The sequence below is a fragment of the Micromesistius poutassou genome (assembly GCF_964030765.1).
Source record: "Micromesistius poutassou genome assembly, chromosome: 5".
Taxonomy (NCBI): domain Eukaryota; kingdom Metazoa; phylum Chordata; class Actinopteri; order Gadiformes; family Gadidae; genus Micromesistius; species Micromesistius poutassou.
The window spans coordinates 1,314,594-1,433,808 of NC_140275.1; the positions used below are offsets into that span (position 1 = coordinate 1,314,594).

Sequence of the window (119,215 nt, forward strand, 5' to 3'; positions counted from 1 at the left end):
CCTCCTCCACCTCCCCCTCCTCCTTCACCTCCACCACCTCCTACTCCAACTTATACTCCTCCTCCTCCACCTCCACCTCCACCTTCTAGCCCACCTCCCCCTCCTCCTCCACCTCCTCAACCTCCCCCTCCTCCTCCATCTCCTCCACCACCTCCACCTCCACCTTCTAGCCCACCTCCTCCTCCTCCACCTCCTCAAGCTCCTCCTCCACCTCCATCTCCTCCACCACCTCCAACTCCTCCTCCTCCTCCTCCTCCTCCTCGGGGTCTAACAGACCCCTCTGTCGCCAGGCTCATCCCAAAGGCAGATGCAAAGTTTTTCGATTCAACAACTCGTCGACCACCTCCTCCTCGTGACCATTTCGCGGCGGTGCCAAGCACAGCGGTGTAACGACGTGTTCATTAAAAAGCCAGTATTCAGTCTAATGTGACGTGAAGGAGAAAACTGTTGACGCCACGCTGGGCGGTTTTACACCATGTTTTATGTCGCCCCGGTCCTAATTCCTTACGCGATGGCAGCTTTAACGTATTTCCTACTCACTATTTCATGGGGGTAGCATGAAGTACCTTCTCCAATGGCACAGGAGAAGACCCGTAGGTACACCCGTTTTATTACCGTGTGAAGCAGAGTAGAGGACAGTTATATTGTCTTTGAGTACCTCAAGGCTTTCTGGGAGCTGGGGGATTATTAGTGGACTGAAGGACAGGGAGAATGAAAGGGAGGTCCTCTGCCTGCACCACTCTAATGAAGCCCTGTAATGAATTCTTCTGTACTGCCTGCTTTAGCCTTGCGCTTTACACCGCATTGTCTGCTAGCTCACTCGAATGCACAGCTGGCGATACCATTAACAGCTCACAGGGGAGGCTGACGTCAGTCGATAGGAACAGCGCTTTAATGCATGGGGCTCCTGCGATGAGAACAGCTGATTTTAATCAGCAACGCTGATCACAAACTGTATGCATAGCGAACAGCTTGGTGCCTAGCGCTCTGTACCGCAGTGTACACAAGACACACAAGGCTGTGCTAGCTTGACATGGTGGGGGGGGCGTCCTCATTAAACACAACGAGACAGCACCGGGCGGCGTTGACCTCGGCCGACCTAGCTAATTATGTTCCTTCCCTTTCCAATCTGCCAAACATGTTTGCGTATTAGTGCGCTGTGTCACGGTCTTGATAGCTGTGTGCTCTCCAAGGTCTGTCCATGGCCACAATGTCAGCCCCCTTTAATTGTGCATCAGTACTCATCAGGTCATGCATTCCAATGATTTTTAGAATGATCCCTTCTGTTTCATTTTGTCTCCGAAATGGAGCGTTTAAAAAACGGGCCAAAAAGAGATGCATCATTTACTTATATTCTGTGTTTGCAGTTATCTAAATACACAATAATACACGTTGCATTAGGTGATATATGTATGCCACATGTTTCCAATAGTTTTTTTACCCCCACAATTAAAAACAGAGTCTATCCCGATAATGCACTAGTGTGAGAGTGTGCGCTCTTGTCCCCTGGGGGTGAACGTGTGGAGTGAACGTATGTGTGGAGCCATAAGCGATACTTGGGAGGACGAGAGCGGTGGCGGTGCAGCCGAGGCAAAAATGCAATTATGTGAAGTATGTTTGTGGTGTGGAGGCAAGACTGCATCATAAATAAACATGCAGGCTAAGGATAAATGTCTAATTTATTCTATTTGTTAGGCAGTAGAAGCTGTGTACATAATTAGAAACATTATGATCTGAGCGTTTATATTTTATTAAGCGACTTTGCGCTCTCGTGACTGTACCGTAAACAAAGTTTGGGGGGGATGTTGAAACGTGAACTTGAGATGGTATGATATCAGACATAAGACATTTCAAAATCCGGTTCATCGTCATTAGCTATTCATTTCCTAATTAGAATGCATCAGTGTGAAGAACGACTCACATGTACAGAAGTGCTATTCGGTGGGTTGACTGTACCATCCAGTGTAGTTCTCGCATGTTAGAGAAATTGAAATTAATAATTAAAATCATTGATTTCATTTTTAGCTGACAGAGGTAAACAGTATATATCTGGAATATTCACCACAACAAACTAAAGTAAGAAAGCTTACAAATTGTACTTTGTTAACCACTTTTACTGCAAGCAAAACCCTAAGAAACCAGGAGGTAGAAAATGTCTGAAGTACGATCAGGCAGAGCTATTTCTTAAAATAACAAAGCTTGGCTGATATACACGCCAGAAAGGAGAGCAGGGGTACCATTTCATCAGTTATATTGATGATGTAATGCTGAACAATACCACAGTCGTGAAGAGAGCAAACTAGAACGGTATTTTGTAGGATAATAAGGGTCAAAGCTGAGTTGATGGTATGCTAACTGTATATTTCTGGGACATATCCTCACACAACATTGCATCAAAATGGCATTAAACACTGCCAACACGTTAGCTTATTGCCCACGTTGGAAGGACTGTGACCCTGGCTATTGAAGCAAGCCATTTCCTCGCTTTGTCAACAAGCGACAAATCTGATTTCCTGTTTTCACCCAGCTTAGAAATGAACTTCCCAGCACTTCTACCCACACACACACCAGATGACCTCTCACGAGGCTGAGTGGGAACGATATTTAAAATGGATTCCACGCTTCCATTGATTCACAGGGCAGTATGTAGCCTAAATAATATATAAGAAGCAGCTGCTGCAAGTGGCATACAAAATTGTATCGGTATTCTTAAAAACAAAACGTAATCATACATTTATTAAAATCCATGAACAAAACAGCACAAAGCTCGTACAGGCAAATTCACGTCCCTGACGCTAGCTGTTAGCGCGCCACTGTGTGATTCCACCAGGCCTCCCTGCGCAAGTTCTCCGCGTCAGATGCATGTAGTCGACAAACGCAACATGTTACACGCGTGCTGGGAGACCGGCATGCCTCCACTGAAACCGCTGAAGACACGACCGGCGGGAGATAAGCGCTGGGGCTCCAAAGGCAGGACGGTACGATGAGGGTCCTGAATAATGGATGCCACGACGCTCAGCCGCTGCATTGTGTTGAGACTGGAGGAACTGCCTCTGGTCTAGTTTCAAAGAGACTGTGATATTGAGGAGCGTGTATTGTAAAAAAAGGTTTGTGGGGGGAGCAGGCAAATCCAGAGCAGAACCAGACAGTGTCGGTGTGACAGATTTTATTACTGGTTTCACTTGGCGTCCCGTCCGCTGTCCGCTCCGTACCCCCCCCCCCCCACCCCACCCCACCCCATGTCGGTGCCACTCGTAGGTTGTGAAATCGTAAATGTTCAATTCCCTAGAAGCGTGTTCAATGGTGATGAGTGATTTATGCAATATTAAACACGGAAATGGGGCTGGTGATTCTGTGTGCCCAGTTTCCATTTGAAAGAACACGCATCTGTATAGTTTATAGTAATATAAACATTTCTCCATAATATCAGAAATGTATTCGTAGAATGTGCACAATATGTGTGTTCCATGCATATGTTTGCATCTACATTCACGATGCACTGCAACATGATAGCCACATTTTAGCAGATGATTGCATGTACGCATTGTTGGCATTAATTGTGTTCGATGTACCTATTAATGTATTGTCGACACGTGTTGTTAATAATGTGTTGTTTCCATCTAAATGTTAATATCAACAGCACAGTGGGTTTGTCTGTAAACTACTCTGCATCCACCTCACATTTCTGCTCAGAGTATTCAGCTGCGTAATGTGCAGAATGGCGCCACCGAGCTCCCTGGGCTATTAAACAGATATTAGATTTGTTTAGCACAAACACTGGCAGCCGCCCTCTTACCCCATCCGTAGTTATTATTCTTATCAATATCTGTATTAGTGCACACAGACAGCCACTCTGCAGGCGCACTTAACCCGTCTGTCTCTCACTCAGAGAGCGAGAGACAGACGAGAGCGTTTTTCTGTTGTCCAGAAAACAAACCCACCGTCATCACACATCGTGACATCTGCGCAAGCCTCGCCTTAGCGTGCCATTTTCATTCCATAAACTTCTAATTGAAAAAACTAAAAGCGCCCCCTGGTCAAATAGGGGAGATGTTATCCTGATCGTAGACATTCGTCTGCATCGCGTGCATAAAGATACACCACCTGCGCTCCACGCTTTGCCAGCTAGTACGTCTCCTCAGGCACTTCCACTCTGCGGTGGCTGCTGCTGCTGCTGCTGCTGTTGTTGTTGTTTTCTATGCGTTCCTCATCATCAGTGAAAATAAGAATTAAGAAGAGAGTATCCAGGGGTACACGCACCGGTGAAAGCACTTGAACAGCTAATTATAATAACCTGACACAAGTGAGTAATTCAGCTGCCTCAACGCGGGCTGGGAGAGCAGGGATCGCTTAAGAGGAATGGATCAGGCTGGAGGCCATTACACACCGAGGTGTTTAGACACAAAGTGGAGATTTGTCTTCCGGTTGGTTTTGGTTTTGAACACCGGTGACGTGCCCTGATCACCTGAAGGCGAGGCAAACAACAAGATTGTCACGCGCACGCACGCACGCACACACGCACGCACAAGTCGACAACAAATATCGGTTGCATTAGACGGTTGTTTGTTGCAGACTTTTATCAACATACATTATTTATTGAGCAATCATTTCCCATTAATCATGGATGACAAGCCAGTTAACTGGGTAATTGCGGAGAAATTGTAACCAAACAGCTCTCGCTTAAAGGAGCAAAAGTAGGTCATACTTTAACTAAAGCCTGGTAACGTTCATGTTCTGGTTCCGCATGGACAACGCAGACGAATAGGATGTTCTCTCACTGTTGATACATCCATTGAACGCTTCCGAATGAAAGATTGCTCATGATTAAAATTAACTATGTTTAATTTCACGTCATTAATGACCACTGGGGTTTACACTGGTACGTTCTAATCTGGATTATGGGTCATTTCTATTTCCAGTAATGAGGACATGTTCCCTTCAGCCACCCCCCACCCCCCCCCCCCCCCCGTCGAAGCCAATACTTTTACCTTCCAGTCATAATGTGGACAACACATCCAGAATCCCCTTAACAAAACCTCAGACGTTTTATCGGTCTCAATGGGATGAACACCATATTCGTATTTCAAACACACGGGCAGAGACAGGGGCTGCGAAAGAAACACCGAAAATCAGACTAATGAGCAATGCCCTTCAATCGCAGTTCTTCGAAGACGGCGAAGCCACCGGAAATAAAATGGGTGTCATGCTCGCCCCTATCAATTAGCTTCTCCTACAGAAGCAGGGCAGAGGATTCCTTCAGCAAACCAGGTTACACCACAGATAGGGGGAGTACGAAACAGACCACAGAGCTGTCGTCTTCCCAGCGGGGCCAGGCCACGTTTTTACCCTTCCTCAAAGAGGAGATGGGGGGGTGGGGAGGATGGGGGGAGGATGGGGGGAGAGGATGGGGGGACGGGTGTCAGAGGTAACAATAGAGCAGAGAGTTCCTGCCTCAGCAGAATCTGAGAGCCCAGGTATTCAATGCCTCGGCTGGATCCATAGTTATGAGTTTAGCACAGATCCCGTGTGCTGGCACCGAGCCTCCGCCGCCGCCGCCGACGACTTTGGGAAGCCGAGGAAGAGGAAGAGGGAGAAGAGAGCGTTGCAGTGAGCACCGCGGGTTCAGAAGTAGAGAATCAGGATCAGGAAGTTAATCACCGCTGAAAACCTTCGTCAGCCCCGCGGTTCGCCGTGCCGCGCGGGGGTATGCAGGGTATGCTAATGGACTCCGTGCAGTACTGCACTCTATCCTGTGCTCTCCCAGTGGCAGCCCTTTCCTCCCTGCAGCAGAAAAAAAAAGAAAAGGGGGGCTGTGCTAATTCTGGAGACATCCAGGTCTGGGGGCCTCAAATCTGGCCGAGATCCCCGGGTGGGAGGGGCCAAGGAAGACTTAAGCTGACAGCAAGATGAACCCCTGGAAGACAAAAGAGGCATCCGGGAAGCTGGCTGGTGTGTTGCACACAGCAGCAGGGTCTGTTTTCCTGGCTTCCACCTGCTTGTACCGCTGATCCGCTATCACCGAGCGGGCTGCCACGCTACGTGCATGCTAATGCACTTGATTTCTTTGGGCTTTTTTGGACATTTCTGGCCATGTAATAGCAACCGAGGAAGCTATCAAGGCCGTAATCAATTGACGTGTCCCGGGGGGGGAAGCGCATTCTAAGTATGGAGACGTTCTATAATCAGATTGAAAGTTTCTTGTTTCGAGAACTCTCCCAGGGTCGTAGCGGGGGCTTTTTTTTTCCTCCCACCGCTCAAGATCTATAGACTTTGAATTATTCTCCAATTTGCTGACCGGCAGAAGAAACCAGGAGACCTGTGTGCCATGAACCGCATCCCACACGTGCACATTCCAGCACGCACACACACAACCCGCAGTGGGGTGTGACACACTAGCACCTCTTGGAAAACACGTGTGGGTCCGACGCACGTGCACGGATACACACACACACACACACACACACAGGCACACGCAAATGCATACACACACACACACACACACACACACGGACACACTCACACGGACACGTGCACACACACAGCTATGGGTTAGGTAGACAATTTGCAAATACATCAAAACAAATGACATCAGCTGACATCAAAGCCCTCCTATTTGATAGTTAAGCCCTGGCACAGCCCTTCATTGTGGCCCCATCGCTGTGTGATTTGGCAGTTCACGCAATCGCTTCTCAAACGGCTGCAGTCTTGAGTCTCGTGAATGAAGAGAAAACCAGGTGGTGAATAGGAGTGGGGTGAGGCACACTTAGCCTGATTTTAGACACAGAGGAAGATTGAAAAACCATGAGGTGAAGGGCTGGTTTTAAACTGTGATGACAGCAGGTGAGGTGTGTGCGTTTGTGTGTGCGCGTGCAGTCTTGAGATACGTGCCTGCTGTAGCTATATTACCGCCTGCCACACAATCCTCACTGCGATTTTAAACGAGTGCAGACCAGAGCGTCAAGCAAGTACATCTCAGGGTATTGATTATCATCAGGCCCCGACGTCAGTTCGCTACACAACGAATAAACACTTTCAAATCCCAGCTCTTGTATCCTCGTGTGGCGATGCAGCCGAACACATCACAAGGCTTCACATCACAGTTTGTTTCTACTGCTTATACGCGCAGAGCCAGAACTGACTGCACTACACCACAGAGGAGGCAGAGCTTGGGGTCAGACGACCAGGTACCGCTGACAACACATGGATCAGCTTCCTTCACGTCTCCTACCAACTGGTAAAAGAGGTGCTGCAGAAATCAAAACGGCAGACTCGTGTGCGGTCAGTTTCTCCCTTCCCCCCCCCCCCCCTCCTGTGCCCCCAACAACCTCATTTTAATACCATGGCCCCCGTGAAAATGTGCAGAACCCGCCTACCCTCAAAGGCTCTCTGAGGAGCGAAGGCAAGGAGCTCAATTACTCCCACTCATTCCCCACATTTTCCAGACAAATAATTTCAGGTTTGTGCCCGCTAGCGCCAACTCTCCGTCCCGTCCCGCTCTCGCTGGCCTATAATTACACGCCATTCATTTGATTTGTTCATTAGTTCAAGCCTAGGTTGGACGGAGGCGGGCGGAACCCTCTTATTAGTGGTTCCTGACTGTGCGCTCCGTGGAGGGAGGAGGGAGGGAGACGGAAAAAGGGGAATTAGGGGTGCAGGGGGAGCCGGGCTCTGGGAGACCGGGCCAAAGGGCCACACCAAAGGACCAGGACATGTTTTTGTGGCAAAAGCTGAAATAAAATGATGGATTTATGTTGTGGTGTGTGATGAAACCGAGCAATTGAAACGCAATTAGCACAACGCTGTGTTAATTGATAGTTTAGTGTGTTAGTTGATAGTTACTACTGTGCGGTTTGTATTCACCTTCATGTTTAAGAATAGAAACAAAATATAAATATAAGTGTCCCTTCCAGTCAATTGAATAGTTATTCTATAGTGGGATTACATGAAAGCTAAACAAGACCAACAAAATGTATGTCAAATAGTCAGCTAAATGTACTGTATAATGGCTGTACAAAAGATGTAGGCATAAAATGTACGCATCGATTTTTTGCATATATTTCTATTCCTTTGGAGAAAGAACATTATGTTACCTCATCAGGACTTAGCAGTAACATACGTTGGTATTTAGTTTTATTGGTATTTGGATGATGCATATGTATAACAGCAGGACAAGCATGAATCTTGTTCTAGGATACGTTTAGCCTCCTGGTGAGTCCGCCTCACACACCAGGAGGCTTGTCCAAATATCTGATATGCATTTCAATATTTTATTCAGGAAAAGGGGCATAATTCATCTGCATGCATTGCTTGTTACATACAATGAACCGGGATCAGGAGAGGGCTACTGCGAGTTCATGAAACCTGAGCGCCCACTGCAGCCTAAGAACGCTGCAGAGGATACTCTGGAGCAAAACCATACAATCTGCATCAACAACAGCAGCAGGGGACCTACTGTATGGATACATTCAGCTCGCCCAGTAGGAGTCTTTTGCTGGGCTACCTCCCCGAGTTCCTTGTTTGTGTTTTGTGCCTGCGGTGTGTCAAAAGGGAAGGAACAGGTCACCCCCCTTGTGTGGGATAAATATTTCAGCTGGGGAGAGCGGAGGCAACCAAGAAAAGCGCAAAGAGCTATTACTACTCTCGGCATGACAACCAAATCACACTTCTTTATTCTTTACACACGCCCAGATGAGAGGAGAGCAGGTTGAACAGACAACACTGACGGGTGGGCATTACACGCTGATGGTGGTCTTTAACGTTTTCGTTTTCCTCCTCCTTCTCCTCCTCCTCCTCCTTCTCCTTTTTCTTCCGTGTGCAGCGGTCGCAGCGAGACACCGCCTCCTCATCACCGTGGACGGGCGAGGACCTGAGCGGTCTCACCTCTTCGGCCCCGCAGTGGCCAGCGCTCACACGCTCACCCCGACCGCTGCTCTAAAACGAGGTATCCTGTGCTCCCCTCCTGTGCCACTGGTATTCACTGGTATCCTGTGCTCCCCTCCTGCGCCACTGGTATCCACTGGTATCCTGTGCTCCCCTCCTGCGCCACTGGTATCCACTGGTATCCTGTGCTCCCCTCCTGTGCCACTGGTATCCACTGGTATCCTGTGCTCCCCTCCTGCGCCACTGGTATCCACTGGTATCCTGTGCTCCCCTCCTGTGCCACTGGTATCCACTGGTATCCTGTGCCGTAGCACTGCGTTGGGGGTGGGACAAAATATCAACACGGCGATACATCGTCGCCCTTCTTCGTGCGATACCAGAATCGATACACTGGTGCCAAATATTTATATAATTATTTTTTCCAAAGACTCTGTTTGGACCATGAATAAAGACCAAAAACCCAGCGCTATACCTTCTCACGGTCAATTTGTATTCATCGTTAGACATATATCGTGATGTATTGTTATGGGATTGTCTAGCAATATATTGGGGGGGGGACCCATGACGGACGGCTCTTCATAGAGTCAACAGCGACAGGGACCAGACTTGCAGGCTCATGTTGATAGACACCGCTTGACGGATCGGCATTCGGGGGTGTCACGCCTTAGCAGTCTGAACACCCCCTGATAAGCGCCATCATGGACCATAATGGCGAGGCATGCAAATGATAGGGACGGATCCCCTGATGAGGCGACGTCAGTCAGCCTGAAGCAGCCTCCCTGAGAGCTCTGCTGTCACCGGCGGGGGGGCCGGCGGGTGCGTGCGATGACAGACTGGGGTTTGTTTCGCGTGTCACCGGAGCAGAGGATGCGGCGGCAGCAGATGGAGACAAGAGGGAGCCAATAGGCAGAGGTCTCCCAGGGCTGTCACCCCGACGCTGCTAAGGATCGCTCACAACTTGCCCGCAAGAACTAAATGCCAACCAAAAATACCAGATCTTCTTCTGCCGTCTTTTAACCCAAACCGAGGCACGTCCAGCCGAGGATTGAAAAACCAGTGTCCCACATTTCCCATCCCGACAGACGGAAGGGGAGCCCGTCCGAGCTGATATTGAGACGTCTGGCGGCACATCACACAACATTTCACTTTCCCCTTTTCTTTTTCCACGTCGGCTGAAATGCAAATACGCGCGTTTAAGTGAGTGTTCCCCGTCTCACGAGTGACACCCTATTTTGTTCACATTTAATCTTTTTTTTATGCGTTGGGGGGGGGGGGGGGGGTAGTGGATGAGAGTGAGGTAGGAAGGGCCTAGAGCTGTCTCGGGTCATTAAACCAGGGAGAGAGCACGCTCTGGCACTTACAGCAGCAGGGGAGAAGTCTGACAGGTCGGACAGGGGTTCCTCTCGCGCAGAGCGGCAGTAGACCTCCAGAAGGTAGGCGCCTGGCAGTGCGTTGCCACGCCGACGCCCCGCCTGTCACGGCGTGACGGACCTATCCGGAGGTGTGCTCTGAGGAGGAGGGGGGGGGGGGGGGGGGGGGGGGGGGCGGGGAGTGCTGGGGGGGGGGGGGTGGGCGTGATGGATGATGAATATGTACTCACGGAGGAACTAAATGCCAGCTCTCTCCTGTGATTGAATCCGTTGTCCCTTCATCAAACATCGGGCTGAGCGGGCTGGCAGCCATTTCCGACTGTGCAAACCCAAGCCCTCTCCTTCCCTCTCCTCAGGACCGGTGGTGGGAGGGGTGTGGCTGTGCTGCCGTGCCTGGTCACAGAGTAGCCCGGGCGGACTGTTTAAAGTCTGCCACTCGTTTATACCTAGAGGCTCTAGCAGAGCTTGAATAAAGCTCAAACAAAGCTGGGAAGAAGCCCTCATTCAAACAACACAAGCCATGTCAGATCAGTAAATCGCACTCTAATGAACAGATAGATTATGGAATCGCAGGCCGTGATTAGAAGAGCTCGCTAGATTGGAGACGTCTTCACTTTAAGCAGACTGTTCATCTATGCTACAACGGGTTTCTTTTCCGTCAAATATAATAATTACGCAGTGAGAATGTGCTGTGTTGACCTTGGGTTTTCCCTTCCGATTCATCTAGTAGAAAAAGCTTATTACCACCAAAGCTTCAATGATGACTCCATTGATGTACGGCGCGGCGCATGGCTACATTTCTATATTAGCCAATAAAGTCTGGCACAATGAGCATCCCCAAGGCACTTGTCTACATACAGAATGTGAAAAACTACCTCTTGAAAAATAATTGCAGAACGCAGCGGTCCACCCACTCCACGCCTCCTGAGTGAGCGCCGAGCGGCCTGTTTATCAACACTGCCCCCTGGTGGCGCCTCCTTATAAATGGATGGGGTGAGGTGGGAGATGTGCATACTGATTTGTACTGCACATTCATTATCAATAGGTAGACAAAAAATGGAAAGAATTGATTGATCATAGGCAGGAGTAGAGGTTGTTATTTCGGCAGGTAAAGCTTACATAGGATAACTTAAAGCCTACGCTCTAGCTTAAAACCTGAGCATCTGAAACATTCAGTGACACTGGTCATTAAAACTAATCATCACAGCGACTTGATATTAATTTGATTAGATCATGAAAGCGCTACGCGTGTAATCAAGGATCAAAAAGGCAGCAACAGCAATATTGTCCTTTCATATTGCTCCCTCACAAATGAGGAAATATTATATAAATATTGCCTTTGTGATATAGAATGACTTTGATCTCTCGTGACTCAACGAAATTACACTTTTCAGAGCGCGCCGATAAAACCTACCTGTGATATCCCCGGGATTGGACACACAACCGCAGATCAAAGAGAGAGGTGGCCTTTGATCCGTCACCGGCGACAAAGGCTCGTTCACCATCCGTCTTACTCGACCTAATTATTATCAATCTCTCACTGCTTATAAGAGCTATCTTTCTCTCTCTCTCACTCTCTCTCGTTGCTTAATCATGCAATCAATGGGGCTCTGCGTCGTGGAGGAATGAGTCTTCTAGTGACCTGTGCGGTTGACTAATGTGAAATCCATGGTAGGTTAGTCCTTATGGCCCTACCCCCCGCCACAGTATACCGCTATCTGGGCCATCAATCAGAGGCCACCGCTACGGCATTACCAACAGACACTCTGAGAGTGGATTTGGATTATACCTTGAAGTGCTTGAGACCTGAATGAAGAATCCTGAGAAATCAATGGCTATGGCGCGGAAGGAATTAACACTGAATAAAAAAAGGATTGCAATGGGGATTCATTATTTCCTTATTGGGTATTTTAAGGAAAATCGGTCCATGGGGTGTGATCAACGTCAACACTTTTAACAAATGTGTTATCCTTGACAGTTAAACAAATATTATCATATTTAGGTCACAGTTTTTTTGACACAGGTTTTAAGTATCAAAGCAACGATAACCCCTAACCCTAACGATAAACCCTAACCCTAACGATAAACCCTAACCCTAACGATAAACCCTAACCCTAACGATAAACCCTAACCCTAACGATAAACCCTAACCCTAACGATAAACCCTAACCCTAACGATAACCCCTAACCCTAACAATAAACCCTAACCCTAACAATAAACCCTAACCCTAACGATAAACCCTAACCCTAACAATAAACCCTAACCCTAACGATAAACCCTAACCCTAACCCTAACCCTAACGATAAACCCTAACCCTAACGATAACCCCTAACCCTAACAATAAACCCTAACCCTAACAATAAACCCTAACCCTAACAATAAACCCTAACCCTAACGATAAACCCTAACCCTAACGATAACCCCTAACCCTAACGATAAACCCTAACCCTAACGATAAACCCTAACCCTAACGATAAACCTTAACCCTAACGATAAACCCTAACCCTAACGATAAACCCTAACCCTAACGATAAACCCTAACCCTGACAATAAACCCTAACCCTAACAATAAACCCTAACCCTAACCCTAACCCTAACGATAAACCCTAACCCTAACGATAAACCCTAACCCTAACCCTAACCCTAACGATAAACCCTAACCCTAACCCTAACGATAAACCCTAACCCTAATGATAAACCCTAACCCTAACGATAAACCCTAACCCTAATGATAAACCCTAACCCTAACCCTAACGATAAACCCTAACCCTAACGATAAACCCTAACCCTAACGATAAACCCTAACCCTAACGATAAACCCTAACCCTAACGATAAACCCTAACCCTAACCCTAACGATAAACCCTAACCCTAACCCTAACGATAAACCCTAACCCTAACGATAAACCCTGACCCTAACCCAGTTACCAGAGGCGCCCAGTGTCATTCATGTGGTAAAGAATCAACCTCGCTCAGACTGTCCTACCCTTAATGCCGCCGTGGACGCTAGCCTATTGTGCGCCGCCGCCACGCCCGCCACAGTAACACGGGCGGGGGTCCCCCTCTTACCTTGGGCCACTTGGGGTTCAGCAGGCAGGCCTTCTGGGCGTCCCCCAGCGCGGCGCGGTGCTGGCCCAGCTTCAGCAGGGCGGCCGAGCGGTTGCTGTACAGGATGCAGTTCTGCGGGTCCGCCAGCAGGGCCTCGCCGTACAGCCCCACGGCCGCCTGGAAGTCCCCCCGCTGACACGCCTCGTTGCTCTGCTGCACCTTCTCCATGAACGCGGCTTTGCTGAGGCCACACCCGCCGCCGCCGCCGCCGCCGCCGCCGCCACCGCCCTCGCTCGCCGCCGCCGCCCGGCTGGTACGGGCGGTCCGGGCGAACCGGCCAGATGTCCGGGAGCCGCCCAAGATCGAGAGCTGCGGGGGTTGGGGGCGGACGAGAGATGTGATAGTACATTATAATGGCCTTGTGAAATCTTTATGTTTTTGTTTTTTACTTATAGTTTATTTTCTTAATTATTGTATCTAATTTATTTATTTCTGTTTTTCTGTATTTCTTGTCTCATTGTTACTATGTTTGCTACTTATTTGAACACCCATGTAGTGATTATTTATTATTATTATTATATATTATTTTGTCCCGTCTTGTGTGGCTTGTCTGTTTATGTGAGACGGACGGACGGACGGACGGACGGACGAGGGTTGTTGAGTAAATATTGTGTATGTGTCTACTTATTCTGTTTTTTGTCTGTATATGTATAAACGTATGTAAAACCACCAAAGTAAAAGTTTCAAAAAGAGTGGTGGTGGTGGTGGTGAGCACACTGGGCTGAGGGGGGGGGGGGGGGGGGGGGGGGGGACTGAAGGGCTGGGGGGGGGAGGGAGGGTCTCCTGAGGGGAACTGCTCCTGGAGGAGGTGGTGGGCCCCTGCAGGTGCTCAAAGACCCCCCCCTCCCCCCCCCGACAGCTCCCATCACGCGGTTCAGCGGCTGACACCACCGCCGCCGTGGGAGGAGCAGGCCTACAGACCCTTGGAGGCTGAGCAAAAAAAATTGTGCGAACACATCTTCTACACACGACTGTGCTGAAGAGGGGTGGGAATCACAGGGTACCTCACGATACGATACGATATGCGATGCATGGCCCACGATACCCCTAATATTGCGATACAGCGATTCTGCGATGATCAATATACTGTTAAGACAATCTCATGACGATACATCTCGATATAGGTCTAAGTAACTATGAATACAACATGACCGTGAAAAGGTGAAGTGCTGGATTTCGCTCTTTTATTCACGGTCCGAACAGATTTTTTCAGTTCCCCGTCTTTCCCTCATTCGTTTGTTGAGCGCCCCCTCGAGGAGGAACGAAGGAGCGACACTGGGGGCAGGGAAACTACATTTTATTAATCAGAATTCCGATATTTGGGGGCGATATTCTTTGTCTAAATCGTCACGAATAAAGCATAAAAATGCGCTCTGCTTCCAACACTGCACAGGAGGGACGGTAGGGGCGGACCCTCCCACTGAGGGAAGGCGTGGCGTAACGGAGGGGGTCCTTAGGTGTCTCATAACCTGGATGGCACGCACGCTAGGACCGGCTAGCGCTGCATAATCTGCACATGGAAGATTAGGAGTTCTAAGGAGGTCCCTGGTGACCGGGGCCGGCGGCAGTGTCGGCTGGCTCTGGTGGACCAGGACCAGGACCAGGATGCTGTTCAGTTGGGTCGATATTAATAAAACATGGCAGATCATCTTGTATCAATATATGAAAGACTTTCCATAAAAGTGACTAAGGGAAGCTGGAATTGTTTATATGTGGTTTTTTTTGTAATGTTTTCTAGTTGCCAACTAGGAAATAAATAACTCTAGCACCCGTTGGGTGCGATTTGTTTCAGAATCATTTGGAGAATACTGTGACATATGAACCACGGAGCGGTGAACGATAGGGGACTGTGCCTTTGGCAATGAAATAAGCACCCATCACTTTAACAGCTTGCCAATATGGCTTGTAGAATATGGCCTTTTCCATAATTCAGCAGATCTGCAGTAAGAAATCTTCTTGACGAAAAGACTGCTTCCTTTGGTCTCTACGCTATACGGCCCGAAGCTATGTCAGTTTAATTAAATTATATTGGTTTTACACTCACTAACATTTTAGCTCTACTCTGTTGTTGTTTATAAATCAGTCATTGTACTTTATGTGTATCACATCATACTGCAGGGTTGACTATTCGCACATGATGATAATATCATAGCCTTGCCGTTATATGAACTATAGTTGAAGCTTAACAAACCTCCAAGGCACTATTCATCATACATAACTGCACATAGCGTAAAGCAATCATGAAAAAAAAAGTATAATGGTTTCAATTCTACTTTAAAATTCATATTGTTAACCACCTCAGAGGTCTCCTAGCATAGCCTTTTTCTTCTTCTTTTGTACCGAGGTCTGGTTGTTATACCAGCCTGGGCTTCTTACCAAAAGCTAAATCATCCAACAATGGACTCATAAAAAGCTGCAACACTTTGTCCACCCAACATCAAACCAGACCCACAGTCCGTTTAGGAGACGTGTGTTCTTCGTTGTGAGAATAGTACAGCAAATGTGTTTCAGGTTGGTTGGTCTGGCTTCTTTAAATCAGTACAAGCAGCTTCCCAGATGAGAAAACAGTCAGACTGCAGCATCATGGGAAAAGCAGAATTAGCCTTGCATAGCTAGCTAGTGTTGCTTCCTTCACGTATTCATGTACATGCCCACCTCTTTTAGAACGAGCTTTCTAGTACCTATTCTCTGAAGAGGAATGAACAAGTGAGTAACAACAAGTCACACAGAATAGTGCTATGCTGTGTGTGTTTGACGGGGGCGAGCCTCCATAATACCTCCTGGTCCACCCCGCTCCTCCTCAGAGGGAGTTCTGGGATAGGGCAGGCTGGGTAATTACTTCCAGAGGTCCAGAGCGCACACACAAAAACAGACGGCTGGCCGGTGTCGGAGCTAGTGGATTCAACCTGAAGCTCTGTGAGGGTAGCCACCGTTTGGGAGCTGATCTGTAGGGACTTAAAGACCAAGAGCTGCAGCTAGGGTCTGAAATGACCCTTCACTCTTGTTAAATAAAGTATCCCGGTGTCAAAGCTAAAGCCTGGCAATTGAAGCAAGACCCTTTTTATTAAAGATGTGATGTGTGGTTCACTGCGTTGCTGTGAGCTAGTAGTGGGTGTCTGTTTTGGCAGTGGGCAGGAAGGGTGGAGAAATATTGAGATAATAAAATACCTCACCAATGGGAGTCCCTGTGTGGACCAATGAAGTACCCCATATCAACTCAATCAATGGAGAGAGAGAGAGGGAGAGAGAGAGAGAGAGAGAGAGAGAGAGAGAGAGAGAGAGAGAGAGAGAGAGAGAGAGAGAGAGAGAGAGAGAGAGAGAGACACACACACGCACGCACGCACGCACGCACACACGCACGCACACACACACACACACACACACACACACACACACACACAGATTTTCGCTCACAATGCTGTAACTCTATTCTGGACAGATATATTGGTTTGCTGCGGTCCTTAATAAGATCAAGCCCAGGTCTATGCTGCTGTTGCTGCTGCACATTATTGCTAACGGTTTCACCAACTCCAACCACCATGCTGTACTGACGTGGATATCTCACATTCAAGCCTGAATAATTGGTTCATTCGGATCACATCTCCTATGTTGTCTTACAGACAGATCCTACTTTATTAGACTGGTGTGCTGCTGCCATGCATGGCTGGAAAAGCAATAGAGGGCTTTCATGTTTGCGCAGGAATGGCCATTTGGCATTTCCTGTCCAGTTAACGGAAAGTAGGCAATACCGCAGTGAGGGTAAGAAAGAAATGATCAAACCTACTGTATAAAGGTTCTAAAAATGCATCACTGATCACTGACATGTGTGTTTACTTTTGACAGTGGGGTTACCTTTTCTCTGAGTGTCGCTTGCTTCTCCATCCTGTGTGAAAGCTGTGGCTTGAGCAGCGGGTCGCTCTCATCCCTTCAAAGTTTGTCGAGGATCAGAAACTGTTCATGAAGGACTCGTTACATCTCCAAACGAGGCCAGATCCCCCCACGGCTGCACGTTGAGCTCTGAGCTGCGACTAACGACTGAAAGAATCCCCAATTGCGGTTTGTCTAGAGTTTAGAAGAAACTTTTTCCTCCAGGAAAGTGCGCCATGTTGTCAGTGCTTTTCCTTTTTTTTCCTGCAACCGTGCAGGATCTGTGCAGCTCTGAGGAGCAGGGGGCGGCCGGCTCGGACCTATCGTCATGCAATGCAACATTTCCAATGCAGTGCCAAGTCAAATCTTTTCAATAAAGTAAAAAAATAAACAAAGTGGCATCTTTTTGTAGGGAATTGTGATCTACGCTTTGACCAGAGCCAGTAACCCATCATGCGCGGGTCTGGTCTCCCGGGAGGGTTTCTCTGGCTAACCTACTTCTAAACCTGCAAGCTGAGGTTGGTGCTTTTTCGCAGAGTAGCCTATCTATAGACTCACAGCTGGAGTCGGACCACACGACGTCTCAACTACATGGCGGCATAAGACATTACTGCTCACTGGAGATCATCTGACGACTGATGGACTGACGTGGATCATTCAGCCCCATCTGATGGAGGCTACTTCAGCAGTGGCCACTAGGGAACACTGTGCGATCATTCTTGCTGGAGATTTCCCCATCTCCCAGCAGTCAAGTCGACACAGGCATGCATAGACTCCAACGGTTACGGAATTTGTGATGATAACATAGGCTATTATATGTATAATGCCGAATCATTTGATAATTGAACGAGGCAAAAAAAGCCTACATATGTTGAATAGCTTAGAAATATGTATGATATATATAGTGTGTGTGTGTGTGTGTGTGTGTGTGAGAGAGAGAGAGCTCTATATAGGCCTTGAAATACACACACCTGGGTATTAGTTAACATTTATCACAAAACGAATGGTTGCCCTACCTATTTGGGGTAGGCACACCAAGGTTAAGTTATATGGCACAATTATTTAAAATGCCACAACCATCATGCTATTATATATACTAGGTCTTAGCAATTTTTGCCATATTTTACACACAGCTGGATACAGGTTCATTGAAAGCAATTGCATTATATGTCAAAATGAATTGAAATGGTGTGAGAACTTGCATTGATAAATAATAAAGCATGTACAGTCATTATATTAGTAATCTATGTCAGGGTTTGCATGCAATATGTCCCGACAGTATTGCATGGTAGGCTACATCTTGCCTCAAGGCACACTGGTTGGCATCCAGCTAGCGAATTGCACGGCTACTCTTATTTGAGTGCATAAAAGGACAGATTGTTTTTGATCGATTGATTCCCCCGGCGTATACATCAATCAATCAATCAATCAATCAATAACCTTTATTTTCCCTCGAGAGACACTGAGGTTTCGCACATTTACAGTGACGACGAACATACATGAACTTTATAAAGTGATAGCGTTATCTATGTTAAAGGTGCAGTATGGTACATCGACCCCCCATTTCGCAGGTCAAGGCCGGGTCAAACGGTCCAACTGAGAAGGCACCGCCACATCCCCCCTTGAACAGCCTTAAAGCTATCATCTGTCTTTTTGATGGAGTTACTTAAGGCATATGTCAGAACCTGCACAATAGTATACAGACCTTCAAAGAAAGGTTAATGTGTAGAATTTTGTTTTTTAACGTTGTGCTGTTAAACAGAAAAGATGGTTCCCACTTGGATTGTACAGGATGACAGAAGTCCCCTCTTTGCCTGTACAAAAGGACACTGGTCCCCTGTTAAATGGTATGGCGCGACACTTACACTCCAGCATTTATGTATTCATTAGGTAAGAAAAAAATAGTTTACTGCTTCCTCTATAGTAGAAAATAAATAATTTGCCATAGAGCCTTTAGACAGCTCTTCCATAGTTCATAAGAGACATTTGGTCATAAGAAAAAATACTTATATATAACAGGGCTAACTAGGGCTGTCAATCACATTACAGCATTTAATGTTGTAATCAAATAATGTTTACTTAAAGGACAGAGTTTCCTGTATTCTCATCATCAAGCAGAAGAATGCATAAGGGGACCCCTGCTCCCTTTCACATTCCAATTATACTCCACTACTGCTATTATAATTGACCGGCGTCACAAGTGTAATTCGTGACACACATCCAATGGGATCCCAACATTATCCGTCTCTCGCCGTTGACCACTGGACATAAATGGTGGTCATCCAGAAGGGGCGGGACTTAGGCTCTCTCTGCATCCGGGAGAGTTGGCTCCTCCCACCCCCACCCTCCCAGGCCTCCATCCCAGCTGGTCCAGTTTGTGGTTTGCTTGCTCCCATGGTTGCAGCACACCAGTTTATGTGCCCTTTTTTTGAACTGTCAGAATACCAGAATAGCAGATTGGTCTATTCCTAGAACGGTGAATCATAAAACAAGGGCCAAATCAAATCAAACAAACGTTTTTCGACCTGCAACGGAAATCTCCAAGAAAAAAAACGTATGTGGCAATGTGGTCGGACAACCGTGCATTCTGAACAAGCATGTTTCCCTTAATCTCTGCTGACATATCGAGGTTCATTTCCTGATTAGGTACAGTACATTTGTTAACTCCTGAAACCTTGCTGGCACATACCAAGAACGTTGTGTGCTTGACAAACAAGTGAAACCACGGCAGATCTTCATAACAAAAGGCTTGGCTGTTGCTAACACAGCAACACAAACCCATGTGACCCAACACAAAGCATGTGCCACAACATGGCGATGTTCTTGTTGAGCAGCATTCGCTACGGGCCTGGAGGCCGGAGTGTTTACCGCTCTGTCACCACGTCAAGTCCATGTCAAGCACAACACCTTTGACTCGTTCCCAAGAGCAAGCTGTAGGTGCTCGCCTCACTCAGTGTATCCGCATTCATAGCAGGATAGCTTTGTTTGAAAATAAAAACACGTTATCTCAAGGTTTGCATGTATTCAATATCAATTCAATTCTACAACACTTTATTTCCCCCTTAGAGGTAAGTTGCATGGTCGAGTAGCATATAACACAGAAAGTTTTAAATAAACATAAATACAAATAAGTTATACGCATTATAATACTAGATACGAATGATGCAATGAAGTGTGATGTGGTGTACACAGTATACATACATATGATATAAATGTCTGGTCATTTGATGAGCATAGTTTAGACAGTCCACTACAGCACATGTATGTCAGCAAATCTAATGTGACATAATAGGTAGCAGCAAACTTGATATTAGTTCATAATTCAACAGAAAAACATTTCCATGGTTGCTTAAATATAATGGAATTGTGTAATAGAGGGTTTTGGGTAGATGCATCCTGACTATATAAACTGCAATACAAGCTGTGTCTCACTGACCGCAGTAGGATATAATTCAGTCAAATCAACACATATGGCAGAGGACAGATCCGAATGAGATTAAATGAGAAACGGGACAATAAAATAAACCATTTATCTGGTAGACTGTTGGGTTTTGTTGATATTTTGCATTCCTATTATGCCTATGACTAAAACAAATATGGATCTTCTTATTTTTAAAGGATTGAGAAATGCAGTAGTCAGAGAATTGCGTAAAGCAAAAACAGCTTATTATATGCAACTGATTGAGGAATCTGAAGGAAACAGCACATCCCTCTGGAAGCACCTCAACAGTCTTACTAAAATGAAGCCAAGCCAACAAAAAACAATAACAGAACTGAAAGTGAATGGAGTTATCAGCACTAACAATCTAGCTATTGCAAATGAATTTAACAACTTCTTTATTCAGTCAGTGGAGGAGCTTGCTGAGACCTTTGAACCAGCAACTCTGCAGAGCTCAAAGTCTACGCCATCAAAGCTGTTCCAAGTTGAGGAGGTCAGTGAGGAAAAAGTACATAAAATTATTAATATGTTAAATAAGTCTAAAGCAAAGGACGTGTTTGGGTTGGACACTGCCTTTATTAGAACTCACTGCTTGGCCCTGGTTAAACCTATAACTCACCTGGTAAACCTCTCCACCAGAGTGGGCACACAGCTGGAAGCAAGCCATTATCATTCCAATTTTTAAGGCTGGTGCAAAGGACCAAGCAGGCAACTACAGGCCAATCTCAATATTACCCGCCCTCTCAAAAATGTTAGAAAAAATCATAACAGAACAACTAAGTAGGCATCTTGAAAACAACAGCCTCATTAACCCCAAACAATTTGGTTTCAGACAAGGGTATTCAACAGAAATGGCCAACTGCTACCTAACCGAGAACATTAAGAGCAAGTTGGACAAGGGTAATGTTGTGGGAGCTGTGTTTATAGACCTCAAAAAGGCCTTTGACACAGTGAACACTGTGAACACATCTCCCACCTGTAGGCAGTCTCATCGCCGCCAGAGATGAGCCCAATGAGGGTGGTGTCATCCGCAAACTTCAGGAGCTTGACGGACTGGTGACTGGAGGTGCAGCCGTTGGTGTACAGGGAGAAGAGCAGGGGAGAAAGAACGCAGCCCTGAGGGGATCCGGTGCTGATGGTCAGGCTGTTGGAGACGTGCTTCCCCAGCTTCACATGCTGTTTCCTGTCAGACAGGAAGTCAGTGATCCACCGGCAGGTGGAGTCGGGCACGTGCAGCTGGGAGAGCTTGTCCTGTAGCAAGGTCGGGATGATGGTATTGAAGGCAGAGCTGTAGTCCACAAACAGGATCCTGGCATAGGTTCCTGCTGAGTCCAGGTGCTGGAGGATGAAGTGGAGGGCCAGGTTTACAGCATCGTCCACAGACCTGTTGGCTCTGTAGGCGAACTGCAGGGGGTCCAGGAGAGGGTCCGTGATGGATTTGAGGTGTGACAGGACAAGGCGCTCAAAGGACTTCATGACCACAGAGGTCAAGGCGACTGGTCTGTAGTCTTTGAGTTCTATGGGCCTTGTTTTTTTGGGGATGGGGATGATGGTGGAGGATTTAAAACAGGCTGGTACATGGCATGTCTCCAGCGAGGTGTTAAAAATGTCTGTAAACACTGGAGACAGCTGATCTGCACAGTGCTTGAGGGTGGAGGGGGAGACAGAGTCCGGTCCAGCTGCCTTGCGGGGTCTCTGCCTCTTGAACAGTCTGTTGACATCCCTCTCCAGGATGGAGAGAGGTGTCGGAGGGGGGGAGGGGGTCTCAGAGGTAGGCAGGAGAGGACATTCCTGGGCTCCTGCTGAGGTGGGGGGGGAGGGTGTGGTGATCTGGGGATGGTGAATGGGGGTACGGGGGATGGTAACAGGACTGCATTGTCTGTCGAATCTGCAGTAGAACTCGTTCAGGTCGTTGGCCAGGTGTGGGTCGTCGATGGAGTGGGGGGCAGACGGTTTGTAGTTGGTGAGCAGTCTCAGACCCTTCCAGACAGACGCTGGGTCGTTATCTGAGAACTGCTGTTGGAGTCTCTTTGAATACGAGAGTTTAGCATCTCTCACCGCCTTGCTAAACCTGTATTTGGACTCCTTAAACCGGTCTTTGTCTCCGCTCCGAAACGCCTTCTCCTTTGCCAACCTTAGCTGTCCGAGTTCTGCTGTGAACCAGGGTTTGTTGTTATTGTAGATCACCCTGCTGCGAGATGGTACACAGCTGTCCTCACAGAAGCTGATATAAGATGTCACAGCATCTGTGTACTCATCAAGACTGTTGGTGGCAGACCTGAAAATGTCCCAGTCAGTGCAGTCCAAGCACGCCTGAAGATCCTCCACAGCCTCACTAGTCCACTTTTTAGTCGTCCTCACAACAGGTTTACAGAGTTTTAATTTCTGCCTGTATGCAGGAATCAGGTGGACCATGACGTGGTCAGAGTGTCCCAGTGGAGCACGGGGGACGGCGTGACCTGGTGTGGCCAAAACAACTTAGAGCTCAATGCTCTAAAGACAGTGGAGATGGTTGTAGACTTCAGAAGGAATGCAGCCCCACCCTCCCCCATCACTCTGTGTGACTCCCCAGTCGACACTGTGGAGTCCTTCCGCTTCCTGGGCACAGTCATCAGCCAGGACCTCAAGTGGGAGCAGAACATCAGCTGCATCACCAAAAAGGCACAGCAGAGGATGTACTTCCTGCGGCAGCTGAAGAAGTTCAACCTGCCAAAGACTATGATGGTGCACTTCTACACCTCCATCATAGAGTCCATCCTCACCTCCTCCATCACCATCTGGTACGCTGCTGCTACGGTCAAAGACAGGAGCAGACTGCAGCGTATCATCCGCAGTGCTGGAAAGGTGATTGGCTGCAACCTGCCGTCCCTCCAGGACCTGCACGCCTCCAGGACACTGAGACGTGCAGGGAAGATCATGTTGGACCCCTCCCACCCTGGACATAAACTGTTCGAAACACTCCCCTCCGGCAAGAGGTTGAGGTCTGTCAAGACCAAAACCTCACGCCACAAAAACAGTTTCTTCCCGTCTGCAACCGGCCTCATCAACAACGGCCCCGGACCCCCACTGACACGCACACTACCCCCCCTTCACCCACCACCCGTCATCTGCCTATGATGACACATTTTTGCACTACTTGCATCATTCTGCACAATTGTGTATATATATATATATATATATATATATATATATATATATTATTTTTTTTCTCTAATTCTTCTTATTACGGTTCATTTGTATATAAAGTGTCTTTTTAATTTATTCTATTATTATCTTTTTAATTTTAATTTTTTATTTATTTTTGGAATATCTTATTGTATTGGACCACTTGATTTATTGTTTATTGTTTGTAAATATCGTGCGCACTGAAAAAAAAAAAAAAAGAAAAATTCCTCATATGTGAAAATGTATTTGGCAATAAAACCTTTTCTGATTCTGATTCTGAACCACAGCATACTCTTGAACAAGCTCACCAACTTCAACTTCTCTGAACAGAACAGAACAGAACAAACAGAACTGAAAACATTTAGCAGTAAGGTAAAACACTGGCTGAAAGTAAATCAGGGATGTGACCACTAAGACACGCACGCTCGCACGCACGCACGCACACACACACATGCACGCACATACACACACTCTATTGTCTATGTTTTACTGTACTGTCTGTGTAGATACCTGCTGTTCGCATAGGTGAGAGTTTGCAGGGGGTTGGGTATCTGGGGGTTGTGTCGTACGTGATGTGATGTTTTGTGTCTGTGTTGTTGTATGTTGTGTGTGTGTGTGTGTGTGTGTGTGTGTGTGACTGGTGAGAGTTTGCGGGCGGCTGGGTGTCTGGGGGTTGTGTTACGTGACTTGCTGTTTGTGATGTTCCTATGTATGTTGTGGTTGTTCTGATGTGTATGGTTAGGGTATGAACACTAAGATTACCCTTGATGTTTTGTTGGTCTCTATGTGTATAGAGAGGTGTGTGCACACGTATACTACACTTTTTAGAATAATTTTGGACTACAACATGTTTTTAGGAAGGTCTGACCAGGGACTGGGGTTGCAAATCAGCCAACGGCTAGAAACCTTTTATGTAACACATCTACAGACATCTTCTTATGGCATTGACTGTGATAGCTATGTATGTAATAATGTGCGCTGCATTGTCCCTGACAAATAAACTAATAAATAAAAATAAAATACTATTCTGTAAAACGTTTACATTTACCCCAGGTCTATATTATAGACCTTCCATCAATTCAGTGGCATCAATTTGTGCAGATCTGCTTCCATATGCCCTTTGTCTTTAAACAGCCTCAGATCGTTTGGATGATGACACTGATGGTAATTCTTACTATCTTTCTCTCCCTCCGTCCTGATCTGGATGAATCAGGTTTGAGGCGACCCTGTGTCATGCTGCTTGTTGCCCTTAAGAGTGTCTGACTGGGGCCCCGCCGTGGCCAGACGGGACCTCCTTTTGGTAGTGAGTAGGAGAGTCAAAATAGCAGCGACTCTTTTGGTAATGAACGCAGTGTGTGCGTTTGAAGGGTAAGTGAGTGCAGGGAACACTGTGTAACATGCCCCTGAACCTTTAACCACCAGTAAACACACAGCGCACACACTGCTGATAATAACATTGAAAGCTTATCTGACAATGAAAATGAGCTTTCGGGTGCTGTTTGATTTAAAATAGTAAAGTAATTGAACAGACGTATGGCTTACGGGACATTTTTGATCGACATCGTGTTCAACTCTTTATTATTATGAAATTAAGTCTAGATTGCAATGTGATGCATTTCTGCATCACTCATCATTCTGCAGCAACTTTTGTGTTTGATACATCCCTATCTCAAACGCAAGCATTTAATAGGCTGAAGTAGACGTGATCTGATGTCCTCTTCTTTCAACATAACCCTGTAGGATGTGTTCACATACCACTTTAATGGCCACACAATTAACATGAAGTCATCTTTGATGAACTCAGTTCTCACCAGTATTATCCTGTTGTCCAGCACCTGTCTCATCCTAATAGAATGTGGGCGTGGCTTTGTCATAAAGTACTTCCTTCACCGTGATTGGTCCATAAGAGGGGTGCCTCTGCCGAGCCCACGATCGATGCTATAAAGGCTCTCCTGAGGCTCAGAGGAAACAGTCGTGTTATCACACTGTCAAAGGATTCTACTCATCCACTGGAACAAGGTAAGCTGCTTTAAATTATCTGGTTCATACTAAACCATAAGCGTTGGTTTTACAAGATCACTTCTCAGTCAGTCCTATATATTCAAATCAATACATGTGCATTAAAGTGACTTACAAAGTAAGCCGCTTTGTAAGTCACTTGACAAAGCACTCAACACTTGACAGAACAAAACACAATCCCAGCCCTGCTCTGTACACAGTGGCCGTGCCTTCACATCCTCCTCATGTCACCTGGGTGTCCTTTCATTGGTTTAGCCCATAGCAACATGAAGAAGCAGGGACCACTCCACGTTGCCAGCCCCCTGAGAGAGAGCCTGGCCCTCAGCAAGGTGGCCGGGACCTCCATCTACCTCAAGCTGGACTCCTCACAGCCCACCGGCTCCTTCAAGATCAGGGGCATCGGCCACCTGTGTAAAACAGTGAGTCACCTGGTGTTGCTCTTACCTGGTTTTGGTTAATTAGTGTCGCGCACCGGGGGAATTGTGACTGTGTGTTGTGTGTTGTGGAAATATTAATGTAGGATTTTATTCAAGTTATATGCTAACTTGAATATATGATATTGTTTATATGATAACTAGTCAATTGAAAAGGCGTTTGATGAAAAGGCATTCTCCTTGGACCTGGAGACGTCTCCCTTGCTCTCTAATGGAATGGTGTTAAGGTAGTTTTGCATTTGCATTGCCACTGCGGCCACAACGGTCTGACACAGAGGCCAGGCCAATCGAAAGACTTCATTGTTATGCAAAGTATAGTGTATCTAAAATCACCCTGGTCCCACTCAGACCGTACCTCCTCCGAGGATCCCTCCCCCTCATCTTTGTTTTCCTGTCACTGCCCCGCGATGTCAACCTTTCCCAATAACACGCGGACGCCCATCGTCTCGTTGAATATATGCATGGTAAATGACTGTATCTTGCCATGAGTATGCTCTTAAATGTAATCAAATACTTTGCAAGGTCAGGAAGTCTCCTAAAATGAGTTATTCTTCAACACGCTGACGTAAACATCATTTGCATAAATCAATATAAAAAAAACGGAATGGTTACAGACCAGTTTTTCTTCTGTGAAAACAAGGAGTGAGTCACTGCTGGCATGCCTGCTTGTCTGCTGCTCACAATAGTCAACAGGAACAGGAGCATAATTAGTACAGGTCACACTATCTGGGGCGGGTCGTACTGTTAGGCAACCCAAGCACTTGCCTGGAGCCCCAGGCCCCATAGAAGGCCCCATAGAAGGCCTTTTGGGGCCCCCAAAATGCCCTCTTTATATTTTTTCCCCAATGCTGTCCACCCGCAACCCAAAATTCCCCCTCAGCCGTTACATCCATTCGAACATGTCCGGTGGACTTGTGTTTGTGTGCGGACATGTGTGTGTGTGTGTGTGTCTGTGTCTGTGTGCGGACATGTGTGTGTGTGTGTGTGTGTGTGTGTGTGTGTGTGTGTGAGTGTGTGTGTGCTTGTGAGGGTTATGTGTGTAACGTATTTTCTTGTTGTCGTGCAGTGGTCCGAGCGAGGCTGTGAGCGTTTCGTCTGCTGTTCAGGTGAGTGTCCTGACATCACATCATGATCGTTCTCAGTGGGGCTCTGCTCACGATGTTGTGTTTAAATGGGTGCTGTTTAACGGTGGCGGTGTGTGTGTGTGTGTGTGTGTGTGTGTGTGTGTGTTCATAAAGGGGGGAACGCCGGCATGGCCGCTGCCTACTCTGCCCGCCATTTGAGCATCCCAGCGACCATCGTGGTCCCGAGCGTGACCCCCCCGTCCACGGTACAGAGACTCAAGGACGAGGGCGCTGATGTCATCATCCACGGCAAGGTCAGCAGGTCGCATCAGTCAGTCAGTCCGTCAGTCAGTCAGTCAGTCCGTCACAGTGTGTATTTTCACTCAGTGTGGGAAAATACCAAGTTCTCTCGCTCTCTCTCTCCCTCTTTCTCTCTCTCTCTCTTTGTCTCTCTTCCTCTCCCTCTCTCTCTCTGCTCCCAGCAATAAAACATATTTAGACACATTGACAACCACACATAGCTAACTGTATGTCTCTGTGTGTGTGTGTGTGTGTGTGTGTGTGTCTTCTCCAGGCTCTGAACGACAGCATCTCGTACGGAGAAGAGCTGGTGGCCAACAACCCGGGCTGGGTGTTCATCTCCCCGTTTGACGACCCTCTCATCTGGTGAGGCACCGTCTCAACGCCCCTCTCTCTGGGGCCTCCAGGAGCCGCCGCTCGTATCGCTCCACTCGTCCGCCCCCCCCCCCCCCCCCCGCCCCCCCCCCCCCCGCCGCCGCCCGCTACGACCAGATAGACACGGCTGTTCCACCTGATAAGGGTGCAGCAGCCCTCGTTGTATCCGCACGGGGACGAAAGCAGCTTGGTTCATCTGTTGAGCGCGTTATTTGTACTTTCATTACACTACGGAATGCGGAAGTACAAACAAGTATAAATGTATTATGAGTTCAGCTCCGAGCTGAAATGATACAAACAAACCGGTGTGAACGTGGGATGAACCAGGAGCCGCGGGGGTGCTGATCTCTGCGTGTTTTTGTATGTGTGTGTGTGTGTGTGTGTGTGTGTGTGTGTGTGTGTGTGTGTGTGTGTGTGTGTGTGTGTGCGCGCTCAGGGAGGGCCACACCTCGCTGGTCCGGGAGCTGGAGGAGGACCTGAAGGAGAAGCCCGGGGCGGTGGTGCTGTCGGTGGGGGGCGGCGGCCTCATGAACGGCGTGGTGGAGGGCCTGCGTCGCGCCGGCTGGGCCGACGTGCCCGTGGTCGCCATGGAGACGCAGGGCGCGCACAGCCTCAACGCGGCCGTGAGGGCGGGCCGGCTGGTCACCCTGCCCGAGATCACCAGGTAGGCCCCCGACGCCGTCCGTCTGTCCGTCTCCCTGTCCGTCTCTGTATGTATGTCTCCGTCTCTCTGTCCGTCTCTCTGTCCATCCCCCTGTCTGCCTCCCTGTCTGTCTCTCTGTCTGCCTCCCTGTCCGTCCCTCTGTCTGCCTCCCTGTCCGTCCCTCTGTCCGTCTCTCTCTGTCTCTCTGTCCGTCTCTCTGTCCATCTCTCTGTCTGTCTCCCTGTCCATCCCCCTGTCCGTCCCTCTGTCCGTCCCTCTGTCTGCCTCCCTGTCCGTCTCTCTGTCCTTCTGTCCGTCTCTCTGTCTGTCTCTGTCCTTCCCTCTGTCTGTCTCTCTGTCCGTCCCTCTGTCCGTCTCCCTGTCCGTCCCTCTGTCCGTCCCCCTGTCTGCCTCCCTGTCCGTCTCTCTGTCCTTCTGTCCGTCTCCGCCGGGTGTTGTCGCGGTGATGCTGTCCCCTGTGTTGGCGGTGGACCCGGACTGAGCGGGTTCTCTCTCGCCCCTCTCTCTCTCTCTCTCCGCAGCATCGCCACCACGCTGGGCCTGGCCACCGTGTCGGCGCAGTCGCTGAAGCTGAGCGGCGAGCACCCCGTGTTCTCAGAGGTGGTCACGGACCGCGACGCCGTCAGGGCCGTCGAGCGCTTCCTCGGTGAGTCTTCAAACAGTCTACAGAAAACAGACGCCGAGAAAAGCAGTCGACTTTGAGGCTCGGTTATGGTTTTACACGTCGACACACAACGCAACGAACGACACTTCGACAAACGACGACGAACGACACTTCGACAAACCACACGTGAACCTGTTTTGGTTCTGCGTCGGGTTTTAGTGAGCGGACCGATCACGGCCCTCGCCGCTGCGTCGCCTCGACGCAAGGTTACCGTTTTTTGGGAGGCGCACGTCCGGCCCTCGCGGTGGACGCAAGGAGGGTCCGCAACGGACGTAAGGTGTCCGTAGACCCCGTTGCGTTGACGTGGAACCATAAATAACCCTGTAGGCCGTTGTGTGTGATCAGTCATATCCATTCAGTCAGTCAGTCACTCACAATGTGTATTTACACACAGTGTGCGAAAATACCAGATTCTCAGACACTCTCGCTCTCTCACACCTCTCTCTCACCTCTCACCTCTCTCTCTCTCTCTCTCTCTCTCTCTCTCTCTCTCTCCCCCCCCCCCAGATGATGAGAAGATCCTGGTGGAGCCGGCCTGCGGTGCGGCTCTGGCGGCCGTGTACTGCGGGATCCTCGGGAGGCTGCAGGCGGAGGGGCGGCTGGGGCCGGCGCTGGGCCCCGTGGTGGTGGTGGTGTGCGGGGGCAACAACATCAGCATGGAGCAGCTGCTGGGCTTCAAGAAGCAGCTGGGCATGCTCTGAAGGCCTCCTCCACCGCCGGCAGCGCCGCGCATTCCAACAGTGACTCGCCAGTCCACTCGCTGTACACTTTATAAAAAGAAGAAGAAGAAGAAGAAGAAATACTGGTTTATATAACGACAGCATCCAAACAGAGGGCCGGTGTGACACACTTCCACCATTCCAGGAGTGGAGCGTGTGTGTTCTCCTTCTTGGTGTTGATCGGGGAATCAGTCTTCTGGAAATATGAATATGTATATACTGTGAGTCTGTTTCTCATATAACCAGTTATCCTCGGAGCAAACCTTGAATAGAGCTGTGAACATTCTGCATATTTCCACAAAAACAAATGTTGTTACGCCTATTCTTTCTGTCGTGCGAACATTTTGTACTTTATGAATGTATATATTTAAACTAGAAATATCAGGAAACATTGTATGAATATTTCATGAATGTCACTGTCTAGTGTCTCCGTGTTATTTTTCTTTAGCGGAATAAACAAAAAGAATAATTTAAAAGACGTGCAGTTTGGTTATTAGCACAATGAAAGACAGCACCTGTGTGATTCCCAAAGGAGTCAACGCTTTAGCTTCTAACCCCTACCTGACATTCCCTGAAACCTTTACAGACTCTAGTCTCTTTGTTGGCTGATAAAACATGTAAAAGAGTCTTAGGGAGATGGGTGCCTGGTTTATTTTATAATCATTCCTCAGGTGATGGTAGGTTTGTGTATACCGCAGTTCAGATAGTATAAGTAAGTAAACATAAGTAAACATGTATTCTAATGTACCAGACATGCACTACAACGTGAATCAGTCCTTTAATTTTCCTTCCAACTATGCCCTTCATGTTGTTGTACTTTATTCAGCACATTCTCACAAACAATTAATTTCCATTTCTCTCTAAAGACACCCGGACGTTTCTCTTCATGCTCTACCGCTTGAGTAGCACCCACTGAGCCATTATGCATTCTTCACGGAATTGAACAGGGATTAAAATATTAACCATCTTAAAGAGCGATCAAGACTCCTCTGGATAATTGCTGCATTTCATAAGGCCTGGCAGTCCTCCTCAGGTAAACAACGGTGACTCAAGGGGTTCACATTCCAGTTACACAAACAGACAGCGAGATTTCACACATCGTCTTTTAGAGGGATGTCACCCTCTGCTGCGCTCTGATTGGTCCTCAGCTCATCCAAAACAGGGGCAGGTCCGCTCGTTGCTGTTGTCGACTGTGTCCCCGCGTCAAACAGGTGACAGGTGTTGAAAAAATTGATCTGACAGCAACATCATGGCTTAATTGGCTTAGGGCATGGCTGAATCAGATACAATGATGTTAGTCAACGCGCCAGAATACTAATGTGTAAACATTCAAGGACATGATAGTATTAAGAAGTTTACTTTTTCCATACACTCACACGTAGGGCGTCAATAAACAGCAAAGATTGTGTTCCTGTGCTTTGTTATTTCAAAATAAAATGCTTCACAGGGTCAGGCTGTGTTTATTTTGGGCCCTGAGCATAAAGCATCCAACTGTATATCGGGTGTAAAAGACTCACGGGCTGAGTGAGGTGACGGAGCAGGAGTGCTTGGTCAGTGAGGGGGTTATGACTCAGATCCGGCTGAAACTGGCCTTGCCCGGCCCCTCGCTGCTCCCAGAAGGTGTCTGGTTCCCCCGGCCCCCATGCTGCAGCAAGGCGTCTTGCATAAGGGTGCAACCTTACACAACACGGGTCCTCACGCGGACGGTGACGCGGAGGCCGAGACCTGAGACATCGTGATCATGCCCGTAGCCACGAGGTCACCGAGGTCAAGTTGCCAGAGGCCGAGACCTGAGACATCGTGATCATGCCCGTAGCCACGAGGTCACGAGGTCCGGACCGAGGTCATGTTTCTAGAGATAAAAATGAAATTAGAAACTAAATACAACTGTATACAAAATCAGCTCTGGAGAACTCCTCATAGATGAGTAAATGCTGAATGCTAAATTCAGAGACTTAATACTTTGTGTATCATACCCCCCCCCCCCCCCCCTCCCCCTAATAAAACTGAACCACTGTAACTGAAGCCCCCTCCCCCTAACAAAACTCTGACCCCCACAACTTTTTCAAACCCTGATGGTGATCAACACTCAGAGCATGTGTCTGGTTGGACGACAGCGAGAGGTTGTCTGGTTATGCACTCAGGAACCTCTTCGCATTGCATCCTATTTTAACTATTGTGAAACCAACTTTAAGCTCTACTAGTTGTATCATGGGACTAGGGATTAGGGCCACGTGTGATTATGTTTTTAGAGCTCTGATTTTAATCTCAGAATTCTGAGATTACAGTCTGAATAAAAAGTTCTGATTTTAAAATCAGAATTATGATTTTAAACTCAGAACAAAAGAAAAGTCTGAACTTTGATTTAAAGTAAGAATTCTGACTTTAAACCCAGAACAAAAATTCCCATGTGGCCTCTCTATCCTATCTTAACTCAATAGACTTTAAGTACTGAGGAAACACCTCTGTGTACCTTCATGGAGAAAACAGCACCAACCAACCAGAACACAAGCAACCGACACCACAGTAGTACGTCAAGACATTTCTTTATTGTGACACAGAAATCTCAAACGCCATCTGATTCTTTACATCTGTATAATCCTTTTTTTTCTCTTTAAGATGCGTTTTTCTTTTTTTGAAGTTTCTGATGTGCAGAGGTAAGACAGTAAAAGTTAATGCAACCATAAATAATTGTAATAAATATCAAGTAAATGTACAGCACACATTTTCTCATCGTAGCACGTCTGTGTATGGATATGTCCTTTATATGATCTCCCCTCCAGCCCCTCAGGAGAAAGTAAGCGAGCATCCCTGTTAGCAGCGGTATACCGGTATACCCTTCAAAATAAAAGACCCAAACATTTTAAAACTGGCAAGCAACTTAAACCCCCCCCCCCCACACACACACACACACATGTTGAATATCAATCATTGGCTGTTTTTTTAAAGTTCTATTCCAAGTAAAAGTGTGTTTTTTTTTTTACTTCCACAAGAACATGTTTGTTGGCGGAGACGACCTGTCGAAGCACAAGATGGACGTCGGTCGCTTCAAGAGTTTGTAAAAAAATAACCCCCCCCCCCCCCCCCCCCCGCTAAACCAAACAGGACGTCAACAGACCCCCCCCCGCATCTGCTCCTTGTAGAACAAGGATCTCATGGAAGAATAGTGCAAAAAAAAAAAAATCATCATCAGGTGAAGTGAATAAGCAATAAATTAATAAAACCGCTTTCAAAACATAAAACTATGTACATTTATTTTCTCTGCAGTATTTTTTTTTTTTTACAGTCTAAATAAAAGTCTCAGGAAAACAGAAACAAACCAACACCACAAACCCAAGCAAACGGCAAAGGCCTGTTCTCAACTTCTCCTCAGACATAAGATGATCCCACCCCAGGTACATATATATATATATATATATATATATATATACTGTGTGTGTGTATGTGTGTGTTTGTGTATGTGTAAGTGAATACATGTACGTGTGTGAATGTGTACGTGTGTGTGTGTGTTACAGTGTGGCACTGGAGAGGAACCAGGGATTCTGTTTTCCACATTCAGTAGCATAGCACACAAGCAGCTATGGGTCGACACACCCCCCCCCCCCCGCCTTAGAAAAGCAACACAAGGCCTTCCAAAGGGAGAGCAAAGTCCGGACACTTGGGGTACCGGGGTCTTCGTCAGTGAGTACCCCCACAAAGTCCGGACACTGGGACCGGGGTCTTCCTCAGTGAGAACCCCGTCGTCGGACACGGGGAACCGGGGTCTTCCCCAGCGAGGACCCCCTCATTGGTCCGCCAGATATCTCTAAATCAACCTGACAAACTGGAGGGAAAAGTCGATAAATATTCCTCAGTTTCCTTTACAACTAAACGCCGTCTTCTTCGGAGACTTAAATAGAGTCACGGATTATGTCGGCAGATGAGTCGGTTTTCCTGTCGGCGGTTTCGTCTTCCGTGTTCTCGTGACGGTCGGCGTCGCGCCGTCCTCCTCTACAGAGTGGGCGTCTCACGCTCTGCCTGCTCAGAGCTGCAGTGGTGAACCCGCGGCGTCAGGACACGTCGCCGGTTCCTCGAGCACGACTCGGGCGACCGCCCTCACAGCATGGAGGGTATTTCTGACGCACACACACACACACACACACTTCCAGTGTCCTCCTTTCTAGCGGGAAGTACCAAAGGGGTAAAGGCTCGTCACACAGGAGGGCTCGGAGGGAGACAGAGGGAGAGAGACAGAGGGAGGCAGCGAGGTTGAAGCATTGGCAGATTAACGCGAGCCGTAACGTTTCCTGGAGTACAGCGCAAATTCAAAGAGTGCAGAGTGAGAGAGAAAAAGAAAGAGAAAGAGAGAGAGAGAGAGAGAGAGAGAGAGAGTGAGTGCAGAGAGAGAGAGCAGAGCGAGAGAGTGATATGACAGAGAGAGCGCGAGAGAGCAGAGAGAAAGAGAGAGAGAGCAGAGAGACGTACATTGAGGCCTACAGAGCTCAACATAACCTTGTAATGCTCAACCTTGTGAGCCAGTGGGGGACCCTACCCTCCGTGAAGGAGGGCTAGTACCGGGAAGCTTCTATAAGAAAACGTAGTAGAAGTAATATCGGAAATACTTTGTAGTAGTACTGCACCGTGTCACAGCTTCAAACCCTTGCGGCGGCTACTTCAATACTAAGTGCAACCAGAACACACAAACACACGCACACACACACACACACACACACACACACGCACGCACGCACACATGAGTGCACACCCATCGATCAGAGTCAGCTGTTTCTGACCCTCACCTGGGAATTCCCCTCCAGCAAAATGTTGAAATGCCTAAAAGATGCGAAACAGTCGATGGTAGAACCAAAGCAAAGCAAAAACATGTCAGAGCATCGGGGGGCCAGCAGCCATGAGCGGTCTGGCGGGGGGGGGGGGGGGGGGGGGGGGGGGGGGGGGGGGGGGGAGGGGGGAGGAGGGGGAGGAGGAGGAGCCGGACGTATGGTGATGAGAGGGGGCGGGGCCTCGGCCTAGCCACTGAGCGGGTCCTCGCGGTAGTGGATGGCGTAGCGGAGCTTCTCCAGCATGGCCTCCAGGGACGTGTACTGGGGCAGCTTCACCATGAACATGCACGTCTCCACCCGGATGTAGCGCGAGTCCGGCGAGCCTGCACACACACACACACACACACACACACACGGATGCACAAACGCACACACACACACACGGATACACAAACGCACACACGGATGCACAAACGCACACACACAAACACAGACAGACAGAAAAGTGATTAGGATGACAGCAGTCATGTCTGCTCTGTTCATGTGCCCACACACTCTTCCCCATGCTTGTCACAGCTAGCACCAAAGAAATGCTGCTCGGGTTGAGCCTGGCTGTCGCTAGATAAATATGGATCCTTCTCGCTCTAATCTGAACTCCTTGTTAAATACTGCATGTGTGAAGGCAGTGATTCATTCACTCCAACGGGGTGTCAGTGGAGTCGAGGCAGGGACGATAATGCCTTCAGAAATCAAATCATTCTTGGAATTCCTCAGTGTTATTAAAGGCAGCAAAACAAAGTTGTTCCGAGTTTCTCAAAGCCTCCAGGCTTCCACACGGTGTATCTGATAAACGCAGCACACATGAGGTCATGGGAGATCACACAGCATAGTTAAAATGACATGGTTCCACATGAAGGATATTTCACATTTCTTTCATCCAGGGCCCAGAGTCGGCCCTCTGTAGCCAGTAACGGTTTTAGTTTGGACATTCCTGGACCAGGTTTCAAGGAGCAGGTTAGGATATGCTTAAATCCAAACCAGAATGCAGACTACATCGAGTGCTTCCTGGACTGTCTGTGTTTCTTTTGGTTTCAGAACAGCAGATTCAATTTTGATCTCAGATAGGGTGAACGTGAAAAATGCTGGCTCCAGATTGGCTGTGTCATCAATCCCACCCTCGGGGGCTTCCCAAGCGGTCACTGCTATCTACGTGCTTTTGCTCTCGAAACCTAGGCTGGCTCATTGGCACTTTGTCACCACAGAACGGCTGGCTCTGCAAAACTAGCACAGAACATAGTGTTCAACAGTTATTTTCTTAGGCTACTTGGTGATAAAAAAAATAACAAAATGTGTATTTCCTACATTCATCCATTTCTTCTTGGAGAAAGGTGGAGCTCTAGTTGAGCCAGCAGCTGACTGCAGTGACCTACTTCACACCTGCATCGATTCTCTCTACAAAACAATGTTAATAAAGTTGTTTTTTTTCTGTCGTTTTTCTGCTTCTCAAAAAGTAGAGCGCCACCCCCCCCAAAAAACCCTAAAAGCACGCCCGCTTCGGCGAGGCCTGCTATGACCCGGGTTTACCCCGGGCTCAGGGCGTGCGTCACCATGGTAGCTGAACTCTAAGCGTACTCCAGTAGTACTCTAAGCCTGGGTATCTTGGTAAAACAAAAAGTCTGGCTTTCCCTGAATTCTGACATAACATATACAGTATTATCCCGTTAACCGGGAAATCCGGCTTCTCGGAACAGGGCCCAGGTGTGTCTCTAGGAGCCTGAATGTGGAATCCTCTGTTTGAACTGTAATGTGTTGTTTTGTTGTCTGCTATGAGACTTTACATGACTTGTTGTGCTGTTCTTATCCGGGACATACAACAGACAAAAAGAAAAGAAAGGTAAATAACTGAACACACACACACACACACACACACACACACACACACACACACACACACACACACACACACACACACACACACACACACACACACACACACACACACACACACACACACACACACACACACACACACCAGCTGGACCCCGGCGGGCTGCTTACCGGCGGCTCCGTCCGGGGGGGCGATCTTCATGGGGTAGGGGGGCACGTGGGCGGTGTCGGGGCCCCCGTCCTTGCAGGGGCAGGTGAAGGGGATGCGCTCCTGGTTGCAGGCGAACTTGATGAACTTGCAGAGCTCCTCCTGAGTGAACATCTCCAGCGCCGTCCAGAAGAACTCGATGTGCGGGTCCGTCTCCATCAGACCCACCTGGTACATGGTGTGGGCCTGAGGCGACGCACACGCGCACACGCACGCACACACACACACACACACACAGGGTTGGAACAAAACCAGAATAATGACTCCTTTTAATAATGACAAAATATTTGTGTGTGTGTGTGTGTGTGTGTTTGTGTATATGTGTGTCCCTGTATGTATGTATGAATGTGTGTCTCAGTGTTTTTGTGTCTCAGTGTGTGTGTGTGTCTCTCAGTGTGTGTGCGTGAGTCTCTGTCTGTCTGTCTGTCTGTCTGTCTGTCTGTCTGTGTCTCTCAGTGTGTGTATCTGTGTGTCTCTCAGTGTGTGTGTGTGTGTCTCTCAGTGTGTGTGTCTCTCAGTGTGTGTTTGTCTCCGTGTGTGTGTGTGTGTGTCTCTCAGTGTGTGTGTCTCCGTGTGTCTCTGTGTGTGTGTGTGTGTGTCTCAGTGTGTGTTTGTCTCTCAGTGTGTGTGTGTGTGTGTCTCTGTGTGTGTGTGTGTGTGTGTCTCTCAGTGTGTGTGTCTCCGTGTGTCTCCGTGTGTGTGTGTGTGTGTGTGTGTCTCAGTGTGTGTTTGTCTCTCAGTGTGTGTGTGTGTCTCAGTGTGTGTTTGTCTCTCAGTGTGTGTGTGTGTGTGTGTCTCCGTGTGTGTGTTTGTCTCTCAGTGTGTGTGTGTGTGTGTGTGTGTCTCTGTGTGTGTGTGTGTGTGTGTGTGTGTGTGTGTGTGTGTGTGTGTGTGTGTGTGTGTGTGTGTGTGTGTGTGTGTGTGTGTGTGTGTGTGTGTGTGTGTGTGTTCTGGCGTTACCTTCAGGAACTCCAGGTTGATGTGGGGCAGGCCGCAGGTGCGCAGCTCCACCTCCAGGGGGCTGAGCACGGTGAGCAGCTGCAGGGGGATGATGGAGGCCAGGCCGGCCCGCACCGCGCTCATGCACTCCACGTTGTGCAGCTCGCGCAGCCGCAGCGCGCGCACCGCCCGCGCATACTCCCCCTTGTTCTCCCAGCTGGAGCACACACACACACAAAGAGACACACACACACACACACACACACAAAGAGACACACACACACAAAGAGACACACACACACACACACACAAAGAGACACACACACACACACGCGCGCGCGCGAACGCACACACACACATACACACGTGAACGCACACACACACACACACAGAGACACACACACATACACACACAAAGAGAGAGAGACACACACACACAAAGAGACACACACACACACACACATAAAGAGACACACACACACACACACACACACACACAAAGAGAGAGAGACGCACACACACACACACACACACATACACACACAAAGAGAGAGAGAGAGACACACACCCCCACACACACACACACACACACACACACACACACACACACACACACACACACACACACACACAATGTCAAATTCAGAATATAATCAGCAGGGGTTCACTTAACCAACAGCATTAATACCCTCATCAGGCCCTTTACTTATTAAAGTTGATGAATATCAACTTTAATGAATATCAGTTTGATCTTGCCTGGGCCAGCAAATGATTACAAATAAGGGCGCGGCCCTAAATTACCCTACGACCTTACTCCAGCCAATCAGATGACATAACTGTTTTACCGTTGCTCTGTTTGCCGGCTGCAAAATTCGGTTGGAGCATTATCCGATTACTTGTTCAACGCTCCTTGTTCAACGTGAACCGGTTGTTATCAGGTGAGTCTCACGAGGCTACGGAACCCCCTAAACAAACAGGACCCCCTAAACGAACGTGACCCCCTAAACGAACAGGACCCCCTAAACGAACAGAACCCCCTAAACGAACAGGACCCCCTAAACGAACAGGACCCCCTAAACGAACGTGACCCCCTAAACGAACAGGACCCCCTAAACGAACAGGACCCCCTAAACAAACAGGACCCCCTAAACGAACGTGACCCCCTAAACAAACAGGACCCCCTAAACGAACAGGACCCCCTAAACGAACAGGACCCCCTAAAGAAACAGGACCCCCTAAACGAACAGGACCCCCTAAACGAACAGGACCCCCTAAACAAACAGGACCCCCTAAAGAACAGAACCCCCTAAACGAACAGGACCCCCTAAACGAACAGGACCCCCTAAACGAACAGGACCCCCTAAACGAACGTGACCCCCTAAACAAACAGGACCCCCTAAACGAACGTGACCCCCTAAACGAACAGGACCCCCTAAAGAACAGAACCCCCTCAACGAACAGGACCCCCTAAACGAACAGGACCCCCTAAACGAACAGGACCTCCACCACTACGTTCACTCGACTCCAACCGTTTCCCAAGCGCCTCATCAGAGCGTCGCCGGCGGTTACCTGACGGCGATGTTGTGGCCGCCCTGACACAGCTCCACCTCCTCGCCCGTCATGGTGATGTAGGTGAAGGTGCAGCACGGCCGGCTGGGGGAGTCGGGGCTCTCCCCTGTGTGGTACTGGGAGGAGATCTCCGCACACAGGGCGTCCAGCTCCACCTCCTCACCCACCTGCAGGGAGAGAGGGAGGGGGGAGGGAGACAGGGAGAGGGAGGGAGGGAGGGGGAGAGAGAGGGAGGGAGAGAGAGAGAGAGAGAGGGAGGGAGAGAGAGAGAGAGAAAGGGAGGGAGGGAGAGAGAGAGAGAGGGGGAGGGAGGGAGAGGGAGAGAGAGGGAGGGAGGGAGAGAGACAGGGAGAGGGAGGGAGAGGGAGAAAGGGAGGGAGAGAGAGAGGGGGAGAGTAAGAGATCACAGCATTGTTCTCAGAGATATTGTATGCCTTCAAGTTCTTTCTTGCCCTCTGGGGGGCTAGGGTCAGGGGTGTGTCATAAACACAGTATATGGCGAAGAAATCTCCACGACACACGCTGGACGCAGCGTCGGGGCGACCTACACTCTCGAACTTCTTGACGTAGTTGTAGGTGAGCAGGTCGGCGTCCTGCAGGTCCTGCTCGGGGTCCAGGGGCTGGCCCACCAGGCCCTTCCAGAAGGACGCCAGCAGGTCCAGCGGCAGCGGCACGTCGGCCCGGATGGCGATGCCCAGCAGCTGGCCCAGGAAGTGCAGCAGCTGCTCCTCGGCGTAGCTGATGGGACAGGGCGTGAGGATGTACTTCCCCTGGGGAGGGCGAGGAGAGAGAGAGGTCAGCGGAAAAACAGGAAAAACACACACACTCGCGCAACGTTGGGAGGTCACTTTAAATTTACATTTTACATTTAGGGGATTTTTGCCAACGCTTGCATCCAAAGCGACTTACAACCATTCATTCACACAACGGCGGCGGAGTCAACCACGCAGGGCGACAGCCAGCTCGTGTGGAGCAGTCAGGGTGACGTGCCTTGCTCAGGGACACCTCGACACTCGTAGGAGGAGGAGGAGGAGCCGGGGATCAAACTAGCAACCTCCCGGTTACCAGTCAACCGTCTCTACCTGCTGAGCTACTGTCACCCTAAATGATCTGGATTTGGACTGATCGTGATTGGATTCCCAGACGTTTCCAAAGGCGATAAGACATGCTGGGGTTCAAGGCCTGATCCTAAAGCAGCTTAGATCATGTCCTAATGAACCACACACATCTCTCATAGCTCAGCGTATTCAGAACCAGTACGTAAATATGAACTGGAACATTGCGTTCTACTCATGACAACACAGGGGAACACACAGCACCAAGCACAGCGTACGCATAACACAGCGGGGACGTTGACGATTTTCATTACTGCTCTCTATCGTCGGCACCAGGGATACCATGTATGTCTTTGTTTAAAGCCCATACATTAAATCACACCATGCTTCCTAGAACGGTAAACAACGTGTCTTTTCCCAGAACATCAAATCATTTCTCTAACCAGGCGATTGCAACCGCAACTGTCGTCGTGAAACTGGGTTAGAACAACAACAACAACAACTGGCCGTCCGGGTGACTCACGCGTCACTCATAAGGCGCGGGCCCGCCTACCTTGTTGCGATTGGCTGCCGCGCTGGGGCAGGGCAGCAGCAGGGACAGCGCCGAGCTCTGCAGCTCCTTGCACACCTGCCACAGGAAGTGTCTGAAGGAGCCGCCTGGAGGGGAGGAAGGAGGGAGCACACCGCCATGAATACCGTCAGACTGAGGGAAAACACCTGGTCTCTGTGGCGGTTCAGCAGAGCTATTCCTTGGTGCAAAGATCGTTCTTGCAAAAGGCTTTTGAAAAGGGGTGAGATTATGTCATCAGGTGTGAATGTGATTAGCCCTGACAGCCCTGATTAGGCTGCAGTCCACTGGGTATGCTGGTAGACTGATCTATCGTCATACATCTAGGTGGACACTCCCACATGTGATGTCACTAAAACACAGGAAAAGAAAAGGAAGATTTTCCATTGGCTTGTGATGGCTAATCACACTCACACCTGGTGGCATGATATCCCCCCTATGAATGAACCAGGAATAAAGTGAATAAGGTTATGATACAATATGTGCTATATTATTAGAATAGATGCTTCCAACTAGTGTTTATTCTACCACTGTCCCATACGTGCTGTGTTGGCTCCCAGATTCCCCACCTGGGATGTACAAAGCATCACCCCACCTTCTGATGGACATACAAAGGGTTCCCGGGGGCAGGGTGCAGGGGAGGTAGGGGAGGTGGTGCGCTGTACTCACTGGTGCCGTGCACCTCCTCCCCGGTGAAGCGGATGTTGAAGGCGTAGGTGGGGTCCCCTCCGCTGGCCAGTTTGACGCAGAGCTGGGAGGAGGGGACGCAGGACAGCTGTCGGGCCGCCTGGCAGAAGTACGTGTTCTCTGAGGACCGGATCTCCCCTACGGACCACACACGATACACGTTATATGGGGCGGCAGTGTCTCAGGAGGTGGAGCGGGTCGACTTGTAACCGGAGGGTTGCTGGTTCGATCCCCGGCACCTCCTAGCAGAGTGTCGAGGTGTCCCTGAGCGAGACGCCCTCACCCTGACTGCTCCTGACGAGCTGGCTGTCGCCACGTGTGTGGTTGACTCCGCCGTCGGTGTGTGAATGTGTGTATGGATGGTATGGATGGATGGATGGTGTGTCGCTTTGGATGAAAGCATCTGCTAAATGTAATTATGTAATTACACACACACACACACGTAACCACACACACACACACACACACACACACACACACAAACACACAAACAGGAGTGGCCTTTACCAATAATGTGTATGAAGTTAATTGCCTAATCTCCTGCATAACAGTCTATTAGCGTGTGTGTCAATGTTTGAGCTGAGACGCATAAAGAGACGGAAGCCGTGCTGTCTGTTTGATCACAGCGGCGTTTGGCTAAGAAGCGGGCTTGACAGAGCGCCTACCTCCCACGATCTCCAGGGGGTCCAGGGTGATCTCGGGGGCGGCGTGGTCGGCCGTACGCTGGACCGTGGCGTTCAGCACTCGGTTCATCACCGTCACCTTGGTGTCGTAGTACACCAGACCTGAGGCGAGAGAGACGGGAGATGATTCATCATCGGTCGACACTTTGTCTCAGCCCGACTGGTCAGGTAGGGCATCATAAATAAAGCGTATAAAAGAGTTTCTTGATTAAAAAATACAATAGAAGTGTATATCTTATTGTTGACAAATAGATTGGATTTTCTGGTTTGACTTTTTTAGATTGATTTTCTTTCATGACTCCCAAACCAAATGACAAAGTGGCATTGAATTTCGGCATCGCCACAACCAACACAAAATACTAATATAAAAAAGATGGATGGAACAGAAGGGCGTCTTCCCTCCTGCATCTTAACTGTCAGGGAAACTTCAGGGACCTCAATTATTTCTGACCCTCAACACGACCCTCACATCCTGTTGCTATGAATTCATAACATTAGCTGTAAGATCAAGGGATTCCTTTTCCCTTAAATTACAAAATGTGGTCCAGAGAATAAAACTCACTCACAAGTCACTCCCGTCAAATCCCTAAAACAGCCTTTTCATAGCATCACAATTACATGCGTGATTGGTCAATGTTGACCAATCCATTAGGACCAATTCTCAAAATGACAATCTCAGAATTGGTCCAAAATGTAAAAAAAAAAAGTGCTATACACGTTATGTTTTGCAGTTTTATGATGATAAATACATTTACGTTAAGTCAAATCAAACGAAACACCAGTCATTATCACTACGGAAGAGGGGGAGAGTGGGTTGTGGCGGGCCCAGAGGGAGGCAGTCACCTTTAGCTTCACACAGCAGCGCGGCGATGCTGTTCTGGTAGGTGTGCGTCTGCCGCAGCTCCACCAGGGGCAGGAAGAAGCTCTCCAGGGTGTTGTTGAGGGACTGCAGCAGAGCAAAGCGCAGACGCAGGCTCTCCACGGGCACATCTGGGTGGCGAGAGAGGGAGGAACACACCGGTTTAGGTCAGTTTGCGGTCGCACACACGGGGAAGGACTTCAGAAAACGCCATGTACTGGCACTGGGCTCTTTATAATTCATACTGTTTGCCCTGTTTCTTTCTGTTTGTCCTTACTTCAGCACTTTAGCATCTATTTTTGTTTTCCTTAGCACTACTTTGTATTTTTATTGGTTTGTATTATTTCCTGTGTTTTCCACTGCTGAGGGATTTCCCCTCCAGGCGATTAATAAAGTTTGTTTTTTTATCTATCTATGAGCGTGTGCGTGCGCGTGCGCGTGTGTGTGTGCGTGCGTGCGTATGTATGTGTGTGTACTGACTGAGCAGGCAGGCCACGCGTGGGTCGGCTCCGTCGCTGGGCTCCAGGTACACCTCGTGGGGGTGCAGCCGGGCCGGGGTGATGGCCAGGTGCCGGCACAGCCTGTTGATGTACTGGACCAGGGCCACGTCCATCTCCAGGCCCCACTTGCGGCTGGCCTTCTGGGCGTGGCGGGTGTCTATGCACGTGCACCTTGTGGTGGAACACCGGGCACAGCGTGTCAAACATAACGCCGCTGCCAGGGAACTGTGTGATGAAATACTACATCCTCGCACGCAGGTTGTGCGTGTGGCATTCCCGGTCACGGCTCCGTGCAGGCTTTCTATTCCTATACGTTGCTGACCTTTCTCCAAACAGTTGTGAGTGTTCTTTAGCTCCCTGATCATTACATAACGTTGGCATGTCGTATGAAAAGGGGATATCAATAAATATGGGGACCACAGCTCACGGCACACTTCATTCAGTACATTAGTCGTGATGATTAGTTGTGTCATTTCTGGGTTTTAGTTAGCTCTGGCTTTGTTTTGCAATGTAATTTCGGTGTATTTCACAAGGTTTTACGTAATCGGTGACATGTGTTTTGGCATACTGCAAGCTCCCAGCACAATAGCCATGGCGTGTCAGTGGCGGTGAAACCTGACCCGGGGTCAGCTGCCCGGGGGGTCTGGGCGTGAGGGAGAGGTTGTGCAGTGAGTGCAGTGAGTCCACGCTGCCCCGTCTCACCTTTCAAAGTGGAGGTCGTAACCGCAGGCCAGGATGGCCCTCCACACGCTGCGGACCTCCTGCTTGGCCCGGTCCATCGCAAACTTGTGGAAACCTTCCAGGGTGAGGAACCTCTCCTCTGGCACTGGGAGAAGACCCGTAGGGAAGCGTTGGAAGAAGACTTCATAATGTTAGTGTTCATAGCGTCCTGCAATGATCCATCAATTGCCATCACCCGTCTAAAAGCTTGGTTGTATGGCTCCTAAATAAAACGTGTAATGTGAGCTAACAGAATCAACGGATAAATCCCTCCCCAATACATTTACTTTTTCTACATTCGAGCAGGTATTAAGCACAGGCTTTTATCCAAAGCGACTTACAACCATTCACACACCGACGGTGGAGTCAACCACGCAAGGCGACAGCCGGCTCGTCGGGAGCAGTTAGGGTGAGGTGTCACGCTCAGGGACACTTCGGCACTTGGGCCGGGAATCGAACTAGCAACCTTCCGGCTACAAGTCAACCCGCTCCACCTCCTGAACTAAGCCGACCCTTTCCAATAGAAGAGGGTAATCCATAATGTTACCACCAGATGAACCCAGCGGTGACCTCGCCGCCCTACCTTCAGGCTTCTTGGCGGGAGACTTCTCCACGTCCTTCTCGTCGGGCCGCGACTTCTCCGGAGACTTGGGCTTCAGGACCGACTTCTTCTCGCTCAGGGCCGTCCTGCTGGACCCAGACATTCCTCCGTAAGGACAGCGGTGTGTGTGTGTGTGTGTGTGTGTGTGTGTGTGTGTGTGTGTGTGTGCAAGAGTATGCATGTCTGTAGATTGTGATTCAATTGCATTTGAAAACATTTGTTACATTTGCAACTCTACAGTGATATAATACAATCGCTGTGACCTTCTAAAGCCCCAATTCCCGTTGCTATTCTTTGTGGAGACGTCTATTCATCGAGAGATCTTGGCAGCTCGCGCAGAGCCAGAATGTGGAGCCAGCTATGACATGGAATGCCATTCAACCGTACAGACAGAAAAGTGGTGCGCACTTCATGCCAGGGCTGTGGTAGGACGGAAGGGCTCCTCACCTGACACAGTTGAGCACCGACTTCTCTTTGGTGGCGGGCTTGGCGATGGGCCTCTTGGTGCTCACCACCTTGCCCTGGTGCTGCTCCTTGCCCGCCTTGCTGTACTTGTTCTTGTTGGGCTTGGAGGTGCCGTACTTTCGCAGGATCTGGGAATAGGGACAGCAGGGTCAGGGTTTTTTGTTCATTTTTTTATAGAAGCTGCTGCAGGCGAGGTGTGAAGAAAGAAGACTGCAAGAAAATGCTCCTCCTTCTCTGCTCCCTCCCTATAGATAAATCATGGGAACCAATCAGGGAAGAGATGCCCTAATTGGTCAAATTGAATTGGCTGGGGAGATATTCAAAACAGATATTCTCACAGCGCATTTGACTCACTAATAACAACAGCTCTTGTATATAGTAACAATAGCTTTACCTACAGCACCTTTAATAGTATTGCCCGTATTCGATCTCGTACCTGCGTCAGCTGGTCGTCGAGCACTTTCTTGGGCGGTCGAGCGTGCGTGAAGAAGACGTGCAGCAGGTTGCCGGGTGTCTGGGCGCTGATCTGCTCCTTGCTCAGGTAGATCTCCGACACCTTGGCCGGCTTGACGGGCGTGAGGCTCAGCATCTGCTCCGAGTGGACGCAGCTCTTGAAGATGTCCGTCAGGACGTCCCGCGCACCCGGCACCAGTTTGTCCCCTAGGAAGAGGAAGACAATGAGACCAGTGAGTGGGATCCCGCACTGTGCTGTAGGGAGAATAGAGTCATGGATGGATGGTTCTGACCTCCACCTCTTAATAAAGAGCATATCTAGAGAGAGAGCAACAGAGAATGTATAGAGACGAACCTCTCAGGGACTTGTCCAGGAAGTAGTCTTCCAGCGCCGAGCTGCCCTGGGTGTCAAACAGGCTCTGGTTGACGCTGGACGCGGTGAGGATCTCCTCGCTGGTCAGCTCCATAAGCTCCTCCTCACCCTCTAGACTGGACAGGCCAATCAGGTCGCTGCTGTTGAAGAGGCTGGCGCGGATCTTCTCCACCTTGGCGCGGGAACGCACCTTGGACGAGCCAAAAGAAAGAAGGTTAACCACAGGTTAACCAGGTTTTCCACACTCAACAATCTTAGATGAGGTGTACTTTAGGATTTTTAGTTACTATGCAACAAATCTGGAAAAAAAAAAGCTGGAATAAACTCCCTGAGGATTTAAGACTTGCCCCAAATCTGACTTTTAAAACAAGACTGAAGACTTTTATGTTTGCTTTAGCTTTCTGCTAAATCTTAAATCTACAATGCTTCTATCCATTTTTTATTTTATTACTAACTTTGCCTTTATTTTCTCACTTCCTAAAATGCATTTTTTTTTTACTTTGCCTTTCTAAAATGTTTCTAAAATGTTTTTTTTTAACTTTGCCTTTCATTTTCTATCTATTTTACTTTTTACTTATCTATCATTTCCTTTTATTGTATGACAATGTTTATATGTGAAGCACTTTGAGTCTGCCTTGTGTATGAAAAGTGCTATATAAATAAAGTTGCCTTGCCTTGCCTTGCCTACTTAATCAATCCCAGACGGGTAACCCCAGGTTCTCATGAGTGAACCACCCACCTCGATGACAGCGTAGCCCTTGATGGGGCGGGCCAGGACCACGTGGCTGTCCATGGAGGTGACGGTGTACATGGAGCCTCCGTCGGACACCGACGCCGCGTCCGCGCTGTCGGGCGTCTCCCCCAGGCTGCCCAGGCTGCCCAGGCTGCCCGTGCTGCACAGGGAGATGTCCAGGCTCTCCTGGCTGGACACGTTCTGGGGCTCCGTGGGGCCCGGTGGTGGGTAGCCCACGGCGGAGGCGTTGGCGGCGGAGGCGTTGGCGGCGGCGTTCTGTCCCGGGGGCAGGCCGGCCAGCAGCTCCTGGTCCACCGACAGCTCGCTGGTGGTGCGCGAGACCCCCTGGGAGGAGCTGCAGATGGAGGTCTGGCTGGTGGAGGCCGAGGCCGAGACGCTCATGGCGGGCGTGGCGCTGCTGGAGCTGTCGGGGCTCTCGGGCCCCCCGGGGGAGGGCCGCTCCGGCTGCTCGGGGCCCGGCTTGCCGTCCTGGGGGCTGCAGAGCCGGACGGCGGCGGCGGCGGCGGCGGCCTTGGGCTTCTTGGGCTCCTCCTCCTGCAGGGGGATGAAGATCTCGTCCTTGAACAGCCCGCCGTGGGCGTTGCAGGCGCGGCGGATGGCGCCGCGCACCGCCGGCTCCTCCAGGTGGGTGGGGATGCCCGACAGCACCAGCAGGCGGCTGTGGGCCGTGGGCCCCACCAGGGCCTGGCAGGCGTCCGTCACGGCGTCGCTGGTCACGCTCAGCCCCTGGGGGTCCTTGTTGGCCAGGTGGCGCAGGATCATGAGCAGGGTGAGGCCCCGGTGGAACCACAGCATGTCCTCCGGCTTGCTGCCCGCCATGTTCAGCAGGGCGCTGTCGCTCTCCGAGAGCCGCGCCCCTCCGCCGCCGCCGCCGCCGCTCCCGCGCTTCCCGGAGGCGGCGGCCGCCACGGCAGCAGCCGCCGCCGCCGCCCTCTCCCGCTTCAACTTGACCTTCTTGCGCTTGGAGAGCAGGCTGGGGCTCTGCGGCGTCTGGCCCGGCGAGGAGGACGACGACGAGGACGAGTCGCTGAGGTTGGGGGCGCTGGTGGAGGAGAGGGCCCCCGCCGACACGCCCACGCCCACGTTGAGGGGCAGCGTGACCTCCGACACCGACAGGCACACCTCCATCAGGGCGTGGAAGTAGGTGGAGAAGCGGCTCTGCTCGGTGCCCAGGGCCAGGGCGGCGCCCCCGGAGGAGGAGGAGGAGGAGGAGCCCGCCCCGGCGCCGGAGGCCCCCCCCCCGCCGGCGGCCGCCCAGCCCTGGGTCTCGCGGTCGTAGAGCATGCGGAGCTCCGTCTGCAGGGCCATGAGCACGGCCAGGCAGGGGTTGAGCAGCAGGCCGATGGAGCTGGACAGGCCCGCCGGGCCCTTGCGCTGCTCCAGCTGGTGCACCTTGCGGAAGAGCTCGGCCAGCAGGTGGAAGCTGAGCTCCTTGATGGAGGGCGCCAGGTCCGTGTTCCACAGCAGCCCGCCTGAGAGGAGAGAGAGGAGACGGACGATGGGGGGCGCCAGGCATGGATCACGTGAATATGGTTGGATTTTGAGGAATATTAGATAGTTGGGTTCATTGGAAGATCATTGGGTTATTATGTAATCAAAACTTATTATTATTATGTAATGAAAAAAATCAAAATAGATGGATTGACGGTGTTGACGGTGGTCTAAGTCACTCAGTGCGTTTACATGACACTCAAGAAAGTCGACTTATTGGCTTAGTCCAACTATGATTGGATTACTAAGATGCATTACTCGAATCGAATTGGGTTACTCATAGTCGAATTAAGACCCCTAGATAATGCGATTCATAGTCGAGTTAAGCGTGCATGTACGGAGTCGAATTGGATTATGCGTTGAATTGCGTTCTGCGCATGCTCGAGATCTTTTCCCGGGGCCATGAGCCAGAAGTAGAAGGAGACGATAATCGTGTTGTTGTCGCCGTCGGAAAACAAGAAACTGCGATTTATTTTAAAAGGTGGTGCAGAAGATGGAGGAAGCCGGTGAATGTAGTTACCCCCTATAAGAATTGTGTCCCGGCCGCGGGAGAGCACATGGCATGCATTCAAAGCACACAGACACTACGCTACCATTTCACCCAAGGCTGAAAAGTACATGTACTTTTTTTTTACCCAAGTACTGAAAGGTTTTTCTAAATGTGGGTCATCAACGAGGTTGTAAAGTGGTAACTTCGGGCACATCTGTCAAAATAAAAGTTTTTTTCTCCCGACATGTTTACGATCTTTATTCATTGATTGCGCCGCGGTGGGGAATGCCGTATACGGATGGGCGGCAGAGGGGCTGCTCCAGCGGGAGAAAGATGTTTTCAGTAGACAGCTGTCAACTCATTTTGGGTCGGTGATTTATTTAAAAAGCTGGCGCAGAAGATGGAGGAAGCCGGTGTCGTGCCAATGTAGTTACCCCCTATAAGGAGTGTATCATCATCAACATGCATTCAGTACACACTACGCTTCGATTTCACCCAAGGCTGAATTAAAAGTACATGTTTTTCTAAATGTTTCTCATCAAAATAACTACGATCTTTATTCATTCATTGCGCCGCGGCCGAACTGACGGGGGTATTCTCTGATATTATGAATCTTACAGACTTCGTTGGGTTCTCCGACTCTCTGGTACTTCCACAACAAGTAAAAACTCCTAGTCGGGTTTATCTCGCCCATGGGGGAAAAGGAATTGGGGGAAATTAACTTTGGCTTTGACTCTCTGAAGTCCAGATTGAAACACACATGGAGGAGAAAGCAATGTTTCAGCAGACAGCTGTCAGTTCACTTCGGGTCCATATCATCTCTCCGACGCTCCAGTGTTCCGACCTCTCGGTCGTATGCGGACTCCGGCTGCTCTGCCAGCGGAGTGAACTGACAGCTGTCTACTAAAAACATCTTTCTCGAATGCCGCCTGAGTTTGTTGTTGCTGGTGACGTAAAGAGGTCAACCGGTGGCTCTATTACCACTAGTTGAAATGGGCACAGCGCCACCTATCGTACCGGGGCATGACACGCTTCGGCCAATGAATCGATTTACTCACCGCCATGTATACGCGGATAATTGCAGTTGTCCAACTGAGGAGCATAGTCTCGCTAGGGCTTTAATCGAATTAAGCTGTGCATGTAAACGTACTGAATGAAAAAAGGCTGAGAGAACGACAGCTTGAGTTTTAAAGTGATGACCTCCAGCCAGCAGCAGGTGAACCCAGACTCACCCAGCAGCTCAACCACCTGCAGCAGCACGGACGACGGCAGCGTGTCCAGCTCGTCCTCCGACTGCTCGCTGCTCTCGCTCAGCTTCCAGGTGAGCAGCTGCTCGGCGAACGCCATGGCCAGGGGGAACTCCAGCGGCAGAGAGTGCAGTACCAGCACCGCGCCAGGCGGGGGCGACACCCCTAAGGGACGACACCAGTTAGTCTCCTAATGAGTCATGGTGCATCGCAGTGGTAATGCAGGATTTACTACTGACTTTTTTGCCGTCATTAGGGTAATAATCTCTAATATTTGAGTGTGTGTTTTTCTGTGTGTGTGTTTTAGTGTGTGTGTGTTTTTGTGTTTTTCTGTGTCTGTGTTTTTCGGTGTGTGCGTTTTTGTGAGCTTGTGTGTGTTTTTTTTGTGTGTGTGTGTGTGTGTTTGAGTTTTTTCTGTGTCTGTTTGTTTTTGCGTGTGCGTGGTTTTTTTTTGCGTGCGTGCATGCGTGCGCACATTTTTGTGTGTGTGTGTGTGTGTGTGTGTGCGTCGGTCACGAGGCTACTCACCTAGCTTGATGTGCACCTTGTCGGTGGGGATGATGACGGAGGGGTACTGGTTGGTGGTGGGCGGGGGCGTGAGGCCCGTGTTGGTGGGCGAGGCGTCCAGCGGGTAGCACACCGCCTCCATCAGGTTCAGCTGCCCGTTCCGCCGCACCTTGTGACCCAGGCCGTACACCATGACCCGCGCCCAGGGGGCCTTGTACAGGCTGGAGCTGGTGACACACACACACACACACACACACACACACACACACACACACACACACACACACACACACACACACACACACACACACACACACACACACACACACACACACACACACACACACGGCGGGGTGAGTCGGAGCCTCAGACAGCTGAACCACAGACACCAGGTGGGACACTGAGCCGCTGGTCTCAGAGCGGAGACGGCCCTACTCACTCCTTGCGGCTGCCCAGCTGGCCGTCCCTGCAGGACGCGATGACGAACGCCGCGCCGGGGAAGCTGACGTCCATGCTGACCTTGGACTCGCTGACGGGGAACTCCTCCGACGTGAACTGCTCGGGGGCGTTCTGCCGGAGAGGACAAGGGGGCAGTGGGGGGTGTGGATGGAGGGTTAGAGGAGGCAATTACAGAGACGTTAGGGGAATACATCATACATACATGGATACATACATACATACACCACTGTTCAAAAGCCTGGGGTCACCCAATTATCTGGGTCGTGTTTTCCATCAAAACTCACACTTTTATTCAACAGTTTCCAGCTGTGCAAACATAATTGTACAATGGTTTTCTAATCATCTATTAGCCTTTTAACACGATTAGCTCAACAATGTACCATTAAAACACAGGAGTGATGGTTGCTGGAAATGGGCCTCTGAACAGCAAAAAAAATCAGCCGTTTCAAGCTAGAATAGTCATTTACCACATTAACAATGTCTAGCCTGTATTTCTGATGCAAGCATGTACACTAGTGATCGACCGATATTTGCATTTTTTTGCGTGTATCGGCATCAGACGATTTATTTATTTATTATTATTTTTTCATGATTTACAGACAAGACTTTTTTTAATTTTAATTGAGACTTGTAACATTTCTAATCGCCATTGTGTCATTTTTATGATGTAAATTGAGGGAGCAAAAGCAGTATCGGCTCCAAATATCGGCTCAAGAAAATCAGTATTGGCGTATCGGTCATCGGCCAAAAATGATGAAAAAAAAATCGGTATCGGCCCTAAAAAAAAAAAAAAGCAGATCCCTAATGTACACTGCCGACAATGAGCACCCCCACCCCTATGCCCTGCTCAGCGGCGGCCGTACCTGCAGGAAGCAGCAGATCTGCTTGGTCAGCTCCAGCAGGCTGTCCTCCCCCTGGTGCATGGCCCGGGTGATGGCCACCGTCAGCCACTCGCGGATGGGCTGGGCGTTCCCCTGGTAGAACAGGTCTGTGGGGGAGCAGCTCTGGCCCTGGAGGTTGTGCAGCGTGGACTGGGCCAGCAGGATGGAGCTGGAGCTGATGGTGCCATCTGCAGGGCAAAGAGCGCAACAGCACCGCTTGACAAGATGTCGTGAAACAGAAACACACCAAAATGGCAAGATGGGCGAGTTGTGAAGAGAGAGCGCAGAAGAGAGCAGCAAAGCTTTTGAAACCATAAAAATGCTCCTCCTTCTCTGGTCCCTCCCTCCCTATGTTTTCCCGCCAATTGAGTAGTGCTGCATTCACACTCCTGGTTGGATGAATGACAGGAACCAATCAGGGAAGAGAAGCCCCGATTGGTCAGAAATGAGCCCGGGAGATGTTCACAACTGATATTCTCACGGCGCATTCCACAAGTGAGCACTGACCAGGTAGAGGCGGCGCCAGCAGCTGATTGGACAGCAGCTGCAGGTGCTCCAGGGTGATGTCCCGGACGGCGGGGATGTGGAAGAGGCGGGTGAAGGTGTGGGGGTTCTTGGGGGCGAAGATGTTCAGCAGGGCCATGCGGCAGTACAGGCGGGCCAGGGCACTCTCACAGCGCATCAGCTCCCTGTAGGCAGAGTAGTGGGACTGCTTATCTCCTGGTCTCAGATCAGCTCCTGAGTTAACATTGTGCTCCGAGGTGATAGGTCTGCAGAGCAGTGGGACCGCTTATCTCCTGGTCTCAGATCAGCTCCTGAGTTAACATTGTGCTCCGAGGTGATAGGTCTGCAGAGCAGTGGGACTGCTTATCTCCTGGTCTCAGATCAGCTCCTGAGTTAACATTGTGCTCCGAGGTGATAGGTCTGCTTGGATTAAGTTTCCCTGTACAACTTTTCACAGCAGTGATCGTCTTTTAACGATTATACTTAAATAGTAGTACATTTACAAAAGGACATTATCAGGACAGTTCCTAATGGGGTGATTCTAGTCTTTATCTCTATAATGGAGTGTGAACAGATCTAGGGAGGGGTGTGTGTGTATGTATGTGTATAGGTGTGTGTATATGTGTATAGGTGTGTGTGTTTAGTGAGTATATACAGTATGTGTATAGGTGTGTGTATAGGTGTATAGGAGTGTGTGTATATGTGTATAGGTGTGTGTATATGTGTATAGGTGTGTGTGTATATGTGTATAGGTGTGTGTGTGTGTGTGTGTGTGTATAGGTGTGTGTGTATATGTGTATAGGTGGGTGCCTCAGTGTCTGTCTGTGTCTGTGTATGTGTATGTGTTACCTGTGGATCTGGATGTTGCTGCTGTCCAGGGACACCAGGCCGTTGGCCGCGGTCCTCCGTGAGCCAGCAGGGGGCCGCTCCAGCATCTCGATGGGGTACCAGTACCTGACCAGGACCCCCTCGCTGCGCAGGTACGTCTCCACCTGCACCAGCTCATTCACCTGAGCAGGACACAAACACACACACACACACACACCAATGGTTACAATCGTCACTATGACAGGAGAATAAGACTAACAACACTTCATCGTCATTGTGTGGCACTGCACTCACAGAGTCCACGTCCAGGACCACCCCATGCAGACCAAAGGTCTTCAGCATGCCCCGGATGGCGAACTTGGGCAGGGCCATGCCCCCGGTGGTGCTGTTGGTGTTGTTGCTGTCGGGACAGCGGATGACCACCGTCAAGCCTGTCATGTTGAAAACAACACAAAGTTAAGTAGAGTTGTTGTTTTCCCACCAACAGACTGCTGCTTCAGAGTTTCAGAGGGGTCATCCCAGGACAAACACAAGTGTCACTCATTACACAAATTACAGGTTTGCTTGTTTTGTGTCCAAGGGCACGCACAGTAAACCTCTGCTCACTTGTTTACTAGCCCTGCCCTGGAACGTTAAAATAGCAGACCCGTAATTAGTGGTATGATGGACACCTGCGTTTGTCCTAAGATTACGCCTCAGAATGACATAATGACACAATTCTTCACTCTCACTGAGTCTTAACCTTTGGTCCACCCTTTGACATTTCATGTATGGTCACATATTGTTGGAGTGTGGTGGTTATATTGTTGTGTTATGATGGAAGGTCGGTAGGTTGTGTTAGGATAGAAGGTAGGTAGGTTGTGTTAGGACAGAAGGTAGGTAGGTTGTGTTAGGACAGAAGGTAGGTAGGTTGTGTTAGGGTGGTAGGTAGGTAGGTTGTGTAAGGACAGAAGCACCTTTTCGGACTTTGTCAATGGTAAACTTGTTGGCCTCCTCCTTGATGTCTTCGATGGTGGGGAGGTACAGGTCCCGCGGGATACCGCCATTCTCCTCGTACAGGAACTCCACTGTCTGCCTGGCGATGTCCACCATGCCTGATATCATCACACACACACACACACACGCACACGCACGCACACACGCACACACACACACACACACACACGCACACACACACATGCACACGGAAGAAAGGTGAGTCATCGCCATCCCACCCGACGTGAGGTAATTTAATAAGAGCGTATAATTGCATTTGTGCGATTATGCTGAGCCCCTGAATGGACACGATACAAAAGCCTCAATTAACCAAGCCTGACATTTCCCTCCTGCTTTCTTATCATGTGTCGGAATAGATGTTTTCATTTCCGTCAATCCGTTTCATGACTCACTTATCTTGGGGTTCACCTTCCTGCCACCGTGACTAAACTCCAATGAGGGTAATTCGTTTAAAATGCAATTTGAAACGGTGTCCTTATTTCGCCTGGCTCTGGCACGTCACAAACGATTTGGAGTTGAGATATGAGCTGTACCAATCAGAGAATTACCCTGAAAGACTTTTAGGCCGAGTAAAAAACAAGAAAATTGTACTCTTCTAAGAACAGCAATTCTTTTTTTTTTGTAATTTTTCAATTAAATTAAATTCAATTTTATTTGTATATCCCTTAATCACCGGTCATTAATCATCAGGGCTTCACAGGCCGTATATGTATGACACCCCCTGACCCTAGCCCCCCAGAGGGCAAGAAAAACTCCCTTGATCAGCAAGGTAGAAATCTTGAGAAGGAGCGCGTGGGTGGAGGATCCCTACATCTGTTTTAACATCTACTCCCATCTCAAACCTGGTTCCTTTCCTATTCAGGGGACCAGACTAGTTCAATCTGGTGTTGTAGTTAGAACGAAATAGTCTCAAACAGACCAACAGAATCCGCCAACAGTTCTAAAGGTAAATATTGCAGACACGATCGGTGCGGGAGTAAACCCAGTGTCTCCGGTTGGACACGGAGCCCCTTCCAGCACCACTCACCCAGCTGCAGCGCCCCTTTGATCTGGTCCAGACCGGACTTCCGCTCCGCCTCGTTCCGGAAGCGTCTGCGGATGGTGGGGAAGACTTTGGTCTCCCAGGCCTTAACCAGCAAGGCATAGTGGTCCTCCTAAAGCACAACAAGAACCACAGACAGACACGTCAAAGACATGGAGAAACAGTCCCCAGATGACCCCATTGGCTACTTGGAGGGTAAACGGAAGCCATTTAAAAATGCGAGCAGTGTAGTGTAGGGACTAGGGTGTTTGACCGTATTAGGTACTGAGTGATGCCTTACCCCCAACTGCACCTTAATGAGCAGTATCTGAATTCACTCTAAGTCCCTCTGATCTAAAAGCATCTCACAAATGACCTCGATAGCAAATAGGACACAATAAAAATAGGACACATCAAAACAAATCACGCATGAGAGGGCGAGGAGGGGGAGGAGAGGGAGGAGGGGGAGATGGGAGGACGGCGGCCCACCCTCGGGACGTCGTCATCGTCATCTTCGTCGGTCTCGTCGTCGGCGATGGGGGCCAGGTGGGGCTGGGGCCCCGAGGTCACCAGGTTCTCGTAGCTGAGCTCCACCTTGTAGTGGCCCGACAGGTCGCTGTTGTACTCTGTTGCACCGGGAGAGGACAGACAACAAAGCCAGTCCTTACAAACACTGCCGACTGGGAGACACGCACACGTACGATACACAGACAGCAGGGCAGGGGGGAGGGAGGGAGGGGGGGGGAGGAAGGAGGAAGGGAAGGAAGGACGTTAACGAGGGTGGACGAGGGAAGATGCTGGAGGTGAGAGTTGTAAAGTAAGAGAAAGCAGAAAACAGTGAAAGAGGGCAAGGTTTTGAAACAAAGAACAACATAAACAAAAACCTATGTTTCCCTGCCATTGATAAGGACCGCATTCACCTACCTGTGGTTGACAGGCAAGATGGGTTTTCTGAACCAATCAGGGGAGAGATGCCCTGATCAGGGCATCTCTCAAGCATCTCTCTAGAAATCAAGCGGGAGTGGTCTAATCCAGAGGCGGCCAGTCCACTCAAAGGGGATGACCTCACAGCCATGCCATTTCTTACAAATAACATTTGAATAATAGCTCTTAAATCTTACCTACGGCACCTTTAGGTGGAGGATCAGAGACAACACTAGTGTGTATTGTTGTTGGAAATGAACGCAACACATCCTGTAGTATCCATGAGTACGGGTTTACGTGTGTGTACGCGTGTGTGTGTGTGTGTGTGTGTACGTGTGTGTGTGTATATATATATATATATATATATATATATATATATATATATATATATATATATATATATATATATATATGTGTGTGTGTGTGTGTGTGTGTGTGTGTGTGTGTGTGTGTGTGTGTGTGTGTGTGTGTGTGTGTGTGTGTGTGTGTGTGTGTGTGTGTGTGTGTGTGTGTGTGTGTGTGTGTGTGTGTGTGCGTTTGCGTGTCAGAGACGTACGTTGCTGGGCGACCGCCACGGCGGCGATGCGGCAGGGCGGGCCGTGCGAGCCCGAGTCCGACGCCACGCTGGTGCCGGCGTCGTTGTCGCTGTCTGAGGCCATGGCGAAGGGCAGGGCCTCGAAGTTGGCGCTGATCTCCTCGGCCAGGTCCACGCAGAGGTCAGCCGCGTTGCGGTGCGCTTGGCCGTCGGCGTAGGCGAAGGGGCGGCAGCCGAAGTTGGCCCGGATCTTGGTGTTCTGTGAAGGACGCGATGCAACGGGGTGTAAGAGACGGACAGACGGACAGGCTTTAATAAGAAGACAGAACTGAAAGACTCGGGCGTGGAGGCAAAGTGAGGAATCGGGAGCATAGGGGGGCATGATAGTGTGGTATCGGTTACGTTTCTGTGATCGATCCCCAATGTCTTATGATTACTCAGCCATCCTATAGGAAGATGCCTCCTACATTTACATTTAGGGCATTCAGCAGACGCTTTTGTCCAACGCGCTTACAATCAGTACATTTTTCAGAAGAAAGATAAACAACATATCTCTGTCTGTACAGTAAGGATGTTCATAGAACCAAGTACTAACAATTGTAAGGTTAACCCATTCCCTGTATACAACAAAGATAGATAGGCTAAGGTCCTAGCCCCTATCTACTCCTCAATAATACGCATCCGAATTCCCTGTATGTCGCATTGGATAAGAATGTCATATAAAGTCAGTAAATAGTAGTTAAAGGTGACATATTATACCACCAGGTGTGAATCTGATTAGCCGTTACAAGACCTTTTGAACATCTGCAATCACAAGTGGGCGTGTCCACCTAGATGTGTGACGGATAGATGAGCAACGTTTGCTACAGTGCACTGGGTAGGCTGGTGGACTGATCCGTTCAGCACACATCTAGGTGGCTAATCACACTCACACCTGGTGGCATAATATGTCACCTTTAACAGTAACCGCACTGAACAGTAGACACCCACCTTCTTCTGGATGTGCACCAGGGGCCACATCCCGCCCGCCACGTCCTCCAGGGTGGGGCTGAGGCGCTGGCCGCAGTAGGTGAAGTACACCCGGCCCTTGGGGGCCTGGCCTGGGGGGGGAGGGGTGCCTTCCGACCTCTCCCAACCTATCCCTGCCACGTCGCCTAGGTCAGCACACGCACGCACGCGCACACACACACACACACACACACACACACACACACACACTAGGGTTACCGGTTACCACAGAAGATGGAGAAAGATATATGATATCCCTCATTTTAATTTTTTGTAGTATTAAATGTTCCAATAACTGATACATTTTGTATTTAACGTTTTTTTACTTTGACCTCTTAATTGTTCACCTGCTTTGGCAATGTCAATGTTTGTTTCTCATGCCAAAAAAGAGCAATATCTGCACTGTGAAAGATGTCTAAAACGGGGGCCAACAGATTGGGCCATTTTGTTGACGACAGAAAAGGGCCGTGGATGATGTGGTGAGGAAATGGTGATGAGAGCAGGTTGCATTGTGCTGCCTCACCAGGGAGTAGAGCCACGTCCAGCCTGACGCTCTTCCACTGCAGCAGGCTGGAGCCGTTATAGTGCACCGCCCGGCCATTACTGAGCCACACAGACGGTGAGGCAGACGCAGGGGGAGGCAACCGAGAGATGGGAGAGAGAGAGAGAAAGATAGAGGTTAGGATGGAGTTAAGATCGAGAGACACAGAGAGATAGTGGTGAGAGAGTGAACGGAGGGAACAAAAACCAGCCGTCAGCACTCCAGTTAAAGACCGAGCGGTCAGAGAAGTGGGGGTAAGACAAACGGTGGGGCGGCGGGGGGGCGGGGGAGGGCGGAGCGCGTACTTGTGGAAGAGGCAGGTGCCGACGGGGTTGGTCCACGCCCCGTCCCGCTTCTCCGCCTCCGTGGCGAAGCCGAAGGACACGATGGGCCCGCTGTCCTCCTCCGAGTCTCCATAGGAGACAATCTCAATCTCCCAGTAGAAGGACGGGGCCTGGCGGGGGACGAGGGACACATGAGGGACAGAGGCCGCTGGTCAGGTGTTGCAACCGTGCTAGCATCCATGCTAACGATGCTATGCTAACGCCAGAATAGGGCAGGAAAATTAAGATTTTATTTTTTCATGATTTACTTTGTTATTCAGTGGTATAATTCTATGCACTAAATGAAATACATAGTGTATATTAATTAATAAAATAATGAAAACTGAGGAATATTTTTTTATGTTTAATTAAATGACTATTTATCAAGATACATACATTTAATAAATAGTATCCAAACTAGAGGCCTAAAATAACAATAGGTCTCCACAGATACACTGTGAATAACTAATTAGGTGCAATACTTAACGTGGGTGTGTAGCCTTTTCGTTCATGAGCAGCTCCTGTGAGATACGCTCACATCGAAAAATAACCATAACACTACACACAACACCACCCAGTCCCCCTGCACTCACCTGGACGGGTACAGGCGAGGTGGCGTAGATGAAGGTGCCCCTGGGCAGCCCCCCGCCGGCACTGGGGTCCGCCAGGAAGGTGACGGAGGTGAGCCTGGAGGAGAACATGCAGGCCCGGACCGGGGGGAACACTCTGGAAGGGCACCAGGTGATCTCCTTGGGCTGAGAGAAACGGGATGTAGCCAAGAGGACATCAATAAAACACAGAAACGGAGGACGGGTGGATTTTAAAAGCCCTATTAAAAGCCCATAAGCCCATGTAGACGCACACACACACACACACACAGGCACACACACACACAGGCACACACACACAAGCATGCACACGTACTCACACACACACACACGCACATGTATGCGCACACACACACACACACACACACACACACACACACACACACAGGGGTCATGGGTCTAAAAGCCTTATCCCTTCTGCAACCACTTTATTGCCAGAGGACCTGCTCTGTCATCTCTAATCCCCCCCTGGGATCTCCGCTTTCTCCTGCGTTTCTTGTGGTGGCCATCGTGAGTCACATCGAGGGTCAGCTCTCCTCTTATTCCCACCTGGCGTCGCTCCGTCTGCAGCGGCGGGGGCGGTGGTCGGGCGCAGTCGCGGTAGAGCATCCGAACCCGCTCGCACTGGGACTCCACCATGCCCAGCCGCTCCCCGGGGCTGCACTCCTGGGCCACCAGGTTCAGCACCTCCACCGCCGCCGGGCACTGCTGGATGAACTCCTCGCAGAAGGAGCTGTCCTCCAGCAGCTGAGCCATCACCAGACACGCCCTGCGGGGGGGGGGAGACACAGAGGCTCAGGAGGGTCAACTGGGTGGGCCGACCGACCGGTTATTAAGGTATTCAGTGGAAGAAGAAAAAGAAGAAGAAGAAAAGATTTTGAAAGTAGAAGAAAAGTGAATAAATGAATATGCACTTCATTGTGGTTTATGAGGATGAATAAAAAATATATAAATCTCTAAAGTAGAAGAAAAATAAATCAATATTCACGTCACTGAGGATTTATGATAATAGAAAAATTCAATGAAAAATCTATAAAGTAGAAGAAAAATAAATGAACAATGAATGTGGTTATGGATTTCCGTTATTGAATTACCTGGTTCTGATCTCGGCGAGCAGGCGCACGGCGGCCATGACGGGGCTGGAGCCGTCCCCGGTGGCGGGGAGCGACGTGTGGATGGAGAGGCTGCCCTCCTGTGGCAGCAGCATGGACTGCACCGCCTGCACCACCTTCTCCGTGATGGACAGCTTGTACAGGGGCAGGGCCTGCCGAGCGATAGGGAGTAGTGAGATGTTATACAGACGGAGGGAAAGGGGGAGGGGATGCAGACGGAGGGAGACCGGGGGGGGGGGGGGGGGAGGCGTGGGTGTAGATCAAAAGGGAGACGAGCCGTGTTAAAGTCTTTAAGTCGTTACCTCAGATCTGGGCGTGCAGAGGCGAGATATGGGCACGGTCAGGATGTCGGAGGATTTGCACGCTCGTCTGTACTCGCAGGAGGGAAACTTCACGGTGGCGATGCCCTCCTGCTCGTTGATGGAGAGCACCACGCCCACACTGCCCAGCACGCCCTTCCCCACCACCTGCCCAAGAGAAAGAGAAAGGAAAGCGCTCTTACAGCACACCACTCACACGGTCCATGATGACGACCTCGGAACGTTTCACTCACTTCAGTTGTTTAGTTCACCTGGACTCCCACAGCCCTCTTATACACTTATTGTGTGTTATAATAATAATAATAAATAATAATACATTTTAGAAAGAAGACGCCTTTCTTGGCACTCAAGGACACCGTACAAGAGTACACAAAAGCAATAAAATATACAATAAAAAGGAACACTTAGAGTTGGTTGGACAGAGCAGTTGGCGTCAGGTGGCGTTATACGTCCTGGCACTTAATGTACGCACTTATTGTATGTTGTACGTCCTTGCACTTAAAAATAGTACTCCGCATTGTGCAGCATATTTTCCTACTTATCTTTGTTGTGTAGGGGGAATGGGTTAACCTAGCGATAACTTGTTAGTGCTTGGCACTTGGTTCTATGAACATCCTTACTGTACCGACAGCGTTATATTGTTGTTTCTCTTTCTTCTCGCTTTGGCTAAAAGCGTCTGCTAAATGCCCTAAATGTTAATGTAAATGTATTTGGGTCAATGGTATTCGTGACGACGGGTTGGACTTCTGGGACCCACCTGGACCTCGGAGCCGATCTTGATGGTCTCCTTGAAGCCCCCCAGGGCGCAGAGCGCGGCCACCGCCTGCCTCCCGATGGCCTGCAGCTTGGCCAGCTTCCTGCCGCTGCTGCTGCCCGTCTCCAGGATGCTCTCGGCGTACTTCCCCAGCTGAGGGATGAACATCAGCGCCCGGGAGAGCACCTGGTGCACACGCACACACACACACAAACATACAAGTACATACAGAGGCGCACGCACAGGCACACACACACACGCACGGGCGCACATACACGTACACATGGGCGCGCACACACACACACACACACACACACACACACACACACACACACACACACACACACACACACACACACACACACACACACACACACACACACACACACACACACACACACACACACACACAACGAAGCGTCAGTCGGCTTGACCTAAATACATGGGACAGCTCTGAAAGGTCGTGGCTGTGGGAAAGCAGCAGCCTGCCAACAGGTCTGTGTGAGGTGTGGTCACGCCAGCCGGCGGTGGTCTACCTTCTCGGCGGTGCTGGTCCAGATCTGGGCTGTGTTGGACTCTGGCGCGGTGAGCAGGCTGTGCAGCAGGGCGATCACCTCCGCCGCCATGCTGTTGGCCACGTGGCCGCTGATGAACGGCCTTACCGGGTCTGACCTGGGAAACATCAACATAGAAACAGGGTTTAGGAGAACAGAGAACAATAATGGTAATGATGGTGCAAGAACGTGAGAACGTTAGCTGTGCCACACCATTTTATTTCATTCACAAAACTATTCAAACAACCCATATTTTTGCGCACACACGCACACACACTACATATTTATATGCTATTCAACATATGCAGGCTTTTTTGCCTGGTTAATTATTAAATTATTGGGAATTAGGGAAATTGACATAATGAACATGTACATATTAGCTATAGGTGTGAATCATTCACATCATCCTTCATCACCTGGCCAGGTCCGAGTTGCGGTCCCTACACACTGCAGTCTGAGCGGTCTTCTTCTTGTCGCCGGTGGTGACCCCTCCGGCCACCTCCGGGGGCGCTGCCTCCACGGGGGGGCCCACGCTCACGATCAGCCCCGACTGAGCCCACTTGTTGGCCTTCCTCAGGGCCGCAGACGCCTCCTCGGTGATCACCTCACAGCTGCCACTCTGGAGGCAGGGATTTGATCAGAATATAAGCACACGACAATGCACACATCTGTGAATAATAATCAATAATATTCATAATGCATGACGTATATATTAGGTCGCTTAACAAGACAACGCATAACGATAACTAGAAACAAAACTAACAGAAACTGAAAAAAATATGGGGTATCAGGGGTGGAAAGCGAGACCGAAGAGGTGGGTTTTGAGAGCCTAAACCATGCTGCCAGCACCAGGTCGGTGTCTCTCACCCCTACCTTGGTCATGTCTCGGTCCATCTTCACCACCTTCTCCATGTTGGCTCCGGTTCCCAGTCGGAAGGGCCGACCTTCTGAGCTACTGCACACACACAGAGAGAGAGAGAGAGCCAGGGGAAACGCTCGGGTCAGACCGACGCACACACAGACACACCATCAGAACACACAGACGGAGCAGGTTCCTCGGGGAGAGGGGCGCCAACCTGAGCAGCGGCTGCAGGACCTCGTGGGACGACTGGTCCTCCCTCTTGTGGATGAAGATGGAGAGCTTGCCGTCCACCGCCTCCCCCTCCTCGCCGCCCTCCTTGTCGGACTTCAGGGCTCCCTTGGAGCTGGCGCGGGTCAGGCTGGTGTCGGGCTCAGAGGCACTGGGGGAGAGCAGGGTCTGGCATCCTGAGGACGACGACACAAGACACCTCTTATCCACCAGGAATCCCGCCCCTTAACAGCACTAATAATGCACTACTCCTATGAGGAGAAGTTGGAGGCATTTATTTCTGTTCAAGATGTGGCACCAAAAGGGCAAGGGAAAAACTCAATTTTCAAAACACCTGTAAAACGGATCCTTACTATGACAGCTGTGGGGAAGGGGGGGTGGGTGAAAATGATAAATGGACTGTATTTATATACTGCTTTTCTTATCAGTGGTCACTCAAAGCGTTTTCCAATATTGCCTAACATGCCTCACACCCGGTCATACACACACTGACGTAGGAGTCAACCAAGCAAGGAGACAGCCAGCTCGGGAGCAGTTAGGATGAGGAGTCTTGCTCAGGGACACCTCGGACAGCTGGGGTTCGAACTTGCAACCTTCCGGTTACCAGCCAACACCGCTCCACCTCCTGAGCCACACACACGCTGCCCCAAAGCACGGCTATGGGGCGGGCGACCCCACGACCGTCCCGACCATGAACCCGGGGCCCACCTGGCACCACGTAGTCGGCCAGCTTGGCCAGCAGCAGGGCGGCGATGCGGGAGGCGGGGTCGCTGGCGTCCTGCTGCTCGGCGTCCAGCGTGCTGATGGAGTAGCTCCAGGTGGGCAGCGCCACGTTGCCGCAGTCCTCCACGCTCATCAGCGGCAGGGCGGCGCGGCACAGCTGCAGGATGATCAGCACCAGCTTGGGCGACGGCCGCTGGTCCAGCAGCAGGGACAGCAGCTTGGACACGCAGGCCGGCTGGCTCAGGATGGTCTTCCCTATGTGGCTCCTGGAGGGACGGGGAGCACCGTCACGTTAAAGAGTTCTGCCTGTATATATGCATTAGGGCTGTCCCCTGATAGTCGACTGAACGTTAGCCGATGAGAAGAGTCTCAGTCGACCAAGTTGACATTAGTTGGTTAGTCACGCAAATACAAAAAAAAAACATTTTTTTTTTTTTAACTCCATCAAATCATACCAATCAAATCTAACTAATTATAATATTGACGTGTCGGATCTGGCTGAGAGTTTATCTCCAGCTGAAGCTGCTCAGAGAGAGGATCTTGACAGCAGTACAGAGGAAAGTGAGCCCGGCCCCGCACCAAAGAAGAAAAGGGAAAAGCAGCAGGAGAGATCCATGCTGATGGCTACTGATGAAGAGGAGCACACAGAAGGCTCCATTTTGGAAATAAATGTACAAAATGTTGAGTCTCCTTGCTGGTTGTTCAGACACATTCAGAACCAATGCCGCTTTGCCGTTAACAGGCGGCTCGCTTCGTGCATGCACTTGTAAATTTATTATTTTAAAGGCTCATTATTACGTTTATCACCCATTGCACTCCTGATCATCCCTGGAAGGAGGGGTCCCCCACTCTGAAGGAGGGACCCCCCCACTCTAAAGGAGGGACCCCCCCACTCTAAAGGAGGGACCCCCCACTGTAAAGGAGGGACCCCCCCAATCTAAAGGAGGGACCCCCCCACTCTGAAGGAGGGATCCCCCCACTCTACATTCCTTCTCTAGATTTCTTCCTTGCTAATTAAGGGAGTTCTTTCTTGGCCTCTGGGGGGCTAGGGTCAGGGGGGTGTCATAAACACACGGCCTGTTAAGCCCCTTTGAGACTGTAGCTGTTATTAATGGCTATAAAAATACAATTTGAAATTAATTGAATGTGCACAACGGTGGAATGGGGGAGGGGGGGGGGGGGGCGCGGTTCTGTAAGTCAGGTGAGTGGGGATGGGGGTGAGGGGGCGCGGTTTGGTTTAGTCAGGTGGGTGCGGACGGGAGGGAGGGCGGACCTGGACAGGTCGTTGAGCAGGCTGAGGACGTCCTGCAGGGCGTCGTTGCCGGCCGCCTGGTTGCCGCAGCACTCTGTGGCGCGGGCCAGGTGGTTGGTGAGCAGGCTGGACACCTGGCGGGCCAGGCCCGAGTGGACGGCGTCGGTGGAGCCGCCTGGACCAGGGAGAGAGAGCACGGAGATTACCGGAGTGAACTGCACCGGTGCATCGTGGGACGGCCCGGTACGACGCAGTACAGCACTAGAGTTTGATCAGTGTAGAGAAAAAGTAATGTTATGCTCTCAAAGCTTTGGCCTCTCCGGCACGGGCAGAAGTGCTTTCATTTGGGATTCATAATTCAACACTCGTCTATTCCCTACGCGGTTACTGGCCTTCTCTGGAACTGCATCAATACGTGTCGATCGTGTCTCGTCTCTACCTCTCCCAGCTCTATAAATTCTGCGTCCCGTGTCTCGGCTTGGCGTATAAAACATAAGCTTTTGGGAAAAGCTTTTTGCTCAACACCGCCGGCACCGCAAGACATGCCTACTAAACTAAAACATATCCTTCAGCTTAAAAACAAGTAGTATCTTGGCATTGCTTCACGTTGCTCTGGCTGACCCTTGTGGTCTGACCTACCCTCCACCTTCTCCCACTCGATGCAGCGGTTGGCCAACACCTGGAAGGCGGCCCAGGCCATGGTGGCCACCTTCTGCTTCTTGGTCTGCTTCTCGTTGGAGCTGCTCTCCCTCTGGCTGCTCAGGCTGCACAGGCGGTCCATGAGCTGCACCAGGCCGCTGCGCACCAGGCACTGCTCCTCACTCCTACGGCCACACGGAGAGGACACAGGGCGCGATGTCGGGGCTAGGTTACTGTGAGTGAGTGAGTGAGTGAGTGAGTGCGTGAGTGAGCGAGTGAGTGAGTGAGGTAGCGAGTGAGAGTGTGTGTGTGTGTGGGTACACCAGTGTTGTGCATGAACTAGTTCAAAAGAACTAGTTCATTGAACAAGTTCATTTTTCTATGAACTTTGAACTGAACGTAACATATTTTTAACTAAAGAACTTCTTTAGTTTTTGATTTTGTGACATTCTGAATTGATGCTTAGGCCCGGATGACAGGTTTATTAAATAGAGTTACTGCCTTAGTTGTGATGAATGAAACGGGTGTACAAATAATATCCACAACAATTTGAGATTGTAGTGATGGGCAGCTGGTAATGGAGAGGATTCATTTAAAAGATAAATACAGAATATTCACTCAAACTGTTTTTCTTCGGTTTCTAAAAAAACTGAACATGAACTAGTTCAAAACTGAATTGGTGAACTATTTTCTTTTCTTTTGTATGAACTGAACTTTGAACTAGTTCATGTGAAGTGTGAACTTGCACAACACTGGGGTACACATACATAAATACATACAACTTTGTTTTGATTGCTGGGCCACTTCTCTCTTTGTTTTTTACATTGCATTACAATGCAAGTACTGGCGCTGGGTCACTATATAATTTATACTGTTTATACTTTTTTTCCTGTTTGTCCTAAATTTAGCATTTACTTTAGCATCTATTTTTGTTTTCCTTAGCACTACTTTGTATTTTTTATTGTATTGTATCCACTGTTTTCCACTGCTGCTGTGCTGCTATAACAAGGGAAGTTCCCCTCGGGGGGGGGGGATTAATAAAGTTCCATCTATCTATCTACAGTATCTAGAGTGTTAGCTTCGATAAACAGGGTTGCAGATGTAGGTTTTCCTCTTCCTTGCCTGGTGTAGGGGATGGTGCACAGCAGGCCGATGCTGTTGGCACAGGCGATGGGGTAGCGGGCGCAGAGCGACACCACCGAGGTCATGGTCTCCCCGAAGGCCTCCTGGACCTGCTCCACCATGCCGCCGCAGGTCAGCTCCTCAATCCTACACACATCAGTTACAATCAGTTTAAAACCGTCTTATCTATCATATCATCTGGACACTCATATCTAGGTGGACACTCCCACTTGGGGTGCTGCTTAGGCCCAGGGCAGGGCCGGTGTTGAAACTGTTTGTAATGGCTAATCACACTCAGGGTACAATATGGGCCCTTTAATAATGCCAGGGCCACATGCTCACACAGGCTTCACTTCGCCTGTCGGAGCAAGACAAAACTCAGACAATGCTGAATTTTAAATGGTTCAAAAGTTAGACTGTTTGAATATGCCTTCCTAAACGTAGCGATTATCGGTAACTTAAAATTAGAAAGAAAGCAACAGGCCAGCCCTCCTTTCATATGTCATTTTCTGTATTGGTTAACGGATAATGACCGGATAGCCAGTGTCTTTATCCCTAATTGAACCCTTACCCTCCAGGCAGAGCGATCACAACGGTTGGCTACGTCTGTTGCATCAATACTTCCCTCATGGGGGGGGGGGGAACCTTCCTATTCCTACAAACCAGTTTGGTTTGGTTCTTTGTCCAGTGTGTTCGTCTGCACACGTTCGGCCCCCCGCTGCTCTCACCTGGGGCCCCCCTGCAGCACCATGGTCACCGGCCCCACCAGGTGCGTGACTCCGCCCACGCGGACGGCGGCGGTGAGCAGCTCCCTCATGTGCACCAGCGCCTGCTTCCGGGTGCTGCCGCGCCGCCAGCGTGTCTGCGCCGCGGACAGGAAGCTGCTGCTGGACACCTGCGGTGAGGCAACAGAGAGAGAGAGAGAGAGAGAGAGAGCTTAGTCTGGATCGTGACGCGTAGGGGAAGAAGGAGAGAGGAGGTCACAGAGTGGAGGTGGTCGGCGAGGGGACTCACAGCCTGGTCGGGCGTGGTCCCGATGAAGGCGAAGAGCTGCCCCAGCAGCACGCTGTAGGTAGGCCTGTCCCGGCTGTCCTCGTTGGCCAGCGACTGCAGCAGCGTGAAGGAGCTGCTGCGGTGACTCGTGGGGTGGTGTCGCCTCCTGAGGACGGGGCGGGGGGGGAGAGGGGACCGCCAAGGAAATCAAGGAAATGAATGAATGAATGAGTGTCGTAGTAACCGGTGATAAACTCATCCATCCTTCCTTCCTTCATTCCATTCAGAGTTAGTTCCTCCATCCATGTATTCATTCATCCGTCCCGTATCTCAGGGGGAGATCAGAACCAAAACTAAATGTTGGTTCTTCTATTTGTCTTGTACATTTGTTGCAATTGACAATAAAGCTGACTTTCACTTGACTTTGGAGATCAGAGCGTCTGGAGCCTGGGTTCAGAGGCTCACCGTTGAGGCGCGTGTGTGAACTCCATGTCCTGGTTGGCGATCATCTCCAGGTCGGAGGGAGCTGACATGCTGCGCAGGAAGACCGGCTGCTTGGCGTTGGGGACCCCCGTCTTGCTGTCCGACACGGACTTGGAGGCTGAAACAGGTGAGCAGGAGGAGGGTTAACGGTGACAGCGGTGCTGTCGCTAAGAGGCTGGGTACTTCTAGCTTTGCGAGACCGTACAGATATTCAAGATCAGGCCGGCCTTGGCAGCATTTCTACACATTGGCCCGTCCTTAGGCTGACGAAAAACTCTATAACTAAATAAGTATGTAATGTTGTTGCTCTCTTTGCCCTCTCCGGATGGGAGTAAAGCGAAAACATCTTCCCCTCTGAGAAAAGCCATGTCTGAAAAGCTTTCATTTTGTTTTTCCTTCGGTGTCAAATAAAATGCTATTGATTGCACCATCGATTGCTACAATTTCCTTGGGTGCCGCTATTGAAATTCAGCACAGACTTCGGCTCTCCCTGCTTCCTCACAAACTGAAACTCCCTCCCCGATCTCTGATTGGGCCCTTCATCCTAGTATTTTGGGGAGAAGCTTTCAACGTCGGGCTGGACGCCAGACTGATCTCCAGAGAGAACTCATGGGAATTCACAAGTACATCGTACATGAGGTAGTCAGGGCCGTAGCCAGGAATATGTCTGGCAGGGGCGGGGAGTGTGGGGGGGGGGCAGTTTTATTGGGGGGTGGGGTTGGTTGGAGGTGGTTGTGCTTGGCTCGCGCACACACACCAACAAATTTCACACACGGCGGACACTAAGTAACAACTGAATTAAGCATTTAAGTTCACATCTGCTGATTTTGTATACAGTATACTAGGGCTGGGCGATTAATCGAATTTTGATTCACCAAACTAATATAATCGAGTTGAAACGATTTAAAAATATATATATTTATATATATTTTTTTTTTTATAGAAATTGCAGAATAGCTGGATTCATATCTGGACTTTATTTTCTATTTGACCATTCTGTGTATATTTTTAAGGGGAAATTTCGAAGTTCTCATTTACAAAGTTTTTTTTTGAGAGAAATTATGAATAAATGCATCATGTTTTCAAACTCAAAAATAATCGTTTGAATAATCGAGATTTCAATATTGACCAAAATAATCGTGATTATGATTTTTTTCCATAATCGAGCAGCCCTACACTATACCGATTTTTTTTATCTGGACAAAAATGACAGAGGAACGGACCTCGGTGACCTCCTAGCTGGCTACGGGCATAGAGGTAGTCATTAAGTAAAGGGTGGGGGGGGGGGGGGGCGGTGGAGGAGGAAGGAGGAGGCAGGAGGCAGTACCAGGCCCTGGCGTCCCAGCCGGCGTGGAGGCCAGGCTCCTGCAGTGGGGAGCGATGGTGACGTGGAGGAGGAGGTCGGTGCGGTTCATCAGGCTCTTCACCAGGGCTTTGGTCTTGCCCAGCGGCGCGCTGCTCTTCAGGTGGATGGAGTTCACTTCCTGGAAGAACTTTTCCCTGCAGGTTGCGTAGAAAACATTTTTTTTAATTGAGACTAATTGATTAATTGAACATTTGTTATCATTTTGACATTTTTATTATGAAAATCGAGGGAGCAAAAGCAGTATCAGCTCCAAATATCAGCTAGATACCGGTGTATCGGTACCGGTGTATCGGTCATCGGCTAAGGCTGATGAAAAAGTATTGTATTAAAAAAAACCATACCGGTCGATCCCTAGAATGAATTACCTCAGCGCCAGGACGACGTTCTCCAGATCGCTGAAGTCCAGGGGAACCTCCTTCAGGGAGCAGAGTAGTTCCAGCTCCTTAATTTTGTTCTGGTGGATAAAGTAAACACAGTGAGTCATCAACACGGCGGCACACAGGAAGACCGAGCCCCCCCAGGGGAGGAGCTGCAGACATGCTTTGTGGAGAACAGAGTGTTGTGCACCTCGAAGAAATGGTAGTCGTGGAAGAAGGGTGCGTTGTTCTCCAGCTTCCCCTGCTGGGCCTCCTCCACCTCGCTCTGCCACTTCTGCTCCAGCTCGGCCACACTCTGAGAAGACACAACACACATCTCTGTCAGGGGTCACAGGTCACAGGGGTCAGAGGTCATTCTCCTGGGGGCCGTTGGCCCCACGGTGACGCAGGTTGATTATCCCCTCGTCGGCCACAAGATCCACACCACACAGCGGATGAATAATGGAAAACAAAAATTATCGTTAGCTATTTTATGCTGGCTGCCAAAAGGAAAGCATCGACTTAAGTAGGCTCAGTCCATTTATCCCTGGCCTAACGACATCCCTAAGGACTATATTAGTTCTACAGAATGTATCGGTCTGTTAGTACAACCCTTAAATATTTATGCATTAGTTTGACAAAGGCATATACAGATGTTCAAGTATGCCTGTAGTTCAACTGACCTCATCTCTGACTATGCAGTTGGAAAAATAAACCCCATTAGCCTCATATACTTCGAAGAGTCATGACTGGCATGTCATGTCAAATAATGTACATGGTAAATGGACTGCATTTATACAGTGCCTTTCTAACCAGTGGCCACTCACAAGCACTTTACAATATTGCTCTAACACCCACCCATTCAGGCACACATTAACACACAGACAGCGGTGTCAACCATGCAAGACGACAGCCAGCTCATCAAGAGCAGTTAGGGTGAGGTGTCTCGCTCAGGGACAGCTCGACACTCAGCTAGGGAGAAGCCGGGGATCGAACCGGCAACCTTCCGGTTACCATCTCCTGGAGAGGCTCATGGTGCCGGGTCCTACCTGCAGCTGGCGCTCCATGGCGTTGATCTTCTTGAAGGTCTCCGTCATGATCTTGCACACCAGGTCGTACTCCTCTGCGTGCTCCTCGCGGTACTGGTAGTTCACCAGCGACTGCAATGCGTCCACCAGGGTGAGGTGCTTGATAACACAGGACACGATGACCTCCTCCATCACGTCGGGCCGGATCACCTCCCTGGGGGACGAGACACGGAGAGGAGAGGAGGTGAGATGCCGTGAGGAAGGGAATCACTGCATGTCCTTTGCTACTTTCTTCGGTGAGGAAACTCTTAAGAATTCACACCGGAAACGAAGGCGCGGGGCGAATGCATACAGAGTCAGTGAAAAGATGCAAATAGAGGCGAGAGAGCCGCTTTGTCATGAGAGCCTATCAGCATTCACTCCCTGAAGTCAAGATTGCACCACAAAATGAAGGAGAAAGTAATTGTTGCCGTTTGCAGACTCCTGGAGCTCTATAATATCTATATAATATAATTAAGCAATAGATCACGACAGGCTGTGGAATGTTCTCATTATACCACAGTTAAGGGCCATCCCTCCGCTGCGCGTCGGGACGGCGACCCCCTTAACTGTGGTATAATGAGAACATTTCACTGACTGAAGTGATCTATTGCTTTTATAAAGCGGTTACGTAAGTATGGCAAAATGAAAGTCATAGACACCCTCAATTTTGAAAAAGTGAGAAAGTCAGAAAAGCATTTTTTTAACGAATACAAAAATGTAGTCCCTCCTGGCTGCCTGCAAAGTGCGCGGCGGTTGCTATGCAACACACTGTAGTGTCCTTCAGAGAGAAGGCTAGAGACGGTAGCTACTATCAAGCAGTTCACTCACCGTGTGCCTATTGCTTTACAACATTTCCACCCTCTCCAGCAATCAACATATTTTTAGGCTTCAGTGAACTACGCTATCGCTTTTATATATAAATAAACAACAGTTCAAGTTAGGCGCGGAGTGATATAGAACTCTGTAAACTGAACGGGCGTCATAGCTGTGTGTATACACTCAATATACAACAGTTAGGAACCAATCAGATTGCTTGCTTTAAGCGATCCTTTTTATAATATAATATAATATGATATATAATATCACGGCCAAAAGCTGTGGGTGCCTCCGGATTATATTATGAACCCTTAAACGACGGCGTTGGATCCCCGACGTCGCTGGTACTTCCACGACAAGTAAAGACTCGATGGTGGTTATCTCAGCAATGGTTGAGAAGGAATTGGCGGAAAGAAATGCTGGCGTTCACAAGAGAGCCCCTCCTCCTCCAAGGAGTGCAATCAAACTCACCCGAGTTTGATTGCACAAACTATTTAGAAGTTTGTTCAATCTAATTTGCATGAGTGTTTTGAAGTTTTATCAATCAAACTTGCACAAGTGTTTTGAAGTTCGTTCAATCAAACAACCTCAAGATACTGGCGCATACTGTGTCGAAGTTTGTGCAATCAAACTTGCGCGAGTATGTGAATAGAATAGACCTCTGAAGAATAAGTCCCGCCGTTCCCCCTGTCTATGGGGAATAACATGGGGTTTTTGAATGATCATACATAACAAACTCTGTAGGTGGTAGAGAAATAAAAGCTGCGTCACGTTTTCAACTACAACCATTTTCATCTAGTTTCAACTGGGTTTTTGGATTTTTGGTGCCGTTAAAGTAGCATTAATAATCGTTTACTTCTTTAACGGCACAGACAATCCAAAAAAACAGTTGAAACTAGATGGAAAATGTGTGTAGTTCAAAACGTGACGCAGCTTTTACTTCTCCGCCACCTACAGAGTTTGTTATGTACGATCATTCATAAACCCCATCTTATTTCCCATAGACATTTGACAGAGGGAACCGGAGCCTTGGACGCGGGACTTATTCTTCAGCGGTCTATAGACTGGTGACGGTCTTACTTGATGCTGGGGCGGAACTGCGGCCGGGCCCTCCCCGACACCTCCCTCAGCCGGCCCATGATGCCCGGGGGCAGGCGGATGCGCGGCAGGTCGAAGTGGCTGCCCGGCATGATGCCAGGCGGGGGGATGAGCACGTCGGAGGGGTAGGTGAACTCCCGGTCCTCGTCGATGGTGAGGGGCAGCGGGGACGGGCTGGGCGTGAGGGCGGGGGAGATGGCCCCGTTGGCCTCCACCTGCCACTGGCACCTGAGGACACAACGCGCCGGTAGTCAAGACGATTCTGCTGTGTCAGGGGTAGCGGAATACTGGTCATCCATCCAGCAACTGCACAACAATGCGGATACGTGTTGGAGTACAGATTATTATTGCAACCTCCCAGTCAATAAAGGCTTTTTAAATCGCCGACCGACTCGAATCCCTGGGTCTGGATTCATTATCATCACCTCTCTTTTTACGGTTAAAATTTTCCTTCCTCTTTTCCTGAGTGACATTCCCAGCCAAAAGCCTCAGGGGTTGAGGGAAGCAGCGGAAGCACTCCTGCTCACTTTTTTTCCCCCCCATCCGACATCACACAGCGTGTAATGAACCATTGTGCGTGCGAGTTATTACCTCTGAAGCAGCTTTGAGCAGAGCAGATCATGGCAGGCCTCCTCCTCCCGGGTGACCTCGGGGCCGTAGTACAGGATTCGGAGCATGGAGCACGCCAGCACCGACAGGCCCAGGGCCAGGTCTGCCAGGAAGGGGAGGCCCCCAGAGACGTCCTCCGATGACTCCTGGAACACAGCCAAAACAAAAACAGCGCACTCAGGATGAGGCCCGGGCCGACGCGATCACGTTACAGCTGTGAGCTGCCGCAACAATAAAACGAGGGAGAGGCGTACGTGCGCTCGGAGCACAGGGGGATGATCGTGTGGCTCTACCTGGGCCCGGACGGTGCAGGAGAAGCCCCACATGGCTTTGTCCGGGGTGTTGTGCTCACGGCCGCTCCGCATCTCGAACGAGAACGTCACAGTGTCGCCCTCGACCTGCAGAAGAAACATTGTAAAGGCTCTCGGTCGTATCGCTAGACCTGTCTGTCTGTCTGTCTGTCTGTCTGTGCGCCTTGGTCCAGCTGACGTGTGGGTTTTATGTGTACCTTGACGAGGTCTTTAGGCCAGCCCGTCCCCAGGACACTGCGGCTGCCGTACCCCAGCGTGTTTCCCCCGTACTCTGTCACCTTCCGGCTATTGGTGTTAGGACCGGCGTAAATGACCAGCTGAAGAAAAAAAAACATTGACAAAGCACAAGTCAACGCTAAAACTTACAGTGATACAACCTTTGCTCTGCAAACATTGCAAAAAAAACCTGGGACACGCCCTCTCCCCTCTCCAGTACCTTGTCATAGTCGTACTGCGAGGAGCACCGGGAGTCGAACCTCAGGTACAGGCACCGCGCCCCCGGGATGTGCACCGTCTCCTTGAACTTGTAGTTGTCTCGGACCGGGTGCACCGTCTCCACCGTTTTCCCAGCAGCCCACGGGGTGGGGATCTTGAGGCCGGTCAGGAATCCCGGCTCTTCCCTCTCATCCAGGATTCTGGAGGAGCGGATCAGGGTTAGTGGTCATTTTGACGTTCAGACAAACAGGATGCCTACGGTCGACAGGAGATGCCTGTAGGCTATCGGACTGTACCTGTCTTCAGCAGGAGACGCCTTGGCCCCTAGGGACCCGGAGGAAGTTCCCTCTGTGAAGAGCGGCGACTGGGTCTTCAGCAACAGCGCCGTCTGTAAATACAAGTGGCCATTAGACACAACATGGCTCACTTCGTCGTTGTCCATGTGCTGGAGAGGGCCCACCGACCTGGCTGGTGTAGAGCACCAGCTGGACCAGCTGGGGCATGAGGGCGTCGGCCAGGGTGAGGGTCTGCAGATTGGGGTGCATCAGCGAGGTGAGCAGCACGGGTAGCAGGTGGCCCAACATGGTGGCCTTGGTCACCTGCTCCAGACCTTTTAGTCTGGGGGAGAGGAAAAACCCGCCACAGCATTTGAATTTAGCTTTGATTTTTAATTGAGCCATGAGGTGGCGAGATGCCCGCTTAGAGGAGCAACGAGGTGGGAGGACTTAGGGACACGGTACAGGGTGTAGGGGATGGTGTTGGGAGGGCGAGGTGTGAAATGGGTTCGCACCTGGTCTCCCGGTCCGGGATGTCACTGTTGATGAGGGCAGTGGTCACCTGCTGCAGCGTCTCCACCGCCTCGTCACAGCCCACCAGGATCTTGGTGGAGAGGGACAGGATGCTGTTTTGCAGCTCCTGGGGAACACACACACGCAAGCCCACGCACACACGCAGAGAGCAGGCCCATACTTCCATAACACTGCCTCCATGGATTCCCCAGTACAAAAATAGAAGCATCTATTTTTTTTTTTATTTCATAAAGGATGCAAATAAAAGCATAAAGGATTATTATAATTAAAAACAGGATTTGTAATTCATAGCCTTTAATCATAAATCCTAATTTTCGCAACTTATAATAACCCCACTAGCCATTAAAATATAGTTGGGAGTGGAAAACTTTAAGTCATAAATCCAGATTTAAAATTCTACCTCTACCATCAATATTCAATGGCAGTCAAAATAACGAGTCAAAAATCACATCTACAGTAAGTGATTTTAAATAATAGCAAAGCAAACATATGCCATATGTCAAGTTCCATTATGCTGCTTCAATATAAAAAAACCAGTTAGGTTTAACACTTAACTGCAAAAGCTAACCTAGCGGCAAAAGCTAAACGCAGAGAAGGGGAATAAACACAAGCAAGCTAGCACACCGTGTCGTGGCGGCGCGTCCATGTCCCAGTGCTCCTGAGTGTCTCGGTCACACGGGCCCCCCATGGACAGACAGACGGCGGTACGGGGGGTACTTAAAGGGTGTGTTTACCTGTACCTTCACGGTTTCCCCCTGCAGGGAGCTGTCGCTGTCGTCCCCGTCGTCGGGGCGGATCAGCACCGTGTTACTGAGCAGGTGGTTCTGGACGGCCATGAGGTAGCTCAGGCTGGGCGAGACCACCTGGGGAAGCGGGGGGGGGGGGTGCGGGTGAGTGTCCGTGGGAGAGGTTTAAATTGATTCAAGGAGGTATCGAGATTCTACGACAAAAAATATAATGAATGGCAGAGACATCCAATTATCTTAGTGGAAGCAAATGATAGTATGATGATGGTACCGTCCTACAGTTGGCAATATAGTGTTTTTGCACTATAGTAGATTTGCATCAACAACGTTCTCTTCTGTTTGGCTAATTTAATGTAAAAACAAAGGCAGACACAGACAGACCTGTAGAACCCGAATCCCAAACCAAATCATTAAACCACACACAATGGAAGGTCGCAATATTTACAGAATTGTAAAAATAGTAACAAAAACATATCTCAATATCACAATACATATCATATCATCACTCATAAATCATTGTGAGGTCCCTGCCGATTCCCGCCTCGCTTACCGGCACAGTGGAGAGCAGCTTCTGGAAGTCGTCGCGGGCAACCGTCTGACACTTGGTGATGAGGAGGCAGGACTCCCGGACCACCGTCTTGAGGATGTAGTGCAGCAGCTCGTCGTTCAGTCTGTGTCACACGGAGATGAAGTCATCAGACGAGGACACTGGAGTTACAAGAAGCCAGGTTGAATCATTCAGAGCACTGAATGAGAGGAGGACAAACTCCTGACCTGTAGTGGTCATCCTCCTCACTCCCGAATCGATTCTTCTGCAGCTGCTCGGCCAAGTTGGTGAGGATGACATCACGGAGCTGGGAAAGACCGCTGTTTCTCTCGCCTGGAAATGACCCAAGGTGCCGCGTGCTTAGAAATCAATGGTAAAAAAAACCACTTGAACTAATGTAGTTTTAACAGCAGCCATTCCTTTGCTCACCTTCGGTCAGCACTAACTTCAGCAGCTTGTTGAGTTCTGCCTGCCCCTGGTACAGTGTGTTTAGGCCCGAGCTAGAGAGATAAAGACCAGAAGTCAACACAAGGAGTCAACCTGAGAGTACATTTAGTGCGGAGGCCCTGGATACAGCGTTCCTCCTCCGATGTCTGTGTCCCGTTGGCTCGGGAGGAGGAGGACAATGATGCTGCACGGGGCTCACCTGATGGCCAGGCAGACCTCCTTCTGGATCTCCGCTCCGATCTGATCCACCGGAGCCATGAGCAGCTGCCACAGCAGGAGGCCGGCGCGACGCACGCTCTCGCGGTTCTGCTCCGACTGGGGATTGAAGAACCTGAAAACCACCTGCATGAGGAGCAAGAACACAGCGCTGTTGGAACACACACCCGGACAATAAAAAAAAAGGAGTAACCCGATGCGAGCGGTCGCGACGAAGAGGGCAACGGGAGGAACCGGTTGGGGCTGGCTCGCCGGTCTGACCTGGAACACCACCAGGATGCAGCGGATGATGCAGGTGTCGCTGTTCACCATGGCCTTCTCCATGATGTCACAGATGCTGCTGAAGTGGCGGGCCTCGATGGGGTGCTGCTTGCCCAGCAGGGCCCCCAGGGGCAGGCTGCTGCTGCTGGCCGCCAGCAGGTTGAGCTGGTGGATGCACATGGCGCCCACGTGGTGCAGCAGCTGGTTGATCACCTCCGAGGTGGCGACGGTCTCCTCTGTGAGAGGAGAACCCGGGTCATTACAACTCCCCAACCATCAGAGTGCGATTGCTTTTATACATGAAGAGCGTCTATTATAAAGGGTTCCCAGGGGTGTACCTTTGGGTTCCTGGATGACGTGGCTGACGCCCAGCCTTTGGCACAGGTGATGGAAGGCCTGGTTCCCAGGGTTGAACCACTGGTCCATGTAGTCGCTAGAGCAGGTCCACACCAGGTTGTTCCGGGCGTCGTAGCAGGCTCCTGGAGACACAAAAGGAGCGGAGAGCGTTGGCTACATTTAGCTCCAACACAGCATGGGTGCGTCGGCCCTGCAGGTGATGTGGTGGAAGTGCAGCGTACCCAGGCCTGCCACCTGCGCGCCCCGGCCTAGTGAGCTGCCGGGGGCATCCATGAGGTCTGCCCGGCTGCTGAACTGCCCGTCTGTCAGGTTGAAGACCAGGCTGGAGGCTAGAACTGGGCACAATGAACACAACACATACGGCTCGTCAGCCTTGACATCTCAGAGCATCTACATGAGTAAATAACATCATAGTAATGCAGATTAGAATTAAAACATGATTTTGTTTTTGTTTAAATAAAACACATTCATTAAATATATTTCACGCAGGACACAACTTTAACGATTTCAGAATTTTGTTTCTCAACATTGAAATGATCTGTTAGTATTTTGGTCGCAGAAGTCTCCCTTCCAGCCAGATGAACCCTCCACAGTACCCCTCGGCTGGTCTGTGGTCTTACTTTTGAGCGACGACAGGCCGCTGGTCCCTCCAAAGAGCGAGCGGGTGGCGGAGCTCCCGGACACGCCGGGCGGCGCCGCCAGCATCACTAGATACGTCCCGCACACGTACATGGGCGTCCTCCTCAGCGTCTTCAAGGGAAGTCCGCAGCTGGTGTTGACCGCTGTGGGGGAAAAAGAAGCACACGGATAATCATTCTAGAACTCCCAGAACAGGATTTCCCTTCCTCAAAGCCCGAGAGGCTGACCACATCGCGACACTCGCTCCTCCGGTCGACGGTAAAACGGCTCCGCTCAGGAGGTAGAGAGGGTTGTCTTGTCACCAGAAGGTTGCTAGTTCTATTCCCGGAGTGTCGAGGTTTCCCTGAGCGAGGCACCTCACCCTGACTGCTCCCGACAAGCTGGCCGTCGCCTTGCATGGTCGACTCCGCCGTCAGTGTGTGAATATGTGTATGAACTAGGGCTGCCCCCAACTAAAGATTTTGTTAGTCGACTAGTAGTCGTTAGTACAAGCCATTAGTCGATTAGTCTTCGCACGTTTATGATTAAAAAAAAATAATAATTTTGGAGGCATCAGAAAATGGTTCCAGGGCTGAGAAAGAATGTTATAAGTAACATTGTTAACACTGTGCTACATTACAGAGAAATAAAAATACGTAATAATGAGCCTTTAAAATAATAAATTTACAAGCGCGCGCAAAGCGGCATTGGTTCTGAATGTGTCGGAACAACCAGCAAGGAGACTGAACATTTTGTACATTTATTTCCAAAATGGAGCCTTCTGTGTGCTCCTCTTCATCAGTAGCCATCAGCATGGATATCTCCTGCTGCTTTTCCCTTTTCTTCTTTGGTGCAGGGCCGGGCTCACTTTCCTCTGTACTGCTGTCAAGATCCTCTCTCTGAGCAGCTTCAGCTGGAGATAAACTCTCAGCCAGATCCGACACGTCAATATTATAATTAGTTAGATTGGTATGATTTGATGTTAGTTCATTTTTTTTTTTTTTTTTGCGCGACTACCCGACTAATGAAAACTTGGTCGACTGAGACTCTCCTCATCGACTAACGTTTAGTCGACTATTAGGGGGCAGCCCTAGTATGAACCGTAAGTCGCTTTGAATAACGGCGTGTAAATGTAAATGTAATGTAAAGCGTGGTGCCTCCGTACCGGACTGCTCTTCTTTGACCGTGTTGGTGATGGTGGAGCCGGTGAGCGCCGCCAGCGTGGCCGAGTGTGACGCCCGGAAGCGGGACATGCGGCTCAGGAGCAGCTCGTTCAGACACTTGGAAGACTCGCCCTCCTTGCGGGTGAGGATGACCCGTTCCTGCAGGATGTCCGCCACGCACAGCCCCGTGTCGGTCTGGGGGGACGAGCGGGGAGAAGAGGAAGAAGGTGAGGCTGTGAGGTAAACTCAGTGACGACGCCTTTTTAGTCACTCACAACGTTGCGAGAACCGCTTCAATCGAACAGATGGAAACTTTCCTACGTGGCCGCAGAAACCAAAAATAAGTGTACTAACAAGATAAAAGTGCAATATCAACTGGGAAATTACATTTATATTTAGCAGACGCTTTATACAAAGCGACTTACAATAAGCACATTTGCAGAAGAAAGATAAACAATATATCTCTGTCGGTACAGTAAGGATGTTCATGGAACTAAGTGCCAAGCACTAACAATTGTTAGGTTATCCCATTCCCTTTACACAACATAGATAGCTAGGATAAGATGCTACACAATGCAGAGTACTATTTTTAAGTGCAAGAACGAACAACATACAATAAGTGCGTACATGAAGTGCCAGGCTAATGTTCCAAGACCGAAAGTATGAGTATACTTAACAAAGTAGACAGAGTTCCTTTTGGATGAAAGGACACATAAAAAGCACTGAACCACGCCTCTGAACACCCACCGATAAATGAAAGACGTCCATGAACACAGAATGGCCCTTCTGGGTCTTCTCGTTGAGGCTGCCGGGGGACCAGATCCAGTACAGGTAGGTGCCATCGGAGCACAGGTGCAGGGTGGTCATGCTGCTTCCCACGGGGAAGTGGTGGGCTGGCATGGCCACGATCTGGCACGCCTGGAGGCGGACAACAAAGATGGGATCGTAAACATAGAGGAGCCAGCATAATGCGCGGTGGCGATAAGTATGTTGGCGTCACTTCCACTGGACCGGATGCTGTACTGTGGGATGGAGGGGAGAAGTAAGTGAGTGTGTGTGTGTGTGTGTGTGTGTGTGTGTGTGTGTGTGTGTGTGTGTGTGTGTGTGTGTGTGTGTGTGTGTGTGTGTGTGTGTGTGTGTGTGTGTGTGTGTGTGTGTCTGTGTGTGTGTCTGTGTCTGTGTGTTTCTCTTTGTGTGTCTCTGTGTGTCTGTGTCTGTGTGTGTGTGTGTGTGTGTTTCTCTTTGTGTGTGTGTGTCTCTGTCTGTCTGTGTGTCTGTGTGTGTGTGTCTCTGTCTGTCTGTGTGTCTGTGTGTCTGTGTGTGTGTGTGTGTGTGTGTGTGTGTGTGTGTGTGTGTGTGTGTGTGTGTGTGTGTGTGTGTGTGTGTGTGTGTGTGTCTCTGTCTGTCTGTGTCTGTCTGTGTCTGTGTGTCTCTCTCTGTGTGTGTGTGTGTGTGTGTGTACCTGGAGGGTGAATGGGTCGATGAGATGGCACAGCTGATGGGGCTTGGCATCGAAGGAGGCGGGCCGGTGGAGGAGGCGCCCGCCGCTGAACACCACCCAGCCGGGCTCCAGCTCCTCGTTCCGACAGTACACAAAACCTCTGTTGGCAGGCGGGCGCACACGCACACGCACACACACAGCAAATGATGCACTTATGCAGGATGGTTTGCCGGGTATTGATCTATGAATGCCCTTAAATGCTGCCCTCTTTATGCAGCGGGCAGGAGGACAGGAAGTTGATCAAACGCTCAGGTTTGTATGTAAGTATATAATAAACGTATCATCTGGAACTTTGTCCATGTCAATACGCTCAGCTGGAGGAAGCTTTGCTTTGTGGCAGTTTAGAGGTTTCCATAGAGTGCAATATAAATAAAACACACACAGAGCAAATGTCTGTTTTCATTACCAATGCCAGTGTGATGGGTCAGGAATAACTGGCGTCCATGTACAGCACACTGACACTGTGTGTGTGTGTGTGTGCGTGTGCACGTGTGCGTGTGTGTGTGTGCGTGCTTGTGTGAGAGACAGAGGGGTCTCCCGTTACCTTAGCGTTCCATGTAAGCCAGAGCCCAGCTTGCTGAGTCCTCTCCCGAAGGAGTTGGTGGTGTACAGATAGAGGCCGTCCGTGGCCAGGCAGCGGCCCAGATCCGTGTCTGCAGAGCCCGGCGAGGAGGGAAAGGTTAGGACAGACCAGTGGGTGGCAGAGAAGCAGAGCGAGACACTCACAGGGAAAAGATGAATACATTCGTTTGGATGGGGTTGTTTGTTTTAGTTGGTTAAATACTATCGTTAATCGGTCGCATTTGTTTCAATGGAGTTGTCCCGGCAGTTTTCAGTCCAGCATTGATTTCCACTTTGCCACTTCCAGCTTTCCGTTGACTTTGTTAGCCACCACCGTTTGAATAATAGAAACATGAAGGAAACTATAAATGCATATATGAAGTCAAATAGATGACTCAATAGATGGCAGATAGTGAATATGGAATGTAAAAATCTGAATGGCTTAGGATATATCCAATGAGGCACAATGAATCAGCAGCATTATGAGAGAAGAGTTAGGTTAGATATCACAATTTGGCCAAAATATGACAATTATGCTATGAGGCTACAATATAGGAGGTCTTTTTACAGTCAAGGTTTTAAAGACAGATTTATTTTGCGGTGATCCCACCAACATGAGCATACTAGCACATGGAGAGTAGAAATGTCCTGCGTAGGCCAGCCTTACATCAGCACTGCTCTGGAGATACATCTTTTGCACGCAGGCACCGATCGGCTTGCATAGACAGCTCTACAAGGTCAGCCGATCGATTGTTAGAGAAACTGAGATGTGACTCTGGTTCTCTGCTCCATCCCCTCCAACCCACACAACAACAGCCACATGTCTGCCCCGGTTTCAAACACCAGCCCAGCCATGGCTAAATGGCACATTTGACCCATAAAATGTACCAAATATAAATGCAAGAAAGTAGGCTTATGAATAGGACCCATTTAATGTATTCCTCTCCAGACGAGACATGCTTTTTACTATAGATAGAAACTGACTCTGTGCACTCCCAATTTATCAGTTCAATCATACTCCCAACATTTTCCCGGTCGTGAGGTTGTCGTGTAACCTTTATCCGACCGGAGACGGCTGTGTGAAAGCTGGCGGAAGAGTCATCAACAGTAACAGAGCGTGCGAGACTGTGGCTAAAGCTTCCCCCCCGGGGGACACTAACAAGGCCACGGAGCACAGGGACACATGGGGACACGCGGGGGGGGGGGGGTGGGGACACGTACCTTTGCTCTCTGCGGCCCCGGCACTGCTGTCGGGTGTGGGCAACATGTCCTCGAATCCCCACGACACGCTGTGCTTGCCCCCCAGCAGGCACGACGGGGAGCCCGGCCCTCCCTCCAGAACCAGCAGTCTGAAGTAGGACGAGAGACGAGAGTTGTCCCACATTCAGGAGAAAGAACCAGCACAGGGGCTGTGGTAGTGCGGGGGGGGGTGAATGCGTTCAGTAGCCTTAACCTTAACCGCTCACCTGTAGAGAACGTCGGCGACGGGGAGCTGGCCCAGGTCCGTCTGCTTCTGGAGCAGGTGAACCGTGTGGATGAAGGTTTTCAAGGATCCCCTGGAGGAGTTACACACACGCACACACACAGAGGAAGTAGGGCAGTAAGTCCAGGGCTGTTCAAAGCACACAGCACACAGTGTTTCACCAGGGGAATGACGGGGAAATACTTTAATAATATGATAGGGAGCCGTTCATGGAATGTACTAGAGTTTCCGTTGCCATTAAAGTGAGGTGAAGCACCTCTTCTACAGGGATGAGGCTTGTATAATAACTTTGCCCGGTTTTTTGAGAAGGCACTGGGTTGATTGAGAACCAATTCTACAGAGATATTTATCGAAAGATTTGCTGCATCTTCCAGGATCTCCGTCCTAGATTTCCTTGAAAATGTACCATTCTGGAATACTAAAATTATTATCAACTATGTTGTATTGTGTATCACAACCATTTTAGTTGAGACACAGTTCCAGCACAGGTATGTGTATCGCAGGTGTCTTATGCACATCGTGTGGGAAACTTAATCAAAAGGAGTCGATTGACCACTTTGGAACAGTATGCTATGTATAGCCATGGATGTTTCGCTTTTCCAGCCATGTGAGTCATAATCCACATGCTGGAGAGCGCGAGGGTGAGTCAGCCTTGAGTCGCCTGGGCCCTATACACCACCACACTAAAGGAAAGCCTAATTTAAAAAAACAACAACGATAGAAAGCAAGCGGTGCATCATTGAAAGCTGGGGGGGAGGGGTAAACACTAGATAGCTCTTTAATTAGCTCCCACTGTCGGTGAACGGGGCCATGGGTCTGGATGCTTCCTCTCAACAATGGCAGCCCTAGCCTCTACACAAGCCGGACAAAGAGCGGCGAGTTCTGGTTTTGACAAGTCAAGCTTGGTTGTCAACAGCAGAAGCCGGTGTGAAAACACGGGCGTGTGACACGACAGGGAGGGACTTTGAGTGGCTTGGCGTGAAGGTGTCAAGCAAACAAGTCCCCTCATGCTATATGCACTAGATGCACTTTAATCCATGTTTGAGGGGGGTGGGGGTTTGTAATCTTAATGACAGTGTTGGTAGAAGTGTTGGACAGTGTTGCTAGAAGATACCGTCGCTGAAAAACGCATCACTAAAAAAGTTATATATATATATATATAAACTCAAAAATCTAAGTATGTCAGCTGACTTGATTACAGTGCAGGTCTGACATTTTGCGTTGTTCAAGGCAACAGCCCTTCGACCGCCAATAGGTGTTCCTTTCTCATGAAACGCTAACGCCCAGGATTCATCCGGTCGGGTGATGCACCAATCAGGGTCTCAAGGTGTGGGGGGGGAACCTGACAGCATCCATGATCCCTGGTGGTGTCGCCCTACCTGGCACAGGCCAGCGCCACGAGCGCGGCGGCGGCGTTCTCCCTCTGCCTGTGCGCGTGGAGGGCCGGGGTGTGGTAGGCCTCCTGCTGGCCCCCGTCCTCCAGCCAGGAGCACAGGAGCCCCTCCAGGCCGTTGAGGCAGTCGGACGGCTCCTTGCTGAGGCTGAGCGGCTGGCAGTCCCGCAGGCAGCCCAGCAGCACCTCGGCCGTGACGCCGCACAGCGCCGGGTCGCTGCGGCTCTGCGACTGCAGCAGGGGGAAGACCAGCAGCAGGCCCACGCGGGAGGTGAAGGGGGCCTGCTCCGGCTGCTGCAGCAGCCCCTGCCTCTTGAGCAGCGCCAGGGCCTCCTCGTCGGCGCCGCCGGCCCCCTCGCGCTCCTGCTGCTCCTCCAGGGCCAGTTGGCGCTGCGCCCCCCAGAGGCCCCGCAGGGCGTTGAGCCGGTACTCTAGCAGCCGGGCGTACGCATTGCTCTGGTTGCCGCAGACGGCGCGCAGACGCTCGGCCAACTCCGCAGGGTTCTTGGTCTCGAAGGTGAGGATCTGGCGGAGGAAGACCGGGAAAGTTTGTTTAACAATTATGCGGTCGGTAAAACTCAGATTAAGTTGAATGTGGTATGCTATGTGGGAGATCAAATCTAAACTCACGTGTTTGTTACATAATTACCGCTTTGCTCTAGTCTGGTTACACACTACTCATTTGAATTGGCTATGTTATAGTGCACAGTCAGTCAGATAATGATTGTTATCATAACACAATTCAATACAGAGGAGAAGCACAGCAACTGGGGTCTCTGGTTCAATGACGTAAAGCAGCTAGCTATGCTAAAGTTCAAAGTTCAAACTGTGAACATCTGCCTGAAAATATTATCACAATAGCAACTGGGCTAATCAGCGTTCAACCAGTAGTGCAAAGCAAATGCTGCCATAAATCGATTGAACCAGCAACTGGAACCGAAGTATGGCCACCAAGGCCAGGGGATTATATGTTTTTTTTGCAACAATTTAGCATTGGTTAAAGATCGCTCTTCTTCACGGAAGGTGTAAGTCAGCCATGGCTAAAAATAGAAAAATCTATTTGAATTTCATTGATTTCTTTGAAAATACTCGTGGCCTGGTGGACCCATGTTCTAATCGAATGACCGAGAAATTCCAAAGTCTTGCCTTCACATATCTGGTTGAAAGAGATCTGGTTGGTCTGGGACAGCAAGACACATCGGGATCAGCCTATCAGGAGTGAGAATGATGTGCTTCCCATGCACTTAGGCAGCATTTTAGATATTGATTACACTGTTTCCCAAGAATCCCAGACCAGAAGCAAATAGCCATTATACAATTGAGCAGGCACAATTTATATTGATTGTAGTTCAGAAATCCAACTTATATTACAGTAAGGGTCATTAATTGGTCATTAACTGGGGTCTTTTGCACCATGGTCTGCAAAAAGCTAACGTTGAGAGGATATAAATAGCCAGAGTATCAACTGTACCCTGCTGCTAGTGACTGGGAGACACAACTCTGTCACTTCAAACAAAGCCAAGATGTAAGCCTTCATCAACACCCTATTGTAGAAGCCATGTACAACAACCTAAGCTAAAAACAAATGAATGACTTCTGCCTAGTGAAGAAATCATAGAAGCCATTCAAGATCTGTTTGACATGAGACCTAAATAGAGTCTATTTATGACATGAGATTGGGGACGGCAGCTGAAACGGACCCAAGAATATACAGATTACAGTTTCAGTTTCATTATTTCGCTGCATCTACTAGTTTTCACAGCATTAAATAAAAACAAGTAAATTATTTGGAATTGGCCGAACTATACCAGGCTATATGATGAAGTTCATAAGATAGATATTGTGGACTGAAGTCGATATTTAGAGTAGCCGCCAATAAACAGCACAATACTTAACATAGTATGCAGACATGGATTTTTGTGGAGTGGGTTGAAGAAATGCAGCTATATGAGACCATCCCACTGGGGACCCTTCCCCCTCCAGACTTGGCTCCATGGACAACAGAGCCTGGTGGTGTAGCAGGCCAGCGGATGTGAGATGGCCCGATGCTACGGTAGGATCTCCCTCAGGGCCTGGGCGAAAGCTCAACCGCTTCGAGCCTCAACGGAAAGCACAACTTTGTAGCCAAGTCCGCTTTCAGAGTTGCAGGAGTATCATATATCTATACTGTCTAACGCGTCACTTTCAGGAATCTGTTATTTACTGGGTTTAATCTTGCTTTTCAGATTGTATTATGACTTTGACTGGATCGTTGTGTGACATGCCTTTATAAGAATCGTACAGATATAATATCAGCCTTTATTTTTGTGATACTCTTTGGCAAGTAAGCCGTAGGGTTAATTTAGTCAGCTCCTGATCCTAAGGAGTTTAGATAAGAGAAGTTGTACTGCAGAATCGCAACCAATTGAATTTGAGCAGTCATGCGCACTTCACATTTTACCAATGAATCCAAGCACGGTCTAAGTTGATTAGGGCAATACCCTTGGTCCAGTTTGGATACGCTCGCTGTCTACTTGAAACATTCCACATCAAGGCTTTGAGGAGGATGTGCTAATGCTCTGCCCTATCTGTAATGCGGCTTGTAAATAATAATATGGTGCGTCATATAGTGCGTCATATAGTGCTTTGACACCGTGCCATTTTAGCTGTTTTGGCTTAATTTTTGAGGAATTATTCACAGCAGAGAAATATTTCTAGCCAATAAAAGTGTTAAATCTGAGTGTTAAATCTAATATATAAGTAATGCTTATATTGCTCTGGATTCATATTTATCAACCCAAAATGAGGAGCTTATTGGTATCACTTAATCAATACAATTAGTTACTAGTAGCCTATAAGTAAACATACATTATCGTGTGGCAGCCATCAGTTTATCATTGACTGACTCATCCTTGTTTAACCTGCACATGTTTATGCTCTTGTTTGGCTCATACTTTTAAAAGTGAAAACCTAGTGAACTAGTGACCATGTATTGCTGTGGAGCAGAAGTCCCTGTTTGGCCTTTGTTTACCCTGTTGTTTGTGAGCAAACAACACTGCATAGCATGACCACATACGCTGTCACTGTGTGAGCATTACACAGTAGTTCACCTCCTATTCATTGGGAGAAAACAGCTTCGCTGTGTTAACTGGATAATAACGGTGAGAACACAAATCTGTCTTTTTCGCTTGCCAAAACAAACATTACCATGCTACACCACCATGGTGGGTGTCTCTTTACCTTCTTAATGCATGGAGACTCTAGTACTAGCAAAACAACCATGACTTGTGGTCACCCAATGGAAGCACTATAAGGCCCCTGCAATAACTGCATTACTAAACAAGCCAGGAAAGACAGATATATGCGGAGGGCCGAGCAAGTCTTTGGCTGGAAGCAATAGACTAGCCTTGTCCGAAATCATTGAATTAACATTTTAGGAGACAGAGCAAACCAGAGTCTTGCTGCTGCCTGTGGTGACCTTTCACAGCTGCAGAAGACTCTTGGACCTTCTCAGAACTCATTTCACTCATGGCTCGGATGTTTACCACCACACCACAAGAACAGGCCGGCTCAACCCAGGATCAAGAGCCTTGTTCTCATCACTACTTGCGGGGAACGGCCTCCTACAACAGTGGTAGCCGGGATTTGGCATCTAAACCCAGGTCTACTTTAGATAGTTATGTGTGGCCACTGCCAGCAGGGATTTCTATCTGTGGTCATGAGAATGTACTAACGCTTTCACAACAAGGTGACTCTGTGACCACTGTGGTTATGTATGCTTCTGGTGTGAAGCTTAATGGGCCACAACCTTATTTCATGGTGATATTAGGTGGGGTCCAGAACTTGGTAGCTCCATTACTAAAGCAGCTCCCCACACAAGTGTTTGCAAACAAACACTTGCTCTACGGCATTTGCTTCTTTGACATACGTACATCCATCTTACCTAATGTTTTAGTTCTGCACAAACCAGGCTCTTTAAACAAATGTCCCATCACAGACACTGTCAATCCTAGAAATGCTACTGAAGGGGTTCACATATTCATACAAGCCTTTTTTACTGCTCTAGTGGACAGACCACGGTCATGGTTTCATCGAGACTTTCTCAATGAGGTTGTGGAGGTCTTCACAAGCAATAGGCTACGTCTGCAAGAGGCGACGTCCCTTCTGTTTACTGCACTGAACCTGAGGTCCTCATGGCGATGCTGCCCAGCATCAGACAATCTTTTTTTACTGCTCTAGTGGGCAGATCAAGGTCCTGGCTTCATCTAGACGTTCTCAATGGGAGTGTGGAGGGTCTGCACAAGCAATAGGCTACGTCTGCAGGAGGCGAGGTCCCTTCTGTTTACTGCACCGGGGTTCTCATGGTGATGCTGCCCAGCACTGGTTACCGTTGCCACTGTTGATCCAACGCACCACAGCACGCCCGACTCACCACCCCAGAGCGGGCAGCGGTCCTGTTGTGGTGTCGCGGTGTGTTTGGGGTGGGGGGGGGGGGGGGGGGGTGTTGGGGTTGACTCACCTCCTGTTCGGTGTCCCCCTGCTCCGACACTCCTATCTCACTGGGCAGCTCAGCCAGATCCGTGACCCGAATGAGTCCGTCGTGGAGGAAAATCGTCTCCTCCTTCACAGAGAGCCACTGGGACGAATCGACCGCACCACCGGAGCCCATCGCTCTCTCCTCCCTCGACTAACACACCAAAAGGGTCGAACATTAATGATTCAGTAGACTGGAAATGAGCAGAAACGCCCCGGCTAGCTCGCACTGCTAGCTGTACATCCACATACTGGCAGCTTTGCTTGAAGGACCACCTTTGTGAGATGTACTGCGCTGCTAAAAAGAGACACCTTGTGTGGTCGTCAGACCGAGGACAACAGCGGACAGACAGCTCTCCTCATGGAGCCCGGCGGGTTGTCATCAGGTGCTGCTGACAGCAGCGAGCAGCAGGCAGGACCCTGGTTAGCCTGGTTAGCTTAACACAGGCTAACGCGTCCGCTAACGTTGCCGAGTGGGCGTGACACTCGTCCTAAAGCCGTTGTTAAAACGTCTACGCGAGCGTGACGACCGGACGCGAGGATCACCGCCGGTACCACGAGCCTTCCCGGTGTGCTAACGGGCAGCGGCGGTTCCGTTAACGGTCCAACCTCCGTATCAGTCGTTGGACAAGATGATGAGTGCCTCCCAGCTGTCAGTGCGACGCCATGTTTCCAAGGCCGTCTAATTGTTCCCGGCATGCACCGCGCGGAGGAGTAAGCTGTCAGATGTATGTTATTAAGCATGGGTCGTTAATTGGAGTTAATTGGATTATTCTATGAAATTGAATTATGTTTTCTTTTCCATACCTCGCAGTGTCTGTTCCGTAAAGAGAACACGTTTCGGAGGTGATCACCGTTAGAATCTATTTTTGGATCATACAAGGACTTTTGTGTTGATTGTGAAGAGATACTAGGGCGCCATCATGTGAACATCCTGTGTAATTTCCCTTTATATTTACATTATAAATATATACATAAAATGAATGATTCTAAAGTTGTACATGTGTAATTGTACATGTGGGAATTAATTTCCCAATAAAATATAACATACATATGTATAGAAATCATATAATAAAAATGAAAACACTATCTGAGAACGTTTCATGAAATTGACATACGAAACAACAAAATGTCAATTGTACAGTTAATTCAAGGTATTGAAATGTCATCTGGCCATCCCAGGTGCAACAGTCCTCAGGCACCGCTTGAAGAAGCGAACAGGACTAACTGTCTTTGAATCTAGGAGAACGTTTTTCTTTCTTTTCTTTGCTGTTTCCTTTTCCACTTTCTCCACAAGTCCTTGAAATGCAGCAGGGACTTTGGAGAAGTATCCATTGCATCTTGACGAGAATAAAATAATAAAGCACATGTTAGGTTATAGAAAAATTCAAGATTTACATAAAAAATCAATCATGAAAAAGAACAACACATTAATATTAATTAGACCTTTTTCTGTTGAGACATCGTTTCTGCATCGGCAGGTCAAAGCACCGCGTTGAGACGAAATCCACCAGGAGTGAGAGAATTGTTTGGGTTGGCTTGATGTGTTCCATCTTAAGAGTCAACCTGGAAAATATAAAATGTTATGCAAGGAGGTGTAGGAGGTAAAAAGGAGAGACCATTTCTAACCAACTTTTTTTTTTTTGTTTTGTTTTGTGCCTTTCTGTTTTTACTAATTGCACTTTATTGTGAAGCACTTTGGTGCGGCTAAGCCGTCTGTAAATGAGTTATATAAATGTTAAAATTGACAAAAGGTGTCTAAGTATGTCTTGTGATATATTTTTATTTCACATTATATATACGTATTTTTCCATTCCTCACCGATTAATGCAATCACAATGGTAGACAGTCTTTGAGTCCGTATTCTTCAGGCCATACTTCTCCTCCAAAGCTGGGATTCTGTATTTACATTCATCCAAAACTTTAAGAACAGTGCAAGGGGCCAGATTGCCTGTAGAATACAAAAATGAAGGTCAATTGTCTTGCAAATGACCAAAGCAACACGTCAAACTTCTTTCTATCCCTCCTCCCTTGAATATAAAATGTAATTATTTCCTGAAGCTTTTACTGGGATCAATTGCAGTTCATGCAAGAAGTGGGTGAGGTTGAACTTCATTATAATTGGCATATTAGTATTATAGCGCCTTGCGGATTCCTATCAGTTATATTACACTGCATGCTTGGCACATCATTCACATGATAGAGCAGGCCTACATGCAAAGGGATTCTCCAGCACCTGTTAAAGACTCTGTGTCTGCAAGTGCTTTATTGGCATTCCTTGGAGGGTTGCCATTATCCCAGAGTGAGTCTGCATTTCCACTCAGGGTTCCAGACGTTTTGATTCCTGGAATGGTAAAAGAGAGATCTGGTGGGGTCTCTTGCGTTGATGTTGATGCTGCCGCTGCCGTTCTATGGGGCCTCTGTTTCTCCCCGGTTTTCAGTTGCCTTGGTGATCCAGTTTCAACTGTCAAGGGTATCGTAGTAGCTGTTTGATTAGGCAGTGCTGTTTTTTCCAAACAAGGTTTATGCCACGGATGATTGCTACTGCCTTTCGAACAGCGCCGCGGTTTCGTTTGCACGTTCTTCTGACGTTTGGGGGTGATGGTGGTCTGTGTGGCAACCCCAACCGCTGGATTAGAAACGGTTGTCTGTGGTACAGGTGCGGAGGGGGTTTTGACCCTGGGGATCTTCTTTGATGTAGCCAAGCTTGCGTACGTCTCCCCCAACCCAGCAGCAAGCTTTTTACTACCTGAGACGACAACCCCAGAAGCCACTCTGGTGGTTCCCGACTGTGCTCTGACCCGTGGCATCCTGGGTAATGAGGTTGCAGGAGTAGAGTGTGCCACCGATGTGGTCTGCTGCGTTGGCACGGATGCCGTCACATGTTTTTTCCTGCTTTTGCGGCAGGCTTTCCCCTCCCTCCTCCTGGGTTGGAAAGTATCCCCTCTCGGTGGCTCTCTAGGCCTACACCGAGCAGATGTCGGAGCAGGCGTGTCTGTGTGTTTGACCTTGGGTCTCCTCTTTGGGTTGGTCAGTGCACAGCCCTCTGTGCAAGTGGTGGGTTCTCCTTCGCTGAAAGCAGCAGCAGGTTTGCTTGTAACGATGGATGTGTTGTAACTCAAAGACTTTTGGAAGACAGCATATGGAGCCTCTTTGGAAACCTTGCACCTATTAAGATTAAATATGGATGTCTGGTTATTGTTTGTTTGTTTGTTTGGGAACTTTTTATAGCCCCTAGCCTCAAATAAGGTTGGCAATTGCATGTTTATGACAGGATTCAAGATTGCATTACATTTCTGATTAAAAAAATTTATTCTAAAAACATTCTCTTGTAAGTGTATGATTAAGGGTTTTGTACATGCAATACACTTTCTTTTTCTTCTATAAAACAAAGATTATAATTTTAATGACTAAAAGGAATGTACCCCAGGGAGTGTAGGCTGCATAGGCTGGCTCTGTCAGGCATGTTAATACAAGACCATTTTTAACTTGAAAATACATCCGGGTCATTGCACGAACAAAAATCAGAATCAGCTTTTTGACTTGACCTGCAATGCAATCCCAGTGTACCATCTAGGAAATTCCATTACACATTTTAAATAATTGCATTTTCTGATTGTGCAGAAAGTGTCATACCATACTGCACTGGCATATAACAGAACAGAACAATCAGACAAAAATCCCACACCAAAAAATAAGTAATAAGTAAGTGTAAAAGCTCCATAGAAATAAATGAACTATTGTAGTTGTGTGGACATATATGGTCCTTACCTTCCCCACCAGGACATCTGTGTGCAGTGTTTCTGTCGGACGAGGTTGAAGCAGGGCACCCTAAAGATGTTGAAAAAGCTGTAGCCCACCATGTCAGATATGGTGTCGTTCACACCAAGGAGACACTGTCTGAACCTTCAGTGGGCAAAGAAGGACTGAGGTTACACAGGGGAGGGCATGCAAAAAAAGTTAAAGGAAATTGTTATTAACCATTTAGCATGCATCGTTAAGCAGATGGCTTTATCCAAAGCAACCTAGTGTGAATTCAGCTGCAGGTCATTAAGGAGCACATAGGGGTTGGACATGTTCTTCAAGATGCCTACTGATGCCTACCAAGATGGCAGAGGACATGGTGGATTATACCTTTTAACTGGGAATGGAACACTCCAGTAATACACTATCGTGCTATCTTGTTAAAAGGAGTCACCGAAATACCATGCACTCAAAAGGTATCAGATGTTTTATTTAATACTTCTTGTGTCAAGACAGTTAAGTATTGCTATTGTGATTCATAGACCACTTGTCTGTTAGTACCCAAAAATGCACTTTTGAAATGTTCTTTGAAATGTTTATATTCTGTGCCAAGAAAGAGGATCTGTGCAGCCTTTGAATATCTATAGGCTTAAGTGGCTCTTCAAATACACTTGCTAATTTCCAACCCATAGCAAACTGCAAAATGACATCCTTCATGTTCTCTCTTGACATCAAAGGAAAGCTTGACTGCCCTTCAGCTTTGAAAGGACTTGGATGAGTTTCAACTTTTGTGCCGGAAGAAAGATATATCATATTTGTGTAGATTCAGAATGAGGATAATACGGTTTAATGAATTAACATAAATCGTGTAATATATAGGCCTATACTTTATTTCATTAACTGCCAGTTTGTTTTGTAATGCTGCGTGGGTGTCTTCGGAACTGGGATAAAGCAGCAAGTCTGATACAATTATCGTGATATATTTATGGACGGTGAAACTGCACTATAGCCAAATGAGAGAAGCTATAGAAGGGGAGCTGAATGGTTGCTACTAGTGGTTTCTCTGGGGCGCATCCTAGTGAATAGACGCTCATAAAAGCTTAGCGCGGACATACCTTTGGTCGCAGTCACAGTGTGAAACGGTAAAAAGGTTGGTGTTGAGCGTCCCATAGTTTACGGTAAAGGAGGGGATGATATGCACACAGTGGTCGTGCTCACGGCAGCATTTGTCCGCATTCTCAAACATTCCTGGAGTGGGAAACATGAATAACCTCAATGAATAAGTTACTATGGATTCTAAATGTCTGCATAGCACTATTAATATAAGATAATAGGACATATAGGCCTATAGTCATAGTAATAGTAATAATAGGTCAAAGTAGGCCTATGCTATTTTGACCTTAACACCCTATTTTGACAACCATGACAATTTTTCCAACAGACACTGTTTACTATTACCATTACCATTACTATTACATTTATAACATCACTTTTATTTACTTGTCTGTCTGTAGACTTGACAACTGGTGGTACCTACCCAATTGGCTGTACTCAATGGCTCTGCTTCCAACCCCACACCACAGAGTCCCTGGAAATAACCATGAGCGTTTTCTCCTCGACTTCACCTCGGATGTTCTGGAGGCAGGATCCCATCCAACACCACGTCGTGTTGTCCAACCGACAGACACGGGCTCTCTGGCAACATCTGGCGTGCATGGGTTCCTATCCGGAGACAGCAGCAGCGCGCTGATGTTGAGTCGACGGATTGCTGCGTCTGTCTGCGCGTCTGGTTCCTCCTTGCAGAGGGAGAGGTATTCTCCAGTGATGGATGGGTTGGAGTTAACAGAGCATCTGACCAGTTGGTTGTCTTCGGTCCACACGGAGAGATATAACACGAGGTGGCCCAGTGGCGCCCGTTGCAGAAAAGTGAGACGCGCTTCGTGCCCCTTCCCTGCAGCGGAACTTAGGGTTGGACAAAAGTGTCCAGAAGCCGTCCCGTCCTGCGCAGTAGCCTGAGCAAGTACCGATAAGACGAGAACGACTGAGAGTAGGATTTCGTGTATCATTTCGATGTAGGTCTGTAAGTGTGCAGGTGAAACTTCAACTTGAAACTTAAAATCGATTGACGACTATCCCCAGGAAGCAGCGATTCAAATGGAGTGGTTTATAACTCGACGCTTTGAGTCTTGCAGTGCAGGCCACCCACCTGTGATGTGCAGTAGGGTGCTGCTGGGTTTAGTCTTCTTCAATTGATGGAGGAGGAAGCGAGGGTCGGTTACGTGATACTGTGTTTTTAAAAGCGTGGTCGCGGGGTTGTGCACCTGCCACGCACGTGGACGCGCACGGCCTATAATAAGTCATTATAGTAGCCTACTTTGATTTCGCACGCTTTATCTCCTCAAAGCACTGTTCGTTTAAACGTCTTGTTATTCTAAGTGCACTGTTGGAGTATAGGCCTATTTGATTGGGCATGACAGTAATTAAATCATAATAACAACAACGTTTAGAAGACTTAGACTATAAGCCTACACATACACATACACTTTTTCAAATAATAGGTCTAATGTCTGGTAATGTGTGCTGCATCTTTATAACGACTGAAGGATAATGTCATTGTATTCATATATTTTCTTTTATTTTCATTGTGTTACTATCATAGATTATACTCTACAGTGGCTAGTCTATAGTACCAGTTTTGCCTTTGTATAAACCACAAGCATAAGCATATGTCACAGAACAGAATAGTAGCATTTTCCCCCCACAACTTTTATTAATCCGTGTAAACTCTGCAAAATCTTTACATGCAAAGTTGTTTTTTGGAAACATACATATTATCAGTGCATGCACTACCTATGTACAAAGAATAACGACACACACACGAGTCAGATCATCTTACATTCCCATGGGTTTGGCAGAATCAATCGACACAAAATAGAAGAGCGAGAACAGTTGAGTTGTAGCTCAGAGAAAAGCCTGCAGAAAAAGATCTCACGGCGTGAGAGAGTGCGCTCGGTTCGTGTTTTCGACCACTTATTTCGGTGATCCTACCGTAGCATTACTTCAACATCACGGTTCACTGCACGATTCTACTTGTTACATTTTCTGTCGTTAATGGAGACAAGAAGAAGCCCTCGTGTTGGCGCATGGGAAAGAGATACTATCACATGTGATGCAGAGCAGAAAGAACCAGGTCATTCCTCAGGTGGACTATTGAAAGAGGTTTTTCTTTTTTCCACGGATGTCCTCTTTCATCACTTGTGGTGATGATGCTACTAGACGTGTCACGTGGTTACTTGCACTCATTTACACCACAGTCCTCGACTACGCCATTCTTCAAAACTTGTCTCATCAACACTAATGCGCATCCTGATAGTCATGCAGCGAAATGTGCATTTACAATATGCATTTACATTATAGTGGGCTTCTGTGTATAAAATATTAGGAGGAATGTTATGGGGGAGGGGGAGGGGGGGTAAAAGAGTAAACGTTGAATTACAATAAAATCATTTGACTTAAATGAATGCTTACTGTAAATATCTTGCACCACAAGACATTTCATGCATAGTTTTTTTTTCCCCTTAATCGTTTTTTTCTTTAGTTGAGTGTAGTTCTATTGTTTACAATGGAGCAATGCAAACCACTGGGTATAAATTGAGGTCATTCCATTGGGTCAGGTGTGCTTTTCTTGGATCTCTGTGATTGGTGATCAGACACCCATTAAAGCCTTGATTGGTTGAGGTCTTAGCCAATAGAAAGGGTGTGTGTGTGTGTGTGTGTGTGGGGGGGGGGGGGGGTGTAGCAGGGTGTGTTAAGGTAAGAGCAGGTCATCGATGCGTCAGGCACACGTTGAAAGTGCATGCATGTCACACTCCACATAGGTACCATGTCACCCCCTTCCATGTGGGCCTACACTAAGAGCCCTCAGAGTAGCTGTTGAGCGTGTGTGCATTCAGTATAAAAGCCGTGGTAGAAAAACACTGAGCTCTCCGTGTGAGGCACGTGCTTTAGATAATTACATCTAGCAGTGGAGACAGGTCTTCATCAAACAACCCAATAGAAAATAATACTTTTTGTTCTTCTCAGATCAAACTCTAACACAAATAAGTCAAGACATATAGATATATATATATATATATACTTATCTCGATGTGCTATTCATTTAAGGTCTCAAATAAAGAGGAACTTAAGTTTCTCATAAACACCAAGTCATGGTCTATGTCTATGGAGTCTATAAATGAGATGCAAACCATTTCTAAACTTCTTCTAAACTTCCACTTTGTTATCTCCTAACCTGAGCTACTTATTTATATGTAAACATTTTTTCCTTAAGGACACGTATCCATGACACCGGAACCGTTTATATATCACAGCAGCACGTCCACGTTTATCTTATGCCTGTGGGGTTAGCATGCTCAAGTGTTGGCTTCCAACGCGGCACCAGAAATGAAAACGGGACAGCCGACCCATCGTGACATAACGTACAAGGACGGTTGTGACTTCAGATGCCATAACATATTACATTAATTGTTTCATGCCAGTGCAATAAAATAAAAACAATATCTTCTGGAGCTTAGGACATGAGCACTCCTGTATACTATATAACATGTTGGACAGGCATGAGGCTTTTTGTGCGGCTTTACGCTTAAGTGACACACTCTCAAGTCTATACTTATTCGATTGCAATAACGATTGGAAACCTTCCACGGGCAGACTCACAGTCTGAGCACAGGAAGGGGATACAGTGAAGATAAAGATGGGAAATTACTTCTTAAACGTGGGGAGGGGAGGTGGGGGGGAGTGCTGGGGGCTGGCTGAGAGCACAAAACGAGAGGAGGAAAGAAACGCTAAATGCGACAGATTCCCAAGTGCTTCGAGGGGAAACGGGGGGAGATGGTTAGATGACTCATGCATGTTCCCGCGTTTGGTGACTGGTTAATCACTGTTGACGTGGTTCTCGTTGTACAAGGTGTGCCAGCGCTCTATCTTCTTGTCCTTGTTCTTCAGGCACTCGTACCAGTGCTTCAGCCTCTCTCCCTTGGCGGTGATGCCCAGCTGGCATCCACCTATCACAGACACAGACCAATCAGAGAAGGACCAATTAGAGACGGACCAATCAGTGACACACTGCGGGGTGTCGACAGAGGATATTGTATGCAGGAGGTAGATCAATTCTATATTCTGTATGACGTAATAACTTACCAATGTAGTCGTTAGATTTTCCAATGTCGTAGTCCCACACAGAGATGTCTAATTGTTTCTTGGCCAGGTCACTGTGTTTGATATCATAGCCGAATTCCTGAGGTTCAATCAGGCACAAAGTAGATTAACAGTTCTTATAGACAGGTTTTTATCACGTTATTTCAATATTTATAATTCTGTCATTTAGCAAACAAACCTCATTGTATTCTGGGTTCAGTGTCTTCTTCTTGATCTGGGTTTTGCACTTGGCTTTCTTCCCCATGTCAGGCTTCAGAACTCTGGAAAGGATACGGTGCACATTTGAATGTCACAAATGTATCTGTTTTCTGTATTCATGTACACATACATGTCCATATACTTGTACAGAGGAACCTCTTATCCGGTGGGACTGTTAAATGGAAGGTGGGCCATGAGTAGGATGTGGCCTCACCATGAATCAAGATCTTCTGTAACTCTAGAATCCCGATGAATTAACTATTATTTCAATGTTAATTCATGTTTCAATGGCATACTATTGCATTGACTTTAGCCCCAGTTGTTGCAGCTTTTGGTGCGTTCCATGTTTTCAAAAGTACATGAAGGCATTGTCAATTACTGCAGCATTGGTAAATCTTTTTATTTTTATTTTAGGGCATTTAGCAGACGCTTTTATCCAAAGCGACTTACAACATTAACACAGAGAAGGCAGTGTCAACCACGCAAGGTGACTTCCAGCTCTTCAAGCTGGAAGTGAGGGTAGGCTGTTTTGCCACCACTAACAAACTATCGAACTAACAACCTTCCCTTCACAAGTCAACCCGCTCTACCACCTGGGCTAAGGTTTGTGACCTAATAACTACGTCACGTGTTGCTCCTGAGGCTAGACAATGAGAAAGACACACTCTCTCTCTCTCTCTCTCTCTGGACCTAGAACTCTCATCAACCCTAGCCACGTTATGCTCCTACATTTTGACGAAGGGGTCAGAGTAGCCGTTGGCGTCCATGGCCGCCAGGTGGACACAGCGTACCACCCCCACAAGCAGACGGTTCTGCTGGGTGCTGTACATCAGAGACATGAGGATCCTGCCGCGCTCCTCCACCTCACTACCATCCTTCCCCGGCTGTCACGAGGAGACACAAGGAGACGGGGGGGGGGAGGAGGAGGAGAGAGAAAGAGAGAGCGGAGTGACAGACAGAGAAAAGGGAGGGGAAAGAGAGGGGATTTACATATAGGGACAAGAGAGCGAGAGAGAGAGTCAGAGAGAGAAAGAGAGAGAGAGAGAGTGGAGTGAGGGACAGAGAAAGAAGGGGAAAGAGAGGGGATTTATGTATAGGGACAAGAGAGAGAGAGAGAGGGAGAGAGAGAGAGAGAAAGAGAGAGACACACACAGAGAGACAGAGAGAGAGGGTAAAGGGGTGGTAGGTTAGGCCAATTCGTGCTTCGATGTGTATGAACTTATCAAAAGAATCTGTCATGCATAGACACGCTTCGAGCATTGCCTCATCCTCGTAGAGAGAGATACCGCGGGCCGCCCCGGCTGTGCCAGTCCTCTTCATCTGTGTGTGTGGGGAGGAAGGGGAGGGGACGACAAAGATCACAGCAGGTCAATGAGAGACGCATCGGGGAGGAGGGGGAAAAGTAGAGGGAAACACACTAGCAATTACTGTCTGGGGCGCGTGTGAGTTCACCTACAGGAACCACTCTCTCCAGACACACGTTGAAGTTCTTCTTCTGGTTGACCTTCAGCTTCTTCAGGGCCACTCGGGTCTCTCCGATAAACTCGTTGTGCCCAAACTTGTCCTCGTCACACACGGAGAGCCTGCGGGGTTCAAAAAGACTAAATTAACGTCTGCATTCCTTGCCATTGGTGCAACTCAATTTTATGTGAGTTTTATTTGGCACACTGCGCGAAATGGTATCCAAGGATACCATTATGCGGTGAGTGGGAAAAAAAGTAAGAACAACATTCAGATAAGGCTAAATATATACGTGAAGGCGAAAGTGTGCAATTTACTGTATGGCTGGCTGCCTTGGGGGAGGGGGGTTAGGGGGGAGAGAGAGAGAGAGAGAGGGGGGGGGGGAGGAGGGCGAGGGATCCACCTGAGGGTTTTGCGCTGCATGTCCTCGTCCGTCAGCCCGTGGTATGTGAGCGTCTCATTCCATGCAGGGTTGCGCGTGTTCCTCAGTGTTTTGGTGCGCAGCTTCGTTGACTGGTAAAGACAGCGAGGGGAGGGGTGGATCAGGAGGGGGGGGGGCGGGAGGAAAAAGGCATCTTAAAAAAAGGAAACTGCACGACTGATTTGGATTGGATAGCTGGCATCATTGTGGAATAAGTGTTGACAAGGGTTTCATGGCCTCCTTGTACGTTTGTGAACAGTCCACTTTGGGAAATGGCATCGTTTTAAAACTGACATCTTTCTCAGGTATGGCAGACAATAATCGGGCCGTTCTGACCGAGACAAGCCGCAGTACTTGATTGCCACCACAAGGTGTCACGCTTAAGCCGATTGGAAGATTAACAGACTCTTTCAGCGCCCACCTTCACTGCCGTTGGCTGTTATTTAGAACGATATGTAGGATGGCACAACTACACAAACATACTTTTATGGTCTCACCTTACTAGCCCCGGGAAGCAGGTGGAGCTTGATGTATGGATCTGCCAGTCCGTTGGAGTCCATCGGCTTCAATCCCTGAAAAAATCGGGGTGAACAATCACATTGATCACTGATTAAATCATCACAGGATGCAGAAAGCCATTAAGGTTTGCCTTTTCACAGTGCAAACTACTTGATGTGTTTGTGAACAACGTAAGAGAAGAGTTGACAGTACTTTGGCTTTGAGGATGCTGCAGTGAAGGCTGCTGCTCTCCTGTTCGTAAAGCAGGCTGAACTCCAAAGACCCCAGTGTGGCTGAAAGAGGCCAAAACCATTCATTAGATCTCCACGCTGACACACACACACACACACACACACACACACACACAAGGCTCTGGTCTGCGATAATTAAGAGGATAAATCAGAGGGGAATATACGCATGTTGCTTCACAGCGCAAATCTTGTGCTTGTTTGTCTTCGGTCTGAGTTAGCGTGAGTGGAGAATGCGGACCAGGCTGAGAATTTGACAGACATGAATACTGCATTATAATTACACGCAAAAGTGTGACTCATCGATCTTGGTGATGTAAAAGTCATGACCTGTATCACAACATACAGAAAAAGACCTACCAGATATAGAATAGAAATAAAAATGACATTACAAGATGCAACATACAAAAGAATTGCAAAAAAACAACATCTCGGCATGATTAAAACCTTGGTAAATTATGTTGAAAATAAGGTTATAAATAACTGGAATAGAAGGTGTCTTAATGTTCTGATGAAGGAGTAACCATAGGAACGGTTGGAGTCAGGGGGACGAAATAACCTCTTGTAATTGGTTTATTTCGTCTTGGATGATGGTGGTGGACCTGGTGGTGATGGGGCCTGCAGGTTCAACTGGTGAAATGCTCTCTGCAAGCTAATGCTAAACTACAAAGGGTTTGGATCAGAGATCGGAGCATAGTCATTGTTTCTAATCCTGGTGTTCTTTGAAGTCACTCATCAGTGCTACACACAACTCAAATGAACTATTACTTACAACTTAACCCTGTTAAAACTATTCAGCCAAATGTTTAGAAAAAGGATTGTATAGCAATATATAAGTATTGGCATTGCAAGTGGACCAAGATGTATGGGAATCTATTTATCATCTATACAGAGGGATATAATTCATATGCAAGGGCAATAACACTAATTCACTATCAAATAGCACGTAAAAAAAGTGAAACCGATAAAATGCAAGACCTTCCTAACATTACCTCACAGTCCCTACATTTTACACTCAAAACAATACACAAGGGAATTTGTTTAAGATTTAAATTCTCCATAGAATCAACATAGGAATAGTCAGATATATAACACATAATGTATTATATATAATACATTCTGAAATATAAGTAAGTTATAAGTCATTCTCCTGTATGACTCCACTGAAAGTATTGGTTGCGTTGCAATCAACACATTGCAGCAAAAGTTCCGGTCGACATTCAATCATCAGCCAATCAGTCAACGACCCCAGTGGAGGTGTGGCCAGAGCTCCTTGGCTGCCCAACCTGAAGTGGTTCATTAATCAGCCCGTGGCTTGGCTACATGAACTCATTCTAATTTCTGCTGTGTAAAGATAAAGAGACAAACGGTCTTAAAAAGAGCAGGCCCTGTGACTCGCTGTAGCTGACGAGTCACTCTGCAGACCGGCTCTGACTTCTGTCTGTCTCAGCACTGCGGGGCTGTCTATTCTCGCCCTGTAAACTCAAGCGCCACCCCCCCCCCCCGTCCGGGGTTCATGGCTCTGATTGTAGTGTAATTGCATTTCACTTCCCAGCGTATTGATCTCAAAAGACTTCCGCCGCAATTGAAGAAATGCAACAATGAGCGTTTACTTTTGGAACCTTCAGAGCGTTGCGCAGTGCTGTGTTAAACTGCCCAATCAATCAATCATTTCAACCGGGGCTTACATTCAAACATGGCGGCGAATCCCGCTCAAACTCAAAGTCCACACGTGTTGTTTCTAAGACCACGCCCCTGAAGGATTTCATTTGCTATCCTCTGTTTCCAAAAATTCAAAATAAATCATTTGCATCAACATGTTGGCATTCATTTCCTCGCCGTACCAAAGGACGTGTGCGCCTGTTCGAGACCCCACGCCGATCCACGCCGTCATCAGCGAACTGATGATGGTTTCACTGGTTCCCACTGTGGGAAACCAGTGGGAACCAAAAAGACGGCCCCCTAGACTTCCAGCTCCTCCATCAGACCAGCCCATTTCTGTCACCGCTCACAGGAGAAACACACAGGGGACCGGGCCGCAGACAAAGGACAGGAATCTATATCCCATCAGTCCTGTTTCATAGCAAATGGATTGCCCACACCTGATTCCTGCATCTCTGTGGTAAATTAACAACGTGTCCCCGTCCCCGTCCCCCCACACAAGGGATGCAACGAGGCCGTTTGCTGCTCCAGGCGGAGGACATGATTGGAATGGCACCGTTCTTCTCCCCCCTGGGTATATATATTTATATATATTTATATATATATATATATATATAGAGAGCGAGAGACCCCCAGCACAATAACATGTTTTCACTATTGACTCATTTCACATCTCGTCGCTCGGCTTGGAGGGTATTTATTGATTCCCACGGCTGGATGGGAGCTCACACCAATCATTTATCTTCCAACACCAAGTCAAATAGATTCTGCCAGAATGATATCTGCTGTTTACAACAACTATTATACTATTTGTACTCCTGAAATATTACCCCTGCTGACGGGCAGAAAAATAATAAAAAGAAACCTGGGTTTTTCGCCGTTGCATGACTCAGTCTTCCCTAATGGGAAAACGATTGCTGCCAAGTGAGGGGGACTATACTTAATGTGTCACACTGTATAAGTTTGTATCAAATCAAAAAACACCCGTGCCCCATTCATTTTTCCTGGGTGTCAAAATGTGCTTGCGGCAGAAGTATACCGGGAATAGCTGGTTCTTGGTACTAGCCATGCTGAACTGTTTCCTGGAAGAAACCGCAGACGATGAGGATCATGTATAGGCTGTTCAAAATATGGCCTTAGAGTCGTTGACATCAGTGGAAACAATCCATATTTGGCCCGTTGAGGGCGGGACTTGAATGCCCCCCTCACACTAGTCTCTGACCAAAACTCATTAATATTCAATCTATAATAACTTTTTAATTAAATACAATTGTAGCCCACGACGTCAGAGAAAACGTATCATGAAGATGAACTAGCCACTTGATCCTAACCGAACGACAAAAAAGATTATTTTGACAATTTTTCAGATAATTAAAAAGCAAATTCTTCCCGTTTAATGAAAATTGTGGCAGGTCATTCTGCCGGCGAATACCAAGAACCACCTAAAGGAGGGTGGAGGAGGGTCCTACATGTGAGGGTCTACTAAGAGACTCACATGTAGGACCTATACGCCAGTCTTCTCTGAGGAGAACCGCCTGGAGACGGTTCTCCTCAGAGGAGACTCAGACTTGCATCACGTAGGGCCTCCGTACGAGTCTCTTCCACCTGAGACCCACGCAAACAGACGGTAGTGGTGGCTCCTCTCAGAGACCAGCATGGCGGTCCTTCATACAAGTCACCGAGAAGAACCAACCAGACGGCCATGGCTGCCGCTTGGAACCCTGTCAAGAGTTCCCCCGGGGTGAGGGAGCCGAGCGAACGGCACAACTCACTGGCTTCGTCGGAATCGATGTCGTTGGCGTCGTCGTCTTCCTCCGCGGGGGGCGGCGGTGGTCGGGCGACCGGCTGCCTCCTCTCCTCCCGCACCGCGGGGGGCGCTCTCTGCTCTAGAGAGATGCCACCTGAGGAGTAGGGCCCGCCGTCTGCCACCATCGGACCTGCAACCACACGGAGCCGTTTCAGCGGATACCGTACAACACGCAGGACGTGGTGGTCCTGTCCCCAAGTGCTACAGCTTAAGTCACAGCTTAAGAGTCCCTCGCTGCATCCCAATACCCGTACTACCGTACTATTTAGTATGCCAGAAACAGAGTTTGGAAAAGGCAGGATGCCAAAAGTATCAGGATGTTGTACTACATCCGGTCACGTCTCGCGGTATGCAAGCCAACATGCTTTTTGGCTCTTCTGCCCCACAGTCATCTGCACAGCAGAAGATGAGTCACATCCACTGAGCCCGCCAAAGGTGATGGGTGGCACTACAGGTGTGCTAATCAGTGAAATCACCTGTGTATATATCCCAATTATATGCATGCTGTGTGTAACAGTACGTACTTTGTAAGGGTAGCTGCAGTAGAAGTATTACACGTAAAAAAGAAAGTATGTGATTGCGGAACGCAGCCGCAGTGTCAAAGGAAAATCAAGAATCAAATCAAGAAAAATAAGAAGGGGATATACTTTTAGGTATACTGACACACCACATCATGAACCTGTGGCTGCCTCTCCAGGGGCCTGAGCCCTGGCTGTCACCGCTCTCACCTGGCTGGGCCATGGCGGCAGCCGGCTGGGGTCTGGCGCTCTGGACGGTCATCGCCTTCTTCATCACGACGGGGCTGTCCTGGCCCGGCCCCCCGACGCCCCCCGGAGCCATCCGCACCTCTGACGGCTTAGGGGCCACAGCAGGGTAGCCACCGGTACGGCTCTGTCGCTCTGCCCCTGAGAGACAGGCGTTAGAGGGGCGTACACATATACATAGACACACATATGCATGAGGAATACGCACACATACACACACACATACACCCACACACAACCCACACCCCAGATACTTAGAGGATACCCACACCCGCACACAATCCCACCACTTCAGCATTGGCTGCAGTGGAATCTATAATGCTCTCTGGTCTCTCCGGATACTTTTGATGTTGCAGGCTTTTCATTGCGAAAGGCATTGACCTACATACAGCCCAACACACCATGGCAGCTGAGTGACTCTACGCCATAATTACACCGGCTGCCTCCTTTCCTTTCCTCTAACCGCCTTCCACAGGTAACTGGGCTGAAACGTGGGGGAGGGGGGTTGGATTCTACTCCTACACCCCCCGACACAAGCCCCGTCACACGGACATGAATCACATACCGCCCCATCCACCACCACCACCACCACCACCACCACCCGAATCGAGGAGGGGAGGGGGGGGGGGGGGGGGGGTGAGGGGGGTTGGATTCTACTCCTACACCCCTGACATAAGTGTCACACAGACACACATCACATACCACCGCATCCACTACCCCCACCCCCACCCGAATCCAGGAGGTGAGGGGGGGGGGGGGGGGGGGTGCGAGGATAAGAGGGGGGGAGGGGGGCTGGATTGTACTCCTACACCCCCCAACACTAGCGTCACACAGACACGCGTCACATACCACCGCATCCACCACCACCACCCCCCACCCGAACCCACCCCCCACCCACCCCCACCCCCAAAGCCGACCCTTTCCTCCACCTCCCACAGCTGGGGCTGCCAAAATCTGCTCTGCGCCAGATCAAAGGTCCCGGGCGCCGGGGAACAAAGGGAAAAACACAACAAGAAGCGTGAGGCTGCGCTGCAAGGGGACGGGCGCGCGGGGGGGGGGCGATGCCGGGATGAGAGGCGGAGGGGTGGGGCCGTTCTTTTGAGGGGGGGATGTTAGACGTTATCGGAGTGTCTGCGTGGATTTCCAAAAGGTAGACCACGATGAGTTCCACTTGCCTGCGGTGTTGCCTTGTTCAACGCGGGTCCCCTGGGGCTGACCTGCTGAGATGGAGGAAGAGAACAGAAGGTATTCAGAATGGGTGTTGCTTTTTAAAACAGAACAGCGTTGCAATGACAACGCAACCGATCTCTCGGGGACATCAAACATCAAACATGCTCTTTCTATTTTTGCTGCAGTGGAGGGAGGGCGGGTTGACGTGGTACCTTGCTGCTGTGGTTGCGCTGCTTTCTCCCGTGCCGCCGCGGCCGGGGGGCCGTGGGCCGGGGCGGCCTGCTGCGGCTTCCCCTCCTTGGGGTCTTTGGGTTTGGAGATGGGCATGGGCGACGGCAGGAACTGCTTGGGGAAGCCTTTGAAGAACCAGGCCCCGGACCTCTTCCACACCTGATAGAACCCATGGATGGACGTTGTAAGTGAGCAGTCACCGTATGGGATTGTATTTATTGGCGCTTAACGGTCCCATGACATGCCACCAGGTGTGAGTGTGATTAGCCGTTACGAGCCGTTTTGAAAATGTGCCGCTTCTGACATCACAGGTGGGCGTGTCCACCTAGATGTGTGACGGATGGATCAGTCCACCAGCCTGCCCAGTGGACCGTAGCAAACGCTGCTCATCTGTCCGTCACACATCTAGGTGGACACGCCAACCTGTGATGTCAGAAGCGGCACATTTTCAAAACGGCTTGTAACGGCTAATCACACTCACACCTGGTGGTATAATATGTCCCCTTTAATGTTGAAATAAAACAACAGTGACAGAAAACCCGTTAGAAAGGCGTAAAGACAAACTCGCCTCTCGCTGCTCTTTGCAGATCTTGCAGAGCCACACGGAGCGTGGACGACTGTCGGCCTGCGTGCCGCACTTTGTGCACATGTGCTGCACGAGAACAGAGAACAGGCCGGAATCACGACACCGAACCCGAATACATGAACCCAATACACAGCGGTGGTTTTTCCCATGTTGTCGAAGTTGTCGATTATCCCCCCTCTGATGATCATTATTCGGCCGGAGCCTCCTACCTTTTTGCAGTCCTCACACACCACTGAGCTGACCCCCGGGGACCCCAGCTGCTCCCCGCACAGCAGGCAGCGGGACACCCCGTCCCCGCACGCCGTCTTCTTCATGTCGTCCAGACGGTTCACCAGACGCCTGCCGGGGGGGGGGGGGGGGGGGGGGAAGGAGGGTCACCTCTCCTTCAGAACCACTACCAGCACAGAGACCGGGGGCGGCCGGGGCCTCTGGTCCGCACTCAGAGAGAGACGGCGTCGACTGATTCTAGACAAGGCTGCCAGACCCATCTGGGCTTCATAGTCACAGAGGGCAGGAGGAACCGACCCCCGAAATAAGGGTATAACTTAACAGCACACTATGAAAGAGGTTGTTATTTTTCCCCGGCTGGTTGTGAAGGAAGAAGTCCTTTGCCGACAAAATTGTTTTACACTCGGTACTTTGCGTTTGGTGACTGATCGCCCCATTAGTTAAGACCCACGTGGCCTCCACGGAATCCCATCTAAACAAATCACGTTAAGGTCAGGGAGGTTAAGGTCTGTTATTGTTTTCTCGTACTTTCTGCATAAGTACGCTTTCCCTGCGTTATTGAACGGCCCTTACCCGATCCTCTCCTGCTCCATGGCCTCCATCTTCTCAGCCCGGGCGATCACATTGTTGATGATCTCCTTCTCCTCATCAGTCAGGTCGGGGGTCGCTCCCTGGCCCGGCTGCGTGGTCCAGTTGGCCCTGAGAAGCCAAACCAACACAACGTGATCAGCTGCTGCCACGTCTCTCTCCCTCGGTTTTGCTTTTGTTTATGTAGATGATGGATCACAGATTTTGCCTCCTTGACTAGGGTTAAATTAGATTAAATTCAGTTCAATTGTATTTGTATAGCCCTTAATCACAGGTACAGTCTCAAAGGGCTTCACAGGCCACGTATTTATGACACACAACTGACCCTAGCCCCCCCAGAGTGCAAAAACAAACTCCCATCAAGGAAAGATGGAGAGGGTTGCAGAAGCAGCAAAAACAGGACAGGACACGGAAACGTAACATGTAGTATGAGGAGAACGAGCACTCTACGGACAATTACACATTAGGTAACGGCGCCAGTGCACATGGTCCCAAACCATTCATGAGCTAACATGCGATTAGTTATGATGTGAGTATACTCTGCTTAGTAGTGCATGGGGAAAAGAGGACATCACAGCAGACAAGAGGAGGAGAAACCTCAGACTTACTGGTCCTTATCGCTGCATCCCAGCAGACCGACAGGGTGGTGAGGTAGGGGGGGGGGGGGGGAGAGAAAGAGAGGAAGGTACAGGACAGTTAGTGCGAGTTAGGAGACAGACATCGTTGTTTAATCCATCACCAAATGTGGCATGCAGACGCTGCAGCGGCTGCCGCCGCCGCTGCTGCTGCTGCTGCTCAGGCGTGCGTACTTAGTGTGCACGCTTCTCTGCCCGCCGTTGGACGCCCAGCGATCCGAGCTGCCACCGATCACTGCGTCTGTCATGGCTGCTTCGCTCTGTGGGGTGGAGATCTGTGAGGAGGACAGCGGCCAGACACGAGGAGGGAGGTGGGGGAAAAGCAGAGGAAATGATTAAACCGGTGTCTGTGTTTGTTTTCTTTCCCATTTGGGTTAAATTGATGCTTTTGTCCAAGGCGAGGCATTATATGTAACAACTTCTGATGTGTTTCATTAACGATGTCATTAGTCGTCAACAGGCAGGCAGGGGTCAGGCACATTGCTCAAAGGAGGCCCACAAGTAGACCGCTGACATTGGAGTTTGAACCGACAACCTTTTAGCTTGGTGTCAACCACCCGACCCACTAGACTCTCACATGGGGGCTGAATAGAATTTACTTGTTTTCTAGAGCGTATCAAGAGTCAATCCATCTGTAGAGTCAACCAATACAGACTCTACTGAGTCAACCAATACAGAACATCTGCACTCATGACAAGGACATGTTTTCTCCTTCCCCTCCAATTGTTTTGGCCCTGTGCTCATTGCACACAGTTTTAAACCATGTTGGAGCAAATGAATCACACATAAACATACCCCTTCCACACACACACACACACACACACGCACACACACACACACACACACCCGTATCAATGTATTTAACTATTGCCTTATAGGTATTATCATGTTATGCTGATGTTGCGCTGACTCTGGCTGCTCCCTCATCGGTGATTACATTCCCTCTGAACGTGCGTTTATCGGGATAGTTCTGACGACAAATTGGCTCGTCAACGTTGGCACTTAACCGTCTGAGAGTAGATTGCAAAGGCAGCAGCAGCAGCACCACTCAGGAACAGCATCCGCATGACCACGCAGCCTCAAGCAGTCCCTGGCTCAGACGCACGTATACACCGGCAAAATACGTTATTCGCCGTTCATAAATTGCTCCAAAACGGTGGGCACGCACACGTGGTCTATTCAAGCCCAGAGATCATCCATAGTTATTACGGTGAAGGTTTTCCGTTGTTGTTGTTTCTTTCACAGCGCACATAATTGATCGGATGCATCGAGGAGGCGTTACAAACACATTAGGAGCAGATGTCGAGAGAAACCATTAAGAGGAGGCCCCCCTGAGGAGGAGGCTGATCCTGTGTGTGTGTTTGGGTTTTTCCCTCCGTGACTGTGAAACCGAGACACTCCAACGCTCCCGTCCGGAGAGGAGAACCGAGGGAGGGGATGGGAGTGGAGGGAGGCAGGCTGCAGGGGGGGGGAGGCTTAAGGAGCCCGAGGAGACCGCCAGAGTCCATAAAAAAATAAAATAAAACGACTCTAAGCTCTTCTTCTCCTCCTCGGAGCTCCGTGTCTCTGTGGCTTTGGTCTCAATTTCCGGCGACGGGGCGCTGGGGTAAGTGTGGTGAGGGGTGACGGGGGCTCTGAGGGGGTGTAGGGGGGGGGGGGGGGGGTGGCGGGGAGAGAATAGGAGACACACACTTATAGAGAGAAAGCTAGGAGTACTAACATACAGTATAGGCGGAAAGAAGGGAAAATCAATACGTCTCATTTGTCTTGGGTTGGTTGGAAGCCATCGCTCAACAGCCACCGTGCCCGCCGCGCTACAACAGTAACCTCAGTGAGAGCTGGAGCGTAACTCACCCATCTCACCACAACCAATCACAGTGTGTGATCCTCCGAGAATACTACATCAACAACGAACAGGAAGTGTGTGTGTGTGTGTGTGTGTGTGTGTGTGTGTGTGTGTGTGTGTGTGTGTGTGTGTGTGTGTGTGAGTTCCACTGGACATTTCACTTATCATGCTGCTCTCCAGAGATGTGAAGGTGTTGTTACAATGGAAAGTTTTCAACCACCGTTTTCTAACAGTTGGGGTTAGGTTTTTTTTAAGCAGTTACTAGGCTACGCACTACGCACTCGATTAGACATGTCAAAGAAAATTACCTTTTGTGTATCACAAGCAGAGAACTGAGTCTGTTTTCCCAATCTTATCATCTATGATAATTGGGTTTGAATTTTTCATCACGCTTTGTGGTATTGGTGTGGATATCTGACACCGACGTCGATGTGAGCACATCCCTACGAGGAGGAAAGAGCTAAAGATAGAGATGAAGATCGAGATACAATTGAACTGAGGAAAACATTGCTATAAATAGCGCCGTAGTTTGGGTGTGGGCATGTTGTTCCGATGCTGCGTCCCGTGGGTCTGATGAGGAGCGTGTAACGAAGACGCCGGAAGGTACAGCGTGTGGACGATCACACATGAGCCACAGCCCCGACACCAGCCTCACCGGCGCGGTAACACGGGGCCGTGACATAAGAGGAGCCAGAGAAGGAGGCTGCCTCCGCTAAAGAGGGAATCTCGTTAGCGACGGCATTCAACTGACAGATTGATAGCCGATGTCAGCGACGGCGAATCGCTCCGGAGAAGAGCTCTCGCAGTCGTCCGCTCTGAGCGGTTTGGAACGAAGCGGTCGACACAGACGACATCCTCGGCTGGGAGTTTGGGCGCTCAGGTTTTAGCACAACAGTCCCTTTAAGGGGCGCCCGGTGGTTCACCGGGTAGAGCGCGTACCTTTAAGGCCCAGTCCTCACCGCAGCGACCCGTTAGATTCCTGCCCGCGGTCCTTTGCTGCATGTCCTCCCCTCTCTATCTTCCATACCTTCCTGTCTCCCACTCCCACTTATAATAAAAAAAGGATCTAATAAATCCCTTTAAAAGCCTGACTCGAACACAAAAAAAGAACCCCCCACGGACCCATCTTCTGCCTTTCTATCGAAAAAGTCGAACTAGGTGTATTCATAGCAGTGTTACATGATTGCTCTCAGACAGGAGCCAGACCACTCAGTGGCGGTGCTAGTGAGTTCACCGACCCCGCCGAGCGAGGCCCACCGATGACTCAGACCCAGCAGTCCATTTCCTACGCCTGCGGAGCCGGAGTCGGAGCCGGCTCAGGGATAAGAAATCAAGGAACCTTCAGTGACAGAAAAGTGGCCACGACCCAAGTAGGGCTAAGTAATTGTTGAGAGGCAATTACGTTATGAACCTGGCCCGGAAAGCGCTGCGTCATACGCGAGATGACGCTGGGGAAACTGGAGGGAAATAAAGCAAGTGTCTGTTCAGTTGATTCCTTTGTTGACCGAGTAAACCTGCCTTTGACTCCTGTATCATTAACCGTGATATATTATCACTTGGGCGGAGGAGACGGGTTAGAGTCCACCAATTAGGCGACCTGAAACTCACTCAAGGGGTGTAAAAGGAAAGTCAATTTAAATTTGCATCACAGTGTCATTTGGAGAGAGAGGGGGGGGGGGGGGGGATGGGTTGGGCACAATTCCCAGTTCAACTGCTACTGTTGATGCACCTCCTGCTGTTTTATGACTACGGTTATAATTTGAGGGATGCAACGGCGGCCATTGTTCTCTGACAAGCGGTGGGACTCCTGAGTGATTAAGAATCCTTAACAACCCACCTGGGCCCACCTGTGGTGCTGTCACGGGATAATTGATGCATAATACTGCAGTATGCACTTGACCGGTACAATGAAACTTTGCTGGCTGTCCACCTCACATGTAGGTCGTTTTTGGATAAACGTGCGTGCTGACTGCTGAAGGACGACATGTATAGACATGACAGACACTGTACTTATGTATAGCCTGCTTCTATGTGCGACACTTGAGATGATGATCAGCCATCCGAGAAGAGGACTGTGTGTTGTTGGGCTGGATTTGGACAGGGAGGCAGGAGAATATCGATGAATTGATCCAACACAGATCATTATTGACCTGCGTTCCAGGGTTGGGGAAGGGAGAGCAATGATGTAAACATGGTATAGCATGACACTAGTCCTGTATGGGTTTTTTCCATAGGGGTCGACTTGAAGGTGTACTGTACAACAGTGCATGTATACGGCAGTAATACATGCTGTATACATGCCATAAAACTGTTCTCAAAGTATTGATAACAATCTCTCACAAAATGGCCTGAGGTGACCGTACTTATAATAACGAAACTTTGTCAGTAAATCATTCCGTACCATGCCCCTATACTCTGAGACACACTCAATTTCCAGGGCACATATTCCCTTGCTATCAACGGAAATATGTCTAAAGTGGGCTAATGAAACTCAAAAAAAACAATGCACAGCCCAACGATACGCCTCCGCTTTGATTAATAATGTATCGGGACCACATTCCCGTTGTGTTAGCGAGGTTCGGAGCCGAGTTATGTATTCATGACTCCTGGATGTGGTTCCGCCCCTGGCGCTTGTAGCCAGCGCCGCTCTACCCATCACAGCAGCTGCAATAGCCATTACAGTGTGCTGCTGCAGACTCCCTTTGGGCTGAAGTGACAAGCAAGTCAGCGATTTCACCCCAGTCCATTTCAAAAAATATATTACATCAGAGGCTGGAAAGTATCCAAATGAATCAATTTGGCAAATTACATTTATATACTTCTCGCGGCCCTGCCTTTTATTTGCGGAACGTATTTATTAGTCATGACTAAAGGTTGTAACCGATCACGCTGCCATCCGTATCCCAATAAAAACAAAATGGGTTTAGTTCAAACAGACATATTTCACCGTGCACTGCCCTTCTCTAATGTCCTGTACCCTTTCCCCGTCGAGCCTCCTACAATGCAGGAACAATGACAGGCCGGCCAGACGAATGCTGCTGTCACTGGGTAATGCAGTAAGCTCCTCCTGGCAATTAAATCATCCGGGCTGATGCCAAAGAGGCCCCTGAGAGTCAAGGTTGATTCAACTTAGGCTCCAGAAAACCATGTCGGAGGAGCCCAGGTTGGCGGAAGTCACTGGGTTTCATTCCTTGTATCATTTAGATTAGATTATCACCCTCTTTAGGTCTGGAGACCTCATTTACGTTGACTAAATCCTTAGAGGTGGAGATGAATGAAGGATGTGGATTGAAAAACATGTTGGCAAACAATGCAATACTTAGGAAATCAAATATTGATTACTTTTCTGTTTTTGTTATTGAGGTGCACTGAATAACTTATACCAAAATAATGTAGTGCACACTGGGCACTCTGGCAAGTTTTTCATTTCTCACTGCTCAATGAGTTTTAGCCTGGTTCTTTGTTTAGAAACGAGACCAGTTTCTCAACAGCAACTCAACAGCAATCTCCCGGCAGGAAAACACTGCTTTACAACAAGCTGCAACAATCAACTAGATTATCAAATCAGTTCAACTGCAAAAGCACAACTCTTTCTTTGAGTAGAAAAGTTCTGAGATGTTGTGGCCAGTGTGTTAAAGCCAAAACGCAGACCTGAATGTCCCTACGATTCCTCTTTTATTTTGTTCTGCATTTTGACCAATCGGTCCAATCGAACATCTCATTCATCAACCGATGAAGCTCTGTTGACCCTCAAACCCTATGAGGCAGGAAGACTTGGACATGGGAGGCAAAAGGGGTTTGAAAAACCCCCCACTGAGGACTGGACATGGTAGAGGGCTGTTAGGCACTGCACCAAGTCACTGTTGACTGCGGGAGAAAAGCATCACTCAGCGATTCTTAATTATTTACAGCAGCAAAGCTCCTTGCTTGTCAGTTCTACATTCGCCTCGCGCTGAGGCTCCACACTTTCAGTGCATTAGCATATTGTGCTAGAGTTGGGTCTTTGATCAGCCAGATTTATTTTTTTCTCAGAGAAGTTGAGGTGTGAGAAGGGAGCAATTGTTTTGCGTGAGCCGTAAAGAATAGGGGGGGGGGGGGGGGGATGGAGCTTGTTGTGGAGTTTGTTTGGGCTGGGGGAATATGTCTTGGTGGCTGGCATGAGAAGGTAGATTAAAAAAAACCATGTTCTTTCATATACATAACATGAGGAAATTTGTGATTCTTTTTTTTCTTCTTTTCGTTTTTCCTATTATGGTCACAGCGACCATCTGTGAAGCCATCTGTGGCGGTGTTTTTAGGTCTGGAATGGCAAGAGTCTCTCAAAGCCATTTAGATAGGAGGCACTCTTCCAGGTTCCACTTGGCTGGAGAATAAACAGGAAGGACCATGTAGGCTCCCCCCCCCCCCTGCGCCCCCCCACACCCTGCGCTGCTGAGCCATCATGGCCGCCCTGCCCACAGGACTGGGCACCATTCCTCTCGGAAAACGGACGTAAGCTAAATAAACTAAAAAACATAACATAATGTGTCAGGCATTATTCCAGCACCTTTTCTTTCGTCTTTTGTCTTTCGTCTATTACAAAAAAAAAAAAAAAAAGTACAAGTGAACGCATTATAAAACGAATCCTGCAAATGGAATGACTTCAAAGAATTAACATAACTGTGCGCTGGAGCAAAAGGCTGCAATCATGCCCTCGTTTAAACGCCTAATCGCTCATTCCCGCCACGTCCCAGGGCTTAAAGGTGGGGCCACCGGATTTAAGTCTGCTGTCGGTGAGACCCTTAGAGTCCGACTCTCTCTCCCTACCCACCAGAAGGCTAATGAACCACACAGAGGCTGGCAGTGTGAACAGTTCATAAAACAAGCCCTGTCAAGGCTCCGGTGTGTCCGCTGAAACAAAATGAAACAATACTTTGACAGTATTTGTCGGTTTTTCCTGAGGTGATTTCTTCAGGTGAAAATGTATGTACTCGACTGACAGCGTTCAAATACATAAATAAAGAACAAATTAATTCATAACAGTATCACCCCTCTGCTTCAGCTGGCCCCTGGTGGTTGCAGAACCCTGATCCATGTGTCCACAGTTAAGCTGAGCCACCCTGACCCCACCCTCCTACCCTGGGCTCTGTCGTCTGGACGCTGGAGCGCCGGGTACCAAAGCAGCCCGGGTGTTTTTCCCTTCACTAGGGCTCTGTTTGCAAACAAGCGTGTCGACAAAGCTGGCAGCACCGCGCCACACACACACACAACAACAACAACACACAACAACACACAACAACACTCCGTCTGCTGCCACCGTCTGTGTGTGATGCCAGATGAAGCGGTTTCATTCTACTCTCTGATCCTGTACACAGCATGTCCTGCAGAGGGGGAGGATTGGGGGACCACGATGTGTGTCCAGATATGGCCGTATTCTAGAACATATGGAAGTAAAGAGAACACAAGTGGCTGGTCAACGTCAGCGGTCAAGAAAATTATTTTCCATTGTTTTGTGTATCTTTGAAACGCAGGATTCTTCCGGGGAAAGATTGCGGCACAACTCTGTGAAAAGGTTGTAAAACACGCTTTGTGAAGAGAGAGAGCCGAGCTCATCCCTCAGCCCAACGCCGGCCATCGACGAGCCGCGGAGACAATCGAAATATAGTTCTGAATGCCAAATCTGGGACCCTCTCGGGACAGAATGTGGCTTAAAGGCCACATTAATCTTCTCTGTCTTCCGCAATACACCAGCGAGTGTTGGGCTAGATCTAATCATAGGTGTCAGGGCTGAAATCTCTGCTAATGAATTGAATCTCGGCCATGGCCTGCCGAGAGTGTGTGGTGGACAGCCACTCCCGTTTTGGAGCAAGGAAAACCTGGAACCATTATTCACACCGAATATCTACACGTTGAAAGCTATACATGTGAAACGTGGAAACAGGTTTGATGTGCGTGCGTTTGCGACTCAAATTTTCTAACAGATTATGAAGAATACAAGGTGGGGAGGATTTATACCTTTACCAACTGTGGCCATGGTAACAGCAAGATCAGAGGAAATCAGAATGATTAAATACTGTGTGTGTGTGTGTGTGTGTGTGTGTGTGTGTATGTGCCTGTATGCGTGTGCCGCATGTGTGTGTGTGTGCTTGAATGTTCTGCGTATGTCTGTGTGTTTGTGTGTGTGTGTCGTCATTGAATGTATTGTGTAAGTGTGTATGTGTGTGTTGGTGTGTGTGTATGTGTGTGTGTTTTGTTCTTGAATGTATATACTGTATGTGTGTACATGTGTGTGTGTGTGTGTGTGTGTGTGTGTGTGTGTGTGTATGGGTGCCTCTGTGTGTATGAGTGTGTATGAGTGTCTGTGTGTGTGTTCATTGTGATTGAATGTGTTGTGTATGTGTGTGTGTGTGTGTGTGTCTGTGGCTGCGTATGTCTGTGTGCGTTCTGCTTGAACGGGTTATGTATGTGTAGGTGTTTGTGCATATGTGTGTGTGTGTGTGTGTGTGTGTGTGAGTGTGAGTGTGTTTGTACGTATCTACATATAAAATACCAACTGATTCCAACGCCAACGGCTGGTCCAGCCACCTCCTGCGTCACATGCAATGACAGAGGATTCTTAAGAAGTCTGAAATAATGCCTCTTGCCTGATTGATCCCAACCTGGTCTAGTAATAGCATCAAATTAAAACCAGAAGGCCTTTTTTTACCCCTGGAAGACGGCAAACAAGCCTGAGACATGGGACTGTAGGTCCGTTTGCGTATCTTAAAGCTTTAAATTATGCAGTTAGCGTGCAGAGCACTTACTTCATTCCTCCACCCCCCCAAACCCCCCCCCCCCCCCCCCCCCCCCCCTCATCTTTTGCCTTTTCGCCTTGCCTCTTCCTCTCTCTCCATCTCCCCATATCTGCGTTGCCCTAGGCATGTGGGAGACAACAAACCTATTACTATTCCGCCTGCCGTCATCGCTATACCCATTTCTCTCCTATTCTCCCTCTTTTCTGGTATAATTCTGCTCTGTCTGTGGCACAGTGTGTAGCTGCTGAGGTATAAGCTGGCCGTGGAGAGAGGTAGAGAGAGAGAGAGAGTGAGAGAGAGAGAGAGAGAGAGAGAGAGAGAGAGAGAGAGGGAGAGAGAGAGAGGGAGTGAGAGAGAGAGAGAGAGAGAGAGAGAGAGAGAGAGAGAGAGAGAGAGAGAGAGAGAGAGACAGGGTGGGGAGAGAGAGAGAGAGAGAGAGAGAGAGGGGGGGGAGGGCGGGGTGGAGAGAGAGAGAGAGAGAGAGAGGAGGGTATGAGAGAGAGGGATGGAGGGAAAGAGGAGGGAATGAGAGAGAGAGAGGGGGAAAAAGCGAGATACAGCCGCAAAAGGGTGTCGTCCAACCCGTCACGGTGGTTGCTCGTGAGAGGAGGCAGCTGCAGATATCTCAAACCCCTCCGTTCAGCGCCTCGCCCCCTCCCCCATGTCCTCCCCGTGCCTCAGGTCCCTGGAATGAGTAAGAGATGCTGGAAGAAAGGGGGCGTATTCCAACCGTATTCCCTTTCTCTGGTCTCACTCTCGCCTCTTTAAGGGGGCTGCTGGTGGCAAAATGGATTTTGTTCGGTCAAAAATAATTGTATTGCTTTGTTGTCGCACTCTGGTCTTATTCCAATAAAGTTCAATAGACGACATGGGCGCATGAAGGGGTTATGGTCACAACAAGTAAGCTGTCAACTGTCCCATGGCACGACTCGGACTGGGGATGCCCATGTAAGCCTTTGGGAGGCTTTTGAAACCGTAATGCAGCCTTGTCAAGCCCCACTGTGCCCGCTTAAAATCCTGCAGCAACGCCCAGGGATCGCCGGCACAGAGCCTCCCAAACGACTTACCACCAGGTCTGTTTTCCTACAACAGATGTGCACCCCTTGTTGCAAGAGTGCATTCAGCGACTGGGTTTCGTTTTTATCGAAGAGAATAACCGTGGACCTTTTTTTAAATGTATTTAATCGACCAGTGGTGGTTTCATTTACCACGTATACAGATTGAATTGTCTTATCATTACATATCCATACACAATCGCAACGTAACACAACATAGCAGCCTCGCCACCTTATAACCTGAAACAAATGGAAAATATAAAAGCTAAACTCATTTTCTTTTAAATCACAAATCAAACTCATGTATGAATCCGGTATTTAACGCAATGCTCGTATAATTACAATCACATTCACTGTACTATGTGTGGTGTAGCGTGCACCATATATCCGCTGCCGCGTCTGTTATGAATGAAACGGTGCATTCATTCAATGCGTAAAAGCAAACTTGTAATTCACGGAGCACCTTGGCCACCTGCAGTCACCCTCACTGATCCGGGATGATGAGGGAGAGAACGCAATGTGGAGTGGAAAAGGAATGAAAACCATACTCTACCTGAAATAATCCAGCCGGCTGCTCTGAGTAGAAGCTGTCAGCGAGTGATGCGGACTATAGGGTTCTGTGCAGCATACGGCTCCAACCAGCCAGCAGGTCAGTCATTGCGCATGGTGGCCAGTCACCAAGACGTGCTCCTCATAGGAGTACTTTAGGGGTAGAACGTATTCAAATCGTCAAACACTCACTGACTCACTCTCGCTTTCTCTCTCACTCACTCGAGGCACAGGTGATCTCTGCTGCGTGGGCTCTCTCTCTCTCTCTCTCTCTCTCTCTCTCTCTCTCTCTCTCTCTCTCTCTC

At 49.0% G+C, this 119,215-nt stretch overlaps 4 protein-coding genes and 1 pseudogene across 13 annotated transcripts; 1 reads left to right on the plus strand and 4 right to left on the minus strand.

The window, feature by feature from the left end:
* Nucleotides 1–21,688: 21,688 nt before the first annotated feature.
* LOC311343924 lies at nucleotides 21,689–23,079 on the minus strand (annotated as a pseudogene). Its single transcript has one exon. The product of its transcript is annotated as an uncharacterized misc_RNA (transcript).
* A 2,680-nt stretch (nucleotides 23,080–25,759) lies between these two features.
* LOC311342798 (L-serine dehydratase/L-threonine deaminase-like) lies at nucleotides 25,760–30,538 on the plus strand. Its single transcript, XM_084467624.1, has 8 exons — nucleotides 25,760–25,848; nucleotides 26,104–26,267; nucleotides 27,349–27,388; nucleotides 27,521–27,660; nucleotides 27,921–28,012; nucleotides 28,458–28,685; nucleotides 29,207–29,331; nucleotides 29,857–30,538. The coding sequence occupies exons 2-8, from the start codon at nucleotides 26,115–26,117 to the stop codon at nucleotides 30,048–30,050; spliced, it is 972 nt and encodes a 323-aa protein (XP_084323750.1). The 5' UTR covers nucleotides 25,760–25,848; nucleotides 26,104–26,114; the 3' UTR covers nucleotides 30,051–30,538.
* A 2,068-nt stretch (nucleotides 30,539–32,606) lies between these two features.
* On the minus strand, nucleotides 32,607–89,904 carry hectd4 (HECT domain E3 ubiquitin protein ligase 4). 9 transcript variants are annotated; one of them, XM_084468287.1, is made up of 75 exons: nucleotides 89,216–89,904; nucleotides 84,704–85,242; nucleotides 83,308–83,397; nucleotides 83,063–83,190; nucleotides 81,825–81,933; nucleotides 81,242–81,380; nucleotides 80,527–80,697; nucleotides 79,782–79,974; nucleotides 78,619–78,780; nucleotides 78,220–78,333; nucleotides 77,980–78,120; nucleotides 77,642–77,877; nucleotides 77,364–77,506; nucleotides 77,147–77,217; nucleotides 76,945–77,050; nucleotides 76,721–76,841; nucleotides 76,165–76,287; nucleotides 75,406–75,530; nucleotides 75,080–75,233; nucleotides 74,912–75,003; nucleotides 74,617–74,815; nucleotides 74,378–74,497; nucleotides 74,163–74,267; nucleotides 73,852–74,015; nucleotides 73,243–73,488; nucleotides 71,326–71,518; nucleotides 70,488–70,592; nucleotides 70,286–70,374; nucleotides 69,882–70,054; nucleotides 68,537–68,672; nucleotides 68,093–68,237; nucleotides 67,807–67,973; nucleotides 67,079–67,225; nucleotides 65,957–66,141; nucleotides 65,339–65,492; nucleotides 64,051–64,331; nucleotides 63,329–63,518; nucleotides 63,126–63,207; nucleotides 62,669–62,871; nucleotides 62,235–62,370; nucleotides 61,702–61,884; nucleotides 60,927–61,091; nucleotides 60,607–60,776; nucleotides 60,062–60,281; nucleotides 59,498–59,659; nucleotides 58,887–59,035; nucleotides 58,564–58,643; nucleotides 58,023–58,186; nucleotides 57,054–57,291; nucleotides 56,063–56,253; nucleotides 55,580–55,706; nucleotides 54,513–54,650; nucleotides 53,851–53,987; nucleotides 53,578–53,738; nucleotides 52,732–52,913; nucleotides 52,207–52,412; nucleotides 51,324–51,454; nucleotides 50,906–51,111; nucleotides 50,363–50,542; nucleotides 47,135–48,621; nucleotides 46,378–46,585; nucleotides 46,006–46,229; nucleotides 45,552–45,697; nucleotides 45,087–45,193; nucleotides 44,486–44,645; nucleotides 43,764–43,954; nucleotides 43,268–43,414; nucleotides 42,407–42,526; nucleotides 41,724–41,879; nucleotides 41,040–41,143; nucleotides 39,980–40,201; nucleotides 39,432–39,598; nucleotides 37,884–38,079; nucleotides 36,887–37,109; nucleotides 32,607–35,211 (listed from the first exon to the last, which is right to left on the minus strand). In XM_084468287.1, the coding sequence occupies exons 1-75, from the start codon at nucleotides 89,363–89,365 to the stop codon at nucleotides 35,075–35,077; spliced, it is 13,512 nt and encodes a 4,503-aa protein (XP_084324413.1). In that variant the 5' UTR covers nucleotides 89,366–89,904; the 3' UTR covers nucleotides 32,607–35,074. The 9 variants fall into 9 exon arrangements, with proteins under 9 accessions (XP_084324413.1, XP_084324412.1, XP_084324411.1 ...); XM_084468286.1 differs by having other exon boundaries at nucleotides 45,087–45,190; nucleotides 76,159–76,287; XM_084468285.1 differs by having other exon boundaries at nucleotides 76,159–76,287.
* Nucleotides 89,905–90,368: 464 nt separating this feature from the next.
* On the minus strand, nucleotides 90,369–94,219 carry LOC311343431 (uncharacterized protein; the record flags this gene model as incomplete). The annotated part of the gene is made up of 6 exons (XM_084468298.1): nucleotides 90,369–90,569; nucleotides 90,676–90,795; nucleotides 91,051–91,180; nucleotides 91,466–92,397; nucleotides 93,001–93,135; nucleotides 94,089–94,219. The coding sequence occupies 6 exons, from the start codon at nucleotides 94,217–94,219 to the stop codon at nucleotides 90,395–90,397; spliced, it is 1,623 nt and encodes a 540-aa protein (XP_084324424.1). The 3' UTR covers nucleotides 90,369–90,394.
* Nucleotides 94,220–97,905: 3,686 nt separating this feature from the next.
* On the minus strand, nucleotides 97,906–108,935 carry LOC311343925 (rabphilin-3A-like; the record flags this gene model as incomplete). Its single annotated transcript, XM_084468886.1, has 16 exons — nucleotides 97,906–98,036; nucleotides 98,173–98,269; nucleotides 98,369–98,450; nucleotides 99,118–99,272; nucleotides 99,652–99,708; nucleotides 99,845–99,971; nucleotides 100,253–100,362; nucleotides 100,768–100,842; nucleotides 100,982–101,061; nucleotides 104,451–104,615; nucleotides 105,214–105,390; nucleotides 106,632–106,809; nucleotides 107,219–107,302; nucleotides 107,446–107,575; nucleotides 108,038–108,163; nucleotides 108,862–108,935. 16 exons carry the CDS (start codon nucleotides 108,933–108,935, stop codon nucleotides 97,906–97,908), a joined length of 1,848 nt encoding a protein of 615 aa, XP_084325012.1.
* Nucleotides 108,936–119,215: the final 10,280 nt, after the last annotated feature.

What these genes read in the sequence shown, in the direction of transcription:
- hectd4 (XM_084468285.1), bottom strand. Translation starts at nt 89,365, where the DNA reads ATGGGCTCCGGTGGTGCGGTCGATTCGTCCCAGTGGCTCTCTGTGAAG. An exon ending in GGTCAAAGAAGAGCAGTCCG is followed by an intron (nt 78,781 to 79,781) that starts GTACGGAGGCAC and finishes TTTCCCCCACAG; the next exon opens with CGGTCAACACCAGCTGCGGA. An exon ending in CAAGGTGCACATCAAGCTAG is followed by an intron (nt 50,543 to 50,905) that starts GTGAGTAGCCTC and finishes GTCGTCCCTTAG; the next exon opens with GGGTGTCGCCCCCGCCTGGC.
- LOC311342798 (XM_084467624.1), top strand. Translation starts at nt 26,115, where the DNA reads ATGAAGAAGCAGGGACCACTCCACGTTGCCAGCCCCCTGAGAGAGAGC. An exon ending in TTTGACGACCCTCTCATCTG is followed by an intron (nt 28,013 to 28,457) that starts GTGAGGCACCGT and finishes GTGCGCGCTCAG; the next exon opens with GGAGGGCCACACCTCGCTGG. An exon ending in ACCCTGCCCGAGATCACCAG is followed by an intron (nt 28,686 to 29,206) that starts GTAGGCCCCCGA and finishes CTCTCTCCGCAG; the next exon opens with CATCGCCACCACGCTGGGCC.